This window comes from Mirounga leonina, unplaced genomic scaffold (assembly GCF_011800145.1).
Source record: "Mirounga leonina isolate KUSES-001 unplaced genomic scaffold, KU_Mleo_1.0 Mir_170, whole genome shotgun sequence".
NCBI classification, from domain to species: domain Eukaryota; kingdom Metazoa; phylum Chordata; class Mammalia; order Carnivora; family Phocidae; genus Mirounga; species Mirounga leonina.
In genome coordinates this window covers 13535171-13676185 of record NW_023270433.1, presented here as the reverse complement: position 1 = coordinate 13676185, position 141015 = coordinate 13535171, and the positions used below count along the sequence as shown (strand labels likewise).

The window sequence follows — 141015 nt, the reverse complement described above, 5'->3', positions numbered from 1 at the left end:
AAGAAAGAAAGAAAGAAAGAAAGAAAGAAAGAAAGAAAGAAAGAAAGAAAGAAAGAAAGAAAGAAAGAAAGAGGCAGAGAGACAAAATCTGGGCAATAAAAAAGAGCTTTTCTCTCATTATTTTCATAAAGAGAGAATTAATACCATGTCCTGAATACTATATAAATTATGACACTTTCTTCTCAAACGGGCTTAATAATCTAAATTAAATAGACTAAAAACAAATCCATAGGAAAAAAGTCAAAGTCGCAGAGAAAGACAGACAGGTTTTGTTCAGAGTGCGAAGTGTTCAACCCTTTGCACCCTGTTACCAGGCCATCTTCAAGGACATCTTTTGTTCCTCCAGAAAGACTTCTTGGAAGAATTGGGCTTTGAGGAGGCACTGAAGGAGGACAAAGTGGTAAATTGTTAAATAGAGAGGATAATTTGATTCCTTAAAGAACATGAAAGAATGGATGGGGCTAAGAATAAAAGACAAGAGTGAGAGGGACATATAGAGGAATTTAAAGTGAAAAAAATAAAAATAAAGTGAAAAAATGAGCAAGGAGAACAGAGGAAAGGTTTTGTTTTGTTTTGTTTCTTAATGAAGAAAAAATAATGGGGAAAGGTTTTTTTGACAATAATGCTTATCTGTGAAACAGTAGTAGCATTACCAGAGGGATTATTTTGACACAAATTTATCACATGTACTTAGAAGAAACATCTACAAGGATAATTTTTTTGAATAAACCTTTACTGTGATCCAAACACATATGTGTCCAAACATTATCTTTTTCATCACAATTTTCAAAAATCTCCCTTCAAACAGACTACTAGTGTAGTCTGGGTAGTTGTTTCCAGTGAAAAACAGATAAACCAAAATATGTACTTGAAGAGAGACAGTGACCACAGAAGAGGTGCCTGTAACATAATCTCAACATTAGTAATAAAGATTTTTATATCACATCTACGGTAAATAAACAAAAATCAAGATCAAGGCAAAAAGCATGAATTAAAGCTCTTTATAACTAAAAATATCATCCAACACTGTCTTTCAGCTAAACAAGATCTTATATTTCTATTCTCTTCTGATCTACCCATAATTTACCCATCAGTAAAAACAGTACTGTGATACTTTTTTTCCATTCTTTTTATAAGGGTGCCAGGACGTCTGGAAGTTAATGTATACATGTTTAGAAATTTTGAGATGAAAAGTAATGCACACTTTAATTTAATGGGTCTTTAAAAAAAAAAATCAAGATAAAAAGACCTAGTCAGATTATTTCAATGTGTAAATTTTCAATTAGCCAGAAGGCTTCCTGGGGTCATAATTCAGAAGATTTGAAACTAATGTTATGGAGTTTAACTATGCTATTCCAAAAACAAATCAGACTAAGGAATTTCTACATAAAGCTAGGCACTTAGGCCAGGCATAAGATACAGTAAATTTGAGAAGTCCCTGGGCCTGGCCCTAAAAAGACTATAAACTTCTCCATCATAGACCATATTAAAATCTAATCAAAGGAAGAATTAAAACTACAATTTAAAACCACAGTTGTAAAACACTGTAAAACAGAAAATTCAAAGAGGTGAATGAATAGCATACAATAGAGTGAAGGGAGTAACTTCACTCAGTAGAACAGTAGAAATTTTCTCAGATTAGTATCCAAGGACCAATAATTTTTAGCAAAATGGTTTCCTTCTCTTCTCTTCTATGTAACTATTTCCTTAAATGCCAATAATATGAATTCTGGAATCAGAATGATTAAGTTTGAATCTAGGTTCTGCCATAGCTGGGCTTCTGTGAGCCCCAGTTTCCTTATCTGTAAGATGAGGATAATAATATTATCTAACTCAATTGTACCTAACTGTTGTGAGGATTAAATAAGTTGATATATGTAAGGTGCTCAGAACACTGCCTGGAACATAGTAAGTACAATATGTGTTTGCAATTACTGTTACAGTGGTCCATAAGCCCTCAGACCTGATGCCAAGTACCGGGAGATCCAAAAACCAAAATTCTTTCTGTAACTCATTTGGCAGCAAAACCTGACCCAAACATATGCAAGGCTATTTACAGTCTTTATTTATCCCACTCACTGTAAATATACATGCATTTTGCTGCAAATATCTTCATGTATTTGATCATAGGATGCTGCCCCAGACTTCATTGGGGTATATTTATTAACTTCCTAAAATCCAGAAGAAAAACTTAAATTCTGAAACACATCCAGCCCCACAGGTTTTGGATAAAAGATAGTGGACCTACATTATCTCTGGAGCCTGAACAACTTCTATGTCCCTAAAACAAATGATATCTTCTTAAATAACCACAAGCAAATAACACTCTGTACCTAGAGCAGAGAATTTTAGGATGAAGAAAACATTACCCGGTAAGAGGAATTCTTAATCTCAGGAAACAAACTGAGGGTTGCTGGAGTGGTGGGGGGTGGGAGGGATGGAGTAGCTGGGTGATAGACATTGGGGAGGGTATGTGCTATGGTGAGCGCTGTGAATTGTGTAACACTGTTGAATCACAGACCTCTACTTCTGAAACAAATAATACATTATATGTTAAAAAAAAAAAAAGATAGTAGGAAGAGAAAAATGAAGGGGGAGAAATCAGAGGGGGAGACGAACCATGAGAGACTATGGACTCTGAGAAATGGAGGGTTCTAGAGGGGAGGGGGTGGGGGGATGGGTTAGCCTGGTGATGGGTATTAAAGAGGGCACGTACTGCATGGAGCACTGGGTGTTATATGCAAACAATGAATCATGGAACACTACATCAAAAACTAATGATGTAATGTATGGTGATTAACATAACATAATAAAAAATTTTTTTTTAAAAAAAGGAAAAAAGAAAACATTACCTGGTACAGTTAGAAGGGCCCTGCATTCCCAGAATGTTCCTTTCAAACAAAATCCATTCACGATATTTTATTTACATGTTATACTAGTCAGAATTTTCAAGCTCTAAATTCTAAGGTTTGCTTAAACAAAGCCTATTCTCTTAATTTACATCATAAATAAATGATTAAGTCTCTTTGGGGGCATTAATGTGCCCTGAATCACGCATACCAAATCATCACAGAACTTTTAAGCTAGAAGAGACCCTTGAGAACTAAACTATTACTCCTTCCCTTCCAAACTATTTTATCATCCATAAATTTACTCTCCTCTATGAGGTAAGAATAACCTGCTCTAACTTGTCCTTAGACTCTGTCTATAGGAACACCCTGTAGGTGCATGTGAATAAACTGGGTGGGGTATGCTAACAGACTTGGGATCTAAAAGGATGGCTTGAATCTAACACAATACATCAAATGTCTCAGTTCATACTTTAGAAAATAACAAGAATTTCCCAGTCCGGAATGAAGAAACACTCATCTAGTACATGTTTTGTTTTTTTAAAAAAAAACGGCTTAGCTATCTTAATGGATTCAATGAGTCAACAACATAATGTGGCTGCCAAAAACACTACTGTGATTAGGAACTAACTACATCAACAGTAGCATAGCATCCAGAAGGAACGAGGTAACTGCCCTCTCTACCGCAAGCTAGTTAGAGCATATATGGAGTATTATGTTGAGCTCTGTGCTCCACGCTTTGGGAGAGACGCAGAAAGACTGAAAAAGTCCAGAAGAGGACAGTGAGGGAATGTGAAACCCTGTCACATAAAGAACAGTTGAGGGAGCTAAAGTTATTTAGTCCAGACTCAGAGGGAACACGATCACTATCCCCAAGCCCCTGAAGAATTATCATGGCACAGACAGAGCAGACTTGTTCCACATGGCTCCGAAGGGCAGAACCAGAACCAGTAGGTGTTAACAACAGAGAGAAAGATTTCAGCTAACTCTTGGAAGTATTTCTTAAAATGTAGAGCCACGCTAGGAGGTAGTGGCTTCTAAAGTCCTATCTAGCCCTAAAGGTCCATAGTTTAAAAAATTGAACACTTGTCATCACCTTAGTGTCTTACTGCCTGTAACCACCATCCTCTGGCATCACAGCCTCTTCCTTAACTCTTCTTAAAATGGCCTACCCAGCCAACCAATCAGCCAAATGTTTTGCCAAGTCTGGGGGAGGAAAGTGCCTGTTTGCTGGGCAATTAGTTTCAGTTTGCAGATCAGTGTCCTTATAAACAAAAGAGGGCCCTAATTGAGGGGCAGGCAAGAGCTCTCAGCTAGACCTCTATGAAAGAAATTCTTATTAAATCAAAGAGCAGCTAGAAGACCCATCTAATCACATATTATCAATGGCATTCAGTCCTTACAGGAACATTAAAATATAATACCCAGTACAACCATCTTCCCAAATGCCAGAGAATCCAACTCTGCAAGTCAAACTAGGTCTCTCAAGATCAGCTGGAAGCTTTCCTTCTGTCAAAGAGATGTGTGTACTGCTTGAAGTAGACTAGAACACATGCTCAGATAAAAAGGCCATCCTTGATTATATCATACTGTAAAGCCAAAACTACGTATCAACAGGCCCACAAAGTTCAGTTCAGCTGCTAAGAACTAGACATAGCAATCCATAGTGAATTCACACAAAAAAAGTAAGAACTGTGTTAAATTTAAGACACAGAACAGCTACCAAAGTTGGACAGCCTTCTAAAACTTTTGTCACCCAAAGACCATGATAGACATAGGTATATGTTAGTTCATGGAAGTTACTAAAGCCTTGAACAGTTCAGATGGCACATATTAATCAATCCAGCTTTACTTCACTTGAAATTGGATTCTTTGAAACTCCAGCTGAAGTATTGGAGAATATGTCCATGATGGGCTTAACAAGAACACATTCTTCTCTGTGCTTTTTAAACTGAATCCCAGAAGCAATCTAAATGTCCATAAATAAGGAATTGGTTTAAAAAATTATATTACTCTTATACCAAAAAATGCAACTGTTAAAAGAAGAATAAGGTAGATCTTAAGTATGGACGTGGAAAAAAAATTCCCAATATATAGTTAAGTGAATACAGCAAGCTGTAAAACAGTATGTGTAGAAGTATTTTGAGTTTTAAAACTATTTTTAAAAACCGTCTGTGTATGTATGTTCATATATGTCCAGAAAAATGTCTGAAAAGAGATCAAACTGTTAAGAGTAGTAACCTCTAGGGACTGACTGGAACTAGGAAGCAGTAAAGGAGTGACTTTCACTTTTTCCTTTGTAGACTTCTGGTTGTTTGTATTTTTTTTTGGAAGTAAAGGTTGACTTTGTGATTTAAAAATAACAATACAAAAATAATAAAGTTAAAATAATATCAATTACATGGACTTATTTATCATATACTAACCATTCAAAATGAGTGACCTTGCTACTACTTAAATGCTACTGTGTGCCTCAAACTCTGGAAGATTTAATTCATCCTTTTTCTATTATATTTTACTACAACAACAACAACTAAGAAATCATCACGTTACTACTAGGTTTCTCAAAAAAAAATTGTAGTCATAAGGATAACTAACACACACAAAGTGCTTATTCCGGACCAGGAACTGTTCCAAGCACCATAAATGTATTAACTTAGTTAATCTTCACAGCAATCCTATGAAGTAAGTACTATTATTATCTTCATTTCACAGTTGAAGAGAGGTTAAGTGACCTGCTCAAGATTACAGGGTTAATAAGGGGCAGAGCTAGGATTCAAACCTAAGAATGGACTCCAGAGTCCATACTCTCAACCACTATGCTTCCTGTCTCTTAGTAATATGACAATCTTTCTATACCAAAGCCAAAAAAGGTTACAGTCAAAATCCAGCTGGTTTATATACTCCTTCAAGCTAGAAGAGATGCAAACTTAGCTTTTTATGGTTGGAATAATCTGCATTCCTACTGATGTTAATGCCATGCTCCAACCCAAGATTCAAAACTGTATTAAGACTCACAATCATGTGGGAAAACTCTCTACAAATTCAATTATAGTCCAAAGTCCATACCTGACTCTACAGCAAATCACTGAGCCTAACAATTAGGTCAGAGATCCATTAATGTAAGTACAGCTTGGCAAATAGTTTGGACAAATCTCCAGCCCAACTTTGGCAAAGGAATTCAGAAACTCTTGTCTAATGTCTTGACAAGATAGTTTTTATTTGTTTAGTTCCAGGCCCACTTTAGATTAAAAGGAGACAAGAATAGGAGTTGTCTTTAACTTTGCTTGAAGACTTCAATCAGCAGGAAGAAGAGCCTATTTTCTATGTGGACTCAAAACAGATACTGGCATTTATCAGCATCCTCCAAACTGAACATTCTAACTTAAGGAGGAGAAAATGGGCATCCCTGCTTAAATTGTATATTTGTCCAAACATATTGACCTTGTAAGTGAGAAAGAAAAAAAATGGTGCAAGGAAGGGATTTAACCTAATTTATAGGCATGCTCAACCTAGATACACACCTGTCCCAAATGACCTACTGAATTCACTTATTTGCAGGGAAAACATGGATTACAATGTCTTTTTTTTTTTTTTTTTTTTTTTTGCCTCGGCTGGTCTGTCCTACAGTGGTAAACAAAATCCTCACTATCTCTTCCACCTGTCACATGCACATCTTATATATACATATATAATGCACATTATATCTATATGCACATTATACACACACACACACACACACACACACACACGGAGAAATTAACAAGGAGACGGAAGCTTCGGAAGGCATCCCTTATACTCAGTTTTTGACCCATTGGTTGAACGAGGTACTGTTCTGGCTTTCAAACTTCCCGAAATAACCCAGGCGGAGAGGCAGGGTGAACGAACCGAACCCAAAAGTTTGCGCCCATTCAGGGTCTCTGACAAAGGCCAGAAAGCCCCGTTTGGAAAGAGATACGATGCCTTCCACACCGCAGCCGCACCCCTCCCGGGGAAGCCCAGCCCAGGGGGGACAAAAGACTTTCCAGACTGGGGAGGGGGGCGCGGGCGAGCTGGAGCTCGGACCTCCCCCTTGGGAGTCGAAATCCGGGGAAACTTTGGGGCGAAGAATGATCAATTCCGGGCGCTAGCCCAACCCTGGAGGCAGCCGCGGGGCTGCGTGCAGCCGGCGAGGGGCGCGGGGACTCACCTGGGGGAGGGGGAGAGGGGGCCTCGGTGGCAGGTGGGGTGGGCGGGACGCTGCTGCCGCCGGGGAGCTCGGGGGCCGGGCTCAGCCGAGTGGTGGGCGCCGGGATGGTGGTCGCAACGGGGGTGGTGGGCGCCGGGCCAGTGCTCGTCGAGAGGGTGGTCGGCGCGGGTCTGGTTGTCGCGCGAGGGGTGGTCGCAGTACGGTCCACCGCCGGAGGGGCGGTCGGCGAGGGGCCGAGCGGCGCCTGGAAGGTGGTCGCGGCGGGTCCAGCCGTCGCCCGAGGAGGGGTGGTCTCCGGGGATTGGGCTGACGAGGACGCAGCCAGGGGCTGGTGGACAGGAGTGCGCGGCGCTCCGGTCGTCGGGGCCTGGGCCGTGGGAGTCGTCACCTTAGGGAAAGGGCGACTGGGCTCGCGCCCTAGCCCCGGGCCCGGAGACGCGTCCACCTGCCCCGCGGCCCCGCCGCCACCGGTGACATTCCCCGCCGAGGTTGTTGAGGCGGCGGCGGCGGCGGCGGCGGCGGCGCAGCACAACAGGGCGAGGGCGCCCAGGCTCGGCAGTCTCCTCATGGCGCGCTCGGCTCCGCCATTCATTCATTCAGTCATTCAGTCGGTCGGTCAGTCATCTTCTCCTCCCTGCACTCGGACCAGGGAAGCCGCCGCAGCCGCCAGCGCCACCGGGCGCACCATCGCCACCTCCCTCTGACAGGCGGCCGGCCCCGCGGGCGGGCCCCAGCGCGGAGGGAGCGACCGGCAGAGCGCGGCAGCCCGCCCTCCCCGACTGGCAGCCTCGCCCGACCAATAGAAGGCCACGCTGGCCCACGTGACCCGCCCGCTTCCCGGCCTCTCTGTAGCTCCGCGGACCAATCAGAGGGCGTCGAGGGGAGGGGGCGGTGTTAAGGCGGGAGGAGGGTGGTACGAGCCCCTCTCCAGCCCTTCGGGCTCGCGGCAGCTCCGGCTTTGTCTGCCCGAGGAGTGGGGCGCGGGCCGCGGGCATCGGGCGACGCGGAGCAGACAAAGGACGCGCCCCGCGCGGCAAACGCCGGGCCAAGTCGTCTGCTCCACTGGGCGGCTAGCGCGACCCGGGGCGGGGAATCCGCTCTCGGGAGCTTCCCCGCCCTCTTGAACAATGGGGCGCCGGCGCCGCACCCGGGCTCCGGTGGAGACTGGGCTGGAACCCCCGCAATGGGCGAGGGCGGCAGCAGCGAGCATGTAGAGCTCAGCACTGCTTGTGCTGCCCGAGAAGGCCTGGCCTCGGCCCTGCGAGGTCTGCGCTGCCATTCCCATTTCAGGGATGGAGAAACTGAGGCCCATGCTGAAGGCGCCACTGAGCCAAGACCCACGCCCGGACCAGACACCTGCTGTAGGCCCCGGCGCTGTGCCAGGCAGGACGGGAGTACTAGAGACCCGCCCGGAGCCGAAGGTGCAAGCTTCCTGTATAGTGGAGACAGAATCACGTGCACATTTTACTCTGACCCCGCACCCCCAACCCATCCCCAGAGGAGAATAGGCTCCGACGGGGTTTGAACCTCAGCGTCCTGTTTCCTGCTGAGTGGTTTTGTGGCCTGAGCGCAGTTTTCTCACCTCTAAAATGGGCATGATAGACACGGAACACCCCCACACCTCCTGTCACAGAGATGATGTGAGAATTCAGTCATGTACTGAAAGCGCTTAACCCAGTCCCCGGCCCGCAGTAAACCCTCCTTAATGCTAACTACTCGCAGTGTACTGGGTTCGGACAAGCCCCACGCCACAGCCCTGAAGTGTCCCCAGCCTCCTGCCTACTGCAGGGACTGGGGTGGGTCTGATAGCAGAGCTTGGCCCCCCGTGACACCAAACCCTGTATAAAGCTGGAATTCCGACGCGCAGCCTCGCACCATCTGCCCAGGATCCAGAGCCTGCTCAGGCGCTGCAGCTTCTAGGGAGAGGCAGGCGGGACGGGTTTGTCATCTGACAGGGCTTAATCCCAGCCCCGACGCCAACCCATTCCTGGCCTCTCCTACGTGATGCTTGCCTTTGTGCATGGTTTCCCATTAGTCACTGTCCTCCAACCAGAAAGGCAGGATGAGATTTGTATGTGAACTTGGGTATATGTTAATTTAAAAATGCATTTATTCACCTGCCTGAGTAGTAGGTGGGGAGAGGATGTGTACACGCTTGTGGATGAGAGCATAAACATCTTTGTGAGTCTGTGTGTGTAAGTATGATATGTATTTGTGTGAGTTTATGAGAGCTAGTGTCTATTTTTGTGTATTGTGTGTTTTAAGTATCTGCACATGTACTGGTGTATGTTTTATGTGTATTTTCTGCAGGGTTTGTTTCTTTTTATTTGTGTATATGGGTGTGTGTTGGTAGATGTGTCTATGTATGGAAGAGGACTGCAAAATGAGAGGGGTGTGTGTAGGTGTTCTGGTTTCAGACCAACATTTAGCAAGGGGAAATCAAGATTCTGTTTTTACTTCTCTTGGGGAAGGAGGTGGACAGGTCAGCCCCTTCCCCATGTCCTCCTGCTGATTCTTCCTAGCCTTTCAAACCCCAACCAAAATACCATATCCTCTAAGAAACTTCCCTGGATCTCTGAGTGGGAATTAAACACTCCCTTCCCATTTGCCCATGGCCCTGGGGTTTATTCATTGATTATAGTCCCAATCTATCAATCTATCTCTCTCCTGTCTCTCCTAAAAGGATTAAGAATGGCTTTCAGAAATATATACAACAGGATAAATGGAACTGCCCACCTGGCTTTTTACTTCTCACAGGCATGCATCAGCCTTAATACTAGAACTTGCAATTTATGTGTCTGTCTCTCCCATTAGGCTGTTCTCTTTGTTCTTAGTGCCTAGCAGGGGTAATAACGTGTGAGCACTAATCCATGCTGATAAAATTGAATTAAATTGAAAAGAGATCCTGTGGTGCCATGGAAAGAGCTCATAACTTTAGAGTCAGACAGATCTGGCTCATGACTTTGCCAGATGTGTGACCTTGGAGGAAATCTTTTACCTCTCTGAGTCTCAGTTTTCTCATCTATAAAGTGGGGTCAATAAATTCTGTCTCACTTATTTGAGCTGAGGATTGAAGAGAATGTTTTCACAGAGCCTGGTATACAGAAGGTGCTCGACCTGTGTAGGTTTGTTTTTCCATTATAGCAACGCTAACTTTGAGCCTTGGAGGCTGAAGGATCACAACAAAATCCTCTGTGTCATAGCTTCCCCATAGCTTTCCCAACAGGTGAAATGGCCTGACAATTGCCCTACCAGCTATCCGCAAGTGATAGCTGAAAAATGCTGGGCTGGTCCTAAGATGTGCTAGATCAGAGATTCTCTGGCAGGAGGAGAGAAAAATTTTTTTAAAAATTAAAAAAATCAGAAACACCTTAAATATCCAGTATCAGACAAAGGTATTATTACGTCTGTTCAATTTAATCATATAAAGTCATTGTAAGGGTGGCTCTGAAGACAGTATAGTTAAATATTCAAAATAGATCACTGAGCTCTTACTGTGTGCTAGACTTTACACTAAAAGCTACACATAAAATATTTTGTTTAATCCAAAAAAGAACCCCAGGAAGTAGGCACTATTATTATCCTTATTTTATAGATAAGGAAACTAGGGCACAGAGAGGTTAAGCCACTTGCCCAAGGTCACTTAGTAAGTGATAGAGTCAGAAATCAAACTGAGGCTCGCCAGCTCCAGTAGTTCCCTTAACAATTACGCTGTAAAGGGAAAATGCTTATGATACAATGTTAAGAAGAAAAGAGGGGAGACAATTATAGCTGTAACTCTATGTGGCACTTTTCCTGTTGCTCTAGAACTGTGACTAAGACCCAGGGCTCTAAGGAGAGCTGACAACCCGCCCATGACACACAGGGCCACTAGACTTAATAATGAGGGGCCACAGAACAGCTGGGGCCAGAGAGGACCTTGTCAGAGCAGATGAGCAGCCTGAACTTTCTCCTGTAGGCAACAGAGATGCTGTAAAGTGCCCCATCTGATTTCTCTTTGTATACTCCGCACCCAGCACGATGTCATATACGCAGGAGTGGCTCAAGGATTGTTGGTGGAGGGGCACCTGGGTGGTACAGTGGGTTGGGCAAGCCGACTCTTGGTTTCGGCTCAGGTCGTGGTCTCGGGGTCGTAGGATAGAGCCCCGTATCTCTCTCTCCCTCTCCCTCTGCTCACCCCCTGCCCTACACGCTCTCTCTCTTTCTCTCTCAAATAAATAAATAAAGCTTAAAAAAAAAAAAAGGAACTATTTGTTGAACTAAATGGAGTCTTACCAAGTGGCAAACACTGTGCTAGGAGTTTTGCATGCATAACATATTTATTCCCCAAAGATAGGGCTGTCCTCATACTTGAAAGAACAGGAAGCTGAGCCTCTGAGAGGTGAAGGGATTTGCCCAAGATCTACCCAGCTCCAAAGCCCAGACTCTTCTTGACACTCCTCCATCCCCTGCAGGGGCGACTATGTGTCGCACATAGTAAGATGAACACATACTGAAAAAAAGGACACATACACATGAAATTTTACCCTCCTATAAGAGCAGAATTTAAGAAAAGAGAATCTTTGGGAGTATGAAAAGAAGAGAAGGCATAATAAAATAATAGATGCAGCTCAGCAAAATAACTTCATCTCCCAGATTCCAATAAAACATGGTAACTTTCCCCTTTCTGGTTTCATTGAAACAGCAATGCTGACATGGACAATTTCTAATCCTGCCGGAGCCTGGCCTCCTATCAGATGTGGCTAAATGCAAGATTTGGCATCATCTGCAGACAACTTTAGGATTATTGGGGCCACTATTAACAGTCTGCCCGGCAAAGGACACTAACAGAAAACTCACAGAGGGAAGTAAAAATGGCTAAAAAACATGAAATGCTGTATATTCAACTTAAGTAATCAAAGATTTGCAAATTGACATAATGAGTTACTTTTTTTTTAAGCTGAGTTGGCAAGAATTTTTAAAAACTGATAATATTTGCTAATGAGGGAGTGCCTCAGTCTGTTGATAAGAATGTAAAGTAATAGAACTTTTCCAGGAAATCTTAAAAAGTGTCTGTACTCTTTGACTAATTATTTCCGCTTTTAAGAATATATCTAAGGGAGGGGGCACCTGGGTGGCTCAGTCAGTTAAGTGTCTGCCTTCGGCTCAGGTCATGATCCCAGGGTCCTGGGATGGAGAGCCCCTAATCAGGCTCCCTGCTCAGCAGGGAGCCTGCATCTCCCTTTCCCTCTGCCTGCCACTCCCCCTGCTTGTGCTCTCTCTCCCTCTCTCTGTCAAATAAATAAAATCCTTTTTTGTTGTGCTGACACTGGGTGTTATACGCAACTAGTGAATCGTTGAACACTACTTCAAAAACTTATGATGTACTATACAGTGGCTAACTGAACATAATACAATACAATACAATACAATACAATACAATACAATACAATACAATAAATAAAAAACTGTGAATACTTGAAATCTACCAAGCAATTGCTTTTCTTATTTGTCTGGGTGATAATAAATAACTGATGATTTAACTCAAAAAAAAAAAAAAAAAAAAGAATATAGCCAAGGGAAATAAATAATCAGATGTAAATATTTACATACAAAAATGTTCATCAGAGTGTTATTGATAATAGTGAAAATAGAAAAATCTGAACAGGTAACAGTAAGGGACAAGTTAAGTATTTTGTGCTGTATGACCTCCCTACTTGGGCCACTATACATCTATTTAAAAAATGATACGCATGAAAGAAATTCTTACAATACAAAATAGTGAAAAAAATAGCCTACCAGTACACACCTCTTAGAATGGCCAAAACCTGGACATTGACAACACCAAATGCTGGTGAGGGTGTGGAGCAACAGGAACTCTCATTCGTTACCGATGGGAATGCAAAATGGTTCAGCCACTTCAGAAGACAGTTTGGTGGTTTCTTATGAAATGAAACATATTCTTACATATGATCCAGCAATTGTGCTCCTTGGTATTTACCCGAAGGAACTGAAAACATATGTCCAGACAAAAGCCTGCGGACAGATCTTTATAGCAAGCTTTGTTCGTAATTGCCAAAACTTGGAAGCAGGCATGATGTCCTTCAGTAGGTGAATGGATAAACTGTGGTATATCCAGACAACAGAATATTATTCAGCACTAGAAAAAAAATGAGCTATCAAGCCATGAAAAGATATGAAGGAAATGTAAATGCATATTGCTGAGTGAAAGAAGCAAATCTGAGAGGGCAGCGTACTGTACGATTCCAGCTCTATGACATTCTGAAAAGGGCAAAACTATGGAGACAGTATTATATATTATAAAGATGGATACATGTCATTAGACATTTGTCTAAACTCATAAAATGTAACAGCAAGAATGAACCACAATGTAAGCTATTGATTTAGGATGACTACGATGTGTCAATGTAGGTTAGTTCATTGTAACAAATGTACCACTCTGGTGGAGGATGTTGATAGTAGGGGAGGCTGTGCACGTTTGGGGGCAGAGGGTATATGGGAAATTTCTGTATCTTCCTCTCAATTTTGCTATGAACCTAAAACTGCTCTAAAAATAGTCTTATAAAAAGTAGGGGACGGGGTGCCCATGTGGCTCAGTCAGTTAAGGGTCCGACTCGATCTCAGCTCAGATCTTGATCTCAGGGTCCTGAGTTCAAGCCCACATAGTGTGGAGCCTACTTTAAAAAAATTTTTTTTAAATAGGGAACTATTTATACTATGATCCAAATTATGTAAAAGAATATATGTATAAAAGACCAAAAGGAAATACACCAATATAGGAATAATCTTAGTCTCTGAATGATTGCATTGTGGGTAAGATTTTATCCTCATATTGTTTTGCATTTTCCAAATTTTTGTAAGATCTTATTTTTTAAAAATATTTATTTATTTGACGGGGGGCAGGGGCAGAGGTGGAGAGAATCTCAACCAGACTCTGCACTCAGTGTGGAGCCTGATATGGGGCTGAATCTCATGCCCCTGAGATCATGACCTGAGCTAGAACTAGGAGTCGGATGCTTAGTCAACTGTGCCACCAGGGTGCCCCTTAAGATTTTATTTTTAAGTATTCTCTACATCCAATGTGGGGCTTGAACTCCCGACCCTGAGATCAAGAGTCGTATGCTCTACTGACTTAGCCAACCAGGTGCTCCCGCATTTTCCAAATTTTTATTTTCAATGAACACATAGCACTTCAATCAGGAATAACCAGCAACAGAATTCACTTGGACCTGGGCATATGTCTGCCAGCCACATCATTGATCTGCCTCCATGGTATCTCAATTAGGATAGTAAGAGAGAGAAAGTCCTAAGTCACAAACTCCACTAATTGCAAAGCACCTTCTCCAAACAATGAGGCTAAATGTTGAAATCCTGCTTCAGAGTCCTTCTAGAAGATGCTAAAAATAAGCTCAGAAAAGCATTTGCTGCAGTTCCTGGAGATCTACTGAAGGACGTCATTCAGAGTGGGCACCAAGTCAAACCCTCACTCGTCATCAGTGTTGGCCAGAGAGCAAAGAATGTGAGCCATTTGGGGGAGGAATGGGGCCAAAACTTCCTAAATAACTCTTTCCCTTAAATTGCTGTAATTGTAATAAAGGGGACCACTGACAGGTGCAGAACACAGAACTTTCACTATCATTATCTCCCTTGAAATTTGCAGTCACTCTGGAGGGAAGACGGTAGTAATAGAGTAGTGATAATATTAGTGACTAACATTTATGGAGCACTTTTATGCCAGGCTTCAATGCTGACCACTTCATGTACATTATCTTTTTTTTGTCCTTCTACTGCAAAGTGGGAGTCCACATCTCCACATAGGTCAGTATACTGTCACTTAAAGAAGTCAAATGGCTTGCCCAAGGTCACCAAGCCAATAAATGGAAGAATTAGGATTTATAGCCATTTGTTTAATCCTCAAGTTCAGTGACTTCCAATGCTTACTGAACTTCCTCAACTTTGATTATTTTGTATTGCTATTATTAGGAGAGACATTAGTGTAGCAGTAGGGTGCTGGGTACAATGCTGGTTTTTCTAGATGTATAACCTTGGACAAGTCACTTTATTTTTTTTAATTTAGATTCAATTAGCCAACATAGAGTACATCATTAGTTTCAGATGTAGTGTTCAATAATTCATCAGTTGCGTATAACACACCCAGTGCTCATCACATCACGTGCCCTCCTTAAAGCCCATCACCCAGTTACCCCATCCCCCACCCACCTCCCTTTCAGCAACCCTCAGTGTGTTTCATATAGTTAAGAGTCTGGACAAGTCACTTTAGCTCTGTGTCAAAACTTCCTCCCCTATAGAATGAGGATCACAATATCTATCTTATAGGGCTCAAGGTCAAACAAAACAATGTATAGGAGGTGTTCAGCCAAGGCCTGCTCCCCGAGTAAACATTCAAATAACACAGGAACACGTCTGATTTTCCTAAACCTTGTCTTCTCACATAGTGGGTCAAGTGCAGGGAGAGTAGAATGTCCTTGGGGTTCAATGTCCAGAAATTCTAGACTCTCAGAGGAGTCATATTCCCTGACCTGCTTCCATGACCTCACCCCTCTTGAAGAGCCCCCCTTCATTAGAGGGGGCATCTGTCATTGGGGTGAGTACCTAGCATCCAGGACTGGCAGAGTGGCAGGAGTGGGCACTTGACTCCTCGGGCACCCCTAAAAAATCCAGGCCTTTAGAATTAAGATGCTCTTTGTTGAAGGGCACCCAACTGGCTCACTCAGAAGAGCATGAGACTCTTGATCTCAGAGATGTGTGTTTGAGCCCCATGTTGGGCACAGATTACTTTAAAAATAAATAATTAATTAATTAAAAAGAAAAAGATGCTCTTTGTTGAACTATTTTGAACTAGCTATGTCAATTTCATGCTGGTTTCTGAGGGCTGGATGATAAGGAAGCCCTGTCCTGGAGGAGCCAATGTTTCACAGTGAGAGCAAATATCAGAGTAGGAAGGGGCTGAGGAATCAGGCCCTCCAACCCTGGCCTTGTACAGAGAGTACAACAAGAGCCAGAGAAGGAAAAAGGCCTTAAAATGTCCCTCCCTGCACATTTGTTACAGAGCCGGGGTCAGAACCACACCCTATGACCCTCAGGCCACCATCGGACCCGAGCCATTCCTTACAGAGGGGCAGCTAAGAGCCAGCAAGGGACCCAGAGTTTGCTGGCTGGAAACCCCAGGGCCTTCCCACCCATAGCACTGACCTTCTGACTTCTGGTCCAGAGCTCTTTATGTCACCAGGGTCTCTGGCCAGGCACTTTCCTCCTGGAATCACAGAAATGGTGCCTTCCTGCCAGCTTGCAGTATTTTAAATGATGACAATAATGGGGGTCTGCTCTCAGGCAGCAGTCAGGACCTCAGGAATGGCAAAATCTTCCAAATTAGGCCACACTGTTGTAAGGGAGCTAGAAACAACATCTTTCCCATTCCATCAGGCCTAAATTAGAACGGCTCTAAAGAGAGTCCTGGGAGATCAAGCCTGCTCTTGGGCCTGTGGATCTGATTTCCTTTCTCAAAGGAAATCACTTTTCTTACAATCACTGGGTGTTTGTTGGGTGTGTGCAGTGCCCCAAGTGCAGGCCAGAATTTGGAATTGGATGTAATCTTTAGCCACATACTGGCAATGCTACTTCTTTAGAGATAGGAATCTTGGAATCTCTGCCATCTGGTCCCATGTTAGAGCATTAGTCTATGAATCAGCCCCTCTGGGTTCCCAGGGCAGAGTCTATCTCCCTTCAAAGTGGAATGGCCTAGTGGAAAAGTCCATGACCTAGGGGGCTTGGCCGCACTACTTCCAGCCTTTGTTACCTAGGGCAAGAATGAACCTCTCTACACTTTTGTCATTGCACAGTGAATGTATAAATGCCTCATCTACTCATCGTGTTGCTAGGAGGATTCCTTCATTCATTCAGCAGAAATGTATTAAACACTGGTCTAGAGATACCCTAGTGAACAAGACACACACACACAAACAGTACCCTGCACTCGTGATGCTTACAATACAGCAAGTGAGGGGCGCCTGGGTGGCTCAGTCGGCTAAGCATCTGCCTTCTGCTCCGGTCATGATTTCAGGGTCCTGGGATCGAGCCCCACGTCAGGCTCCCTGCTCAGCGGGGAGCCTGCTTCTCTCTCTCTCTCAAATAAATAAATAAAATCTTTAAAAATATATATACCATATAGCAAGTGAGATAGTTAACAAATAAATGGGTAAATATTTATTCACAGATAAATAATTGGCAGTACAAACGAGATTAAAAGGGTGCTGGGACACAGAATAAGGGGGAGACGTACCCTCAGGTTGGTCAGGGAAAGCCTCTCGGAGGATGTGACCTTCAACCTGAAATCAAGAGAAGAAGCTGGCTGTGCAGAAAGCAGAAGGAGCAGTGAGTGCAGGACATGAGGCGGGGAAGGAGAGCAGGGCAGAGAAGTTTAAGGGGTGGAGGGCAAGTGGAGGAAGTAGGAGCTAGCTAGACAGAGCTCTACGCCATGCCGCGGAGGGGGTTTTCTTCGAAGAGCAACAGCAAGGCAACGGAAAGGGTTAAGGAGGGGCATGAAGGTGAATCTCGGGAGCAGTGAGAAGGCTGAGTTGCCCAAGGGTGAGAAGATAGACGGCAGCCCAGACCGGCCCGGGACTGCCCTCGAGGCACATTCAGGTTCCAGTTTAGACGTGGACTTGTCAAGACTTACTCTTGGTTTGGGTGTAGGGTGAGGGAAAGAAAGACATCAAGATTGATGTCTAGATTGGGGGATCGATGGGTGACTCATACAGTCACCAAACGAACATCAAGGAAACAGATAGATTCGCCTGCCCCCCGGGCGTGGTGTCGCAGCTAAAGATACCCAGGGAGATCTCCTGCTCGGTCAGGGAGCCCGACCGCAACCCAGGAAGCGTCCGCGGTGAGGTAAGTCAGACCCAGGCTAACTGCGCTGCGGGGAGGGCATCAAAGGAGTCTTCCGAAGGGAGGGCAGTGTGAGCGCGGTCTCCAAGGAGCAACAGGAACGAGGAGGAGAAGGGCTTTGGCGTCATAGATCACAGTTGTGAAATAACAAATATGGGCCAGGCTACCAGCAGTGGTGGAATGTGCTGGTGTCTGTGAAGCCCTAACGACGTGCGGGGGGCTGTCCCGAGCACGAAATTACGCACCGAGGCCTCACCCGAGAACTCGAGGACTAGATACTCCGATGATCACCTCCGCTTGGCGGACGAGGAGACTGAGGCACCGCTAAGCCCCGCAGTGGAACTCACCGAAGGCCGCACCATCCCACGGCAGGCTTCAGTCTTACGCACTTGGGCTCCGGAGGCCTTGCCCTCAACACCACACAAACAGCCTCTCTGGGAGGCCAGCACAGAAAACAGAGGGTGGAGGAAGGTAGAAGTCGAGGGCAGAGGACATAAATGACGCGAAAGTATTTTGCAAACTAGAAAGCACTGTCCCCACGCAGAGTGCCATCACTATTTTTTTTTTTTAATTCTACCCATTTATTTGACAGAGAGAGAGAGAGAGAGAGACAGCCAAAGAGGGAACACAAGCAGGGGGAGTGGGAGAGGGAGAAGCAGGCCCCCCGCCAAGCAGGGAGCCCAATGTGGGGCTCGATCCCAGGACCCCGGGATCACCACCGGAGCCGAAGGCAGACGCTCAACGACTGAGCCACCCAGGAGCCCCGCCATCACTATTATTAAAGAACTGGCCTCACCTCAGTGGGAAGCCAAGGTTTCCAGAGTATCCACAGCTGCTCCAAGGTTCCACCCAAACAGAAGGAATCCGAGGGGATGGGCTTAAGTGACTCTGACCGTGAGTTGCGGAGTGGCAGGTGTTGGCTCCAGGCCTAGTCCTGCCCCTAACTTACTACATGGCTTTGGATGAGTCACCTGTCCAGCCTGGTTCCCCCATCCGGAAGATGGAAGGAGGGAGGAGTGGGGGTTCTAAGGGCTTTTCCAGACTTTGCATTTTGAACAATCGCTCTGCTATTGGTACTCTGCTTCTCATTCGGATAACAAAAGGAACGTCTGTGTGGGGCCCTTTACCAAAGCAGAATGCCACCTTGGATTGGAGGGGCACCTTCCAGAAAGCCCGGGACTCATATGGCTTATGTATCCTAGGTCCACAGATGTCCAAGTCAAACACGCTCACTCCTCCTGCCCCTGCCAGGACACTGGTTTCCAGGGCCCCTAAGTCCTGCCCATTCCTGTCCCTTTGAAACCTTCACAGATCTGTACCTCTGAAACAAATAATACATTATATGTTAAAAAAAAAAAGAAGAAGAAGAAGAAGATAGCAGGAGGGGAAGAATGAATGGGGGGAAATAGGAGGGGGAGACGAAACATGAGAGATGATGGACTCTGAAAAACAAACTGAGGGTTCTAGAGGGGAGGGGGCGGGGGGATGGGTTAGCCTGGTGATGGGTATTAAAGAGGGCACATTCTGCATGGAGCACTGGGTGTTATGCACAAACAATGAATCATGAATTCATGACACATGAAACAATGCATGAAACAATGAATCAAAAACTAATGATGTAATGTATGGTGATTAACATAACATAATAAAAAAAAAAAAAGAAAGAAAGAAAAAGAAACCTTCAGGGGGAGTGTGAGCAGGCCAGACAGTATCTCAGACCCCACTTCTGAGGATACAGTCAGAAATTGCCGGGGTGGATTACATCCCGCGGGGTCCTGTTTTGAGTTTTCTGTGAAGCACCACCCTCAAGCCTTCCTCACGTGTGCTCCATCCTGTGCCCTCGGTTTGGGATCCACTGCCCTGGAATAAAAATGTTCATTTGGGATGCAGCATTGGGTCTTTCTCCTCATGCGTTGGGATCTCCACAGTGAGAAAAGACTCCTAGGCCTGCAAGAGACCCTTTTCCATCCAAGTAATGCAATCCCAACCCTTCTTGCTGACGCAGAACTTTGTAAACTGTTAAACACTTTCATACATTATTAATTCACATATTATTCCTTTTTTCCCTCAAACAGTTCCTGAACTAGTGTGCGCAGGGTAAGTTGCCCAATAAAATATGAGATGCCAGTTACATTTGAATTTCAGATAAACAATGAATAATATTGTAGGGTAAGTATGTCCCAGATATTACACGGGACATACTTATGCTAAAATAGTATTCATTATCTGAAATTCAAATTTAACTAGGTATCCTTTCATTTACTAAATCTAGCAACCTTAGACAGGGATTGTTAATCCCATTTTGCAGAAGCGGGCTCAGAGGGGCAAAAGGGTTTATCGAAACTCCTTAGGAGCAGGGACTGTGTGTGATTCATTTTTAAAATTTTAGTATTTATTTTTTAAGCATGGAAAACACATTCCCCTAAGCCAGTGTCTCAGTCCCTTTGGTGGTGATCTGAGAGATTTATGCCTCCTGAAAAGTCTACTCCTCTGAGAATCTATGCCCTGTGTTTGTGTAGATAAGTATATTGCATAGAACATTAAAAAGTTAATGATTCATTTTTAATCCCCATTTCCCAACCTAGAGTTAGCTCCGAGAAGATTCTAGGGAAATGCTTACTCAGATACTGGACTTTCTGAGCCTCTCATTCCTATAGGAACCCCACGGGGTAAAAGAAAGAACTGGCTCAGGACAGAGAATGGTCCCAGGAACTCAGAGTCAGCCTTCCCTGTTCTTTCTAGGTGGTTGTACTTAAGATTAATTCAGATGCGGTTCTGGAAAGCTGAGTGAAACTATAGAACATCGTGAAATTAGCAGAGGGCATCATAAAAGTGCTCCTTTTCAGAACACTCCTTTCCCACTCCTGGTTCAGGATCACAGGGAGGCCTGCCCAGGGCTGCCACACCCAGCATAGTCACGGCATAAAAGCCACGATAGACACTGCCAAAGACAGAACATGAAGTCCCCGTCCTGCCCTCTGGAGGAGCAGACCCCTCAGTGGCACTGGTGGGCCGCCTCCAGGGTGACTCTGGATTAGCTTCAGCTCAGCTCTCTCCTGATGGACACCTTGGGCTCTGCCCACTGACAGATCACATACAGATGTCATCTGCCCAGCCAGAGCTGTGAATAAACACAGACACTCCGCAAAGGCTTGAGCAGCTGCTGACGGAGGTCAGGGGTCTTGGCTGCTTGCCAGGCTGTCAACTAAAAAAGGTGACTTGCTGAAGAGTTGTGAACCTGGGTGAGCCTGTTTTTCACATCTGAGGCTCAGTGGCAGAGTCTTAGAATGTTGGGGTTGGGAGAGAGAGCCTTAAAAGCGTCTAGGTTGAATCCAAACATTCTCGGTTTTTTCCAGAAAGAAACACCAATCTCAGAGAAGAAAAGGACGTGGTCGAGCTCACACCGTAACTTGGCAGCAGAACCAGGCCTGGAACTCATTTTTCTTCTAGATGCTGCATTCCTGATTCAGATGATCAGCTTTGAGTGCACAGCAAGCAGCAGGTGGGGCGGATATGGTCACTGAGCAGGGTGCTGGTGCTGTGGGCCACTGAGCTTTAACCTCGGCACACCATTAGCATCTTCGCCCAGGCTGTCACCCTCTCCTGCCTGAAGGCCCTGCAGTCCCCAGGCCATGGCTTAGAGATAAACAACTCTCCGCAAGCCCCTGGAATTGGAGAATAAATGGCCCACAGGGAGCATCTGGTCCAGTCTCCTTAGCAAGGCAGGGTGCCCAGTGCCTGTGCTGGGAAAAAGTTCCAAGAGCCAGTGAGCTCCCCCAGGTTGCCGGTTGGTAGGCAGGCCCCAAGGAGGCCGAGGGTGGGGAGCAGGCCAGAAGGGGTGGAGCTAGCCCAGATAAGCAGCGGAATGACCCTTCTGTCTCCCATCAGCGCTGTTCCAGAGCCTTCTTCATATGGAACTGGAGTTGGCCTCTGTGAGCTGTCGTCCACTGGGTCCTGTCTGCTCCTCCTGCAGACCTGGGTAGGAGGCGGCCCAGATGGCACCAAGTCAGGCAGGAGCCCCGATCTGCACACAGGCCAGCCAAGCTCTCTCCCCCGCCAAGAGAAAAATGATAAAACCGAATGAAGGAAGAGCAAGGGCAGCTCGGCTGGGGATTCTTGGTTGGATTCCCTTACACATGTCCACATGGTTCTCTGCTCCAAGCAGAGAGCACAAGGGGCTCTGAGGCTGCCCTCTTGGAGCTTCCTTTCCGGTTAGGGAGTCAGAGGAAATTGGATGATTTCAGGAAATGGCACTGCTAAGAAGAAAACACGCTAGGGACAGGGTAGACAGTGACTCGGGGGCAGCATGACCTCTTGGAAAAGAGGTGAGGCCCGAAGGAGGGCAAGGAGGAAGAACAGCGCATGCACATCCGTCTCTGGGACAGGAACAAGCTGACTGTCGGAGGAAGAGAAGAGCCGGCATGGGGAGGGCATAGTGAATGAGGGGAAGAGGGAAGGAGATAAAATCTGAGAGGAGCCTGTGGTCTGCACCACAACCTACCGTGCCGTGCTTGGCCAAAGAATAAACCGCGGCATGAGCCCAGTCCCCAAGGAGCAGAACCACAGCAAAGCAGAAATCACAGCAGCGCCGTGATGGTATCTGTGAGGATCCCCGACAAGACTCTGAAAGCCAAGGAAGGAGCCCTGTGAAGGAGGGGGGCCGGGTGCTCACACGCGCGTGGCTGGGCTGGGGTCACTGGGGCACCTGCCTGGCACCTGCTCTGACTGAGCTCTCCAGTTCAACAGCAGACCTCCACCCCGGGTTTCTGCCTAGGCAATGACCTCAGGAGGGCTCTCTGCTGCTCCCCCAGGGAACTCTGCACTCCTGGGACAGCCACAGGTCAGAGGCAACCAGAGAACCCTGTTCTAAAAGTTTCTCTGAAAGGCTAGACTCTGAGCTTCACCTCCTTCATGGGGCTCCTACCCTGGCTTTCAGAGTCTTGTCGGGGACCCTTCACCTTCTTCTCTAGTCCGACCTCTTCTCGGGGTCAGCCATGACAAAATGGTTCACCCTGGGGTATAAAGGGCACTACGCCCGCCCTGTCCTGGGGAGTCTTGTATTTTAGCAAAAGTCAAAGTCCTGAGTGAAAGGAATACATCAAAACGTGGGTAATTTTGGTAATCTGTCCTCCAGGTGGGCATGGGAGGGAGGGCGTGTGGAGTCGGCAGGTGGATGGCAGGGCCCTGCCTGCAGCCGGGTCTTCTGGCTCCACGGTCGGGCCAGCGCTCACTCCACCAGGCTACGTTGCCTTGTTCCGGTAAAACATTTATTCCACCCACTACAGGCATCCGACTCTTTGGAATTCGTAGATTTGCAGAGCACCCAGCTCTACACCAACGGCTGGTGTACAATTCTTGTGGAAGGGTGGGGTGGCCCCAGATAAGTGGACAGTCAGAGGACTGGATATCAGTCGAGGATGTTCTCATGGAAAAGTCTAGCCCCTTCCAGAAAGTTCTGTCTGGCTCAGCAAATTGTCTTGTCGTCTTGTTGGCACTGTGGCTGTATTTCTTTCCCATTTCAGACCAGGAGAGAACACATGGGCAATCTCTGCAATTTGGTTTTATCTTTCCTCAGGAATGATCTAACCTTAAGCAACAGGCCAAGAAAACCTATTCCCACCCTTTGGTCCTTCAGTCTGCTTCTAGGAATGTGTCGTAAGGAAATACTTCCAAAGACTGTTTTAAAAGCTTGTTTTCATAAAGGTTGATAGTATTATATATAACAGCAGAAAGCTGGAACTACAGTGCCAAATGACAGGTGGAAGGACAAACTGGCCCATCCACTTGAACGAACATTATGACAAGCCTTACAAATGACAAATATAAATCTTGTCAAGACATGGAAAAACGCGTACGAAAGAATGTCTGGTGAAAATACGAGAAATCCAAACTGCACAGGTCTATCAATTTCTTCCCTAGAGCCCTATACCTGAAAACTGAAAGAGCTCAAGGAAAATTTTAAATCCAATTTAAATAAAGCACATCTCTGTTTTGTGGGTATTTGGGTGCTTAGATATGTAAATAAAATAATCCGTGGGAAAATGCTTTCTAACTTTTCAATGTGGCTCAATATAAAATTATTATTCATTTTCTCCAAAATATAGTCCATGATTTTAATAACTGCTAATTGCTCAATGCCCCATTAGGTGGTCAGGACAGAAGAATGATTGTTTGCTGCCTGGGGTTCAGGAGAATGGGGATCTGAGTCTTGACTAGGCGACTCTCTTCTCAGGTTACTCCAGGAGCTGGGATCCAGGCAGAACTGCACATGCTCACCCTAAAGGGCGGGAGATTACTGTCTCACTCAGCTCTTGTCCTGGACCAGGGGAAACCACCCATCCGGCCCCACTGGCCTGTCCTTCTAGACTACTCCTCTGCTCCCCAACTAATAACATTAACTATATCAGACAGGATTCTTGGCTGCAAACAACAAATATCTCATATGGGTTTTCAAAAATGACAATTATTCTTATTGTTATTGTTCAATAATAACAATTATTTTCATTGTTCTTACCATCATTAGCATCCCTGTCACTGGACGCAAGCACCGTACTGGGCTTGGTGGTAAGGGTTTGATGTGCATTATCTCTTTTTATCCATAACTTTTAAAAGGAGGCAATTACTCCCAGGTAAAAATGAAGTAATTGAGGTTTAGAAAGGTTGAGAAACTTGCTCCAAGGCCACAGATTTAGTAAGTAAGTGGTGGACAAGGTGTTCAAAGCCGGAGCTAACTACAAAGCTGGAGGTCCCACCCACCAGGTCCTGCGGTTCCTACAGTGAAGCCTCGTTTGGGCTGTAGCAAAAATCCAGCCAGCCGGGGATGGCGCCTCGACCCTCCACGAGCCCCTACTGGCCTTAATATTTCAGTGTGATTTCCAGAGTGCTGGCTAGAGTTGGTTGTTGACGTTCACACTAGCAGAACCATGAAGCCGGCTTTCCTAGCAGCTCACATGAACTGGCAAGAAGCAGAAAGTGCTCTCATGGCCTCAGGAAACATCTGCAATTCCTCAAGGAGGCAAGACCTGCCCCTTTATCGCCTCTCCAGGAGAGATAGCGAGCCTGTCCCATCTGCAGGGATAGGACAAACATGCTGCGTTTACTTTCCAGGCTGGGTCCCAGCAAATGGAACAATTCACTCCTATTCGACTCTTAGGATCAGCCACTTGGGAGCAGGCCCCACACCGGGCGGTAGGGTCACAGTCCTGAAATCAGACTGACTGACTACTTGCCTTCTAGGGCTCACAGGGCAATGGTGAAAACAGTAATAAACAGCATTTGCAATTCAAGGTGACTAGTATAGGAGATAGGATGTGGGGTAAGAGGAAAGTATGAACTTTGGAGTCAGAGAGACCTGTTTCTTCACATCCTGGTTGTGTGATTCTGGGCAAATTTCCTAACCTCTCTAGGTTGTTTCTTCATCTGAAAGAGATGTAAATAATTATACTGCTATTGCATAATTCCCATGAGAATTGAAAGGAACAGACATGTCAATGGTTAAAATTGCCTAGCGCATGGTGGGGCTCTCCAAATGATAACTACTATTAATATTATTGGTATTATTCTACAGATGCCAGTAATAGCATCTATAAATGTTGTTGATAAGAAGAAAACAACAGAAGGGACATATGAGCTGGGTTTTGACAGGTAAGTAGGAGTTCGTTGAGTGGCTGGTGGACAGGAAGAGGTCTCTAGTTAGAAACAACAGCAAGGGCAGCTTTGTGAAGGAGCATGAGTGGACCAGTTAGGAACTACTGAAATATTCCCATCAAGCAATAAGGGACTAGCCTGGGGCAAGATAAGTCTCTGAGATCCCCTTCCTACAATCCTCAAATAAAGGAAAATAAAGGACCTCTCCAGGTAAATACATAAACCAGCATTCTTGTAAGCTATGTTCTCTGTAGCGAAGCAGCCTCCACGCCCCTGGCCAGTCGGCCCCCCAGGGAACAAATAAACTAGCTTCCGGGCACCCAAGCCTCTGATTTACCTCCTCTGGAGTCATACAGGCTTGGGTTTGATTCCTGGTGGAGCCACATTCCCTGCTGTATAACCTTGGTAAGCCACTCATCTCTCTCACCTCTCAATTCTGTTATCTGAAACGATGGGAATAATTATATGTTACATAGAAGTCATGATACACGGTCTCAGCCCCCAGGGTACAATGGGCTTTACAGCCCAGGGAAAGAGGGTTCTCTCATGCCTGAGCTTACAGCAGAGTGAGGGCAGGACCGACACTTCCTGGGGAAGCCTCACAATCTCAAACACCCAGATAGAAAACAAGACTTCCACCAAAATGCTATGTTTTAGATAGTGCTCTGCATTTTGCTTTTTTCAATGAATATAGATCTTCCTCATTCTTTTTTCTATCGAGATATAACTCACATACCATAAAGTTTACTCTTTTAAATTGTACAATTCAGAGCTCCTGGGTAGCTCAGTCAGGCATCTGACTTAGGCTCAGGTCATGACCTCAGGGTCCTGGGATCAAGCCCCATGTTGGGCTCCCTGCTCAACGGGGAGTCTGCTTCTCCCTCTCCCTCTGCCACTTCCCCTGCTTCCGCTCTCTCTCTCTCAAATAAATAAATAAAATCTTTTTAAAAATGAAATAAAATGTACAATTCAGGGGATTTTGTATGTTCACAAGGTTGTGCACCCATCACTACTAATTCTAGAATAATTTCATCATCCCCCAAAGAAACCTAGTACCTATTAGCAATCCCATTATACTAATAGTATAGATCAATAGTTAGAATTAGAATACAGACCTGCTAGCAAACCCATTATACCAATGGTATAGACAAATAGTTAGAATTTCCCATTCCCTTCGCAACCCCTGATAACTACTTAATTTTCTGTCTCCATGGATTTGCCTATTCTAGACATTTCATATAAATGGAATCTATTATGTGAGGCCTCCTGTGTCTGACTTTTTTCACTCAGCCTGTTTTCAAGGTTCATCCATGTTGTAGCATGTCTCAAAACTTCATTGCTTTTTACAGTTGAATGGCATTTTGCTTATTCACGAGTTGATGGACATTTGGCTTGTTTCTACTTTTTGGCTATAATGAATAATCCTTGTTCTCTCTTTTTTTAAAAGTAGTCTCCACGCTCAGCATGGAGCCCAACACAGGGCTTGAACTCACAACCCTGACATCAAGAGCTGAGCTGAGATCATGAGTTCGGACACTCAACCGACTGAGCTACCTAGGTGCTCCATAATCCTTGTTCTTTTTAATGGTTGCATCGTATTTTATTGATTGGTTGGCATATAGTTTATTTAAGCACTTCCTACTGAAGGATAGTTCTGATCTTTCTCATTTTTGGTTCACACAAAATGCTAACGCAAAAAAATGTTGCCACAACATCCTTCTAGTCTTCCATAAGAGGCAGTCAAAATTACCCCGTTTCCTGAGGAAATTATCCAACCGAAGCAAAAAGTTATGTTGACAAAGATGTTAATTGCAGCAATTTTCACAGTAACATAAAATTGGAACTACTTAAGGAGTCCGTAATAAAGAAGATGTTTAGATAAATTCTGTTATTCAACAGAATAATGTACAGTCAGTACAAATGATAATTATGAAGGCGATGTGGCAACAAGTGACTGGCTAATGATGATCTTCAATGAGAAAAACAACAACAATAAAATACAAAATGGCACCACTTGCCTACGCTGGTTCTCACAATTAGATGTACAGAATCCTAACACACTAGAGCAGATTTGGCCTTGGCAACAACTTCCTTATGTCCCCAACGGGGAAAGTGAGGCTCAGAGAGGATGAGTGACTTGCCTCAAGTAGGGCTGGTCAGATCTGGGATTTGCACCAAGGTCTTCTTTAAGGCTTGTATTCTTTTCACTGTGCCACAATCAAAAAAATGCTTCTGAAAACAACTTGACCCCTGGCAGCTTAGTCAGTGGTGGGGTATACACAAAGCAAAATGTGTCTGGAAGTCCTTAGAAGGCATAAAATAACTACATGCGTGTGCACACACGTACACATGCACAGGTATACAAGCGGCGCTCACAACCAGCGAACACGTTCACGTTGATAGAGATAGGATATGAGGACCTCACTCATCCATTGAGAAACTATTTGTTGAGCACCTGTTATAAGACATTTTTTATGCCCTAGATCCTGGTAATCAATGGTGATTGAAAAAGATATGATTCTTCCAAATCAAAACCTCAATGAGATACCACCTCACACCAGTCAGAATGGCTAAAATTAACAAGTCAGGAAACGACAGATGTTGGCGGGGATGCGGAGAAAGGGGAACCCTCCTACACTGTTGGTGGGAACGCAAGCTGGTGTGGCCACTCTGGAAAACAGTATGGAGGTTCCTCAAGAAGTTGAAAATAGAGTTACTATATGACCCAGCAATTGCACTACTGGGTATTTACCCCAAAGATACAAATGTAGGGATCCAAAAGGGTACGTGCACCCCGATGTTTACAGCAGCAATGTCCACAATAGCCAAACTGTGGAAAGAGCCAAGACGTCCATCAACAGATGAATGGATAAAGGAGATGTGGTATATATATACAATAGAATATTATGCAGCCATCAAAAGGAACGAGATCTTGCCATTTGCAACGACGTGGATGGAACTGGAGGGTATTATGCTGAGCGAAATAAGTCAAACAGAGAAAGACATGTATCATATGACCTCACTGATATGAGGCATTCTTAATCTCAGGAAACAAACTGAGGGTTGCTGGAGTGGTGGGGGGTGGGAGGGATGGAGTAACTGGGTGATAGACACTGGGGAGGGTATGTGCTCTGGTAAGCACTGTGAATTGTGCAAGACTGTTGAATCCCAGATCTGTACCTCTGAAACAAATAATGCAATATATGTTAAGAGAAAAAAAAAAAAAGGAGAAGGTAGCAGGAGGGGAAGAATGAAGGGGGGGAAATCGGAGGGGTAGACAAACCATGAGAGACGATGGACTCTGAAAAACAAACTGAGGGTTCTAGAGGGGAGGGGTTGGGAGGATGGGTTAGCCTGGTGGTGGGTATTGAGGAGGGCACATTCTGCATGGAGCACTGGGTGTTATGCACAAACAATGAATCACGGAGCACTACATCTAAATCTAATGATGTAATGTGTGGGGATTAACATAACAATAAAAAAATTTTAAAAAAAAAGAAAGAAAAAGATATGATTCTTGCCCTTCTAGTCTTACGGTATTTAAATTCGGCTAATGGTTGCTGAACATCTATTATACGCTATACACCCATGGTATTACACTAGTAGTATTAACCCTGTTTATTGAGTTAGGGCGTGTTATGCGCCGTAACCAGGCACTATGTCTAATCTCATAACAACCCTATGAGATAGGTGTCATTAACCCCATTTTACAGATGAGAGAACTGAGAATCTGAGAGTAAGTGGATCTCCCAGGGTGCAGAGACTATCAGGGGCACAGTTGTTTTTCCAATGCATGTCTCTCTGCTCTTAAAACTAGGGTTCTGTTTCCTACAAGGCGGCTTCACCCTCCAACACCCACTCATCACAAAGCCCAATGACCTCATGACTTGTTTTGACCAAAAGAACATGGTAGAAGCAATTTGTGGTGTTCCTTCTACCTTTGCCCTTTGGAAGGCTTCTGCCTTGGAGAACAGAAGCCCTGGGTGGAAAGACCATGGAGAGAAGAGGCCCAGATATGTGGGGGAGGCAAACCCAGACCAGCCACCAGGGGAGCCCAGCAGGCCCAGTTCACCTGCTGGATTGTGAGACATAATAAATCACTGTTGTTTTAAGCCACTAAATTTCAGAGTAGACTATTACCTAGCAATAGATAGAAATAGCAATGCACAGGGGGTTACTCATTTCCTTAACAATCATTTACTGAGGGCGTACTGTGCACCAGGTTTTATATTATCCTAGGTGTTGGGATCTGCACCCTGTAGAACAAGATAGGAGAAGCCCCCAGCCTCATATGGGAGAAGACAGACAATAATTAAGTAAACCAGTGGGCATATAATTTCATTGGAGATTAGGTCTGTGAAGAAAATCAAAGCAAATAAGTTTGAAAGTAATTGGTGTTGGACATGGGGATTTTGAGGGTAGAGTGGTCATGGAAATCTCTAGAAAGGGGAAATCTGAGGATAGTTCTAAGTACTGAGAAAGAGGACTACCAGTGGAGATCTGAGAGAAGTGTGTTCTAGGCAAACGGAAAAGTCAGTACACACAACCAAAGTGGGAAAATCTTCATATACTCACACAGAGCCTGGAGGCCAGTGGGATCTGTTAAATACAACATTTCTAGCTTAAGGTAGCTTTGTAATGTATTTAGAATTCTTTGCTTCACTCAGAACAGGGTAATGCCAGTCCCTCACATTTACTGAGTGCTAACTCAAATGGATACAGTTCGAAAGTATTTGACAAAAGATGTCTGAAAGTTTTTATTTTTCTGGCTTTGGAATCAGCAAACTACTTTCCACTTTTCTGTCATTCTTCAGTGTTTTTTGTCTTTAGTGTTCTCTTACAGTGTTCGGAACCACATGTTCAGATCTAGACTACCTCTTCAAAGAATATCAATGGTTTTAAAGCAGATAAATTAAGTTATGGAGTCCGTAATAAGATGGTCAACTAACACGGAGTTCTCTCTCTTTAGGAAAATGGAAGGACAGAGTTGAGGAGCTTGTAAAACAACACATAAGAAGAGGCCCCTGGGGAGTCAGAAGTCTGTCTGGAACTGGTGTGTGCACCTGGGAGCAGGGAGGGGGGTACCTGCAGCCAGGGGAGGGGGGTGAGGGGAGGAAGGCCGAAGGAGGGAGCAGAAAGAGGACAGGCTGAAAGAAAGGCCTTTAAGGGGGCGCCTGGGTGGCTCAGTTGGTTAAGCGACTGCCTTCGGCTCAGGTCATGATCCTGGAGTCCCTGGATCGAGTCCCGCATCGGGCTCCCTGCTCGGCGGGGCGTCTGCTTCTCCCTCTGACCCTCCTCCCTCTCATGCTCTCTGTCTCTCATTCTCTCTCTCTCAAATAAATAAATAAAATCTTAAAAAAAAAAAAAAAAAGAAAGAAAGGCCTTTAAGGCTGGCTACTGCCTCATCAGCAGTTGTCCTGGGATAACCACCGCCTGCCTTTCCCCAGGAGAAGTTAGCAGGTCAGGCAGGCCACATGGGTCAGCCCGTCAGGAAAGCAAAAAGCCTCAACGAGAAGAAAAAGAAAATGGAGCCAGAGATTACACCCTGGAGAGACTGCCTCCTCCCAATGCTGCTGCTTAACTGTGAATTTAAAGGCAAATCCCCGACCAGGGGATTAGGTCCACCTAGAAAAGTGGGATTAAACCAGAGAGACCAAGAGTCATTGTGGAGGGACCTGAGGTTCTGTGACCCGGGGCTTACCCCCTCCTCATACCTTAAACCTGGTGGGAGGGACAGAGATTAGAGCCTGGTCCTCAGCCCCTCCCCCAAAACATTACAGAGCAGTGATATCTCAAGGGAACCTGTGGCTCACGGACCAAACTAATTAGCCACCTGAGAAGCACAACCACAGTAAAAGGAGGACAAACATCTACCAGGACAGACATCCAGTCTCTGAAGCAAAATGACTGGAATAGACTGGTTGAGAATATGCATGGTAAATACACTTAGGAAAGTAAGGCATTTTACGTAAGTAAGTAAACAAATAAACAAACAAAGCAAGGCACGTAAAAATATAAAGCAAGAACAGGAAATCATTTTTTACAACTTTCGTGATGTGTAATTAACATACAATTTGCTGCACACATTTGAAGTATTCGATTTGATGAGTTTTGACCTAAGTATCCACCTTAATCAAGATAATGAAGATCTCCCCCCTCCCAAAATGTTCCTCCTATCCCTGGTAACCCACCCTTAACTCCATCTCCATTCCCAGACCACCACTGATCTGCTTTCTGTCACTAAAGGTTAGTTTTACATAGAGAATTTTGTGTCACTAGAATCTTAGAGCTTGCATTCTCTTGTTACTGCCGATTTCACTCAGCATGATAATTTTGAAGTGCATGCATGTTATCGTATGTGCCGATAGGTTTTTCCTTTTTATTGCTGAGTAGCATTCCATTGTATGGATATTACCTCCCTTTGTTTATCCATTTACCAAAAGTAAAATACACTGGTTAAGATACTTTGAAAACTTTTGCACATTCAGAGCCTTGCCTCTTTTTTAAAGTCCCGCCTTTGGTCTCTTTTAATCTATAGATTCCTCTTCCGTCCTTTTTTCGTTTTCTTACAAAGTATGTGTTGCAGAATCATTGAACTTGCAGCTTCCCGCAGACCGCATACCTGCCCTGGGCCGCTCTGCACGCTGGCCTCAGTCCTCCGTATTTCTGCACAACGGCAGCTGTGTTCAGAGAATGGTTCAGACTCAGGTTTGGTCCCTTGCGCAAGACTGTAAGAGACCTGTGTCTGGTTGTTTCCCTCACTGGGATCTTAGCAGCTGTTGATGCTTCATGCCTAGGTATTCAGCGGGGCTGCCAACTGGTGCTTTTCTATCATTCTTTTCCCGCTCAGAGTTGGAATACTTTTATTAAGATGCACTTCCCCTCACCTGTTATTTCGGTGGTCTCTCTGGTTCTATATTCTCAGGTACACAGTATACGTTCAATACAGTTTCAACCTTTTTATTTAAAGGGAATGTTTTTCTTGAATTACAGTTTTTAGCATTTGTTCTGTACTCTTGCTTTGGTGTTCTTCTTCAGGGGCCCCTGTTAATCTGTGTGTTTGATCTTTGCGTGCCTCGAAGATGCGTCACGTTCTCTCGAATCTTCTGTCTCCGATTCTTCATTTTCTCTTTACTTACACATCTTTTTCTTTATCACCCTCTATTTCTCTTAAGGTGTTTGTTATCTGTTGTGTTTTGTCCTTATGCTGCTTGTGGTCCAGTCTTCATTTCTTTTTTTTTTTTAAGATTTTTCATTTATTTGAGAGAGAGAAAGAGAGCGCGCGAGCAGGGGGAAGAGTCAGAGGGAGAGGGAGAAGCAGACTCCCCGCTGAGCAGGGCGCCAAACCCAGGATTCAATCCCATGACCTGAGCCAAAGGCAGACACTTAACCGACTGAGCCACCCAGGCGCCCCAAGTCTTCATTTCTTTTCTTTTTTAAAGATTTTATTTATTCATTTGAGACACAGATACAGAGAGAGAGAGAGCATGAGCAGGGGAGATGCACAGGGAGAGGGAGAAGCAGGCTCCCCGCTGAGCCAGGAGCCAGACGTGGGGCTCGATCCCAGGACCCCGGGATCATAACCTGAGCCGAAGACAGACGCTTAACCATCTGAGCCACCCAGGCGCCCCCCAGTCTTCATTTCTTAAATAATTTCTCATTCTTTTCTGAATTCTTCATCCCATTTTGGATTTATGCAATTCTCTCATGTCTTATTTCATGTGCTTAGTGTATTTTCATTTTTAAATATGTTACGGTTTTGGTCTCTTTCTAACCAAGTCTCCGTGGTGTGCTTCCATTGTCTATAGGGATGTTATTTTGCTTCCTCTTGGTCCCTTTTCTGTTCATAACTTTGGATGGAATTTGGCCTTAATACTTTTCTATTGTTTGATTGTGAAATGATCCTTCCTGGCTTTTTGAATTAAGGCTATATTCAGGAAAGATTTTCAACCTTCACAGAGCCCTCTCTTCTGTTGCTTGTGTGTGGAGTTTAAAAATAAAGCAGCTTGTTTTCTGGGACTTCCTGTCTCTGTCCTTATCCTTTCTTGGGTCTCGGCCATCTCTTTCTTTCCTTGGTCTTCAAATTCTTGTAGTGTCTTACATGTTCCTACATTGCCTACAAAGACTCTCAAGAGGAATAGTCTCTCTTTTGCCTCTGTCCTGCTCAATTCTGCTTTTAGTCCCAGGTGTTTTCCCCAGTGTGGGGTCCTGTTCTAGAAGAAAGCAGGCAGTCTCATGAGCTTATAAGGGCTGCCCTGCTCCGGCCCTCGCATGAACCCACTGTTGGGAGAGAACAATAGTTCTCCCAGCTTCAGCCAACATTTTTAGATGGGCTGCCCCTCTTCAGTGATCACCTGTTGCCTATCTTGGGTTCTCCTGTTCTCACGTCTGTCATATACTACCCTGTTCCTTCCTTTTCCTCCTGCGCAAATGCTGTTCTCATGGCAGTTTTTTGTTTGCTCCACCTGCTTATATTTTGGGGTTCATGGTGTTACCTTGAGACCTACTTTTTTTTTTTTTAAGATTTTATTTACTCATTTGAGACACAGAGATACAGAGAGAGAGAGCATGAGCAGGGGGAGAGGCAGAGGGAGAGGGAGAAGCAGGCTCCCCGCTGAGCAGGGAGCCCGATGTGGGACTCGATCCCAGGACCCTGGGATCATGACCTGAGCCGAAGGCAGACGCTTAACCATCTGAGCCACCCAGGCGCCCCGAGACCTACTTTTAAGTATTGTCTGGGTTTTTGGTTTTTCTACTGAGGGGTTGTTTTTATGGACAGATTTGGAGAGACTGAAAAACTAGGCCTCCACCACCAACAGCTTGCTCTTTTTGTGTTGAATTTCAGTTGTTTAATGATTTTGTCTTCAAATTCTAGCACTGTCTTATGTGTTCCTGTATTGACTACAGAGACCCCCAGGAGTAATACAATCCAGTCAACCACGCATATCCTAGAGCTGGCTTACAAAGGCTGGTAACTTACTGGGTATCTGGATCTAGAATCCTCTTAGCTTGGGAACTCCATACGGAGAGTTACTTCTTCCAGGAAACCGTGGTTATCACCCTTAAGTAGAGTTTCTCCCTTATTTGTGCTTCCTTCATTATACCTCTCGGGTTTTGTGTGTATGACACCCCAGAGAACCGTGAGCTCCAGGAAGCAGGGACCATACACATTTCATCGCTGCATCCCCGGGCCCTAGCACAATGTCTGGTATGGGGACTTTATAAATATTTCCGGAGAGAAAGAATTTGAGCTAAATGATGCTTGCAGCTGTATTACATAACCTAAAACATTTTAAAAATTATTCTTGGGGCGCCTGTGTGGCTCAGATGGTTAAACGTCTGCCTTCGGCTTAGGTCATGATCCCAGGGTCCTGGGATCGAGCCCCGCATCGGGCTCCTGGCTCAGCAGGAGCCTGCTTCTGCCTCTCCCCCAGCTCATGCTCTCTCTCTATCTCTCTGTCTCAAATGAATAACTAGAATATTTTTTTAAAATTATTCTTAAAAATAATTCATATTCAGTGTAGAAAACTTAGAAAATACAAAAAAAGAAAAAGAAGCATGTAGAAAATATTTAGCTACAATCTCATCCCCAAGAAAGAACCACTATTACCCTTTTGGTGTATTTCATTTTGTTGTTCTGCATATTTAAACCATTTAGTTTGAATAATGTTGTAGGCCATTTTAACCTGGTTTTTCAGGTATATTTTTGCATTTCCCCATGTATTATTCTTCCTAGCACTATTTAATAGTTGTGTATTATTTCAGTGTATGATAAAAGCAATTTCAGTACAAAATTAAAGGCATTTCTAAAACAATAAAGACAAGTTCGCACAGACTGCCTGCTGATATCTTGACATAACCTGCCCTATAATAACTGGAAACAAGTAGAAGGCAACTCCAGTTTTAGAACACATTCAGAGTGGCTGTAAGGGCAAAAAAGTTAATAGAATTAATGTACTCGACTCATTGCCAGGTGTTATTCCCAAATATTCCAGTAGGTGGCAGAACAGGTTAGCTAATGGTGGTTCTCAACCTTCATGGGCATCATCACCACCTGCCAGGCTCCAGTTGGGAGTTTGAGTCATTAGCCTTGGGTTGTGGCCCAACCATTTGCATTTCTAACAAGTCCCAGGTAATTCTGATATGCTGGACGGAAAGAAACCTTGAGAACATTGAATTAGAGGAAGTCGTTGTAGATCAACCCAAAGCACATTCACCCACACATCCATGCATCCCCATGTTCAGTTTACTTTGCACCGGTTTTATGAGCACAGGAAAGAAAAAGAGATTTCCTGTTCTCCAGACATAGTCTTGTAGGGGGGTGGGAGGGAGGAGAAATGAAGAAAATAATGCTCTGTTTATTACTTCTACCTCTCCATTTTTTCTTCCTGACATGCAGCCTTCATGAGTGTTTGTTTTTCTGATCCTGTCTCAAATAGAGTTCGAGCTTTGCGCCCTTAAAGCTTGAATGATCAACTAGTTCAAGAGTCGCCTTACATGGCTAAATCTGATGAACTACCAAACTCAAGAATGTCTGCTCTCCTAAAACTCTGAGAGATGAAAACTCTCCTCTCTGAACCCACCAAGGCTTGAGATATAAAAGCACACTGGACAACGTCCTCCCTGACTCTGCATGAGTAAAAACGAAACACTAGTATGACTATGTTCTTGGTATCTGCACTTGGTTGTCTCCTGGATTAATTCCCCATTTTAAATTTCAAACATATTATGGTTAATTTTGGAAGAAAAACTTGGCCCTGGATCGTCCATATTTTCCTTTAAATACTACTGATCACCTGCAATACATCTGCATTAGGAAAATATTAAATTAAAAATACAGTTCTACTATATGTCCAGTACTATTGATTAGCTCTCTTCTGCGGTTCTGGGTCTTACTAGACCTACTTTAAGAGATGATGCAGGGGTGCCTGGGTGGCTCAGTCGGTTAAGTGTCTGCCTTCCCCGCTCAGGTCATGATCTCAGGGTCCTGGGATCAAGCCCCACATTGTTGGGCTCCCTGCTCAGTGGGAAGCCTGCTTCTCCCTCACCCTGCAGCTTCCCCTGCTTGTACGCTCTTCTCTCTCTCTGTCAAATAAATAAATAATCTTAAAAAAAAGAGGGACACAATGCATATTTGTGACCTATCACATTAATTACTGGGATGTTAATAGTGATTGTTGATAGGTTTGCTTTCAACACATGCCTTGGGTTTAATTATTATTTCTAAATTAGTGATGCCTATATTAGTGAAATTTTATTTGTGACCTTAATTCATCTCAATGTTTCCCAAGTACTGAAAATGTAATAAAAGTAAACGGGTGAAAGATGCAGACAGAATTCAAAAGAAATACAAATATACATTAAAAAAATCTGTTTTCTGTCTTCACATAAAGACAAGAAATGTCAATTAAAGCAAACTTGAGATGCCCTCTTTATACCTACTAAATTGGCAAACATATTCAAAATAACCACTCAATCTTCCCATTGAACTAATTGCTACAATAATGAAAGACTTTATACAATTCTGCAAACTATGTAGGTTACATCAATGTAAAAGAAAATTATGGCAATACATCTGTATTTTCCAGTTAACATAGGAATTACCAGGTAAATACTGTTAAATTCTTTGTCCCACAACAAGAGTTGATTCATTTGGATGGTATAATTTATTATTTATTTTTTTAACCAAATACCTCCTCGGTAATTTATAATGGCTTTGCAGTAATGTGTATCAAATAAGCAGCACTAGGAAACGGATATGCATGTTGATGAATATGCATGTTGATGAATATGTAATAATAAACATATCTCTTATAGTTAATTTAAAAAAAAAATACTCAAAACTGATGATGTTGTGGTGAAACATTGCATTTAATCCAGCAAGGTGACAATATAAATCCCTTTAACCCCTTTGGAAAGCCATATGATAAATATGATGCAAAAGCCAAGAAATGTTCCTTCCTGGACACAGAGGAGGTTTTTGGGGAGCCAGAAATTACCCCTCTTGACTTTGACAGTCCTCAGACAGGTGTTTGCTTTGTAATCGTTCAATAAACTGTGTGCTTTATGCACTCTTCCCTGTCTGTGACAAAAAATGTTAAGAAAGAATTCTCCTTTGCTTTTACTGATGAGTCTTCTACTAGGAATTGTTCTAAGAAAATATGCACAAAGAAGTCCTCTGTAGCATTGTCTAAAAGCAAAACTGGAAGCTACCTAATTATCCACCCAAACAGGAACAGGTTAGCAAATTATAATAATAAAAGAATATTACAAAGTATTATGGTAAATGAAAAGACTTCAAGCACATTTTTGACAGCGCAATAAAACACAATGATCTGTCATCATATAAATCTATACTTAGGTGCATAAGGATGAGAAGAGAATATTAAAAATTGTTATGATACAGGAGCTCTGGAGAATTTTCTCCATAAATGTGTCTTATTGTTCGATGAGCTTTACCACAATGAGAGCAGAACATGTGGTTCAAATGCAAAGGACAGGAACATCCCACTGGCAAGGACTACCCATGTCTAATCACAGAATGATCATCAAACATTGTGCCTTTGCAAATGTTCTCAGAACAATTTAGGCATTTATAGGATATGGCAGAACAGGGGAATCTAAGAGGAAGAGCTGTGTATCATCGGTCTTTCATTCTGCTTCAATGCTCTGATACTCTCAAAAGTTAATGTAGCCCCTAAGATGATCCGTGGAACTTATTAAAATATCTTCCCAAGAACTTACTGAGCATCATGCAGTAATTCAACCTTAAACAGTGTTGCTGGGGAGATAAGGTATTCACCTGAATTTTGAGAAGTTTATGGAGCAAGGGTGAACGTTAATGGTTTGCCAACTGCAAAAGGTACAATGTGATGAACTGCCAACAGGTTGCACATCTCACAACCCTAGGCAAAAATGTTGAGTCAGGCTGAGTGGGAGATGTTGGTCAGCTGAGGCTCTAAAGATAGTGGGAGGTCAATGGGATCCTAAAGGCTGGCTGTAGGAGTGGGAGAAAGGAACTTGGGGACTTTTCCATGAGGATGGGAGAAGACCCAACGTGCAAAGTCAGGAAAAGAAAGAGCAAGAACTGTTTGAAGAGATGAGTCAGAACTCAATTATGGATAGGTTAATAAATCTAGACACCCCGTTGTTAATAGGGAGTCACTGTGGTTGTTTGAACAGAGAAGCCACGTGCTCAAAGGAGTGGTTGGCAAGATGCCCTGGAGGCAGGTGCCAACGGTTTGAAAGGCGCACACAAGTGGCGAAGGGGGAGGGGGGCCAAAGGGGGAGGGGAGCCGCACAGGTTTGGATGGAAGAGTCTTGAAGTAGGCAGAGAGTGGGACGGGAAACAAGGAAAGGGGGAAAAATCTAGGACCTGGGTCTGTGGAGGCTAACACTCTGGGCCCCAACCTCCTCCTCACCACTCACTACTCCTCCAAGCAATTAGCCATTTTCCAAGCTTCAATCTGCTCCTCTATGTAACAAGAGTGACAATCTGCCTATGTTGGTACTGTGGGGGATCAACGGTACAGGACCATGTTTGGTGAACGACAAGGAGTCCTACAAATTTAAATTAAGAACGAACCAACTATGGGATTGGCTGAGTAGAGGAGGCAGGAAGATAATCCCAAGATCTGGAACCTGCATTAATGGCACTCCCCTCCCGACGCCCCCCACCCCCCCGCCCAATTTGCACCTACTCATGGAGGTTGCCAAAATTCTTTCCTTGCATTTGACTTTTCAATGTATTGTTTTCCTGTTGGATCTCACTCAGAAATTGTTGTAAGGTTGGGCTTCTATTCTAGAACATGCAGAAACAGTAATTACTAGGCACAGAGCTGCTTTAGCTCACACGAGAGGCAGTTCCATTTCTAAAAACACATTCTAAAATGCAATCACTCTCGAAAAGTCCCATCTGAATTCACTGAGGAAAAAAAGTGAGAAAATACTTTTTTTTTTTTAAAGATTTTATTCATTTATTTGAGAGAGAGAATGAGAGAGAGAGAGCACTAGAGGGAAGAGGGCAGAGGGAGAAGCAGACCCCCCGCCGAGCAGGGAGCCCGACGTGGGACTCGATCCCGGGACTCCAGGATCGTGACCTGAGCCGAAGGCAGTCGCTTAACCAACTGAGCCACCCAGGTGCCTGAGAAAATAGTCTTAACTACAGGATGTATTTTTAAGGAAATGCAGCTTTATTACTTTCAAGTACAAACAATAACTTGGACTTGACTAACCAAACGTTGCCTAATTGAGAGAACCTGCCTTAATGTATAAGTATCAATGATTTATAGTTAGCACAATCACCATGGTAGAAGAATGCTCCCGTGATGCATGAAAATAACTTCTCATTGTATGGAGACATCTTGTCCCCCATTTGCTCCACTATCTGCCTTGGCGATCCCTTCTCCCCGCACCCCAGAGACACTTCAGATAGAAACTTCAGCTCTTTTCCCTAGATCACAACATACATCAAATTAGTGAAACAGGAGTTGATACATTTTTACCACATTGCCATAGACGTTGGATTGGTGAGACCAGCCTTTTTCAACCTGAGCATTCTCATCAAGAGCACTAAGTCTAAATTAGTGAAATACGTCTGTTCACAATGTGAATAGAGGGACACAATAATTGTGAGCTTCGTCATCTGAATTAATGATTTTCCAGGCTTACATATGCAAAAACATTTTAATTTGAGCACATTCACGAAGAGAAGTAGCTGGGTTTAAACTGCCATAATCCAGTGGGGTTACACTCCTCAGGACTGTGATACTAACCTGAAGCAACTAAAGTTCCCTGTTGTGCGGAAGACAAAGCACACTGAAACTACTTGGTGGCAAACATCCATCTGCACTGAGCATGATCATTCAGCCTGACTAGGGAGTGGTGCAGAGACAATCCAGGACTCTACTGGAGGATTTATTCTGGAAAGAACTTTCACTTTCCTAGAGCAGTCACAAGGGACCCTCTGATCGAACACTGCCAAAGATGGCTAGTGGGCATTTCTATCAAAAATGCTAACCTGCTCTTTCCATCAGACACTCTAGCTGGGAACTGCATAATTCACAAGAGGGTCTTGGTGGTCTTAAAAATATCTTAGCAAGCCCCAGCATAACCAGGTAGGAAGCCTGTGTCAAGGGGACAGACCTAAAGAGCTTCGCCCCTACCCCGACAAACTCTGTGTCCCTAAAGGCAAAGGTGACCGTGTGCCCTGCCCCAGACTGCATCCTAGAGCGGTGATCAGATTCTGTACACTTCCCTACTGAGAAAGGCACTTGCAGGCCACCTCGGCCCGTAAGAGGCCCAGCGGAGGAGGCCCAGAGACTGGTAGAGTGATAGTGGAAGATTCACCTCTAGGTTCCCAAGAAGCCAGGGCACACAGCCACAGCTTCAAGGAGCTGGCTGGGTTTGGCCAAAGCAATGTTGTAAAGCCCGGCTCCACCATCCTTAGCTACCTCTGTTAGGTCAAAATGCCTAACCTAACAAACAACTTTGTGTCTAAAATAATACTCTTTCCAAAAATATTTCTTTTCTCCCTAAGATGTTTTCTAAATGCACAGCAGTAATCACTCTCCTGAGAACAAACACTAGAATGATTACATAATCCTCATTCATACTTTACAAGTGTCTGCAGTGGCCAGAACGGTCTTTTTTAACTATGAAAAATGAAGTGCAATCCTTAAAATTTAATAGCAGTATTCCCCTACCTTCCACTTAGGAAAAGCTATCCAAAACTGTGTACTTTCCTGTGGAACTTTTCAACGTCTAGCCCCACCCCTGAAAAGAAGTCTTTCTTCCTATTTCTCTGATACGTCTAAAGGTCAGCTTAGGGCCAATTTTGACAAATCTGACTTATTACTTCAAATATTGGCCTGGAGGAAATTACCTCCCTTTGGAATGTGAAAATGTCTCACTCACTCAGCTCTCCTGGACCCTCATCCTCACCCCGGAGCCTGAAGTTGTTTCCCTGCTCTTTATGAACCCGAGAGGAAAGGAGCCCTTCGCTTCCACCACACAACTTCACTCAAGAAATCCAACGCTCGTAAAAAAAGGATGGGGTCTCTGTGCTCATGACCTACAAATTTTCCAGAAATGAGAATGCTCACAAAAAAAGAGGAAAAGGCAATTTCCTCCCCTCTGAGCTAAGGAAGCAGCAGTCAACGCGCGGGGAAGGTAGCCCCCTAACGCGAAGCAAGGGGACTACGCCACTCCAGCTTCGGCTAGCCCCTACCCACTTCTCTCACTGACCCTCCGCTTTGCTTTTTAAAGGATGTGTCAGCTTTTCATTTTCATAAAAACTGGCACTTGTCTGATTAAACCTGGCACCTATAAAGCTATTAAATAAAATGCTCAGGTCTAACAAAGGCCTCTGTGAGGAGGAATCAAAGCTAGGACTCCAGCCCCTGCCTCAGGTACTGCTGTCAACATGAGCTGCACCAAGCTACCACCAGGAGGGTAACTCCAGCATCCACTGAAAACTGAAATGGGACGTGCCATACAAGTTCCAGGCTTGTCATTTGAAAAAAAAAAATTTCCCACAAATAACTGTTATTACTTGCCCTGTGAAACTGCTGGATGTATCTGGAAGTGAGGTGGGAGTAGGGATGGTCATCCGATCAGTGATCTCAGAGATGTGTTCAGGTCGGAGGAAAAGGAAAAAGGCATTCGCCCTCCTCACGGCCCCACGGCCCCTGAGGCTCCTGCAAAATGGAGCCCAGCTGCAATTCCCAGTCCATTTCTGGAAGACCGAGCAGAGCTCATGCACACAACTCAGTGTGAGATGGACTTTGGGGATGGAGAAGATACTATTCTTTTGCCTAATCTCCTTAGAGTCCCAAGAGGACTATGAACTACACCTGTCCTTGAAACCGACCACCGATTCTCTAGAGTTAACTTCACGGCATTGGCTCCGTGCTACTGCGGATTCTGGGAGAGCTGGGTCTCCACCAGGATTGGTTTCCTTCCCAGCTCTGCCAGCAAGCCCTCTGTCCACCTGTGAAATGGATATGCTTTATATTGGCACCAGCAAGAATGAGTCGCTCACACTCCCAGGCAGAGGCTACAACTGAGGTTCCAGTTTGTGTGTTCATCTTCAAACTACTTCCTGTTGGTGTGCGGATGAAATAAGCCCCCTCACTTTCCTGTAACACAATGGGAAACAGGTGAATTATCCTGGGGCTGGCTCCCTCTACTCTCTCCCTAATGTCTGTGACAATTATGTTAAAACATTCCCACTGCTGATGCCAGAGTTACCTAACTTTACAAGAATGAGAGGCTGGAGGATACAAACTGGCAGCTCGTGGACACACTTTGTTTAGCTCACTCTATTTCAAACTATCCTCGATTAGCTGTCAACATGTTAAAAATCAGATTTCAAATAAAAATCTGGATTTCCACTTCCTCCTGAAAAAAATCCTAAGAGCTGCCACCACTGGGCTCACTTCTACCTAACACTCAGAGCTGAGTAACTGCCCCATTAGATGAGCTTTCCATGATTCAGCACAACCCTGCCCAGCACGTTCCAATCATTTACGTCATGTGAATGGCTGCCCCGGGCATTTGAGTCTGTGAACCTTAATCTAGGGCAATTCCTTCATTTTAAAGATGAAAATGAGGGTCCAGGGATAGAAAGTTAATCTGCCTGAAGCCACACATCAGATTAGAGGCAAAAGAGCAAGAAAAGTCAGGTTCAGGTGTCTTTCTTTCTAAGACCACCCATTCTGTCTAAAGAACCACGATTCCCCTTAGCATTTCATCCAGTTGCTAACATTTTCTAGGTGGAATCTGTTATATTTTCTACATTCCCCCTTTATCCATCCTTGTCATTTATCTGGTTTCCTTATAGATAATAACTTTGTACCAATGATTTCATTTAAGTATCTTCAACCTAAAAGAAATAATGAATCAGACAAAACTGAAATACCAACTTTTGTCCACACCTCAGCAGACACAGGACCAAACCTTAGAAATCACTTAGCTTAACACAGGCAGGGAAAATGGGGCCCAGGAAAGTGATATACTGAGGGGTATACTGCAGGGATGCTAGGTAACAGAGCTGGTCTTCAACCTTCCAGCTCAGTGCTCTTTCTACTGTATCCCATCACCTCTGTGCACTCACCCAAGCGGTGGGGGACTGAGGACCAGCTTGCTCCACATGGAAACAAAAACTCCAGAACTCCCTTACACCTCAGACATGGCCAACCTTGACTTTGCCGAGTACTAGAGTTTAGAATGTGTTGTGAACAATCAATTTATAGAACTTGATTTGCCCTGGAAGACAAACTTTCTTTAGAACTGGTATTTGGTGGAGAGTTCATGAATGTCACAGGACTCAGTGGTCTTTATAACACTGGCGGTTATAAAAGCTAAACCCCACGTGAGAGAAGTTGCTGGAACATCATAGCACCTTTGCTTCAACTTCAAAAGAAAAAAAGGCGGTGGTAAGAAGCTTTAATAGACTGTGTTTTTACAGGCAACCAATTAGCAGATTAATGAACCATTTAACCTTCTTTACTGAAAACCAATATTCAAGAAAGATGAACCCCAAATGCATCCTCTTATACTGACCAACGTAACTAAGTACAAATGAAGTCAATGGTGTACCCCATTAGCATGCTGTGCTGTGTGTCAAGAAAACAAGCCCTCCCCCGCCCCGAGCCCTGGCCCCCTGGCAAACACAGATAAATGATTGTGCATTGCGCGATGATACCATTAGGTGAGAACTTTGGTTCATGCAGTCGGCTGCCAGAGAGGTTGCACTGAAAACCCGCAGCCCCGGCACCCAAAGTCGGTCAGCAGTGGTCAGCTCGTGGCATCAACCGTGCTCCTTCCACAACACCAGGTGAATACTGTGGTCAGGCATGCTGGTGGCAAAGACCAAGCCCGTGTCATTGTGCCCATCCAGTCCGTTGAGCCAGGATGCTTCACCCGCCAGGAAGCTCGAGCCTCTCTTTGATTTCCGGTACTCTGGCAGAGGCCAGCGGCTAATCAGGCTCTCTGTCCGCAAGTCCATGATGTACAGGTAGCGGTTGTCAAACAGCAGGGCAAAGATATCTCCAAAGCCAAGCAAGGCCAAGTTAGCTATCTCAGGAGTCTTGATGACCCTACAGAGACGAGAGTTAGGAAATATGAACCAGAAGGCAACTTCACTTCTGTTTCTGCCACTGTCATCTTTTCTGGACACACAGAAAAACAATGCAAATTCAAGAAAATTTAGAGAGCTAAAGGAAAGTTTTCCATAAAATGGAACAGACGAAAAACTAGGCTTCCTTAAGAAAGGGGAAGGGGGAAAAGCCCTTCACAATGACATGACAGCCCAGGCACGTAAGGAGAAAGGAGGCATCTGATGAACATTTCTGAAAGCACAAAATGCCCAAGGCTGAAAAGGATCTTACAGATGATCTCACTTAACATCTCATTTCCAAGATGTGAAAACTCAAGTCCAGCTGGCACACATACTTTGTCTAAGGATTCACAACTGGTCAGTTACCAGTAAGAACTGGGATGCAATCACTCTTACTACCAGGTAAAAAGATGGATTCATCAAATCTAGAATACTGGCCTAGGGGAGCCTCTTATGCCTGGAAACCAAGTGACTCACATACTAGTCTATTCAGCAGGTAGCAAACTCTAAAAACAGTAGAGGCTGAAAGACTGAAGTGTTCCTAAATAATCCAGAAACATTAATAATAAATGTGTCCGAAGTTGTTAACAGAAAACTCGGGGAGCGGGAAGACAGACAGCCTTCACTTTCCCCAAATGCTGATGACAAAGGCACAGAGAAATGGGAGAGATCCAGCCAAACAGCAGCATAAATGAAAAACAAAAACAAAACCACACAGTCTGTTGTCTGCACACTTAGTGAGGCAAAAGGCTGACAAGAAAAGCTGATGTCCTCTTTGGAGGCACTAGGAAGAGCTACAAGAGAAGGATATGCAAATTGTGCTCTGCGACAAGACAATAGGTCCGGGCCTCGTGACGGTTAACCCGAGTTCCAACAAGGACACTACTGTCTAAGAGGTCAGCCAGAACGGGCGTGGCCTGGTTACCAGGACAAATAAGGAACAGGTGAAGGAGATCAGCTGAGAGGGGTAGAAAAAGAATTCGCAGGACAGGGAAACTATAGCTGATCATCACCTATAAATACAAAGTGAAGGATGTGTGAGGCCAGATATGACGAGCTCTAGAACAGAGAACTAGGTCCAAGGCAAAGAGTTACAGTGAAGCAGATTTCACCTCACGTTAGGAAGGGAGGGCATTTAGTCATGAAAAAGACCTATTCCTCACACTCAAGTCATCCCAAACCGAACTTGCTGGCCAAACCTGTTTCTCCTCCTTACTTCCTGGCTTGTTCTTTCACCCCGTTGCTCAAGCTAGGAAACATGGCAATCCTCCAACTCTCCTCCTTATTCAAGCCACCAATTCAATCACCACCATCTATCGATTTTACCTCTTAAATTTTCTCCTACTTCATTCACTATTATCTAAATTGCCACGACTCCGACCCAATTTGTCTCTTTTGCCTGCACTGCTGCCAACAGTTCCAACTGGTCTCCCCACATCTACTCTCGGCCCCTTTCAATCAGCTAATCTCACCTTAAGATGTAATCCTATTACCACCTCATTTAACTTTAAACCCTCTAGGACTCTCTACTGCACTCACATCTCCAGCACCAGGCTCCTTCAGTCTCAGGGCCTTTGAACAGACTGGTTTCTTGGCGTCCAATGCTCCTTACTGCACACCCACTGCTGGCACTTAGTTAATGCAGATAGTCATCCTTCGGAGCTTAGCCCAAACCTCTTCTTCAAAGAGCTTTCCCTTACTCCTCAACGGGGTGGGGTCTCGAAGTACGACACACAGTGTGGCCCTCAGCCCAACCATGAAAACATCCCTAGGTAATTAGCTATTTAATGTCAATCTTCCCTTCTGCAGGTTAGTAATTTCCACCAGTGTGGTATCTCTACAGGCTCCCAGTGTAGATCCCAATACCTAAACACAGGTAATGCTCAATAACTACCTGCTAATGAATGCAGCAGTGGTGCAATGAACATGGGCACATAAAAACTCCTACAAAGCAAATCCAAAGGAAACTGGGAAAACAGCAAGAAAGTCTAGTAAGCCCCACGTCACCGACGCAAAGCAGGAAATAATCAGAACTTAGATAACTGGGTGGCTGGGGATAGGACTTAAGCCTGGTGAAGATGAGCCAACTCCGAAGACTGAAGCAAAAATATGTTGCAGAGGAGAATACAGGTCTTGACAGGCTCGTTGCCCCTTTAACTTTGATTACTTTAGAACTGTAAACAGACATCCCTGCTATGCAGTCTGGGCCCTTGAACTTAAATAACCCTGCTTGCTATACTAAGATAACTCAGCTCCAGAGATTGCATCATATCTTAGATTTATTGAGCAACATGCTACCATTTGCACTTTGCTTCTTTTCAGTTAGCTTCAAAGCCTAAGTAGCCCTATCTGATCTTAGCAACTGAGGCCAAAGGAGTTGCACTAAGATTTCAAAAGAGGCTGGTTTATTTGTGTTGCTGGAAGTGGGGAGGAGGCAAGAGATAAAACGTCTCCCTTTCCAAGAAATCTGAATCTAACACTTCCTGGCAGCAAACAATTCTGCAGATTTATTGCTCAAAGCTAGTGTACCCGAATCCCCAAAATTAACACAACTTTCATCTGGCTCTCTGGACTCTCTACACTCCACTCAGAGTAAGAAAAATACATACATGAGAAAGGTAGATGCAGGATCAAATTAAAACCTTTAGAAACTCAAAGCATTAAAAAGATGATACCTCTATTCCACCTTACTTCTGCATCCCTCCCATCCAAGCCTTAATTGAACAATAAAGGATGCCTGGGTGGCTCAGTTGGTTAAGTGTCTGCCTTCAACTCAGGTCATGATCCTGGAGGCCTGGGATCGAACTCTGCATCAGGCTCCCTGCTCAAGTGGGGAGTCTGCTTCTCCCCCTGCCCCTCACCCAGCTCATGCTCTCTCTCTCAAATAGATAAAATCTTTAAAAACAAACAAACACAATACTAAACTATAAAAAGTCTGATTTTCCCACGGTGACTACTTGGATTTTTGCGAAGTATCAAGTTCTTTCAAAAGTTCCTTCTCTCTGGCTTGCTGGTACCTTAAGCATATGACTGCTGGATGATGCCAGGATGGATGGATGGACAGACAGATAGATGGACAGACAGATGGTTGGATGCAGGACTAGAATGAGCTATGGGATGCTGGGCAAGGCCCATACCTGCTCTTGGCTTCATTTTCCCCATCTATAAAACAAAATGCTTAGACTAATGTTTTTTGGGATCTATTCCAGTCTTTTTTTTTCTCAAAGCATAATTATCAATCATATCTAGAAATGATTCTGACAGTTTGGAATCTTAAATGGTTAGAAATGTAGGTCTGATTCCAGGAAGACATAAAAGGGGTTATAACTGTATGACCAGAGACAGGACCCGCCAAAGTCCTGCTGGCTAGTATGACAGATACCATACAGCTGACCTCAAACAGTCATGCATAAAAACGACGACGAGGGCGCCTGGGTGGCTCAGTTGGTTAAGCGACTGCCTTCGGCTCAGGTCATAATCCTGGAGTCCCGGGATCGAGTCCCGCATCGGGCTCCCTGCTCGGCGGGGAGTCTGCTTCTCCCTCTGACCCTCCCCCTCTCATGCTCTCTGTCTCCCATTCTCTCTCTCAGATAAATAAATAAATCAATCTTTAAAAAAAAAACCACACACACAAAAAAAACAACGACGACGAGAACGTTCAATTTTCTGTACTACTGCAAGTCAGCATTTCCTGAACCATGCCACAGAACACTAATTCTGTGAGGTGGTAAAAGAGGTGTTCCTCAAAAAAAAGTACAAGTGAGAGGTACAGTAGGTTAAATGAATTCAAGCAGGCTTCTTTATGTAGGGCTTCTCAGAGCTATTAGTAATAAAGATCGGCCAGGTCCTGTGCTTGGTCCTCATTACAGGTACTTCATTTGATCTTCACTTTCCAGATCAGGAAACTGAGGCACAGAAAGGTTAAGAAACTTACATAAAATCCTCCAATTTACAGGAGGTTGCGCCGGTTTTAAATCAAGGATTATCACCAAAATAATTTCTCTCTCTCTCTTTTTTTTTAGAGAGAAAGAGAGCATGCATGCCCGGGGTGGGGGTGTGTGGAGGGGCAGAGGGAAAGGGAGAGAGAGAATCCTCAAGCAGGCCCCATGCACTGAGTGGAGCCTGTCATGGGACTCGATCTCACAACCCTGAGATCATGACTTGAGCCAAAATCAAGAGTTCGGATGCTTAACCAACTGAGCCACCTAGATGCCCCACCAAAATAATTTCTCTTAGCCACCATATAGCACTGGCTTCCATTAGCCTCCAACATGCTTACAGATACCATCAATCTCCAAGAAGGGTCTAAGGTATGCAATGAATCATAAAATTATTTGGCCATGGACCAGGAAAAAAACCCTCTAAGTTTTATTTTTCTATAAATACCTCTGTCTTTCTACTAGTCAACAGAAGGCCACTTGATCCCTCGATGCAGAATTCCACTGACCAGGAAGTAGAACTTAAAATATCAGAACTAGACATACAGATGGCCAATGGACACATGAGAAGATATATAACATCACTCATCATCAGGGAAATGCAAATCAAAACCATGATGAGGAGTGCCTGGGTGGGTCAGTGGGTTAAGCATCTGCTTTTGGCTCAGGTCATGATCCCAGGGTCCTGAGATCGAGTCCTGCATTGGGCTCCCTGCTCAGCGGGGAGTCTGCTCCTCCCTCTGCCCCTCTCCCTGCTCATGCTCACTCACGCTCTCTCTCTCTCAAATAAAATTTAAAACAAAAACAAAAACAAAAAACCATGATGAGATATCACCTCGTACCTGTCAGAATGGCTAAAATCAAAAACATAAGAAATAAAAAGTGTTGGTGAGGATGTGGAGAAAAAGGAACCCTCTTGCACTGTCAGTAGGAATGCAAACTGGTGCAGCCATTGTGGAAAACTGTGTGGAGTTCCCTCAAAAAGTTAAAAAAGAGAACTACCTTACAATCCAGTAATTGCACTACTGTGTATTTACCCAAAGAATACAAAACACTAATTCAAAGGGATACATGCACCCTGATGTTTATTGCAGCAGTATTAACAATAGCCAAGATACAGAAGCAGCCCGAGTGTCCATCAACAGATGAATAAAGATGTGGTGTACACACACACACACACACACACACACACACACACACACTGGAGTATTAAACAGCCATAAAAAATGAAATTTTGCCATTTGTAACAACATGGATGGAGCTAGAAAGTATAATGCTAAGCGAGATAAGTCTGAGATACCATATGATTTCACTCATATGTGGAATTTAAGAAACAAAACAAACAAAGAAAGGGGGGGAAAAAAGAGAAAGAGAGACAAACCAAGAAACAGACTTTTAAGTATAGAGAACAAACTGATGGTTACTAGAGGGAAGGTGGGGGGGGTTGGGTGAAATAGGTGATGGGGATTAAGGAGTGCACTTGTCATGAGGGGCACTGAGTGACATACAGAAGTGATGAATCACTATATTGTACATCTGACACTAATAATACTACAGTGGTAACTATACTGGAATTAAAATAAGAAACTTTATAAATGTATCACTATTTTACTAAATACACATTATCGGTCTAAAATCTTAAAAAAATATATTAAAAAAAATGTATCAGAACTAGGGGACCTGAAAGATCTCTTCATCCAAGCCCCTCATCTTCCGGAAAAGCACGTTCAATTCTTTTTTTTTTTTGGTGGGCAAAGTTTATTGAGGGCTAATAAAAAGCTCCCGAAGAGAGAGAGAACCCAAGAGGGTTGCCCAGCATGTTCAATTCTGAAAAGGGAAGTGACACAGTAAGGGGAAGAGATTAGAACCTACATCTTCTAAGCTCTAGCATAAAACTGTAATAATTGCCTCTAAAATATTTTTTAGGTGTGTGATTTTCAGCATATAACTCTGTTTATAACATTTCCCAGATTCAAGCTACTGACTGGTTTATCCAAATACTTAGTCTGGTCTTTACTATTAAACCACAACAAAAAACTAAACAGGAACAGACTGTCATAGGTGAAGGCTCAAAGAAACATTACCTGAGAATATCATAACTTGCGAAGTCCCACTGGTAGAGACCCAGTGCCGAACTACAGACAATGTATTTGCCATCAAAATGAAGTCTTGGCTGCAGGCAGATACTCCTATCTTCAGAGACAGACAATGTCTTTAAGCACTTGCAGTTGATTTCTCTTCCAATTGGCCAAATCTACAGATAAAAGAAAATTAGGGAAGATGACAAATCACATCACCATAGAAAAGCTTGTCCTTAAACAATGTGATTTGTGTTTGCCAAAGCCAGATAAAAAGTGAAGTAAATTGGAAAGACCTCAGGTTTTATAGTTGACAGGCATGGGTTCAAGCTCTGATGCTACATGTATGTACTGTGTGATCTCAGATAAAATACTTAACCTCTCTGAACCTCAGTTCCCACAATGAAGATACCTACCCACATGGAATAGTTTTAAAAATGCACTAAGAACATATATAAGAGTGCTCTGTAAAGTTTTTGCAAATTTTTTTTTTTATTACACAAGTAAATTTTTATGTTTTCATAGTTTAGGTCTGAGAATTAAAAGGGTATGAGATATGGGTCTTAAGAAAACAGAATGTGAAGATAAATTTCTGTGGATCTTTTTTTCTTCATTTACAAATCAGGGGTAGAAACTGCCTCGTACATACGGGACACCTGGGTGGCTCAGTCGGTTAAGCGTCTGCCTTCGGCTCAGGTCATGATCCCAGGATCCTGGGATCAAGTCCCGCATCAGGCTCCTTGCTCAGCGGGAGCCTGCTTCTCCCTCTAAATGCTGCTCCCCTCCGCCCCACTTGTCCTCAGTCTCTCTCTCTGACAAATAAATAAATAAAATCTTAAAAAAGAAAAGAAACTGCTTCATACATAGAAATAATAATTCTTTCCAAGGAATTTAAGATGGCTTATACTAAGACATTCCTGCTTCCCTTGAAATATTCCCCCTGTGCTGCACCATTTTAATTTTCTTGTATTTGCCAGTTTTCCTTTGATGAGGTGAATTAATGGAGGAGAAAACCTCACCTTGATCTCATATTTGTCCGCACTTAAGAGTATGTAGTCTCCAGGGCTGTGCAAAAGAGACTTGACTTTACACTTTTGCAAAACCACCTAGAAATATAAACATCCATGTTTCAGAATGATCCATTTAAAACTATTTCTATATTGCTTTTTTAAAAATTAAAATATGAAGAAGAGCCTGAAATGAGATGGTATGCTAGAAGAGCGAAGCTGTAATGCTACAACCACATTAGCCTCTAGTTAGTACAACCAGATTCTCTACATTGTCAGTAGGATCTAAAATTGCCTAGGGCGCCCAGGTGGCTCAGTTGGTTAAGCAACTGCCTTTGGTTCAGGTCATGATCCTGGAGTTCCGGGATGGAGTCCCACATCAGGCTCCCTGCTGAGCAGGGAGTCTGCTTCTCCCTCTGACCCTCTTCCCTCTCGTGCTCTCTCTCTCATTCTCTCTCTCTCAAATAAATAAATAAAATCTAAAAAAAAAAAAGAAAATTCTTTTAAAAATAAATAAATAAATAAATAAATTTGTCTAATGTTGGCAGCATTTAATTTCCACTTTAGTCTGGAAGCAAACATTAGGAATGATTTTAAAAACTGTAAAATGTGACTTTACAGAAAATGTGAGGAACAGGAAAGAAAACAGCCCATAGACCTAGAAGCAGATACGAATGATCGGTTTTCCTGAGCACATGCATTATAACAGAAAAAGCACTGGACTTGGGACCAGAATCTGCCATATACTGACTCTGCAACCTGGGGCAAGACCAGCTAGCATCTTTGTTTCTCAACTTCCTCATCTTTAAAATAGGGGATGAGGCACGTATTATATCTCATAACTGCAATGAAAATGAAATAAAACAATTAAATGAGGATGATGATGATATAATAAAAGCTAACATTCCATTAGCACTTGGGATAGTCTGTAAACATTTAGGGGCTATTTTTGTAGTAAGTCAGCACCAAGTGAGAGGGAGGCCAAGCTCACTTCTTCAGAAGTCTGGGTTGCAGATTCAACTGAAACTGACAGACGTACTACACACAGATGCCCTGCTGGGTCCTGTCCCATCATCTCATTCAGAATTCACAAGAACATTTAACAGATAAAACTCAGGCCCTGAAGGGACGAGTGACTTGTCTTAAGACATCACAGTGTCCTGGCCCCAGGTCCAATGTTTTTAACATAACACCAAATTGTCTTATGTAACTTTTCCATTTAAATAATTCAATGTGCCCAATACAGAACTGTGATAAAAGATACATTAATATAAAATGTACTATTCTCAGCTATTTTAAGTGTACAGTTTAGTGGTGTTATTGATCTTCTCACCAACTGTCCTTTTAGCTCCGCCTATTTCAGAAAAACACATTCACCCACCTAACCTAAAACCCACTGGGAGGCTCTTATTCCTCCTTTTTTGTTCCCCATGAGTCGGTAAGTTCAGCTGGCTTTCCCCTAAAGACATATCTTTCATGCATGATCTTCTCTTTCTTCCCTGCCACCTGGGTCCGAGCCACAGGTATCTTTTCCTTAGATTATTGCAAAAGCCTACTTGGCCTCCCTCGGTCTGTTTGTGCCCAACTCCAATCCATATTTTACTTAGCAGTTATTTTCTTAAAACATAAATCACACAGCTCCTTGCTCAGAACACTCAACTGTTTCCTACTACACGTATGACAACCAAATCCTTAACATGGCCAAGGGAAGGTCTACATGATGGCCACCTCTCCCATACCACCCCCAACCACAACACAGCTCCACTGGCCTTCAGGCCATCAAATGTTCTAGGATCCTTCCCACCTCAGGGCCTGGGCACATACTGCACACTCTGAAACACTCTACTACTCTTTATCCAGCTACCTCCAATTTCTTCTTCATGTTTTGTCCCTTCTCTCAAGCTCTCCCTGAATGAATTAAACTAGATACCTTCGAGACTTTTTCACAGAGCACCGCACTTTGTCTTCAAAGCACTTAACACCATTTGCAACTGTACATTTATTTGCGAAATTACTGTTTAATAACTATTTCTCCTACTGGGGTAACGTCTATGTCAAGCCTGGGTCTGTTTTGCTCACTCCTGTATCCTCTGTCCTGCACAGAAAGGAATGGGAAGCTCAGGAAAAGTGTTTCTGCATGACATTCCCATGATTAATACTGCATTTGATCCTCACAGCCACCTTTTTTTGAAAATGAGAAAACACCACAATATTCTTTTAAAGATCCCATACGTTTTTCTTTATTCCACTTGAGATTATTATTTTTTCAAGGTGAAAATTGCTTTCCTGATTAAAAAAGAAATATGCTTAACCTAAAGGGAAAAAAGCACCTACAATTCCATAAGTAATAATAAACTATAACATTTTGGTGCATAACACATTTGTTCAGAAACTGCTATCAGACTCTACAATGTAGTTTTTTGTCTATGACCTGTTTATTTGCTCCCTCTACCCACCGAATACACTGTGGGCATTTTTCCACGTCCATAAGTCATTCATTTGTTAAACTATTTACCAAGTGTCTTTTACTTGGCTAGTCACTGCTGCAGGCCATCGTGCATTGTGGGTACATCTGCTCCATCTTACAGCTCACCTACCACTTACAAGAAAGCACCTAGCATCCTCCACCCCACCCCCAGCTCCCTCACCCCTACAAAGCCTGATGTCAAGGAGATTTCTTCTGTAAGTCTTCCTACCTTGGTGACCCATTCCGTGTGCCCGGTGAGTGTGTTCAGGCACGTCCCAGCAGATAAAGCCCATACTTTCACAGTGAAGTCTGCAGAGCCACTCACCAAGATATCCAGTTCATCATTGTAGTCAACGCTAAACACTAGTATATATAACATACACAAAGTTAACACATGCCCCTGGGAGGGTCTTTCATAATAGAGTTCAATCACGTTCATTCTCCCTAGCTAACCAATTGTATAATTTCTCAACCAGAGATACTAAAAGAATGGTGCTACTCAACTAAGAATTTTATGATAAAAAACATACCATTTCAAAATTCTTGTTATTATTATAGCTTATTATTCTAAGGATGGAACGTCCCTGGAATAACAGAATCCCTTATACGTGTGCTAGCTTCGAAGTGAGAGGTAAAACCAGTGCTGGAGATAATGGCATTCCCACTCAGGCCTGCCTGCCTGCCATGCCACAAAACTAATCCAGCTCGTGCAGGGAAAATACAACATACAAAGGTGGCCCTACTCAGATTTGCACTATTCATCACGAGACAAAATGTCAGAATAATACCCATAATCAAGAAAAGCCAGTGTAATGAGAAAAACAAAACACACACAAGTATCTCAAAGGTCAGACTTAAGCCATTCTCTCCAACTATCTGAATTTCTTCACGGGTGTACCCCAGCACCTAAAACAGTGCTTGACTATAGCAAGTACTCAAACATTTGTTTTTAAATGCCTGCCAAACTCTAAAGGAACACTGGGGACCCAGAGATGAAGACACTGGGCTTTTCCTTAAGGAACTAAGTGAAGGGTGAAGGAGGAGTCCAAAAAAATTAAATGTTTACCTCTTGCTAGGGAAACACCAAGGAGAATGACTAACTCTGCCCAGGGGTATCAGGGAGGACTTCAGGGAAGAGGCGATATTGGAGATGGGCCCTGAAGGATGAGTAGAGTTTGTCAAGAAAAGAAAGAATATTGCAGGTAGAGGGAACAGCAAAGGCATGGAGTTAGGAAAAGCCATAGCAATGTCAAGGAACAGCAAGGAAGAAATTTTTTGAGCAGAGCTCTTGAAGTTGATCAGGTATAAAATCACCTGGAAGTCAATGTACATCCTGACATACGGAACAGTACACTCAATTTAATATATACCATACTAAATCATGTATCTTCCAATATTAATTTCTAAAAAGCAAGTGGTAACAAATAGACTGAGGAAAAATGTATAAGAGGGCAAACAAAATGGGGAAAAAATTGTTTTCAGCAAAATAGCTAGGTTCACTTCAAAGTATTACTGAGCACCAGACACAATACAAGGAACTCAGGACCTCAGGGTGAACAAGACAGGCAGGATCCCTGTCCTCCTAGCGTGTATAGCCTGATGAGGAATCAGATTACCATACTTATTTGTATGATGAGTGTTATGACAAAATATAGGTTATCGGGGAAACCTATAGCAGAAGGGAGTCCAAGAAGACTGCTCATAAAACGTGATGCTTAAGATCACAGACGTGACTCTCCAAGGCTGAGGCAGTGGGTAAATGGAGGAAAGGAAGAAGGGAGCTGATGCACAAGAGGCTGGGAAACAGCTCAACATGATTTCTGCACAAAGCTCCAAAATACAATGCAGGAGAGTTTAGCAGCTCAGGTCTCAAAGCTATATTCAAATGACCAGTTTCTGCACACTAGGCCACTATAAAATTATTAGGAAATATTCACATATCTGTTTCCTTTATCTTATCTCTAGGCACTGGTTTATTTTAATCAATTGTCAACCAAGCTCCAATTCAACATAGTATGTGTGGATCATACAATCTGAGAACTACTGTCACTCCAAAGGATTTTGAGCCCTGATTCTACAAATAGAGTAGACTGAATTTACAAGTGTAGGACTTGCTCGATTTGGAGGTATGGAATCTGACTAAAGCAAAATGAACTGACTGTTCAACAGGGTATAAATGAAACACATAAGGAGAACCACCCCCTCCCAGCACAAGGGTACACAGAAGAGTTTTAAAATGCACGAAGGAAATGAAGCAAATGAAATAAAATGAAGCAAAATTCAGGAAAAAATTCCAAACAGGAGTACCTTAAATAAAGGGATTAATTGCTATGACTAAGAAAAAAGAGGGGGGAAAGGCAGGTTAAGTTAAAAACAAAAAGAAAACAAAACGGGGTCACATTCTTGGCTCCTGGTTTTAAGGAACGAGGTTAAAGTAACTGTAGAAACCCCTGAAAAAGGGCAACCCACCCGCCCCTGTGTGCCCCCGGAAGTGCTGGGTCCTGGCTCCAGAACTCCATTCCCAGCAGGCCACAGTGTTGTCAAAGGAGCCTGTCACAAGCTTCTGCTCATCAAATTTCACTGCTGCACAAGTGTGGGTCTGGATGCCATAAACGCACTGTCCTGTGCTCACATCCCACAGTTTTGCAGACAAGTCATCTGACCCTTCAAGAGAAAAACAGGGAGGTTAGTAAGAAACCAAACACTAAAGAAGGAAAGTCAATCCCCAAACCATGGTATTCTTCAAGTGGAACATCATCTTCCCCTCTTCTAGCATTTCCACTTCATAGCTGAGAAAAGCAAAGCATGGGGAGGGTAACGACTCACTTAGGGTCACCAAAGTGGTGTGAAGAGCACGGGGACTGAATGCAAGCTTTCTGGTTTAGTCCTTTTCCCTTAACTTCCAAGGCTATAGAGGAGTACTAGACTAAAGCATCCCTTGGTCCTTCCACTTAAAAAATTTCATAAATCTTTGACTATCATGAGCTTTCTGATTTGAGCTTGAAATGATGGGTATTACCTATGACTGCACGTATACATTTGCATGCCTACCCATAACCCAACAACCCTGAGCAAATAAAGAATGCTGAATAGTAAAACTGTCTGCTAGAATATATTCTACTCTAAGTCAAAGATAAGCCTCAGATCATGGGCTAACTTCTGCAAAGGCTAACTGCTAATTCCTTGAGCCATCCTGAAATGTGTAAAGGAACCTCTAAGAAAACCACTGATAAATTATTCCCAGACATTCATGACAACTCAACAATGAGCTTATAAAGCCTCTTAAGATTCTGCAGAAAAAAGTAGGTTTTATTTCTGCATCTGAGATTATACTGATCATGATGATAATTCAGGTGTAGCTTTAACTACGTTTAAAACTCTAATGATTAGATCAGCCTCACAACTTACCTTTATAACAAAAAGTAATAGTAAGAATTAATAAAGACGTCTTGAGAATACAAAAGATACAGTCATTATGACAAGGACATCGTATGCAGGAAAGCACCGAATGACCAGTTTTGGAATAGACAAAATGACTAAATAAAGCCAGCCACAATTCTACCTTTAAGGGCTGGTGAAAAGCCACTGTTTCACACAATGGAAAAAGACCACTTATGAAAGGGGTAGAGCATGAATTTCAACCTGGACAAACGCTAGGAGAACATACTGAAATGAAGATTATATTTGTTGTCACTCTATTTAGAGACTCAGTTTCTTCTTTATAAAATAAGGGATAGGACTTGGTTGGTGCTCCTCAATGGTCATATGAGACATCAGAATCATCTGGGTAGGGGCACTGGGCTGGCCCAGTCGATAAAGCATGTGACTCTTGATCTTGGGGTTGTGGATTCAAGCCCCATGCTGGGTGTAGAGATTACTTAAAAATAAAATCTTTGGAAACAGTGCTGTCCAACAGAAACATAATACAAATCATAGAAGTAATTGAGATATGTAATTAAAATTTTCTACTATTTACTTTAAAAAGTAAAAAAATATGTAATTCCATTAGCCCACTGTATCAAAATATAATTTCAACTTGATGTAACCAATATAAAATTATTAACGAAATATTTTATATTCTAAGTCTTTGAACTCCATTGAGTATTTCCCATTTCACATCTCAGTTTGGACTAGCCACATCTCAAGAGCTCAAAAGCCTTATGTGGCCTGTGGCTACTATACTGGATAGTTATGTCTAGATAACCTCAACTATACAACACTTAAAAATGGTTAAAATGATAAGCCTAGGTGTTCCATAAATATGTCTTAGGAAATGGCATGATTGGCTCCTCAATCTTGTATATATTTTACCACAATTTGATAAAAACAAAAAAAAGGGAGATTATCCTAATTATTTAAATTCATTTATATATGAAAACATTGGGCCATTCAGTTTTATACCCTAAAAAAACATCAGAGAACAATTAGCTTGACTTCAATTCCATTTTATAGTGTTGCAAGTCTACTCTTCACTGTTAAGCCTTCAGGAGCCATTATTCTCCCCTCCTGTTTAGTTTTATTTTAACCTTCCCTGTGGACTCCCGTTCGCTGCGCTGACTAGCAGCAGGTCATCAATGATGCAACCCAGAGATGAAAAGGGACTAAATAAATGCAGACTATTTTTCATTATATGAAAGAAAAAACAAGCCCTCTCAATTCAGGAAAGATGATGAAAATAATACTTTGATATAAAAAATTACAGGGACAGGTACATAACAAAAAGGTAAGCAGAAAACAGAGCTGTAACTCAAATGGAGTAAACTATCGGATCAAGTGAAGTTTAAATATTTAACTGGTAGAATCAGATCTCGGCTCTCAGCTGCCTCTTGGGGGCATTTGACTCTGATGACCAAATGAACAAACATTTGCCACTGCCTCTTCGAGACAGGCAATTTTCAATGCCCTTCTTGAAACTCTTCATCACCATTCTGCTTCTGTACCTCTTCCTCTTAAGTACACTCTTCAAGGATCCATCCTATTCTTCCATCTATCCTTCCTTCCTATTCCATCTATTCTTCTTCCTCTCCATCTCCTTTTTAAATTCCCCTGTTCTAGCCAGAGCTGTAATGTGGCTAACCCCTCAACCTTTTGCTCTAGCTCTGAGCTACATCCTGAAGCTCTGATGTTGCATTTCCAGGTACTTGTGGGAATCTCCACTCACATCCAACTGCATTAAGTTCATCCCAAAGTGAACTCCCTCTACCCTCTCGAATTTATTCCTTCATTTCCTATTCTTGTTATTAGTACCACCAACTTCCCAGGTGTATATATAGCTAGAAATCCTAGTCATTTTTTAAATCAACCCTTTCCTCGCCACATACTCAATCCATTGCCAAATCCTGTCAATTCCATTTCAATGGCTGCTCTTCCATTTAACTGCTCCTTTAAAAAATCTCTACCCTTACTGTCCTAAATCTACATCTATCTACTTACCTAAACTGCAACACCCTAATACTTTAATTTAGAAACTCTACATTTGTCTATGTCAGAGGGTCTCAACAGAAGTAGTATCATCTCCTAAGGTAACATTAGGAATGTGTAGGGGTGATTTCAATTGTCACAATGATTTTGGGGCAGGGGGTGAGGGGCATTACTGGCCTCTATCGAGCAAAGGCTGGAAATGCTAGACATCCTGGAATGTTTGGGACAGTACACAAAAAAAATTGTCTCGTATTTTGCACGACCTTGTGAAGATTCTGCCCGATAGTCCTTTTTTTGTTTGTTTTTAAAGATTTTATTTATTTGACAGAGAGAGAGACAGCGAGAGAGGGAGCACAAGCAGGGGGAGTGGGAGAGGGAGAAGCAGGCTTCCCGCCGAACAGAGAGCCCATCGCGGGGCTCGATCCCAGGACCCTGGGATCATGACCTGAGCTGAAGGCAGATGCTTAACGACTCAGCCACCCAGGCGCTCCGCTGCCTGATATTCCTAAGTGAAAAGCTTATCCTTAGTTGTCTGAGCCTTGGACCTGTTTTACAAAGCATGGAGTTTATTCTAAATTTTTTGAGTGTACCAGGTAGACTGAGGAAAAACGTACTTTGCTTTGTTGGGGACTTTATTAAGAGCTTTTCACCACTTGAGGTCACATCACTGATGGTACAAATACAACATTCTGCATTTAGAGCTGTCATGTTCATGACAACAGTACATACATAGGTGCAAATTTGATTACACTTCTGTCTTCTAGCACAGCTGTGCTTGAGCACAACACGTTTAATGTGTACTACTTAAAATTACTGTCTTTTTAATTTCTGCTCTGGATCAAAGTTTAGGTATTACATTAATTTTCTGAAATATGTGTATGTGCAGATAAGTTATTTCTATGAATTTTACTTCAAGGTAAGAGAATATTATAAAATATGTTATAAGAAGACCTGGGTCTGACAGAAGTAAGAAACACTGGTCTACTTGGAAGACAGCTCTGATACTGGCCCTTTTTCAGCTCAGAAATCTTTCATATTTTTTTTCTTACTACTCACAGAAAATTGTCCAAACTCATGTTCCCAATATTTAAGGTTTTTCTAATACACCTCAAGCCAATTCTTCAGCTTATATTCTAAGAATCTCATAGAGTCCCTACTTATATCCTGAGTTCAGCTAAAATGAATTTTCTTTATTTTCCTCCTATATGCTCCATGCTTTCCTTTCCACACCTTTGCTAATGCTGACCTTACTACTGGAAAGTGCTTATTCTCATCTCTCTAATATCCACCCATTCTCTAAGATTCAACATAAATACTGCTCAATTTTTGCAAATGGAGGAAATCGATCCTTCCTCTGAACAACTGTATGATTTGTTTTCCTCATATAATTCAACTATATCACCTGATCACACCTCTTTTATAGCTATTATTTTTCTTATTCAACCAACTATAAGCCAAGGTCACAATATGGCAGCTTGCAGACTCACTATGACCCAACCATAATATTTTAAAAATGTGAATAATACTTAAAAATCAGTACACTAAAAAAAAAAAATCAGAATATTGCACAGAAATCTAGATTTGGGAATTCTCTTACTATCAGATCCGATCACTCTAAGCTTAGATCCCACATGACAATAATTCACTACACCCTCCCTAGAAGGGCAAGTGCTCTCTGATTAGCACAGTCTACACGGAGACTTTTACTTAATCAGGTTACCTTCTAATCCCAGTGTGTACTTTCTCTGAGCAAAGAACTGCCCTAATTCATCCATGTATGCCCTCACATTGTCTTTCACATAGAGCTCATTTTATAAATACCTACTGGATGGCACAAAGCACAACAGGTTCCTTTCTTAACATTTCAGAACTAAGCAGAAGGATAACTATCTAACTAACTATACTACGTTAATTTTTAGCATGAGCCATCAATCTTTTTGGCAATACTATTTTATTGCTTGTTCAAGGGGCTAATCTAAAGATGTCACTGTAAACTTACTGCCAAATTCAGAATTTCCCAATTCAACCACAGAGAAAACACAAGCTCTTCAGTAATAGCATGAAACAAACACATGTATATTGGTATAACAAATACTTCTCTCACTGGTTACGGTCCCAGGGATGCTATTAGAAAAATTAAACTAATGCTTTGGATTATTTTCAATAGAGCATAATTTTCAATATGCAAACCTGATTAATTTAATCAGAGTAAAAAATACAAAATATAGACCCACCTAGAAAATAACCTTAAAATGCAGGGTTGGGTTCACAGTTATTGTAGGTATTAACTTTCCAGGTAGTTAAAGAATTTCAGTGAATGTGTCCCATTCACTTCTGCTTCAAGTAACTGAAGTTTTACCGCATTTCAAAAGTAAAGTTTGATGAGAATTTTTTTTTTTAAAGCTCGATGTGGTTCTGAAAATGAGTCAACTGCCACTATTTACCTAAGTACAAATGAGCACAAATCTCAAAGGTAATACTGCATCTTAATCTTTAAAAACTACCTGCCATTGATCATAAGGCAAAAAGGACAAAGAAAAGCCATCACCCCAAATGGGAAAGTACATCAAAATATAAAAGAACGGATGATGCTTTTCCAATAATCTGGCTTATAGGACTATAGGACAGGGAATAACATGAGCATGGAGTAACTTCAGGATGACAAACAAATGAAACCACGAAATGCCTTAAATTTAATGTTTATTTTATAAAACTGGCAAGTATCTAGCATTTCAGAGAATATATCACCACATGAGAAAATGTATATCCTTGAGAAATCATCCATCTCAAAAATATTAAAATCGATTCTGGTGGAACGCTCAGAGAGAAGCAGGTTATTTAAAACTTTGCTGTGGCCATGGCACCAATTCAATCTCTCTGGGAAGGACAGTAAAAGGAGCTTTAAAATCATTCATATTTCTGGATCTGTGATTCTACTTTGAGGCTTCTGCCCCAAGTAAATAATTCAAGGGAAAAAAATGCAAACAAAAATATTCATAAAAACAGAAACAATCTGAATATGCATTAATATTGAATTGGCCAAATAATGATGACATATTTACACAAAGGAATAGTATATGCAATTTAAAAAAGGCCACTATTTAGAAGTTATCTTGGGGGGGGGGTGGTGCCTGGATGGCACAGTTGGTTAAGCATCTGACTCTTGGTTTTCGGCTTTGGTTGTGATCTCAGGGCTGTGAGATCGAGCTCCGTGTGTGGGGCTCCACGCTCAGTGTGGAGTCTGCTTGAGATTCTCTCTCCCTCTTCCTGTACCCCTCCCGCTTCTGCTCCCTCTCTCTCTCTCATAAATAAATATTTAAAAAAAAAAAGAAGGAAGGAATTATCTTGAATGAAGAAAGAACACCAAGTATCCCTAAATATTATATACAGTGAAAGTGAATAGGCATTGGGATCATTGATAAGAACTGCCTGGAACCATTCTAGACATTGCCTAAGAATTACTTACAATGCCTATCAAAATGTATTGCCTAAAACATGTGCACTGATTATAATTATGCATAGAAACATATGCTCATTATAATTAGAAGATATACATAATTACAAATTTTAATGATTATTTTATTTGTTATACAGTTACTTAATTGCTTAGGGTTAAAATATCTAACTTTGTTTCCATGCCCAAACTCAGATTCTAATTCTTCTTAGAACTACAGGAATTTACAGCACAAGACAAATACCTCCCTTCCCATATTATACAGACAAGGAAACAAACACAGAGAGGTTAAGTAATTCTTCCAAGATGATCTAACTACTCACTAGGTCTAGACACCAACTTTTTCACTGATTTTTCTCAAAAAACATTGCTGACAGAAAAAAAAATTTTAACCAACACGGAGAACCGTACATGGAAGGAAAAAGCACTGAAAAAAATAGTTACAGCTTCCTGATTCACATCACATTTAAAAGAATGTCTGAAGCTTTCTTCTCATACAATTTTATAAAAATGATTTGTTTCCTAGAAGGAAAGAGGATAAATGCAGGTAAAACCACTCAGGGATGGGGGAAGGGGGAATGCAACTACAGATATCTCATATAATTAATACTTGCCATCCTCAAGCCTAAGGAGTCATTTGTTCTGTTTCTAAGATTATACCCTATGAAATGCAAAACAACAACAAAACCGTTCCAGGATCTCTTACCTGTACAGAGAAGTCCATCTTTATAGTAAAGTGCATACACTCTGGCACTGTGTCCAATTAATGATGAGGTCTCAAAGGCTTCATGGTCCTCCAGTTGCTTCATTCTCAAAATAGCCTTCAAATAAACCTTCTTCCAGTGCAAAGCGTCCTGAACAGAATCATCTATCTGCCAGCCCAAATTTTTACATGCAGTCTGCCACACCTCTGTACAGGCACTTATCACCTTATTCCACTGTTTAGAGACGAGGCAGCATGTGAGTAAAGTCTGAGGATCGAGCCATTTTAACAAATAAAAACTGAGCTCCAGGGGAAGGAGTTTGAGGAAGTCCCGCTTGAGGAGAGTCTCCAGGTTATTGGAGAGATGCCTGAGCTGGACTGCCCCACTCAGACTAATCAGGTGATCCAGAGTTTCATTTTTCTGCAAGTCCGTCAGAGAAAGAAATGTAACAGAAATGTTATCAAGCCATGTCTCAAAGTCCTTTCTCTCCATAAGGTTATGGAAAAATTTACCTGTGGCACATCAAAATATTGTATTAGTTCTGCTCAAAAAGACTGTTCAAGCAAGACTGCTAACAAATGAAAATTAGTGTTAAAAACTTGGCATTACAACTTTATGCTGAGTTACTACAACTTTACAGTTAATATACTGCATTTGAAAATCTTCCATGCACACAGAGGAAAATACATTTGAGAAAACATACTTTTAATAAATCATGATCTCTGAAACACAAGTCAGTGAGACTCATGTAGGTGTATGTGACTTGCTCCTTTTGAAGTCTAGCAAATGCTACATGCATCTTCACAGTAAAAGATTTACAAAGTATTCATTCATTATAAAATAGTTTATTCTACATAATATACTTCTCCCCACCCACCCCCATCAAAACCATCATAGCACTACTTCCTTAATATACACTCTATTTGGGTACTAAAATCACAAAAATAAGCACCAGCATGTGACAACCAGAAGGCAAGTCTCCTGAGCAGTAACTGGATATATTAGTTATCATGCTAGGCACAGCCTGACCTGTTACCAAAATCACAAATCTGACTACTGGCTTTTCAACAGATGTTCAGCCAAAAAGGGTTTAGGGAAGAAAAATAAGCATATGTAATAAGTTATGTGGCTCAGGTATTCTGGTTCTTCTACTTCCTTTATGGCACTACCTGTTAGAACATGAATTACCATAGGCCTTACGTGGCCTCACACAGTTTTTATAAGCCTCGTTATGAGCTGGTGACAACTCCTAACCATGTGCCACACAGAGCAATGAGGGTCAAGGAAGCCTGCACAAATAAGTCAAATGAGTGATCCTGATGCTTCCAAAACACCAAAAAACCAGGTAGCATCATGTCCACTTTGCAGAGGAGGAAGTTAAAAGTCAGATAAGGTAAGTGATTTGCCTGTAGTCAACAGAGCCATTAAAATGGCATCAGAACAGCCTGGAGGTCAGTGCTCTCACCATCAGTACTCTTCTAACCACATCAAGCTGTCTCACCCTGACAACAGCTACAACCAGGAGCATCATAGGCTGGTCATAAAATCTGGAGGCACTGTAACTACCTGATTACAGCACCTTCTCCTTTAGGAGAACGACAAATTGCTCCAGGACTAACTGGAACAAAAAAAAAACCTTACAAGTATACAGCATTACATACTGTGTCAAAGTGTCAACCCACTTTTAACAAAAGGGTCTAAACTAATGAAAAGAAAACAAAAAATGAAGCAAATCAGTAAAAACATCTTTCCCAAGGTTGGCTATATGTTGATACATGTTAGTGCTGGTGATTGGTACATGGAGGGTTTTTTATTCTCTTTATTATCATATGTTTAAACATTTCCATAATTTAAAAAGAAAACCATCTTTCCTTCTAACCTGATCACTTATTCTCCCACCAGACTGTCATACTAATTTTAAAAATTTATATCCAAATTAATGTGGAAGAGGAAAATAAATTCCTTCCCATATATGTCTTCTAGGTCAGGTCTACATCAAAAGCCAGATCTCATCTTTCAACTTTGTTCATGGAGGTCAGTAAAAATCATTTCCATTAATTTCCCAATACCAAATTTGGCAAGAATGTTATCGGACACAAAAGAGTAAAAGCAACCAAACCTTCCAATCATATCATCTCCTATCTCACAGTTTGGTTTTGGGAACAGTGAATGAACTTTAAAATAATATTTTGGAATCCTCCGGGTTTGGGCTAGGTAGGATTTATTAGTTTAAGGATTTACTTGGCAACCAAAAAATAGTTCACCAAAAGTTTTATCAACAGAACAAGCTAACAAGCCTCCTCCTTCTGAATCCAAACAACATTTTAACATTTCTGGAAATTTTTTACTATAAAAAAACCACTCACAGCAAGGCAAAACAACCGTTTTCTGTGGACATTCACAAAGTGTCACAACAGCTAATTAATTAATACTGGCCAATTAAAAACATACACCAAAACATCTACCCAGGAATCACTTTTTACAGTGAAAAAGTGTGGAAGACTTCCTCTCTCACACCTACACACACACAAGTATCCACACATCCATCACAGAAATGCTTATTTCCGCTTATAAGAAGCTGAATTATTAAATGACTACAAGGCAAATTTATAATACCCATGAAAACGTTATCAGGTTGCCACCATTGACAACAACTAAGAGACATCCTACAGAATGCCAAATTAATGTACTCATGACACCACACAAGATTATGGGACAAACTTTCCAATGAGCACCTTTAAAAAACTCAGCCATTTCTGAGATTCAGATATTCTCTTAACCTCTAATAATTTTTTCCCCAACTCGGCACTATTAAAAAAACACCAGTTTTTACTTTTCTAAAAAAAATCAACTGACTTGGAGGGAACTTTCTTAAGGTCACAGGTCTAAAACGAACCCTTTTAGAGAGCCTCTAGGAATATCATGTACTGGCAGCACAAGGTCCAAATGGGACAACTTCAGGAAGCAGGATTTCAATTCAACAGGAGCTTTCCAATAATTTAAGGGCTGTCTCCAGAACAGTGTGAGGTTCCCACTGCTGGGAAAGTCAAGGACAGTTAGAAACAGAGGCAGAATGAGGTAAATGAAAATGCTCTGGAGTCAGTCAAATCTTGTACTGATTCAGCTACTTCCTATGGGATCATGGGCAACTTTGACCAATTTCTAAACTTCAGTTCGGTCATCTGTAAAATGGAAGCTATTACTCACTTTGAGAGTTATGAAAATCAGAAATAGGGCAAGGACATCCTTCACACAGTCTAAAGCTAACTCACATGGTATTTTTGTTAGTTTTATCACTATGAATACCTGCCAGGAAAGCTTATAGTAGCCATAAGGCTGGAACAGATAGGACCACTAACATCCCTTACTACCCTATGATCCTTATCATAAAGTTTCCCTTAAAATGGCTCAAAATATATGGAGGAAAAACTCAAGGGCTCAAGCTTACTGGGATTTAATTTTATAATTAAGGGCAGGTGTTGACTTGAGGCTAGAATTTCCCACTAGGTGCATTTTTGTCTCTACCCACACTTCATTCTGTCTTGCCCTTTTTCCCCCAATTCAGATTAAACATTAAACCTGCCCTTCTGCCCTCAATATTAACAATCACAAGGCTCCGAAATGGGTGGTGTGATGAAGACTCCTAAACTGGAAGATGGGAGGTCTGGGTTTGGTCTCTAGTTCTGCCATTAACTCCATATATTCCCTTAGGCAACTCTCATATTTGTATTGGTTTAAAAGACTCAAGTACTATTCATAGACACTACTTCATCTGATTATCAGAACTTCATGGAAAGTATCAGTACTCCTGCCCTTAACTAATAAATGAAGAAATTTATGGCCTAAAAAGTAGAGTGACTTTCCCAGGGTCCCATAGGAAGCAGCTGCTTAACATCTTTCCCAGCCCCCACCCTCCCAAAACAAAACAAAACCTATACCCCTAGGTTTCATTAGAGACAGCCTTCTGGATAAAACATCGCATATGTGTTTTCCTTTTCTCCACCAGGACCTGGCCTAGTTAAGAATGAAAGCAAGACATTTGTTGTTGGAGAGGAGGCTTCATCTTCCCTGCTTCCTTATCAAACATTATCAGCAGTTATGGTACAGAGGTTTTGAAAACGTGTATTTATAAACATACACGTGCCTGGTATCTTTTGAATATTCAAGAAGCTGGTAATACTGGTTGCCTCCAGAGAAAACTAGACAGCTAAGGAATAGGCGCGAGGAGCCCTTTCTTGAATTTAAAACCATGTGAATATACTGTTTACTTTAAAACCGCCCTTAGTTTTAAGATAAATAAAAACAGCTCGGAAAGAATACAAATAGTGCTAAATACAAGCTCTGCAACTCCACTTGTTGCTGAGTGACCCTGGGGAAATCACTTCACCCATCCCAAGTCCAATCTCTTCACTTGAAAAATGCAACCACGCACAGCATTCCCTACAAGGGTTTTTGTGAGGATTAAGTCGGATAATGCACGTAAAGCGTTTAGCACAGTACCCGACACACTGTAAGCCTCCAAGAAACGCCAGGTACCATTATTATTTAGCATTAATATTGTTATCTGTATTGCAAGCGGCACCCCACATGCACACCTGTTTCCATCGCATACCCACAACTATGGCGCAGTCCCTCACATTCATACAGCGCTTTGTACTTCTTAAACCACCTCGCCACACTTCATCATCTTTCAAAGTCACGGCAGCCCTGGGACATCACTGTTAACTCATTTCACAGCTAAGGAAACTGAGGAACTAAGAGGCAGTAACTCCGAGACTCAATTTTCCCAGATCCCTTATTAACTCCAGATCCCTTCAACCCGTTCGTCGCTCCCAGGGCCCCTGCTTCCAGAGTCGTGTTCCGCGCAGCACTGACCTGAGCGAGCGCCCCGGGGCCCGGGACCTCGCGCCGGGCTCACACCGACTAGGCGCGCTCGGGCCGCCAGAGCCTCGCAGCGGCCGGGTCCGCTCCGCAGCCATGGCGCCTGCAGGGAAAGAAACACAAACGGCCCGAGGCGCGGCTGGTCAGCAGAGGCGCGGGCGCCTGAGAGCCCCCTCCTCGGCCCGGCCCCGCCTCAAATACAGACCTGGACCAGCGGCCGCCGCTCGGGGTCTGCAACCTCACAGGGGAGCGGCTTCCGGTGCTGCCTGCGTCATCTCCGCGCGTCCCTCCGCCCGCGGCGCCCAGCGGACGCGGGTGCACTTCCGGCCCCGGCCTCCGGAGGAAAGCGGGCGGGCGGGGAAGAGCGCGGAGAGGGGCGCGGAGAGGGGCGAGCATGCGCACTACAACTTAGACCTGTGGAGCCTCGTCCTAAACTTCTTTCCGTGCTGTGTATCGGAAATGTCTCTCGTCCGATCTGACCTTGCACTGTGTGGCACTTTTTCTTATCCTCTCCTTACGGAGGAGAGGGAGGGAAATTTCAAAGACGTGTCCACAGTCAAACAACCCATCGAGCCACCTATTATTTCCCAAAAACTGTTCTGGGAGATAGGGTTAATGAGCCAAAAGCACAAAAATACCCGACCGCCTGGGATTTACGTCCTAGCGGGGAGGGAGACAGATAAATAACTAAACAAGGTATGGTGCAAGTCTTAGCAAGGGCTAAGGAGAAAATTAAGCAAGTGAGGGGATGGGTGAGCGAAAGAACAGTCAGGTGATCTAGATTCGAATCCCAGCTCTGAACGCTCTGGCTGTGCCCATGCCCTACTTATTTAACCTCTCTGGATTTATTTCCCTCTATTGCATAGTAGTCATAGTACCTTCCTCCTGTGATCCTTCCAAGGACTGAAAGATGAAGCATAAATCTTTAAGTGTCAAAGAACTAAAACTGTGCTTCCTATGTGCCAGGCACTATGCTGATCACTTTATGTCACCGCGCTCAATTCCCACAGCAGCCCTATACGGTAGTTACTATTATTAGCTCTGTTTTTAGAGATAGGGAAATCGAGGTCAAAAGGCATCTTGCCTAAAGTCTTAGTAACTGGCTATCATAGGATTTCAACCCAGGCCCCCTTCAGAGCATAAATTCTCCTTGTCGCTCTGTGAAGGCTCATAAACCGCATACACGCACTCGTATCTTACACCAGCACCATCCGATAGGATTTTTCAGCAAGGATATTCTCTATTTGCATCGTCTAATAGGGCAGCCACTAGCCTCTTGAGACTATTGAACACTTGAAAATGCCTAATATGACTGAGGAAATACAATTTTAATTAATTTAAATTTAAATAGCCACACGTGGCTAATGGCTACCCTGTTGAACAGACTGGTCCAAGAGATAGCACATTGTATAGACCATAAGACAGTCGCATATCCAGTTAGTGGTGGAGAATGGCCAAAGGTCCAAGCATCCTGGGTTCATCTAGTGTACTTGAAACATGGGAAATAAAAATTTGACTACGTGAGGTAGAAGTCAGGTATGATGTCTTGAAAGTCAGGTCTGGGAGAGCAAAAGGAAGCCTCTGTAGCCAAAGAGTGACTGATGACAACATTATAAGAAAATTTAGGAAGACAGGGGTATGCAGATCAGATAACCTTTGTGAAAGGGAAGGCAATGACAAGATAATTAAGAAAACCAAGCACCCCTATGTGTCTCAATCCCAGTGAGGTAGGAGTTTGATGAATCAAAGTGAAAATCCCAGATAGAGCTGCCTGGAGATAATGTTGTTTGACTTTCCCATGGACAAAGAAACCAAACTGTCTAAGTTGAAGCCAAGAGGAGATCTGGGAACAAAATTTATAGCTGAGAAATGAAAATTGCAAAATAGGATTTGTATTCAATTAAATACAAGACCTATTTAATTGCTAAACTTAGAATGTATTAAAAATTTCCTTTCACTTGCATTTTTTTAGGTTAGATTTTCCCACTTTGTAAAAATTTCCAAGATTACATGACAGTGGTTGAGAAAACATAGCCAACTTTGAATGTAATGAGATTTTCCTGGCTAAACAATTACCAGAAAAAATGCTGTGAGTAGCAGGCAGGAAGATCAACATGTGAAAAGACAAAGATGAAATATAGCCCTGCCTGAAAACAGAATGCTCAATACAACTGCTTATATGACAAGAACATGAAAATATGCTGAGTGTTGTTTCTTTTCTTCAACTTGCTGGTAGAAACCAAATTATTCCAAACAACCAGTTTGGAATAATTCCTGCACATTCATGCCCTAGGAAAATGGCAAACATAAACCAAACCTCACCATATGATGTTTCTTTTGGGAGAAAAAAATGCACCCATTAGGGATGACAAGTATTCCTTGATGTTTAGTATATGTCTTGCATGTGCATAGACCAGGGAGCAGGAACTATTCCAATTGTTTAGTTTCTTGAGAGCACTCCAAAACAGACTGTTCGACATTTCTCCTTGTGTGATGATGTGTGGAGGGGTGATGTAGGTGAACTGCTCTTTCAACTCCCACACTTACTTCACCAGGAATTCAGCATAAAGGCAAGGGATCAGTTTCACAAGGTTGGGAGCATTTGAATAGGTTTGTGTTCTCTGTTCTTTGTTCTGGATTCACCCTAGCTGTAACATAATCTGTACTTGCTTTCCTATGGAGCCAGCAGGTATTCTGGGACAAAAGCTCAGGTTGATTAGGAAGAAACTTTATCCTTAAAGTCTCAGACACAAAGTACTTTACTTCAATTGCTGTTAGACTGGAATGATGCTGAGCTACATTTGGGCATCATTTGGCATCTGGACTCAATAATTTCCAAAGCCCTGAAATTGCTCACAGATAACATGCAGGTAAGCTCCTTAAATCTTTGAAGCATTTGATATCTATTAAAATCTTCTCTGTGCAAATCATCAGCATTGAGAAAATGGAAAGGAGTTCAGATTATAATTGCAGGGGTTCATTTTGTTTTGTTGTTCTTTTCCAATTCAGTAGACGTAGAGAAGGAAAAGATGAGAGTCAGGATTCTCAGCGGTTAAGAGTGAGCTTTGGAATTTCACAGACTTGAATTCAAATCATGGCCCTACCCTTTGTACTTACCCATTGAGTGATCTTTGACAGGTTTTGAAACTTGGATGCTTACCTTAATTTTGAAGATAACCTGAAAAGGATATTACCAGGGCTAAATGAATTAAGGCATGTAAAGTGCTTAGCACAGTGCCTGGCATGCTGCAAGTGCTGGATAAGAGGTTACTGTTATTACGAGAAGCTTTGTCAATCGAAGCTCCAGTAGAAATTTAATTCCTTTAATGTTCCCTTTCTCTGTTATGTTACAATACTGTATTTACCCTTCCAGATGGAAAGTTTCCATCTTCTTTGATGATGTGGAGTAAACTTGGCACAGGTCCATCCTAGATCTCCAAAGGGGTGCCATGCAGATAGAGGGAACTTGTCCATATTGATAGATGTGTCAGATGGATTAGGGGACATTGCCAAAACAGACAATGTCAGAATTCAGTATTAGATTAAATTGGAAAGTCATACTAGAAGGATGTAAATGTTTGATAATAGCCATTGTTCACTGGCCAACAAAAGCAACTATTTCATGGAAAATTAGCCCTTGACCTTTATAATTAGAGAAGAAACTGATCCAAATGCTTCACTTCCAGAAAGAACATCATATATTTTCCTATACGTTTTTAGCACAATAATGCCACTTGCTACTTTGTATCCATGTGTCTATGTCTGATTCCTCTTTGCTTCTCCAGTGTCTAACACAGTGCCTTGCATATAGTAAGTAGGCTTTCATCCAAACGAGGAAGAAAACAACCAACTAACATTTTATTCAGTTCCTACTTCATACCAAACACTAAACTCTGCAGCACTGGAGAAGAGAGAGGCATGAAACCACCTGTCCAAGGGGCCATGATATAGTGGGAGAGACATATAACAAAAATAAATTAAAAACCCCTAAAATAATGTACTTCTAAGTGCTGTAAGAAGTACTTATACCATTCAGTGGGGGCAAAAACAAGAATAGAGTTGAAATTTGAATGAACATGTGTTTTCTTCTTATTTAGGTGACATTCTGCAGATTCCGGACTCACCAGTGGTGTTTCATTCTATTTAATGTTATCCTATTTCATGCCTTGCTTTTTGGGGCTGATTTTATGGAAGAATACTTTCTGCATGCTTTGCCTTATGTAGATATGAAAGTTCTTGAAATAAAGGATAAGGCAAGAAAATTGCACGTGGAACCCCTAAGAAGTAATCTTTCCAAATATTATATCCTGAGCCAGTCGGAGGTGTGTAAAGGGAAGAATATATTTTTACTTTCTCTTATCTTCAGTAGCCCAGGAAATGGAACAAGGCGGGACCTCATCAGGAAAACCTGGGGTAACGTGACCAGCGTCCAAGGGCACCACATTCTCACACTGTTTGCTTTGGGAATGCCTGTTTTGGTAACTACCCAGCAAGAGATAGACAAAGAGTCCCATAAGAATAATGATATAATTGAAGGAATCTTCTTGGACAGCTCTGAGAACCAAACCCTGAAGATCATCACAATGATGCAATGGGCTGTGACTTTCTGCCCTAATGCCCTATTCATTCTCAAGGTTGATGAAGAGATGTTTGTCAATCTACCAAGCTTGGTAGACTATCTTCTCAATCTGAAAGAACACTTTGAGGATATCTATTTAGGAAGAGTTATCCATCAGGATACACCCAACAGAGACCCTAATAATCAAGAATTTGTTCCTTTTAGCGAGTACCAAGAAAACTATTACCCAGATTACTGCAGCAGTGAGGCCTTTATTATGTCCCAAGATGTGGCTCGGATGATGTATGTGGTTTTCAAAGAAGTACCCATTATGGTTCCTGCTGATGTGTTTGTAGGGATTTGTGCCAAGGCCATTGGCCTTATTCCCATCCACAGTTCAAGGTTTTCTGGGAAAAAGCACATCAGATACAACAGATGTTGCTATAAGTTCATTTTTACGTCCTCAGAAACTACAGATGCTGAAATGCCCCTGGCATGGAAGGAAATTAGCAGTGGGAAAGAATGTACCCTGTTTGAGACTTACTACGGGCTCATTTCCTGTAAACTTCTGACATACCTTGACAGCTTTAAACGTTTTCACTTGAGTACCATGAAAAACAATGGCATGTATTTTGGTGATTAGGAGGGTTTTTGGTTTTCTTTTTTGCTTTTTCTTATAAATGTCTTATTTTTAAATTAACTCATACCTTGTTATAGAAGGCATCCCTCCTTCCTTATGTTTATGTAGTTTCTCTTAGCAAGTTGCAAAATGTTATTAGTGCTGTGATGTACTACATCATATTGAGATTTCATTTTATGATATTTAAGTTGATGGAGCGTGACTCTTTACAAAATAAAACCTTTTGGGGCTCCTGGGTGGCACAGTCAGTTAAACATCTGATTCTTGTTTTTGGCTCAGGTCATGACCTCATGGTCATGAGATCAAGCCCCACGTGGGGCTCTGCACTCAACGTGTAGTCTGCTTAAGACTCTTTCTCCCTCTCCCTCTGCCCCTCCAAGCTGCTCTCTCCCTCTCTAAAATAAATAAATCTTAAAAAAAGAACAACATAAAACCTTTTATCCAGAAATGAGAGAACATTACATTTAATTATAACCAGAAGTCTTGTTTCTCTTTACAGTTAGTGAATTTGTAAACATCATATTCTGTGGAACTGTCATGACTGAGCAATAGCAATGGTGACTGATTTTTGAGAATGCTCAGAATTGAAGGAAAATACTAAGGAATGTGTTGAACAACATTTTCATCTTGGATGTAAGCAGGAAACATTTCAGTAATCGGGTGGTAGAATTTCACTTAATTTAAAAGTGTCAACCACCTAGTATATGTTAACTTAAACCATACCAAAGACTTGGATCTCTAACTCTTTGTAAAGCTATTTTCATCAAGTCCTAGTTAGACACTGCTTTACAGATAGGATGCAACAAATTCACATTTTGTGTTATGTGTATACTCTCCATTAGTTTCCTAGGAATGCTGTAAGAAAGTACCACAATTTGGGTGAATTAAAAGAACAGAAATGTATTTGCTCAAAGTTCTGAAGACTAAATGTCTGAAAGTAAGGTGCTGGCAGGACCCTGCTCTCCCTGAAGCCTATAGAAGGGAGAATCCTTCCTTGTCTTTTCTAGCTTCTGGTGGTGGACAACCATCCTTAGCATTCTTTGGCTTGCAGACAGATCACTTTAATCTCTACCTCCATCTTCACACATGGCCTTCTCCTGTGTGTCTGTGACTTCACATAATTTTCCCTCTGTGCTGTGTCCAAATTTCCCTGTTCTAAGGATAACAGTCATTGGACTGGTACCCAAATGACCCCATCCTACTTTGATTACATCAGCAAAAACTATTTCAAAATAAGGCCACATTAGGAATCAGGGGTTAGGAATCCAACATTATCTTTTTTGGGGGACACAATTCAACTTACAACACACTTTCTGATTTCTCTTGTATAAAGACTAGGCACTAGATCAATAGCTCCCATCCTGGGTGGGGTTCTTGGGATTTTAGGTGTCCCCAAAGTAATACACTTTGAAAATCTCCACCATGACACTTATTAGATATTTTTTGATATATTACTAAAATATACTGAGCCTCAGTTTATGTACAAAATCAACCTTGTAGGACTTATGGACTAAATGAGATATGTCAAGCATTTTGCATTGGATTTGGCCCACAGTAAATGTCCAATAAGAGGAAGAGGCAGCATTTATGTTTTGAGTTAAACAGTTTAGGTTCAAATCTTGGCTCCACTTGCTGTGTGACCTTGTGCAAGTTCTTTAATTTTGCTGTACCATGGCCTCATGTGTAAACAGGGTAATAACAGTATTTTATTTCTGGGAGAGGAAGGATAGCAACATAAGTTAATAGATGAAAAGCTATTTATTTATTTATTGGGGTAGGGGAGAAGCAGAGGGAGAGAGACAAGCAGACTCCCCACTGAGCAAAGAGCCTGATCAGGGGCTCAGTCTCACAACCCTGAGATCATGAGCTGAGCCAAAATCAAGAGTTGGATGCTTAACCGTCGGAGCCACCCACGTGCCCCTGCAAAGCTTTTAGAACAATGCTTCACAAACATTTGTTTGTTATTATCTTCAAAATATAATCAAGCAACACATCTGACTAGCCACCAGGAAGCCAGGTTAACATTCTAGCTCTGGAGTGTGCAATCTGTCAGAAATAGTAGCTACTATTAGTAATAATGATAAAGAATTTCATAATTTTCCCCTTTTAAGTTCCAGGGTTTGGTCACAATGCCTTGTAGTTCCCCAAATGTTTCTTGTTTTCATATCTGAACCTCTGCTTTCCCTGCTACTCTCCATTATTTTTCACTTGACTCTCTCCTACCGGTTCTCCAAGAGTCAGGTGTTTCCTTCTCTGGGAAACCTTCCTTCAAGTCTAGGGTAGGTGTTTCCTGTTTTTCTCTATTATTGTACTTACTATATACACTAATGTTTTATTTCTAGTTCTAGTTCTCTAGTTCTTGTTTCTCTTTTCCTCCACTATTAGTTGCTTGCTACCTGTGTGATTTTGAGATAAGCTACTTAATTTCTCTGAGCCTGGGTTTCTTCATCAGTGAACTACAGATGTAAAAACGTAAACAAGATGAACTTAGCACTTAGGACAATGTCTAACACTTTTCCCAATGCCAAGCACACAATGAGCAGTCAATAGTGTTTATTGATTAAATGCAAAATAAAATAATTTGCAGATTTTATTTAATCTCAGAAAAAAGTCACGGGTGCAAAATCAGAATGAGTATGTAGGCCACACATAGGAGAGAGGGCAACTCTCTGAACTCGGATGTTAAATGAATAAAATTAACATCATGAATGAGATTAAAAAAGTCATCTTAGAGATAGACTGTTTCTCAGGCCAGGAAAGACTTGGCTAGAACTTATTAGTGGTATTAGCTGTAGAGAAATGATCAGTATGGAAACAAACAAAAACACCCACAGAGGGTTATCAGAGATGTTAGAAACGAGATGATTAATCTGGGACAAGAGAATTCCAGGCACTTGAGAACCATTTTGTTACAGAGTGGGAAAGGTTTATCAACATCACCATGGCTTAAAAGAGATCTACCTCTGGATTCTGAATCACACTCTGATAACACTCTCATGCCGAAACCTGACTGGTGATTGGCGTGCAGAGTGTTTTTCCAGTTACAAAGCAGGGCACTGGAAACAGGTGGGAACATTTTTTTTTGTCGATGAAAAGAAACTGCATCCTTTGTTAAATCAATGCGATGGCATCCTGGTTTATATATAGTGTCCTGCCATCCGACTCTGGTTATTAGGAGTCAGTGTCTCTCTCTCTGGTCAATTCAATTCTGACTCGATGGCTCTGAAAGATTAAAAGCGAAACCCTCAACAATGATGATCCACCAATAAGTAAAACAAGAGTTTGGAGAATCTTTCTGCTCTAGCATGTTAGCACTCCTTCCAAACCACAACAGAGTACAATTCAATGATAAACAACAAAAAAAGCAAAGAACACTAGAAACATTTTTAAAAGATTTATTGTCCATTTTCCAAAGGAATATAATGGTAACAAAAAACCCAAAGACACCTTATTAAAAGTACTTATTCTTAGTATGGAGAACATAATTTCAAGATTCCATATTGTTCTTCAAAGAATATTTATACCCAAGACTTTGAAAGTGGAATCAGAAAGGCAAAAAGGACCTAAAAGGAAAAAAAAGGTGGTAAAGAGAATTCAGAAACAATTTGTTTCCAATCTATTTGAAGCAGAATTTTAAATAAGACAGTGAGTAAGTCCATGAAAATTTCTGGGGGAACAAAAACACCATCTTCTTGGAAAGATTAAGGCAGTCAAAGGAATCTGAAAAACATCGGTGCAATTAAGACCAAGTTTGCCTGCTTTCCTGGTTCCACACTGTGTTTCCATGTAGAAACACCACAGATGTAGTGATATAATTACATTAGACACTCCATGATAATTCTGGGGGAAGGGAAGCCTCTCTTTTGTAAAATACAGGTGAAGTCGAATGCCTTAGGAGAAGTTTTGGTCAAAAGTGGTCTCAACTCTAGAAGAAATCATTCAGCTCCTTCCACGGCTGTTGTGGAGATAGGTTTCACATAGTATGGACCTTCACTCAGGTAAGTTCTGAGCCTCAAATAATTTGGGTTCCCAAAGATTTCTGCAATTGTCTTGGAATTGGCAAGTGCTTTCACCAGTTCATATTTAGCATCCTTTGAAGCTTTGTCACGCTCCACAGACCGGTCCATCACATATTCCACAAACCCTGGACTATTAAACATAAGTTTCTGAGCCCAGGGTTGATTTGCAATGGCCTGAAATGGAAAGCAGAAAGATTAAAACTCCTCTGAGCCTTCAGAAGTTAAATGTGTTACTCGGATAGCACAATCCTTAGGAAAAAACTGGACAACATGAACCTTAAAAACGTTACTTTTTGGGCCACCTGGGTAGCTTAGTCAGTTAAGCATCTGACTCTTGATTTCAGCTCAGGTCATGATCTCAGGGTCCTGGGATTGAGCGCCATGTCAGGCTACACACTCAGCAGGGAGTCTGCTTGAGATTCTCTCTCTCCCTCTGCCCCTCCCCCACTCACACTGTCTCTAAAATAAATAAAAATAAATCTTTAAAAAAATGATACTTTTGCCTAAATAAATTCCCTCCTGAAAATCTAACTTAAGAAAATAACCTAGGGGTGCCTGGATGGCTCAGTCAGTTAAGCATCTGACTCTTGATTTTGGCTCAGGTCATGATCTCAGGGTCATGAGATCAAGCCCAGTGCTGGTCTCTGTGCTCAAAGTGGAGTCTGCTTGTCCCTCTCCCTCTACTACTCCCCCTACTTGTTCTCTCTTTCCCTCTCTCTTGCAAATAAATAAATAAAATCTAAAAAAAAAGAATCTGAATATTAAAAAGCTTTGTTTACAAAGATGTTTATCATAGTGTGGAAGTCATAATATAAATGTCTAATAGTGGGGGGGATAGGTAAGTAAATTATGGTATATAGGAAGAAAAAATTAAATAAACATAAAGAATAATGTTTATAGGGGCGCCTGCGTGGCTCAGTTGGTTAAGCAACTGCCTCCGGCTCAGGTCATGATCCTGGAGTCCCGGGATCAAGTCCCACATCAGGCTCCCTGCTCAGCAAGGAGTCTGCTTCTCCCTCTGACCCTCCTCCCTCTCCTCTCTGTCTCTCATTCTCTCTCTCTCAAATAAATAAATAAAATCTTTAAAAAAAAAAAAAAGAAGAATGTTTATAAAGAATAGGCAAATCTATGATATTAAAAAAGTAGATCCAAATTATATACATGGCATAATCACAACAGTGGAAAAATAAAAACTAAAGAAGAAAAGACTACCCTGAAGAAACTCTCATATGTGTGCAAAAGATAAGATTTTTGAGAATGTTCATTGTAGTACCATTTGTAATAGAGAACTACTGAAATCTTCATTGATAGGAAAGTGATTCAACTGTGGCTATACAATGAAATAATGACCCCTTTTTAAAAAAAGATTTTATTTATTTATTTATTTATTTAGAGAGTGCAAGTGGGGGTGGGGCAAAGGGAGAGAGAGAATCTCAGGCAGACTCCACACTGACTGCAGAGCTCAATCGGGGCTCAAACTCAGGACCCTAAGATCATGACCTGAGCTAAAATCAAGAGTCAGATGCTTAACTGACTGAGCCACCCAGGCACCCCTGAAATAAAGACTTTCTAATTGCCACTTTTAACATACACAAACCTTAGAAACATAATGTTGAAGAGAAAAGAATGATATGAACAGCATGATACCATTCACAAAGTTTAAGTATAGGCAAAATACTGTAATTTGTTTAAAGATACACACATATGTAGTAAAAGTATAAAATCATGCATAGGCTTATAAACCCCGAATTCATGACAGTGATTACATCCAGAGAGGGAGGAAGGCGGGGTGGGGGGCGGTTTGGCAGAGATTGGAAAGTATTACTGATGTCTGAAATTTTCACTAAAGGGCGCCTGGGTGGTTCAGTTGGTTAAGTGTCTGCCTTTGGCTCAGGTCATGATCTCAGGGTCCTGGGATCGAGCCCCGCATCGGACTCCTCGCTCAGGGGGAAGTCTGCTTCTCCTTCTCCCTCTGCCCCTCCCCCTGCTTGTGCACTCTCTCGCTCTCAAATAAATAAAATCTTAAAAAAAAATTTTTCACCAAAAAAAAGGTAAATAAATACTAACACTAACACTAAAAGGAAATACACAAAACAGGTCTGACTTTAAGTGATTTCAAAAATTTCTACTTCACAATGTTTTCCAAATTTTAAAATAACGAATAAGCAGCTTTTACGAGAGCTGACACAGCTTAACTCAACCTTGTGGGTTTGGGCAAAGCTTGCTGAAGACATGCCTGAGCTAGTCCTTTAAGAATGAGTAAGAGGTTAACAAGCAAAGTTAGAGAACAGTGTTGAATGTAGAGGGCACATAAAGGTCCAGAGATGTGAAGCAAGCAGTTTGGTATTACTAGAGCACTGAGTGCCAGAAGGGGAATGGCAGGAAATAAGGCTCAGGAAGAAGTCTCGGGCTGGGTCAATAGAGGATTTGCTTGATGGCAGATAAGGAATCTGGAATTAATTCTGTGATCCCACAGAATCCTGTCCAAACCTCTGCCACAATACCTAATGCCTTTAACTGAAACAATCTGTTGACACATCTGTCTCCCTCATTAGTATACACTAATAGCACAGGGCTACGCACTGGTATTTCCCAGGGCATGGCAGAGTAGCCACGGGCTGAACTAGCTTCATCCCAGAAGGACCTGAGAAAACGAAGAAGATTCCTACCGTGAACACTTTTAAGGCAGCGCAGTGCAGTTCAGGGAAGGGTTGATTACTGATACCACGGAAGAGCTCCAGAGGATCCCGAGATAAAGAAGAAAACCAGGATTCTGTCATCCGCAGGAGGTCATCAGTCTGCTGCTCAGGCTACAGGACAGAAAGGAAAAATCTCAAGCCTTTGGAAGTCAGGAAGCCTGGGTCTGATGGCAGGCTGTCCTTAGTTTGCTACATGATCTCTGCTAAGTCTGGAGCACACTTTCCCAAATCCAGCTCAGACTTCCCCAGTTGTTTTTTGTTTTCCTGATGGGGTGGATTAGGGAAGCTCTAGGGTCCTCTCTCTCCAGTTCTTACCTGGATGACTCCACTTTAACTTAAAAGATGTCACTAGTTAAATAGTGAGGGTTATCTTCTTTTACTAAAAGTTGAGTAACATTTATATTAAGTTAACCAGTATTATGTTGACTTATACAGATTTATTCTCCCAAACATATCCCACGGTCCTTCATTAATTTCCCAATTTACTTACCGGTATATAAAAAATAGATGAAATAGCATCTAAACACCTAATTTTGAGCTCTGTCGAGGCATTCTTTGCTTGATATCCTATTTTCATGAGCAAGCGTTCAAAGCGAGTTCCTTTGAAGGATAACAAAGTATTTTTTATTGTGGTAAAATTAATATAAAATTTAACATTTTAACCATTTTTAAGTATAGAGCTTAGTACATTCATGTTGTTGTGCAACTATCATCACTACCCATCTCCAGAACGTCTTCATCATCTCAAACCAAAGCTCTGTATTCATTAAACAGTAACTCCCCATTTCCCCCACCCTCATCCCCTGATAACCAGTATTTTACTTTCTGTCTCTATGTATTTGACTAAGTACCTCATATAAGTGGAATCATATAATACTTGTCCCTTTGAGTCTGGCTTATTGCACTTAGCATAATGTCTTCAAAGTCCCTACATGTTATAGCATGTATAAGAATTTCATTCCTTTTTTTGTTCTGACTGGACCATGCCCAGTGTGGAGCCCAATGTGGAACTTGAACTCATGACCCTGAGATCAAGACCTGAGCTGAGATCAGGAGCTGGACACTTAACCAACTGAGCCACCCAGGCGCCCCTCATTCCTTTTTAAGATTGGATATTTCATTGTATTGTATACACATTTTGTTTATCCATTCATCCATCAATGAACATTTTGGATTGTTTCTACCTTCTTGGCTATTATGAATAATGCTGTTATGAATACAGGTGTACAAATACCTTCTGAGTCCCTTCTTTCAATTCCCTCGGGTATATATCTAGAAGTGTATTTGCTGGATCATATGGTAATTCTATGCATAATTTTTTTAAAAAGATTTTATTTATTTATTTATTTTAGAAAGAGAGCGCATACAAACCGGGGGGAAGAGCGGGGGGCGGGTGGGGAGGGCAAAAGAATCTCAAGCTGACTCCATGCTGAGTGTGGAGCCTGATGTGGGGCTCAATCTTAGGATCTTGAGATCATGATCCAAGCTGAAATCAAGGGTCAGTCACTCAACCAACTGAGCCACCCAGTCGCCCCTCTATGTATAATTTTTTGAGGAACCAACCACCATAATGTTTTCCACAGCAGCTGTACCATTTTACATTCCCACCAAATATGTACCAGGCTCTCAATTTCTCTACATCCTTGTCAACATTTGTTATTTTGTTTTTGTTGTCTTTTTTTGTCATAATAGCCATTCTAATGGGTATGAAGTGAACAATGAGATTTTTTTAAAAGTATGCTTTTATATACTATGACCTCTACCAATCTAAACCAACACAAAAATGAAACATGTAGTTGGAGACCAAGTGACAGGCCTAAAACACACATTTATATGTAATACAGCATATATATAAGACAAACTGCAGAGGATTTGGAATCAAAGGACCTGGATTTGAGTATGAGCTGCCCCACTGTCTGTGTGATCTTAAAAATTCTCTTAACTTCTCTGAGTTTCAGCTACCTTATCTATAAAATGAGAATGCCATACTATGTTCTTTGCAGGACCATAAAAGGATTACATGTCATAGGTAAAAGCACTTAGAAAAGTATATATAACCAGGATACCAGTTGTGATACACAATAGCATACTAATTTTCAATTCAAGATATACTTCATAAAGGTTTTAATAGTGCCCATATTATTTTTTGTATAGAATTCAGAATGCTTTAAGATACTCATGGATGTGCTGTAAAAGTATCATTCTTAACATAAATTTGTAACAAATTTTTGTTTCTTTTTCTTCCTGGACATTATAAATATAAAACAAATGTCTGTTTTCATTAAATATTCACAATCCCAAGAAACAGTTGTTTATCCTTTTTATGAATATACGAGGAAAACGGCCTAGGGTAATGAAGTAAGGATACAAAGTTCAAAAAGCTAAGTCAGTGTTGGAACTGGGACGTGAACCCAGGTCTTTCTGACTCTAGTCCACGGTCTCTGGACCATGAATACCATCAAGGAAGGTGTAGAGGGGACACAGTGCTTGGTCTAGCCAAGTAAAAACATAAATAAACAAAAATTCAGTAATAATTATGAGACTTTCTAGGGATGAATCCAAGGTCACAGTAAAAAGACAGCCGTCTGTAAGAGTAGTTTCTACAGTGTAGTTAATGCACCAACAAATGAGCTTATATATTGAATCCTTGTCAAAAATGAAGATATCCCTAAAGAAAGCCAAAATAAGTCATACCAACCTGTTTTTTGTAAAACTTGTTTTCCTTCAACATTGGATCCCAGGATTCCAATTGTGTCCACTGCTACACCAATCATGGTGAGGTCCTGACTTTCTGTCATTTCAAAGACTTTTTCCATAAAGACAGGATAACGCTCACAGATTTGTTGAGGACTATCCATGATAGCCAGGTTTCCAAAAAACTTCACAAATCCTAAAGATATTTACAAAAACATACGTTAATAGAGGAGGAAGGCCACATAAATTGTGGGCCCTATGTTTTCATAGGGACGGTAATAAACTACCGGCCAGGAAGGGGAGATTGGTTATAGTACTGTACTCAGTTCCTGGCAATCAGACAGCCCATAAGGAGATACCGAAGAACCTGTGATGTGTGGTCCTGAGAAGAGAAACCCCAGGGTATCAATGGAGCTGGATTCAAATACTGAAGCATTGTCATATGCAAGAGGAAGAGTAAAGAACAAGATACAAATTGGATACAAATTATAGGAAAGCAAGTTTGGAGCGACTGTAAGGAAGAAATTTTTTTTTTTTTAAAGTAAGCTCTATGCCTAATGTGGGGCTTGAACTCATGATCCCGAGATCAAGAATCGTGTGTTCAATACAGACTGAGCCAGCCAGGTGCCCCAAGAAATTTTTAAACAGAGATGTTCATCGATGAAGTAAGCTAGGCTCCCTAAGGAAGGAATACATTTCCAATTTCTGCAAGTGCTCAAGAAAAACTAATTAGCCATGTCCTAGAACAGCATGGCTGGAGTAGATTCTATATTAGATAAAGATTCCAAGAGAGATTTGTTGAATCTGTGAAATATACTGTAAATGTCATTAGTAGTATTTTTATTTATGTTGCTTTTGACTAAGGTTTGAAGGAAACTATCCTCATGCTCTAAATAGCAATGGTATTTCCAGAAAATCAGAATCAATAAGGCATGGCTCCCACGGCAATACAGTCCATCTCATTAAGGGCTGTGGCTATCATCTAAAGGGAATCTGCTCTAAAGAAAATAATCCCCGGGGCGCCTAGGTGGCTCAGTTGTTAAGCGTCTGCCTTCGGCTCAGGTCATGATCCCAGGGTCCTGGGATCAAGCCCCGCATCGGGCTCCCTGCTCCGTGGGAAGCCTGCTTCTCCCTCTCTCACCCCCCCTGCTTGTGTTCCCTCTCTCACTGTGTCTCTCTCTCTCTCTGTCAAATAAATAAATAAAATCTTTAAAAAAAGAAAAGAAAAGAAAAGAAAAGAATCCCTGGCCTCTCCCGTCAGAAAGAACTCAGAAAAAACATATACCATCATTTTCACAGAAATCAGTATTTCTTACCTGGCAAATAGAAGCTAGAGAAAGGGTCTGACTCTGCCCCAACAATTATATTAGAAATCTGATCAATTACTCCTTCTTGAGCAAGGTACTGTCGTCCATGATGAGTATATGCCAGTGACGTCACCATTTCTATACAGGTGGCTCTGAAATGCCAAGATTTTGCATGTGGTTAACATAGTTTATAAACTGCTTTCATAGGCTATCTTACTTAATTCTTTTAATCTAAAAGGTCAGTAACCCTGGCTCTACTTTTCAGATGAGGACACAAGGATGAGAAAATTGCAATGATTTGTTCAGAATCACATTGTTATTACAAGGTAGAGTTTAGACTTAAATTTTGACCTTCTGACTTGAGGCCCATTACTATTTCCACTATGATAGGGCTGCTTCCTAAAGAATTTTTTTTAATTTTTATTTTGAAATGTCACATATATACAAGAGTATAAGAGATCAGTGTAGTATGTCGCCATGTACCCATAATCCTGATTGCATAGCCATCATGATTTTGCCTTACATAAGATTTTTGACAAGATTTTGCTTTTCATCTTTTTCCCTCCATTTCTGCTGAATTATTTTAAAGCAAATTCTAGTCATCTAGCCATTTACCCCTGCATACTTCGGTATGCATCTCTAAAAACATGAATATTTCCTCACACAACTATAATGTCATTTCCACATATTTTAAAAATTGATAAAAATTCTTGGTATCAGGGACCTTTGGCTCCATTGGGCTTGTTGGCTCTTACTATTGCAGTGGTGACGCACTTCATCCTGTCTTTCTCAGACTCTTAACATCTGGAGGTCTTCCTACTCCTCTCAGCTCTTCCACCTAGATCCATAAGCCTGGGCCTTTCTTACAATCTCGCTCTTTTTTTTTTTTTCCGTCTACCCTCGACTCACCAACATGAGTGCAGATCCAGCTCTGCCCCAATGCCCGCCTGGCCCCAAAGCACCCAGTTCTAGGGACTCTTCTCCAATGCCTGAGATTTATGGGGCTGGAGAAAATTATGCGTCCCTGCAAATGTCATCTGCTGAGACACCCCATGCGGAGACGGTCTCTCCTCTTCCTTCATCCATGGATCTCCTTGTTCAGGACAGCCCCGACTCCTCCACCAGTCCCAGGATAAAACTACCACCCACTTCTGGAGAGGAGAGAACAGTGAAGAAGGACGATACGGCCCAGGGCAAGAAACAGAAGATCAGGACCGTGTTCTCTCAGACCCAACTCCATGTCCTCAATGATCGATTTCAGAGACAGAAATACCTCAGTCTCCAGCAGATGCAAGAACTTTTCAACATTCTGAACCTTAGCTATAAGCAGGTGAAGACCTGGTTCCAGAACCAGAGAATGAAATGTAAGAGGTGGCAGAAAAACCACTGGCCAAAGGAGAGCAAGAGTGTGACTCAGAACAGCACAGCAACCGCAGAATACCCAGGCTTCTATTCCTACCACCAGGGATACCTGAGGAACACTTCCAGAAACCTTCCAATATGGAGCAACCAGACCTGGAATAACCCGAATTGGAGCAACCAGATCTGGAACAGCCAGTCTTGGAGCAACTCCTGGACCAGTCAGACCTGGTGCCCCCAAGCCTGGAACAATCAGCTCCAGAACTGTGGCGAGGAATCCCTGCAGCCCCAGATCCAGTTCCAGCAAAATTCCATCAGCAATTTGGAGTCCATCTTAGAAACTTCTGGGGAAAGCCATAGCGTAATACAACAATCTGCTAAGTATTTTAGTACCCAGAAAATAATGGATTTGTTCCCAAATTACTCTGTGAACATACAGCCTGAAGATGTATGACGATGAGTATATTATTCGATCTCAATTTGGGCGGTGGCTGCATTACTTCTCCTAGGCTTTGTCTTTTAGGGTCCTATATATCTCTGCCTCGATATTCTGTTTCCCATTATTCTTATTGTGTCCGCTGAGGGGGTTCGATTGGAGTCAAAGAGGTTTCAGTAGCATTGGCTGCTATGGACAACATGATAAAAGGTGTTTCTGGCTATAGATAACTAGATACAATCCTAACGTGGATATCTTTAGGCTCTAGAATCTAACCTCAAGAATAGGAAGTGAAGATACAAAGACGTGTGATGAAGGATAATTTGTATTTTCTGAGATTGTGAGGCTTTTCTTGTTAATAACCTCAACTGTTAACGGTGAAGGGTTAAGCTATAATGTGCCTCATTGATTTCCTCTGTCCCTTGTGATGTTTTACTAGAACTGTTAATTTGTTCATTATTCTAGTATTTGTAGAAAGATGTTTTGTATTTTAATGTATCATGATAATAGTACCAGTCTGGCTGATTGGTTTATAGGTTTAAGTACAAATAAATAAAATATCCACTTTAAAAAAAAAAATTCTTGGTATCAGGGCGACTAGGTGGCTCAGTCAGTTAAGCAGCTGACTTGATTTCAGCTCAGGTCATGATCTCAGCATCCTGGTTACTAAGTCCCAAAGCTGTTTCCTGGACCTCCAAAAAAAGACGTTTTAAGAGCTCTCTCAGCCAACATACCTGACCAGCACATCCTCCCCAGTCAACTCCCTGAGGAGCTGGGTTACCAATCCACTGGTGGTACAGTAGGTTAAAGATTCTGGTGACAGAGAAGAAATCTCCACAATTAACTGAAAGAAAAAGACAGAAAAAGCAAAAAGGTCAAAACAGCCCCAAATCTGTTAAATCTCATTTTTATAATAGTTATTTAGATATGTATAACCAAACAGGTTCTCTTGTCCTTTCTCAATTCTTCCAATGACAAGATGAAATGAAACCTCTTCTAACATAAGGAAGACTCTACTCTTTAAAGCTCCCTGGCCCAAGGCCTTTAATACTACTCCTTTTTTTTAATTAATTTTTTTATTATGTTCAGTTAGCTGCTGTATAGTATACATCATTAGTTTTTGATGTAGTGTTCAATGATTCATTAGTTGCATATAACACCCCGTGCTCATCACAACACGTGCCCTCCTTAGTACCCATCACCCTGTTACCCCAATCCCCTCACCCCCCTCCCCTCTGAAACCCTCAGTTTGTTTCTCGGGGTCCATAGTCTCTCATGGTTCATCTTCATCTCTGATTTCTCCCCCTTCAGATTTCCCTCCCTTCCCCTATGGTCCTCAGTGCTATTTGTTTATGTTCCACATATGAGTGAAACCATATAATTGTCTTTCTCTGCTTGACTTACTTCACTTAGCACCCCTCCAGTTCCATCCATGTCGATGCAAATGGTGGGTACTTATCCTTTCTGATGGCTGAGTAATATTCCATTGTATATATGGACTACATCTTCTTTATCCATTCATCTGTTGAAGGGCATCTCGGCTCCTTCCACAGTTTGGCTATTGTGGACACTGCTGCTATGAACATTGGGTGCAGGTGCCCCTTCTTTTCACTACATCTGTATCTTTGGGGTAAATACCTAGTAGTACATTTGCTGGGTTGTAGGGAAGCTCTATTTTTAACATCTTGAGGAACCTCCATACTGCTTTCCAGAGTGGCTGCACCAGCTTGCATTCCCACCAACAGTGTAAGATGGTTCCCCTTTCTCAACATCCTCGCCAACATTTGTTGTTTCCTGTCTTGTTAATTTTTGCCATTCTAATTGGTAAGGTGGTATCTCATTGTGGTTTTGATTTGTATTTCCCTGATGGCTAGTGATGTTGAGCATTTTTTTCATGTGTTAGGTCTCAGTTTAAATTAAACACAGGACTAGGCACTTTATATAACTGAATTTTTAAAAAAATCCATTATCTGTCTCCATAAGTAGAAAAACTTCATTGAACGCATAAGAATTACTTTGGCACAGAAATACTCCATTGTATCTGATTGTATTTGTGTGTGTGTGTTTTTTTTTTAAGAAATCATCAATCAGGGTACAAAAGCCTAAATCAGCAAAAAGATGGTTAAAAATCATTCATTCATTCATACATTCTATCAGTCAGTCATTCACTTACTCATTCCACAAGGTTGTCCTGAGGGCTTATGGAGATACAGGACATTGAAGGATTTTAAGCAGAGGAATGACAGAACCAGATTTGAATATTTAAAAGATCATCCTGACTACATCCGAAAATAGACGAGTGGTATCAAAAATGGATGGGAAGAGACCAGTCTGGATGCAAATAGAATAGCCCAGGTGAGAGATACTGGTAGCTTAGACTAGGGTAGTGGTGGTTGTATCAAGGAAGAGAAGTGCATGGTTTAAGTAAAACTGACACCATATGGACCTAATGGATATGTGGCAGGGAGAACAAGGCCTCACAGAGAATGAGCCCAAGGTCTAATACCCAACCATGCTGACTATGATACAGGGCCAGTGTGTTGCTATTTTTGACTGGAGCATGGGCTGGGTAAGGAAGCTTAGGAGTTTGGTTTGAGCATGAGTGTGAGGGGCCTAGAATACATAGGTCTAAAGGGGGAACAGTGAGTAAGCCATTGGACATGAGGGTCTGGGCTCAGAAGAGAGGTCTGGGTTGGAGGTGTATGGAGTCATTCCATATAGATGGGAACTGAAATCATAAGATGAATAAAATTGCCTAGAAATGTATATACAGTGAGAACAGGGTTTGGGAATTCACCTTTATGAACTCCAACAATTAAAAGTTCAATAGAGGATAATGAGCCAGGAGACTGAGAAGAAATAGCTAGAGAGGCAGAAGGGAAACCAGGAGAGCATGGTATTAAGACATGCAAAGTAAGAAAGTGTTGTGAACAGGGAATTAGACTGTCAACAATTCCATTTTGTATATGCAGCCTATTAACTGTATGGCCTGGGTCAGCTACTCCATCAATAGTGAGGTTAATGATGATCATGTACAGGGTTTACCATAAAAACTGAAGACAATATATGTGGAGATTTAGCACAATGGTAAGTACAAAGCGGGTACAAATGAGAGTCATTTCTTCATCTTACTACTGTAACTATTTCAAAGTCTAGTTGTTGGTTTTTTTTTTTAAAGATTTTATTTTTATTTATTGGACAGAGAGAGACACAGCGAGAGAGGGAACACAAGCAGAGGGAGTGGGAGAGGGAGAAGCGGATTTCCTGTGGAGCAGGGAGCCCGATGCAGGGTTCGATCCCAGGACCCTGGGATCGTGACCTGAGCCGAAGGCAGACGCTTAACGACTGAGCCACCCAGGTGCCCCTCAAAGTCTAGTTTTAACATTATCTCCTTTATTATAGTACTTTATGTAGTGCACTGTAAATATTTTTTATATGACTGTCCCACATACTAGACTGGGAGTTCACCCCCACATCCCCAGCATCTAATATAGGGCCTAACACACTCAATGAATACATGGTAAACAAGCCATCTTGCCTTGCAGTGTAAGCTCTACTGCATTCTGAATTGCAGGCATCAGAAAGTGTGCGGGGTGCCTGGGTGGCTCAGTTAAAGTGTGCTTTTAGGGGCACCTGGGTGGCTCAGTTGGTTGAGTGTCCGACTCTTGATTTTGGCTCAAGTCATGATCTCAGGGTCATGAGATCAAGCCCTGCGTTGGGCTCCATGCTGAGCACTCAGGCTGCTTAAGATCTTCTCTTCCTCTCCCTCTGCCCTTCCCCTTGCACTCCTGCACTCTCTCCCTCAAACAAACAAAAAAAAGCGTGCTTTTAGTCTTACCTCATACACTCTGTATCGAACAATGTCATTTGTTTTCATTACCCTTTTCAAATCATCCAGCAGATTGCTTTCAAATAAAGCCTCCAGTCCAGCTTGGGTTAGTGATATTCTTGACAGGGACTTAATGGCCTTATAAGGAAAGAAAATACCTCTTAAATCATAAAAATGCAAAATATTAATACTTATTTCATGAGATTGATGTGAAATTAGTATGTGGAATGCATCTTGCACAATGAGCGTTCACTATGTTTTAGGTATCATTATTTAAAACTGAAAAAGATACACAGTATTCCCACTAGAAAACAGATGATGTAAATTTTGTTTCTTATCAAGCAACCTAATATAAGCTCCATGATGGATAATTTAGATATGTGTATTCTAGAAAACAGAAAGGGTTTACTGGTATTTATTTGACACCATTTATTTATCTGATACCATCTATATGAGGTTACCAATTCAACTATACAAATCATCCATCCTAAACTTGCACCTCTCAATCCAGAAGGCCTTCTTTTGTTTTTTAGAATACTCTGTGTATTTAAGCTGATGGTTTTAGGTGACTCACCGCTTTAGCTACAGACAGATTGTCTCCACCAATACAATAAACAATCTGTTTTAGTAATTCAGCATTATTTAGAATCTCAGTAACAGCATCAGAATTTTCAACAATTCTTCCGACCTGAAATAAAAAAGCAATCAGAAACTCCCTTAGTGTGCATTTATCTTAGGAGTTACTGATTACAGCTATAAGACAAGCCATTAAAAATTCCAAATGACCCAAATTCATTAAAGCTGAACATACTCATGGTATAGTCACATTATTGAAAAGAAAGAAAAAAATTAACGGTAAAGAACTGACACTTCAGTGAGAGAAGACAATACAAATTCTAGTTCTATCAATTTTTAGCTACACTGACCTTGGGCAAATTAACTTTCTTTGAACCTAATTTCTTATCTGTTAAATGAGAATACTATACTTAACTGTAGATAGTTATGATGATTGAAGGAGACTAAACAGGAAAAGTACCTACTATGGTGTCTAGCACATAAATAGTCAGAGAATCAATCAATACTTTCTCCTTTTCTGTTGAATTAATACTTCCAGAGGAGAGAAGGAAAAACAGTACTTGAATGCCTACTAAGTAACTAACTGCTTGGGTCCTAACAACTTAACAAAATAATCCTCAGCAGCAGCTCTTCACCCAAATAGCAGAGTATTTTGGTTACTAGGGTTATAAGAGTTACTGTCTCAATTTCTTGGTTTAGTGACCTTTACAATAGTACTTTTTTCATGCCACTATAATAAGACCTAATATGGCAATTACTTTCTCTAGACAAGGAGCTCCTTGAAAGAAAGAAATAGGCTTTATTTATCTTGGTAGCTCTAATAGTATATGGTACAATGCCCGGCATGTAAAAGGAATTCAGTCAGTATTTGATGAATGAATATTTCAGACAATACTTATTAGAACTCCTTACTTTAGCTTGGATCCTCCCGGTTATAGTTAGCTATGCACACTAGAATAGACTAGATACTTCCTAGGCACAGAGAGAGATTCTGTTTTCTTCATCTTTCTATCTTTGGCACCCAACACAGAGCCTGGTCCAGAGCAGGTGGTCACTAAATGTCAGTTCCCTTATTATGTGCTAGTAAAACTTCATACCTGGGATAGAGTGAGAATTTTTACAGAATCATTGGGGTGAGTCAGTCCCCTCTGAAGGTCAGCCCCGAGGTTCCGGGCCACGTGAACTGGCTCCATAGCTTGGAGCAATCTCTCCAGAATGGATACACACAAAGTGATCTGTTCCCTAAAGGAGACATCATAGATCTCATTAGTTTGTGTCCTGCCACATACGTAGTAACAACCTATTAATATCTGAAGTCTGGCTCAATGAGTCTGGCTCCACACAGACTTCCCTTTAAAGTACTAACTTCGGGGGTGCCTGGGTGGCTCCGTTGGTTAAGTATCTGCTTTCGGCTCAGGTCATGATCTCTGGGTCTTGGGATCAAGCCCCATCCCCATGGCGGGCTCCCTGCTTCTCCCTCTCCGCCCTGCTCATGCTCTCTCTCTTGCTATCTCTCCCTCTCTCTCAAAAAATAAATAAAATCTTAAAAAAAATACTAACTTCTACTAATTTACTAAACATTTACTAAGTACCCATTATGTGCCATGCCTGTGCTGGGGCTACAAAGAAGGATAATTCTCTAGCCTCAATGAGCTCAGTCTAATGGAAAATATAGAAGAACAGAAGGGCAACTATAATCAGGTGGATAAATGTTAGAGGTTAGGATTGGAAGCTATGGGAGCTCAAAAAAGAATGCAGGGATCAGGAAGCCCTCCCAGAGGGGTAATAGCTGAGCTAAATTTTAAGAAAAAGTGGGGATTATCTAGGAGGACAAAGGTGTTCCAGGTAGAACACATGAAGGGGAACAGAGGAATGAGGCAGTGTTATACATTCAAGGAAGTACAAGGAGCTCCATCTCACTGGGGTAAGAATGGGAGAGAACTGGGGAGAAGGTAAAAGGGGGGTATGAATGGGGAGCAATAAAAAAGGAAAGATGCACAGAAGACACATTCTGATGGGTCTTTTTTGTCATGCTACAGAATTCAGACTTTTTCCAGAAGGCAATGGCAAGCCACAAAGTGGTTTTAAGCAGAAAGTAACATGATGAGATCTGACTTGAGGAAGTCACTCTGCATCAGTTAGAGAAAGAATTTTTCAGTTAGAAGGCCGGTGATGAGGGAGTGAAACGAGGGAGTAGTAAGGAGGGATGGAGAAGAGAGAAAAGATTCAGGAGCAATTAAAGAGGTAAATTAATCAGAACTTGATGACTACCAGTTGTGGATACAGAAGATGTTTTAAGAATAACTTCCTTTTCTCTTAATGGGCAGTACAAGTAAACAGCCCAGGCACTCATATACGGTTAATAGGAGCATACAATTAAACTGATACAACTTTTCTAAAAGTTGATTAAGCAATACATAGCAAAAGCCTTAAAAATGAACATAACATTTTTAACTTAGGGATTCCACTTTGTATAACTGCACCTAAGGGAATGATTAAGAATGTTTATTATACCCAAGATAACTGAAACCATATGTCCACACAAGAATTTGTACGTGGATGTTCATAGCAATAGAAACAACCCAAATGTCCCATCAATTAATGAATGGATAAACACAACCCAATTTTATCCATCCAATGGAATATTATACAACATGGATAAAATGTGGAAATATGCTAAGTGAAAGAAGCCAGACATAAAAAGCTTCCTTTTGATGATGATTCCATTTATATGAATGTCCAGAACAGACAAATCTATGGAGACAGAAAGCAAATTCCTGGTTGTCAGGGCTAGGGGAGGGACAGAGAGGAGGAAGGTGGAGGAAGGACTGTTAATGGATATGGATTTCTTTTCCTTTTTAAAAAAACTGTGACTGGATATACCATGGAATTTACCATTTTAACCATTTTTTAAATGTACAGTTCTGTGCATTAAAGTTCATTCACATTGTCGTGCAACCATCACCATCAACCATCTCTAGAACTTTTTCATCTTCCCAAATGGAAAACTCTGTATCTATTTTTTAAAGATGCATTTATTTATTTGCTAGCAAGAGTACGAGAGAGCATGGGCAGGGGGTAGGGGCAGAGAGAGAAGGAGAGGGAGAAGCAGACTCCCCGCTGGGCAGGGAGCCCAACACGGGGCTGGATCCTAGGACACCAGGATCATGACCTGAGCCGAAGGCTGACACTTACCCAATGAGCCACTCTGGTGCCCCAAACTCTGTATCTGTTAAACAGTAACTTCCTATTCTCCCCTCCCCTGAGCCCCTAGTAACCACCATTCTACTTTCTCTCTCTCTAAATGTGACTACCCTTGGTGCCTCATCTAATTGGAATCATACAATATTGTCCTTTGTGACTGGCTTATTTCACTTAGAATGGTGTCTCCAAGTTTCCTCCACGTTGTAGCATGTGTTAGAAGTTCTTAACTTTTAAGGCTGAATAATACTCCATTGTATGTATATACCACACTTTATCTATTCATCTGCTGGTAGATACTTGAATTGCTTTGTTATTGTAATTTCAATTTGCATTTCCCTAATGACTAATGACGTTGAGTATCTTTTTATGTGCTTATTTGCCATCCTTGTATCTTCTTGTTCAAATATTTTGCCCATTTTTAAATTGGATACTTTTCTTGTTTCTGAATTTTGAAAGCTCTTTATATATTCTGAATACAAGTCCTTTATCAGATACACTCTTCGCAAAGATTTTTCTCCATTTGTGACTTGCCTTTTTATTCTCTTAACTGTGGCCTTTGAAGAGCAGATTAATTTTGATGAAGTCCAATTTATCAATTTTTCCTTCTATGGATCACGCTTTTGGTGTCACACCAAAGAAATCTTTGTTCAATCCAAGGTCATAAAAATTCTCTCCCAGGTTTTCTTCTAGAAGTTTTATAGTTTTAGGTTTTATATTTAGGCCTATAATCTCTCATACACTGTTGGTGGGAATGTAAAATGGTACAATTACTTTGGAAAACAGTTAGACAGTTTCTTAAAAAGTTAAATATACACCTGCCATATGATCTAGCCATTTCACTCCTAGGTATTAACTCAAAGAGAAAAGAATATGTCTGTGTAAAGACTTGTACACAAACGTTCATAGCAGTATTATTTGTAATAGAGTCAAACTGAAGACAGCTCAAATGTTCACCAGCAGGAAAACCGAAAACAAATGTGGTACATCTATACAAGGGACTACTATTCAGCAACAAAAAGAAATGAAGTATTCATCCACACCACATGGAAAAATTTAAAATAATTATGATGAGTGAAAGAGACCAGAGTACATACTATAGGATTCCGTTTATATAAAACTCTTTTTTTAAAAAAAAGGCAAGGGCGCCTGGGTGGCTCAGTTGGTTAAGTGACTGCCTTCGGCTCAGGTCATGATCCTGGAGTCCCGGGATTGAGTCCCGCATCGGGCTCCCTGCTCGGCAGGGAGTCTGCTTCTCCCTCTGACCCTCCTCCCTCTCATGCTCTCTGTCTCTCATTCTCTCTCTCTCAAATAAATAAATAAAATCTTAAAAAAAAAAAAAAAAGGCAAACTCATCTATAGTGATCAATGGTTGCCTGGCTGAGGTGGAAAGGGTTTACAAGGAAACTTCTGGGGGTAAGAGATATCTTTGCTATCTTGACTGTGGTGATGGTTCCATGGGTGTATACATATGTCAGTATGTCAATACCTGTCAAATTGTGTAGTTTTTTAAAGATTTTATTTATTTATTTGACAGGGAGAGAGCAACAGAGCACAAGCAGGAGTGGCAGAGGGAGAAGCAGGCTCCCTGCTGAGCAAGGAGCCAGATGCAGGGCTCAATCCCAGGACCTGAGATCATGACCTGAGCTGAAGGCAGACGCTTAACCAACTGAGCCACCCAGGCGCCCCTCAAATTGTTTATTATGTGCAGTTTATTTTATGCAAACTACATTTCAATAAGGCTATTTTTTTTAAAAAAAGCAGCCATAGGTTAAACTGTATAGTACATAAATTTCAGATCACATGTAGCCCTTTATAGTAAAAAGCCAAAGAGTTAATAATTTACAATCAATCTCCATATTGTAAAGCAATAATCTTAGGACTTACTTTCTATCACAAAAACTCCTGTCAAGATTCTAGATTTACATCTATTAGATCAGATTCTGAACCAATATACAGCAGCCTGGTTTTGCCAGGATAATAGAACTAGATCTAGAGACTGCCAATCTACTATCTGCAGAAGAATTATTCTCACAAATTGCAATTGATATCTCCTATGTACCCAGTTCTGAACTACCCTGTTTTTAAATTTCCATTAAAATTGTTGCCTAGAGCACTGCTCCTTCATTAGGCAAAACACATCCCCCATAGACCTTATTCTTCAAACTCCCATTCATTTCAGCTCCTACTGTATCTCTGGTGTTAATTTAGGTTATGACTTTTGAAATTTTCTTCATCCCTGATATAAAGTGGTTGGACTAGGTGGCCTCTTTAAAATTTACGAGTCTAATCTTTTATTTGGCATATATTGTACTATGTGCTACACCCTAAGAGGGATGCAGAGATGAACAAAATACGTCCCCTGCATTCAAAGGATTTTCAAACCAGAAGTAAACACATAAAGAACTATAATATAATGCAACAATGTCAAGTATCATTAACAGAAATAATGATAATGCCTCTCAGGAGATCTGAGGACCAGTCACTTGAAACTGGAGTGGCCAAGTGAGACTTTTTGGAGGTGACAGCACTTTACCTGGGCTTTCAAGAATGGAAGAATTTGGAGAGAGGGAGGGCATTTCAGTTAGAAGGACATGCATGAACAAATTAGGAAAGTGCCAAGTCATGCTCAAGGGAAAGTAAATGTGCCACATGGTAGCTGAAGCAGATGAAATATCTGTAGAGGAGTGGAGGGAAAAGATGAGGCTGGAAAAGTAGGATGGAAATATACTGTACCAGCCCAAATGCCAGAAAAAGAAGTCATAATTTCATACTGTAGACAATGGGAAACGATGGCAAAGATTTGAGACAAATAACCCAAGAAGTTAACTGGTTGCTGTGTGGGAAGAACGTGCTGGACAAAGAAGCTTAAAGGTAGTGAGTCAGACTAATAGCAAGAGACCCAGGAAGAGGGAGAAAATGAGGGCCTGAATTAAATAGGACAGAAAAGAGATATTTCATAGGCAGAACCGGATAATGTTAACTAATGGATTTAATGAAGCAGAACATGTATAAAAAAGGGAGGAATCTCAGAAGGATATAGCCAAGAAAGCCCCCTGAAATCACCCAGTGTTGATCTAGTTAAGATTTTTTTATCGTTTCAAGTAGAAGGATCACTTTTACATTTCTGGATCACAAAACATTTGTAAAATTAGGAGCTCCAGTGGCACAATCGGTTAGCCCGCGGTACTTATACAAAGTGCTTTTTAATCAAACAGTACAGATGTGCATAAAATGAAAAAAGTTGCCATCCTAAGTCCCACTTCTGCTTTAACAGTTCCTGCTGTACCTTTCAGATATTATCAGTGTTCTACTAGTCTGTGTAGTGGGGAGGGGGGACGGCGATTGAAATCCTCAAAAACATTACACATAATGGAATCACAAACTCCTACAATTTTCCTTTTTCATTCAACAAGATATATTAAGAGATTTTTCCATGTCCACATACATAGATCTACCTCAATTCTTCTACTAGCTGCACAGGGTTACACAGTAGTAATGTGTCATAATTTCTTTCCAACCCCTTCTAATGGATATTTAGGTTGTTTCTAGTTTTTTGCTGTCACCTTCTGTTATGCAGCTTTCTCTGTATACAGGACATTTTGAGTGCGAGCATACCTGCCTGTTCCATGCCTACGGATCAAAAGATACGTGAATTCAGAATGTGGGTGGACCTTGTCAAATTGCCAGGATAGGACCCATTCTTAGGAGGAAAGAAAGTCACGAACCCGCACACGGGACTGCGGAGCCTCCTTCTAGGTGGGCAACCTCGCTCTCCCTCTCCAATTCCTATTTCAAGGATGGAGGCAGTGAGGCCGGGCGACGGCCAGGGGCACACAACTCGGAGGCTGGACCTGAGCGCCGTGTCTGGCCTCGCGACCCAGGGTCCCTCCCGCTAAAGCGTCAGCGACTTCTTTACCCTCCCTGCGACTGGGGAGAACCCTTCCCCTCCTCCCAGCCACCCTCGTCTCCATGCTTGGGGTCGTCTCACCGATGGTTCTCGTTGAGCAGGGAGAAGAGCGGGCCGAGGCGCAGTTCGGCCGCTAACTCGCGGAGCTCGCTGAGCGGCACGGTCTGCAGCACCGAGTGAAGCGCGCGCAGCTCCTCCAGCGGCGCTTCCAGTCGCGACACCTCCCTCAACAGCGCTAGCGCCTGGGCCGCCATCGTGCCCCCCCCGCCCCGGCTCGCGGCTCCGCCGGCTCCCGGCTCCCGGCTGCCGGCTCCCGGCGCGCCGCTCCGAGCCTCGCGAGATTTGCGGGGCGCAGCCTCCCTTCGCGGGGTTTCCGCCGGGACTGCGAGCTGCCCCGGCCGCACCAATAGCAATGTGGGGGCGGGCGGGCAGCGCGCGCGCTGCGGGGCCGCCAAGCCTCGCGAGACGGAGGCCGTCACGGGCCGGGCCAACTGTCGCCGGTGGTTACGGGGTTGCGGCCGGGTGTCATCGTGGGCGCCGCTTGGTGGGTCGCGGAGGCCGACTTTCCGGTCGGCTTGCGTATTTCCCGCAGAGAGCGAAGGCGCGTCAGATGCCCGGCAAGCGGAGTGGTGACAATGAGGACCCACAGAAGGTTAAACGGCCTCGCGGGCGGCCGCCCGGTCCCAAAGCCAGGCTGTCGGCTGCGGCGAGGGCGGCGGTGGTGGAGGCCGCCGCGGCTTGGGCAGCGGCCGAGGCCACCCCCGGCGGCGCGGAGGCTATGGGCATCCTGCTTCCGGGCCAGACACGAATCAAGAGGAGGCGGAGGGTCATGCCTCTGGAAGACAAGATGAAAATTCTCGAGAAGCTGGAAGAAGGCGTGAGTAACACCGACGTGGGGCGCCTGTTTGGCGTCAACGAGTCGACCGTGCGCACCATTAAGAAAAACGAGAAGGCCATCAGGGCCAGCATGGAGAGTGTTTCGCCCGTGTCCTCCAAGGTGCTGTGCGTTCCCCGTGACGTAAACATCGAGAAGATGGAGACCGAGTTAACCTTCTGGGTGGAGGACCAGACCATAGGGGGCCGGCCTCTGACGCTGAAGGCCATCTGCAGCCAGGCCAAACGCATTTACAAGCAGCTGGTCGAAACCACTGGCAACGGCAACCCGGATAAGTTTCATGCGAGCAAGGGATGGTTTGAGAAGTTTAGAAATCGCTACAGTCTGCGAAATTCGAGGTTGATGGGGGAGGAAGAACCCCTGAATGCCCAGTCGGCACCCAAGTATTCCAAACAACTGCAGAGACTGATCAGAGCCAGAGGCTACGTGCCTCAACAGGTCTTCAACGCCGAGGAGATGAGCCTGTTTTGGAAGTGCATGCCTTCACGTACTTTTAGGGAAAAAGACAAAAATCCCGAAAGCTTAGAGGAAGCTAAGGACAGGATTTCCCTCATTTTTTGTGCCAACGCTGCCGGTGACAAAATGATAAAGCCCTTGCTGCTTTATAAAGACCCCAATCCCACTTGTCTTTTGGAAAAAGATAAAAACCGCCTTCCTGTGTTCTGGCGATCACACCCCAAAGTATCATTAACTGCTGCCCTCTTTTTGGATTGGTTTCATAATTGTTTTATCCATCAGGCCCGGAGTTATTTAATAGAAAAAAATCTTGAGTTCAGAGTGTTGCTAATTCTGGACAGAGGTCCCAATCACCCAGACTCATTATTCTTTGCTCATCCTAATGTTGATATTGTGTTCCTCCCTCTGGAAGGCACTAGCTATCTTCAGCCCTTGGACCAGGGTATAATTGAAGCATTCAGGAGGTATTACACTAAGCATATGTTTGACCACTTTGCTGACTGTATTGAAAAAAACCCCTGTCTTACTTTGAAAGAAACATGGCAACAGTACAACATTGCTGATGCTTTGGTAGTGATAAAAGAGGCAATGGATGATATAAAACCGGCTGCTCTTAATAAAGCCTGGTGGAAACTTTGGGATGATGTTGTGAATGATTATGCGTGTTTCCCTAGAGCTAATGAAGAAGTTGCAAAAATCGTAGAGTCTGCAAAACGGATGGACTTTAAATTCCTTGACATTGAAGAGGGTGAAATTAATGAGCTGCTCAAGTTTCAGGCTTTGGCCATAACTGAGAGAGAGTCTGTATCAATAAATGCGGAAGAAGACAAGTCCCCGGAACCAGAGGTAAAGATGAATTTAAGGAAATTGAATGCTGTCTTACGCCAGGCCTCAGACCTCATTGATGCTGCAATTGATATGGATCCTTTCCTGGACCGAAGTTTGGCCTTTAAAAAAGACTTCAATAAATTGTTATATACCTATAAAGAGGTACAGAAGAACCTTCAAAATAAAGCAAAGGAGTTGAAGAAAGAAAAAGACACAAACAAAGAGGAAGTAGTGTGGATGAAGAAGATGGATACAGAATCAGAGTCCGAAGGGGAGTCTGAATCTGAATCCGAGTCTAAATCCGAATCTGAATCCCATAAGGAGGAGCAGGTAGAGAGAAGGAAAGAGGACAAGAAGCCTCCAGAAGAAGATCCTGGACCCTCAAGCAGTAGCACTGAGACTCTCACTATATCTGAAGAATCTGCCAAAGCCATAAATGCAGAATTGGACTTTTGGAATCTAACCTTGGAATTGAATCTGGAGAGAGTAGATGTGCCTGAGTTAAAGGAAGAGAATCCAGAGGCAGTTCCCTCCAAATGACAGTTCATCTCTTGCCATTTTTCCCCTGTTGCCCCAACATCTCCCTTCATCATGACCATCCTTATCATCACCAGCCACACATCCGTATCATTTAGTCATTCAACAAACAGTTACTGAGCATAAGCTGTGTGGGGTCCTGTGCTAAAATTGGGGACATCATCTCAGGAAATCATCTCGGGATCTAAGGTAAATAGTCATTAACAGTGGCTACATTTCTTATTAATGTAATAGGTATAAAAGATCACAGTCTTGACTTATTTTACTGGACTTTGGATATAAAGGTTTTCTTAGGACCACAGCTTCATTTTCTCTAAGCCAGTTTTTCCACAGATACTAAGTTCTTCAATCACAAATGGAGATTTTCTGAGTTAACCCTGGTAGTCAGTATGAGATTACTTGCTTCTGGATTTTGTTTGTTTGTTGAAAGGTTTTATTTTTAAGTAATCTCTACACCCAATGTGGGGCTCAAACTCACAACCCTGAGATCAAGAGTCACATGCTCTGCCACTGAGCCGGCCAGGAGTCCTGAGACTACTTTCTTTTGAAAAGCTGACATGGTCTTACGTTTTCTACAACATTCTTACCATCAGTATTCTTTGTTAATCCCGCCCCTGCCCCCCGAAGGTGGCATTAGCCCTTCCTTTACCAACCCCCCCGTCGCCCCCCCCCCCCCCCCCCAGAGCTCAAAGAGTTTATGTAATTGGCATAAGTCTTCACAGCTAACTATGTAAATGATAAGGCCAGGGCTACAACTGGATTATTAACTACTTTGTCAGACACTGGTGAGAAATGTGGGCCTTTAAGAACTTAAGAGTCCCAAGGAATGAGACAGACAGTAAACAGATAATTAAACACAAAGACTGTGAACTGGCAGCCTGCAAGCCAGATTTGGCTAACAGATGTGTTTTGTTTGGTTTACCCAGCATACAACAATTCTGAATTGGTTTCCAGCATTTCCCCGGCTTGCTAAGGTACTGTTTACATACAATATAGAATTCACCAACATAAGCGTATGTTGAATTTTGTTGAATTTTTTTAAACGCTTGTGTAACCACTACCACAATCCAGATATAGAACAGTTTCCTTAAGAAAGTTTACTTGTGGCCTTGTGTACTCAGTCCTTTCCCCTGCCCCAGAGATATCATTTAAAAATTAAGATATTTCACATAAAAAGCTGGATTAAAAAATTGCACACCCTGGCATCAGTGGACTCTGCATCCCCGAAGGGCAGCAGTCAGTCATTAGCTTGCTGCTCTTCTTACTTGTTTGCAGCTCCCCATAGTTGATGATGTCGAATGCTGCAACACAAGTGTGTACGAAGTGCCTTAGGGGAAATAGAGGACTGTGGGACTAACCCTGCAAAAAGCTTCACGGAGCGGCTGGTCTAGAAAGATGAGTGAGTTCGTAGGTTTAAGCCAAGGAGAATTAGATGTGAGATCCTGGGAGGAGGAGGTGCTGTGGGGGGATGGGAAGGTAGGGGTGTGTGTGGGTGTGCGCACGCATGTATGTATGTGTGCTTCACTTGTTTTTGTAGGCAGGATGGACCCCTATAAAGTGGAAGAGTTTTGTGTGTGTGTATTAGTGTTTGTGTGCCGTGGTTTCTGGAAGTTTTATATATCTAAGAAACTTAGATCTCTTTATCTGTACATGTGGGGATTTTATCATTTTTTTTGTTGTTAGAATGGGAAGGGAAAATTAGTATTTTTATTTTTGGAGGGGTTGTAGGTCAGCATATGGTGTCTGGGTTTTTTGTTTCTAGGAAGAGAATTGCCTAGTGAGAATTACTCCCTCTTTCCCTGCCCCCTCCCCCTGCACTTTGTCCTCCCCGCCAGCCTGGCTGGGGCCTGGCTGGGCAGTGGGGCAGGCAGCAGGTGGTGAGGGGATAGGGCAGTGTAGGCCCTCAGTGCCCGCCCATCAGGTTGCAGCTCAGCCCGAGGCTGCAGTTTGCTACAGCTGTGCTACTGAATTACCAGCGACGCCATGGACAGGCTGGGCGCTCGGTGCCCTCTGCCAGGCTGTCTGCGGCCCTCTGTCCTCATATGCTTCCTGGTGAGTGTCCCATGCTACGGCTCTGTGAACTCTCTCACCCCTAGACCTCCAACCTGGGGAATTGAGGGGAGAAGGTGTGTTTCTTTTTTCTGCTCCTGGGATTTTGAGCTGGGAGCAGGCAGGTAGGAGGTGGAAGGGGGAATCCCCCGAGACACACGACCCCTTCCAACCCCGCCCCCCCACCGGTGTCCTGGAGAGTGTATAGCATGCTTCTGAAGATTACCAGCAATGCCTCACTCCCCATTTTGTGAGGAGGAAGGACTGGGCTGCGTTTCGTTGCCAGGGTTGTCCGGGGAGGTGATGGGCTGTCTGCTGGTGAGTTCTGATCTAGGGGTCACATGGTAGATTCTTTTAACCTTTCTCTTGCGGTCACCATCTCGTTTTTTGTTTGTTTTGTTTGTTTGTTTGGGGGGGTTTTTTTGCATTTGAAGAAGAGTTTGGTTTTCTTATCTCTGAAATATCTTCAAATGTTAAGGTTGGAAGTGGCCACAGAGCACCACCAGTGGTGTGGTGGTGGTGTTTGAAGGGGCGGTGGAAAGAACTGTAGGAGACGGTCAGAAGTCTTGCTCACTTTTTGGGTGATTTCTTCTCTGTGGCCGTTACATTGCTCATCTGAAAAACTGGCACAAATCAGTGGCTCTTAACCTTTTTGGAACTGTAGATTTTCTTGATTTGTGTGTGTGTGTGTGTGTGAAAATTGTGGATTTGTACGAGGAAAATGTATGGCTAAACACAATGTAGCACTCAATTCCAGAGTATCACAGGTTCCTTAAAATTAGGTCGATTACAAGCTTAGAACCACTGGGTGGCTTCTGAGGCCCCTTCTGCCTTAACACAGGTTGTAAAGTCAATCATAACCTCTTCAAAGCTATGTAAATATTCCAGGACAAAAAAAAATGGCAGAATGAAATATGAACCAAAGGGATACATAAAATATTTTAAAAGAATGTAAAATTAGAAAAAGTGTTTAGTGAAAGGTAAGTATGAAAATGGTATAAAGACTTTAAAAATTATAGTGAATCTTTTTTCCATTATAATATTTCTATTGGGGAATATTCTGATGTGTGTATTTTCTGTCAATTTTGCATTCATAGAATGTCACAGAATATGTCATAGAATGAATATATTGTAGTCCACCCTTGGTTCCAAACTGTCCTCTCATGCTTCCAACACATTGTGGCTAGGTCCACAAACATTTCTCAAATCTCCCTGTCAAGGGTGGTAAAGTCCTGCACGTGTGAAAATGAATGAGACTGTAGAGCTCATGCCCAGTGGGGGAGACATGTGTAAACAGCTGTCTGTCCTTCACTGTGATCAGTGGAACAACAGAAGGATGTGAGCAGCAACTCTGGCCTCTACCTACCTCCTAGATGCCAAGAGCATCTCCTCCCCAGTCATGACAGTCAGAATTGTCTCTAGACGTTGTCAGATGTCCCCCCGGGGGCAAAATTCCTCTGAGTTGAGAACCACTGGAGTATGTGAAGCTGAAATGACCCCACTAAACCCATTCCTAGGCATGCTCACTGCAGTTCAAAGAACCCACAGTGGGATGCAGGAGTCTTGGATTAGTCTTGGTTCTATCACAGTTTCTGTATGTTCTGTCTGTTACCTTGTTTGTGAAATGATGGGTTATCTTAGATACCTGAGGGCCCATTTACCTCTTAGCATTTTGACTATGAGTTCATATGAGAGTTTCAATACATTTTAGGTGAGTTTATAGTTAATCCTGTAAGTGCAGTTTCCCACTGATACCTACTGGCTGAAATGTTCCAGATCTTCCCTAGGGATGGCTTTTTTGGTTGGGGGACAGGCCACTACCCCTTTTGTCTAGATTCTGTGCTGGAAGCCACTTTAGAGTCATTGGAGCCTTACAGTGTTTTAGTATATCCAGTTCTCTGGTCAAAGCCAAAGCTGGTGACTCAAAAGCCCTATCTACTTCACTATTTAGTCTTTTTTTTTTTAAGATTTTATTTATTTATTTGACAGAGAGCACACAAGTAGACAGAGCGGCAGGCAGAGGGAGAAGGAGAAACAGGCTCTAGGCTCCCCACTGAGCAGAGAGCCCAATGTGGGACTTGATCCCAGGACCCTGGGATCATGACCTGAGCCAAAGGCAGACACTTAACCGATTGAGCCACCCAGATGTCCCCACTATTTAGTCTTAATAACCACATCTTGCTGGTGTAATTATTAATTCACTAGTTTACAAGTATTTATTGTGAACCTTCTGCGTGCCATGAACTGTGTGGGGGGGTACAGTGATGAGCAAAGCACGGTGCCTTTCTTTATCGGATCAGTGATTACAAAGTCTTTTTCCTATCCGGTTTGAACCCATGGCAACTCTGAGATAGGCAGTAGAAGTGTCAGAATCTGCATTCTCTAAGGAACAGTTACGGAAGGGAGAGGAGGTAACTTGTCGAAGGCCACAGGCAGTGAGCAGTACTGGCACTAGGATTTAAATCCTGCTCTCTAGTGCTTTTACTTTTTTCTTACAGTCTAGTTGAGTTGTCATTAAAAAACACACACGTGCAATAAAAGCTTCACTGAGAAGCCTGGTTCTTTTGTTCTTGTGTGGTCACTGGTTTAGTTCAGAGGACTGGTATTTTGATTTGGAGGTGTTGGCGGAGGTGGTAGGAGGGATTGAGGAACCCAACCCAGACAGGCCTCTAGTCAAACTGAAACTCCAAACATTAAAAACGCTGCTCAGGCCCTGCCAAGAAGTAGGAGCCAGGCTCCAGGCAATACTGTGGAAGGAGTGGAAGGACAGAGGCTTATTTGAGTGAGGCCTGAGCCCTGGGCTGGGAGGCAGGAGAAGCGCACTTCTGTTCAGCCTTGCCTGAGTCACTGCGGGCCTCCTTTCAAGTCGCCTCTATCCTGTTAATGGCTCCATGATCTCCCCCAAGCAGAGAGCCCTGGAATGGAAGCCGTTCTCCAGTTGTTTCCAGTTCCTCTTATTTTAAATGTTTATCATTAAAATAGTAAGAACAATTGTATCTTGAGTGTCTTTTGCTCTCACATTGTCACTGCCATCTTCTTTGCTCAAGATTTTAAGGTCTGTTACCTAGATCATTGTAGTGGCCTTTTAAGTAGACGGCCTTCTGGTCACTCCTCTCTCTGTTATTCTTCCCAACTTGACCACGTTTATTACTCTCCTACCTAAAAACCTCCGACAGCACCCTATCCCATGAGTACAAACCCCAAACTCCTCTGACTGAGCCTTCTCTTTATAAGGCTAGCCAGTCTCATTTCCTCTTGATATCATACCTGCAGATTGGAGATCTCATCTATCCCATAATACCTCTTGAGTTTGTACATATTAACGTTTACTAGGAGTACCTCCCTCTCCTCTTGTAAACTTACTTAGGATTTCAGATCCAACTTAGACGGTACCTTCCCTTTGAAGCCTCTTCTGCTCCCTCAGGTACAACCTTCCTCTAGGTCCTACCACCTCTCAGTTACAACAACACAGGTCACATTACTTTGAATTAGGCTACCTTTTCCACTGGACTACCCACAGTGCCTGCACAGACACAAATGAATGGAGGTGAAATTAACTCTCTACGACATCAGTAGATCATTCATAAATAATCCCCATAGGATGATAGTAGTTCAGTGGATTCCAGTTGGCATTACCTCCAATAGCAGTTTTATACAATCAGAATGGATTTCTGCTCATCCAGATGACAATTCCTAATCTTGGCTTCACCAATTACAAGCTATGTGATCTTGATTTCTGAGCCTCCATTTTTTTTATCACCTGCAAAATGCAGAGGAAAATATTTAGGCACAAAAACTTAAGCACTAAAGCTCAATACAGATACCAGGAATTATTTTGTGGATGGGGAATGGGGATGAAAAAATGACGCTTAGCCTTGGTTACAATTTGCTTGAGCTGGCAGATCGTGAATTGGCCATGTCACTGCTGACCTGTGCTTTTTTTTCCCTACCATGTAGATCCTGACAGCTTCTTTCCTGTCATACCCCATATTCAGGACCCTTAGCCTGCGGCTCCATTCAGCTGTCACCGGCAGCTATGTTTCCGGCACTTACTCCATCGTCTTTGTCAACTGTCCCAATGAGCAAATTGCCAGAGATATTGCCAGGTACGGTGAAGGGGCTTAGGTGCTGCCCCAGGAGGCTGGGGGAGCTATCGGGATACTCCACTATGTCCACTACACAGCTATCTGCTTGAGGTGATAAGAGAAGCATGGCTGTATGATCCCCCGACAGATCCTGCTGCTGGGCCTGAAAATGTTGAGTGGTGCATGGGAGCGTTTAAGGGATATGAGGCCCAGAGAGCTAGGTGGCTTGCCCAAGGTGTTAAGGTCAGAGGACAAGGGAACGCTGCAGGCTGAGAATTTAAGTCTTCTAATACTTGGCTCAGCTCTTTTTCTTCTTAGAGATATTCTCTTAGCTTACTCCTAGAGGTGTTCACCATGGCAAGTGAGGAGGAGGAGGCCATTCCACATATTTAGCAAATTTCTTTCTTTCTTTCTTTCTTTTTCTCTTTCTCTCTCTCTCTCTCTCCCCCCTCCTCCTCTCCCCCTCCTCCCTCCCTCCCTCCCTCCCTTCTTTCCTTCCTTCCTTCCTTCAAGATTTGTTTATTTTAGAGAGAGACAGAGAAAGAAGAGTGTACGAGCAGGGGGAGGGACAGAGGGAGAGAGAAAGAATCCCAGGCAGACTCCCCAGTGAGCATGGAGCCAAATGGTGGGGCTTGATCCCACATCCCCAAGATCATAACCTGAGTCGAAATGAAGAGTTGGATGATCAACTGACTGAGCCACCTGGGCGCCCCAGTATTTGGCAAATTTCTTTCTTTTTTTTTTTTTTTTTTTAAGATTTTATTTATTTATTTGACACAGAGAGAGAGAGAGCGAGCAAGAGAGGGAACACAAGCAGGGGGAGTGGGAGAGGGAGAAGCAGGTTTCCCGTTGAGCAGGGAGCCTGATGCGGGGCTTGATCCCAGGACCCTGGGATTATGACCTGAGCTGAAGGCAGACGCTTAACGACCGAGCCACCCGGGCATCCCAGTATTTGGCAATTTCTTTAAAAGCAGCTATGGTGTGGTACAAAGAGCACTGGACTTACAATCAGACCAGGGTTTGAATCTTGGCTGTAACACGTCAGTAACTGTGTGACCCTGGGCAAGTCGCTTTCTTTCTCAAAGCATTAGTTTTCTGAGTTATAGCATAGGATAATGCCACTTACCTCACAGGACCCTTGTGAGGGTTAAACGATAGGAAATATGTACAGTTCTTACCCCAGTAAAGTGGACATAGCAGATGCTCAGTAAATGTTTGTTGTATCTGAATGTCCCCCATCACTCCTTTTTATAGCTGTGACTTTGAAGAGGGTTAATGGGTCTGGAGGGCGATGGACTGGCTTACTCTATAAACTCAGCCATCTTGAAATTGATAGACTAAGTTACAGTGTTTTAAAATGTTGAATCTGGTCTTTAGGGACACAACAGCTTCCAAATTCTTGGTCACAGATTAACCTTGCAATTTATTCCATTTTTCCTCCCCCAACCAGAATGTCTATGTTTTCCCCATTACACAATGTTACATTTGGAGACTAGCACTTGCCTGAAAGAACCCATGATTACTCCAGAAATACGACCATAATATTCAGCAGCTAGGAATTGAAATCCCTTTAAAGCTTCTGGTGTACCTAGGGTATGTGCTAAACTGTTTGAATCAGCCGCTCTGGGTCCTGTCAGGGAACAGTGTCAGCTCACATCTGTGAGGTGGGGTATTGGGAGGACAAGGACTCTAACTCCTGGGTCCTAGCTAGTCGAAAGGCCAGTTCAGTAAATGGATCCATGTATGCTTGGGGAGCGGTCTCTGTTGACTTCTTGCATCCAAGGTTCTGTTGAGAAGTCAGGTGTTTGTTGAGTCTCGTTCTTTGTAGGTAATGCTTTTGGTCTCTGATTTTATTTTGGTCTCTCTCTATCTTAATGTTCAACTATTCATTTGGTAAATATTCTTTCTCTATTCTTTCTGTGTCCGTTTCCTGGAGCTCCTAGTTAGGTAGATGTTGAATTTGTTCTCTGGGACTGAACTTTTATATTTTTCTGTTTCTTTATTCTACATGCTGGGAGAATTTAGAGCAGTCTTCTCTCTTCTTTGTTTCTCAGCTCTTTTGCTATTCAGCCCTCCTGGTTTTTTGTTTAAACAATTACAATTTTTTAAAAATAGTTTTTTAATAGTTTTACTTTTCAAGATTTCTAATTATTTTTAATAACCAACTGCTCTTATTTCATAATTGATCATATTTTATGGATGCAATAACTTTGCCTTATCTCTGTAGATATTAATTATACTTAATATATTTTAAATTTTTTTCCAATTTTATTGACCAATTATTGACATATATAACATTGTGTAAATTTAAGGTGCACCACTTGATACTTTATATAAATACATATTGCTAAATGAGTACCACAGTAAGGTTAGTTACCACATCCATGACCTCACATAGTTTATGTGTGTGTGGCGAAAACTTTGAAGATTTGCTCTCAGCAACTTTCAAGTATATATAATTATACTTATTTTAAAAGCTTGGTTTTGAAACTTCTATTAACTGATTCTCTTGTGTAAATTCTTCTGTTTGTTCAGTTTTGTCTCTCTTGGTTATTGACCTTCCTCAGTTACTTGGGATTAATTGGGACCTCTCTCATCTTTTTAGTCACGTTTGTTGGGGGGGGGGTGCAGAAGGGCTGCCAGGAATTGGCATTATGCAGCACTGTTTTCAGTGAGTGGGGGCTGGGGGCCCTCGTGACGGCTCTCCTGGCACATTTAGCGCTCCTGCCTGGCGACAAGCACTCCATCACTTGTGCCTGGGCCCTGGGAGATTCCAGGGGTCCACCTGCTCCTGCCGTGACATCCCAGCTACTCACCTGGATGGTTGCCTCCATGTTCCTGCCTGCTCTGGTTCCCCCGTGGCCTCCAGACAGGGACTGTTGCTCTCATCTTCTGTGGCAGTTCCCCTGCCTGCACCCACTCATGTCTCAGGGTGGCCTTTTCTCCTTTGGGGCTTCCTCGTAGTTGCTGGTACGCAACACGTTCTTACTGGGTGCTGGCAGGGCTGAGTAATGAGCATTTCCTGTTGTCTCTACGGTTTGTTAGTCCACCCACTTGACCTGCAGGTCTGAAGTGGAGCCTTTAGGGAATATGGCTGTGGGGCTCTCACTCAACCTAATTTGTTTCGTAGTTTTTATTAATGGTTTCGAGAGAAAAGAGGCAGACAGGTTTAGTTGCCAGAGTTTATAGAAGGAGAGTAAATGGTACATGATGGGGAGGGCCGCATGAACAGGAGCAGGCAGGAACCCAAGCTTAGCTACAGAACCAGCACTGAGGCCAGGTCCCTTAGCTCTGGGCTAGTGGTCTGTCTTCTGTAGTGTTCTTTAGAGATTAGTCTGCTGCCTCTCAATGCTGGGTCAGTTCAGTTCTGGTTCCTGGCAGGTTCTTAGATCTCTTCATTGAAAGACACATCCTTAGCTAGAAGAATTACCTAGAAACATTTCTTATTGGGGCCGGGGTGAAAATCCTGAGTGTTGAATCAGAAGACCTGATTCTAGTGTCCTCTTTGCTGCCAACTCCACATAGGACCTTAGGCAAGTCTTCCTTCCCTGGGCTTCCATCTCCTGTATATAGAGGGAAGTGGATTAGATCCGGGCGCAAACACAGATCCCTACAGGCAGGCCCCTAAATGAGCAAAGTGGGCTGGAGTGTCATGAGGGCAGGTGATGGTGGATAGCAGCCCTGACTCTCCCTGTGTGTTGGGAGGAAGAAGAGCAGTGGGAACTGTGTGGACCTGAGAAGCGGATGTCACGCCTCACGGGAGTGGCCACTGCTCAGCTCTAGCTAAACGTGACCTTGTCAGACTGTAGTTCTAATGTTACCAGGCTTACTTTCTGGTGAGAAGATAGATAATCTGATTTTTTGAGTGTGAAATATCCTAATAATAAATATTAGTAACAGAGTCAAAATTTTTAAAAATTCTGGGGATGCCTGGGTGGCTCAGTCAGTTGGGCATCTGCCTTCAACTCGGGTCATGATCCCAGGGTCCTGGGATCGAGTCCCGCGTCAGGCTCCCTGCTTCGTGGGGAGCCTGCTTCTCCCTCTGCCTCGGTCTCTCTCTCTCTCTCTGTCTCTCATGAATAAATAAATAAAACCTTTAAAAATTTAAAAATATTCTGTAAGAGCCAAACCATGTCTGTGGTCTGTGATTCACTAGTCTGTGAACTTGGCAGTTTCTCAAGGCCCTAAGAGCTCTATGTGTCTCTGTCCTCTGCTCTCCTCAGATGAGCCTGTGTGTCAGTCAGCTGATGTGCTCTCTTTTGCTTTCACGCTCTCTGGTTGTGTTTTTGTTTTTGTTTGGGGTTTTTTTTGGCTATAGGGTCATTTTGAATAACACAGTCCTCCATATTTCTACAGTGTTTTACCTATGGACAGGTTGCTGTGATCAGTCACTGAGGAGTTTACATTCTAGGCCTTTGAGACAATGGGATTATTTTTTTTAAAGGTTTAACTCACTCCTTGTGTTTCCTTGCCACCTTCAGGAGCAATAAAATGTCATTTCTCAGTGGACAATTGAATGAGTAAGACTTGCCATGGTTGCTTAAACAGATTTGTGCCATGTGCCTCTCCTTACAGTCAGGGACTTATTTAGCTCTGGAACTTTCCAAGGGAATGCCACATTAATGTGGAGCCTTAAAAAGAGTACTGTTGAACCTGGAACTGGAAGAGAAAGTAGGTCAGTTCTCTTGGCAGCAGCTGAGGGCAGGAGGGATCGGTGTGTAGGGCTCAGATGAGGTTGATCTGGCAGGGTCCAAGCACTTCAGAGCACAGAGACCAGCCCCCGCTTGGCGGCCTGAGACCTGAGAAAGGTTTGTCAGGGCCGGCCTGATTCTGAGGGCTTCCGGTTTGTTGCTTGGGAATGCTTCTTTGCATCGATGATTTGGTGGTGCCCCCATTTCTGTGACACCTGCACTAATTCTGTGTTCCCCGGGGCTCTGCACAGGAATCAGAACGTCAGACCAGGAGCTCCAAGCTGTGGTCTGCCCAAAAAATCTTAGAGGTCTGCAAAGTGATGGCTGTGCTCTTAGAGCTGTGGTGGAAACCTTTACATAAAAAAGGTGAAAAGAGCCTATATTTGCCAAACACAGGGTATGATTTTTTTTTTTTGCTTTTACTTGGACTTATAGCTGTTCTGTGTGGTCACGTGGGTATCTATAGATCAGAAGCAGTGAGTGTCAGCCCGACACATACCCAAGAGATAACAGCAGAAGATGGTGATAGACTAAAATGATGGTGGAAGGGTTGGAAACCGCTGACGAACTGATCCTGTTATTGTACAGGAGAGTCAGCTTTAGTGAGGGGGACATGCCTATCTTGGGTAGGGGCTCAAATACTTATTCTAAGAATGAAAGAAAGAACATGGTTAAAGTCACATGCAAGGTCGGAAATGGAATCCAGGTCTTGTGTCCAGTGTTAATCAGTTTCCCTTCCCCAAACAGACTGGGCCTGTCCTTAAAACTGCCTTGCCATAGCTACTTCCTTCCTTTCCTCCCCACCCAGGGAAGGATTTATAAACTGCGCTGTCTTTAGAAGTTCTGTGGTGTGCATGCTGGTTATGGAATGTGTTGGCTTGAGGGGGAAGGGTTGCTCTAAATGGTTCTCAGGAAACCAGAGTAATTCCCAAGAACTCCTGTCCCTTGTCCCTTTTCTTAAGATGTTGGGTACTTACCTTGGTGACGGTGACTCTGTCTGTTTGCTTTAGGGCTAGCCTGGATAAGAAGCTGGCTGCCTCTGTGAACATCCTGCCCAAGGCATCCTCACTGTGAGTTTTGCTGTGGCCTGTAGAAGGGTGTGGGGGTGCTAGGTCAGGTCCTGGCTGGTGGAAAGAGCACTCAACTGCTGGGTATTTGTTTAATGAACACTTCATTGTTAATTTGTATTCGGAGGAAGTCACCTAGTGGATTTCTGTCAACCAACAAAAGCAAAAATAGGCTGTGTATGGAGAAGGGAGGAAAAAGACCTATAGTTCAGAAAAAGCGAATCTTGTTTGCACATTCTTTGTTTAAATTAGTTAGCTTGCTGTTAGCAAAGAAGTCCGACTGGGCATTCCATCCCTGAGTAAGCCTGTTAGGGATATCAAAGAAAATAATTCCCACTGCTTTTGAATTCTCTGGAAAACTTTGAGGGGTTGGCTTATGTGACAAGCTGTTTCTGGGTTGTTTGCCTTTCATTTCTTTAACACCCTCACTTGAGTTAATTCTGGTCTTTCCATTTCCCTCATAAAAATATGTCAGCATCCCAGTACTAGCTGTGCAGGATTTGTTTTGTGCCTTAATCTCTCCCATCCTAGCCTGTTTCTCATCTCCTTCTTCCCCTGGTTGGGTGGGGGGAGGGAGGGTGGGTGAGGAGAGAGAATATCTACTGTGAAGGTCAAAACAGAAAAGTGCTCTATAATGGAAGCTCCCTCCACACCCCTCCCCCAACGATGTCATCCCCTCAGGACTCACATCATCTATAGCTATAGCTCCCAAATTTGGCTGTGTTTTAGAGTCCTGAGCACCATTCTAGATCTGCTCTATCATTCTCCCTGAGAGTGGGGCTCGGGTCACTGAATTTTTAAAAAATTGTGTAGGTGATTCACATAAAGCCTGTCTGGGAACCAGTGCTTGGGAACTAGAACAGAATTTCAGCCTCACATTCCCTTCATATGTCCATCCTTTTTATAATTGACCCCTTCACCATAGCACCAGTGGTCTAGGTCATCTTAGACTTGCCCTGAGTCAGTATAGATATTTTCAGGCCAACTTTCTTTCCCTTCCATTGATACTGTTTTTGGACTCTTTTCTGAACTTCATTACTGACTTTGTTTTTTAACTTTTGGACCTGTTTTCATATGTTATAAGGCTCACTTTCCCTGAAGTCTCCTGTGCTTTTTTGATTATCCATTTGTGGGCACTCCACTTTGAGAGTCAATAATAAAAGTAGCAGTAGTCCAAAGGATGGGAGGGGCCTAGAAGCCAGGAGTATGGGATGAGCATAGAAAGAGCTGAAGGGGTGCCTGGGTGGCACAGTCGGGTAAGTGTCCAACTCTTGGTTTCGGCTGAGGTCGTGATCTCAGGGTCGTGAGATCGAGCCCTACGTCAGGTTCCATGCTTAGTGCAAAGTGTGTTTGAGACTCTCTCTTATTAAGATAAATAAAATCCGAAAGAGCTGGAGATGCCCAGTTTGGAGGAGAGAAAACGTAAGAGTTTCTGCAGGGCTGCCCTGAGGTGGCTCTTCATATGGAAGTTGGAGAAAACGACTGGGTGGCAGATGTTGGCATGCCATAAAGAAAACCGTCTCATGTTTTCTAGCCTGTAAGGTAGATCGATGGACTTCTTCAAGAGATGGTGAACCTCTCACCCCCAGGAACGTTTAGGCAGCTGCTAGAAGCATTCATTAGAATGGTTGGACTAGATGACCTTTGGGGACTTGGCCAATTCCAGATATTTTTATGTGGGCTTGGAAAGATTTTAAAGTTTCTACCTTGGTAAGTCACCTGACTGGGCCAGGTCAGGCATCTCACTGGGCTCATCTTGTGAGCATAATAATTTGCTTTTGTTCTCTTCTTCTAGGTACTTTTGGAATGGAGAAATCGAAGAAGCCACTGAAATCCTGTTGGTGAGTGAGGATGGGGGGGTTGGGGCCTTGATAGAGGAAGAGTGAGACCAAGGCCTTTTCCCAGGTTCCAAGGAAAATTGAGCAAAGATCAACCGATTGAGGTTCTTGCCCCACATCAGATGCCCTAGGCTAATTTGTGAATGCACCAGTGCCTGGTCACCTGTAGGAATGCGGTTTCCTGAGTGGCCAGATGAATCAGTAGCTGCCCAACTGGGCCTGAGGTCCTCCCTAAAGCAGGGATTTTTTTTTTTTTTTCCTTTACAGCTAATAAAGACAAAGACTTCCAAGGTCCACGTGCTATCCAGCTATATCAGGTAATGTTGGCATCTCTTCTCAGGCAGGGACGTACTAGGGACTAAGTGAATAAGCTTGAAAATCAGGAGACTAGAGCCTAGTCACCAACCTCCCACATGACCCTCGGCACATCCTTGCCCCTCAGATTCTTCATCTGTAAAATGAGAGGCTAGAATGAGTTTGTTGACAATGGTTCTCAAAATTTTAGTCTCAGGATCCCTTTACACGTTTAAAAATTACCGGGGGGCCAGAGGAGCTTTGTTTGCATGGGTTATATTAAAGTTTATTGTGTTAGAAATTAAAACTGGGGCGCCTGGGTGGCTCAGTTGGTTAAGCAACTGCCTTCGGCTCAGATCATGATCTTGGAGTCCCGGGATCGAGTCCTGCATCGGGCTCCCTGCTCAGCAGGGAGTCTGCTTCTCCCTCTGATCCTCCCCCTCTCATGCTCTCTGTCTCCCATTCTCTCTCTCAGATAAAAAAAAAAAAAAAAAAAAGAAATTAAAACTGATAAATTAAAAAAATATTTTAGTTCTTTTAAAATAATAATAGGTATACCTGGTGGCTTGGTCGGTTAAGCATCCAGCTCTTGATTTCAACTCAGGTCATGATCTCAGGATCCTGGGATTGAGCTCCATGTCAGGCTCTGCGCTAGGCATGGAGCCTGCTTAAGATTTTCTCTCTCCCTCTCTCTCTGCCCCTCACCCCCCCAAAATAAAACAAACAAATACGTACACTGATGTGTGTCCCTAAAATAAGAAAATTCACTCTCTTGAGTCATTGGATAAAATTACCCCAACTCCCAAATGTTTAAGCACCTGTGCATGTGCCATGATTACTAAGGATGCTATCTCATGAGAACTTGACCGTGCCTCTTTCACTGGAAAGGAAGCAGGGATTATCACCCCATTTGACAGATGGGGAACTGAGGCCCAAGGCCTCACATACCTGCCTTGTGTGCTGAGGGCCAGGTGAAAGAAATGGAGAGAAGGGAGAGATCCCTGTGGGTTTGGATAGTCGAGGAAGATCCCTTGGAGAAGGTCAGTGGTTGAGTTGGGACTTGAGGGATAGATAAGCTTTTAAGTGATCAACGGAGAACTTTATAGATGGACAAGAGAATCCGGAGGTATGGGGGGGTGGGGCTTGTTTGGGGAAGGCACAGTGATGAGTGTGGGATAGTAATGAAGATAGTAAGTGACATTTAACGAGGGCACACAAGGCTGGTCAGTATACCAGGTAAGCGCTTCATGTGTCTCATCGCATTTAATCCTTGGCAGTCCAGTCGCGGAGGAACTATTTTTATCCCCTCTTTTGTAGGGCCTTTGGAGAAACAAAGTGACCTGTCCATAGTTCCATAGCTATGAGGAGGGGCAGACTTAGAATTTGAACCCATGACTGTGAGACTAAAGCCATCTGGCCCAACTCCCCACTTGTTGACAGGTGGGAAACAGGCTCAGAAGCGGTGGGCCACTGCGCTGGACAAGATGGGCTACGGCAGATCGCAGGGCAGCTCAGGTGACACTTTCCAGTTGGGTCTAATTGCATAGACTGGTTCTAACCCTCATCACTTACAGGGCTCTGCTTTCTTTCCAAAGGTTGGTGCATCCTTTTGAAATCCCAGAAGTCTTCAGTCTTCCCATGGACCAAGGAGATGTCCACTATTTCAAGTGGCTGGAGGAGGGCATGGAGGAGGACTGATTTGGGGCAGGGGCGGGGGGAGGCTTTTGTGTCTCCTGATGGCTGCCTCTAGGGAAGGGGGGTCTCTCTCTGTTTCCTGGCACCTCTGGATTCTGTGTCATTACATCACGGAAGAGCTAAGGAACTTGAGAGGCTGAAGGTCTGAGCCCCTGAGGCTGGAAGAAGAGGCTGGGTTGGTCGGGCCAACCAAGAACCCGGTGGAATTTGTCTCGAGTGCTTCAGGCTTAAAGGTGGCCAGGGGGTGGGAGGGCGAGGATGGTTATGTGGGGAGGCCAAGGGGAGGTGGCAGTGAGGGTGAGGTTTGTCATCTGCTCCTTCAGTCACTGGGCCTACCTCGAGTGCCCAGGATGTAATTACTCTTCTGCTTCTCATGAGGAGGAATGGACCTGGTGACCTGTTTACCCGAAGTGTGTGGGCTGAATGTCGCCTTCTAGGGGAACTGGCAAGCCCTTTATCCAAAAGGATGAATTGCTAATGGTAGAAATTTAGGGACAAGCAGGATTATTTCTTGTAACTAAAGATGCTATTTGTTATTCCTGAGTCCTGAGGAGGTGGGAATGGGCTTCATGAGTGTGGGTAGGACTGGGGGAACATTAGGTATTAGACACAGCCTCATGGCTTAGAAGCAGGTCTAGACTCTTCTGTAGCCTGAATGTGACGGGTATCAGAAGGTTCTGGTGCCTTGCTCATTGGAGACATAGGTTCTGAGCCCATGGTCCTAACCTTGTCAGTTGAGCATTGAAACTGAGCATCCTAAAGTGGCAAGAGCCCTGGGAACTGCCAGACCAGTGTTTTCCAGACTTGTTCCCTTGGGTCTCAGAAGTTGACAGATGGTACCCTGGGTGCTTCCTGGGTGGGGGTAAGGGTATGAGGCTCCCCACCCATACCTCAACCAGTATAACTACCTTTTACCATTTTTATGTATTAAGCTCACTTGTAAGATTTTGGGTTTGGTTTGGTTTTGTTAATTTTTTTGGTTAAAAGCTAGTAAACCAGTGTTCTAAGCCAGTCTCCATTTTATAGATTACCAAAGGAAACTGAACTGCACTGAGGTCCAGCAAGGGGGTGGCGTGTTGCGTTAAGGATGGTAAGGCCAAGCCTACTCACCCTGTGTCTGGTGCTCCTCTACCTGCTCCCTGGGTCTCGGGTGGAAGAGAGCAGGGAAGGCAGAGCCCCTTTGGGGTGAGAAGAAAGACTTGAGCTAGGCCCCCTCCATGAACCTGTCACAAGGTAACCTCGCTCTGGGGAGACTCGTGGGCAGTTTGGGTGGGGGTCCACAGACCTCTGTGGAATCCCAGGTCTTCCCAGAGGGAAGGGTATGTGGGATGGGTATTTACTGCCAGGCTCTGGTTCTGACACGAGCTGTGCTTCTTAAACCTTAGTGCCTCCAAATATAAAATGGAGGCCCTCCCAGGGCCCTTCTGTGAAGCTCTTGTAGGGACTTAAGGCAGAGGCTCTTCCAAAGGTCCAGAGGATCCTTTTTTGATAGCCAGTGGGGATTTTGGAGGGTTACCTCAGGAGAAGGACAAAGAGAATGATAATGGTGATGTCCCTTTTTACAACAGATGTTTCTGATACACGCGAAAATCTTGGATAAAGTAAGCCCTAGGGAAGATGCTTTGGGGACCCCAGAAGGACTGCCTCTGTTGCTTTCGGGTTAGAGCCCAGTTTCTTTTTTTTTTTTTTTTTAAAGATTTTATTTATTTATTTGACAGAGAGAGAGAGCACAAGCAGGGGGAGTGGCAGGCAGAGGCAGAGGGAGAAGCAGACTCCCCGCAGAGCAGGGGGAGCCTGATGCGGGACTTGATCCCAGGACCCTGGGATCATGACCTGAGCCGAAGGCAGTCGCTTAACCAGCTGAGCCACCCAGGCGCCCTAGAGCCCAGTTTCTTGGTCTGGCCTTCAAGGCCCTTCATAGCCTTGCCTCCCCTCACTTTTTCCATCTTCACCTTCCACCTGTCCTTGCCCACGCTGGCAAGGAGATGTCTCCAGTAGGCTGTGTGAAGCTATTCCTGTGTTCGGGCCTCCCCTCGGCCTGGAGCGCCGCCCGCATGAATGCCTGGGAAATCTGGCTGCTCCTTTGCAAGGCCAGCTCTGCTTGGAGGGAAGCTCTCTGGCCTCGGTGTCCCTGTTATCCTTGTGTATCACGGTCATCCTCCTGTTTCTAGATCGTGAACTACTTGAGGTCAAGGGCATGTCTGAATCTGTTTGAGCTCTTGCACAGGATTGGGCAAGGATTTGAATAAAGAGTTCTCTGTAGCCCACAGTTACTCAGCTATGGAATTGGCAAAGTCCAGCCTTTTTTCTTGGAACTTTCTTAAAGTGGGACTAATTCCAAAGGAGATTTTTCTATTTCTGGCCTTCATTGGGGCATTTTCTGTGCTGACTGCACAGAAAACTGTCTCTTGGGGGACTTCCTTTGCCTCAGTGTCCCAGCTGGCTACAGGAAATGGGAGAGGGGAGGACAAACGCCAGCTCTCTGCCTGGTGCTGTCCTAGGTTCTCCACATTATTTTATCTTCTAACTCATTGTTCTCCTCAGCTGGAAGCTGACTCCTGAGATCAGAGAGCATGACACTTAAAATACTTGGCCGAGCTAGGCTGTGAACCCACGTGTCCAATTCTAGATCTGATGCTCTTACTGCCTCCTTCAGAGAGGTTGGACATACCCTTGGTAGGCCAAACACCTTGAGAGCCTACTGTAGCCAATTCTAAAAGAAGGGGTATTGGTTCCAAAAATCTCTGTGCAGTAAGTTGGTCTGACACTTAAAAATGTATTGTTTACTTCTCCCCACTTATCTGGAGGCTGGTGACAGGATCTTTATTCTGCAGATGAGGGAACAGATCTAGAGGAGATGAGTGATTTTTCAGGTCTGCGTGACTCCCAGCTTACTCACCCTAGACCACACTGTCCCTCCAGAGTGCTGCTGTGGGGCTGGGCTAGGACCTAGACTAGCGGCTCCATGCAGGAATGCCTTCCCAGCATTTCTCAGGGAAGGTCTGTTTTTTGAATCCAAAATCTCCAGAAAAGTCACTTGAGGAAATGAGAAAAAAATATTAAAATTATCTGTGAATACTGAAGCTTAAAAGCATAGAGATGTCAACTGGTTTGAAGAAATCATCAGATAAAAAAAGCAAGAAACACCAACATGCGGAGTTGAGGGTTGAAGGGAACCAGGACAGGAGTGTGCAGGAGAGAAATGATTACCATGGAATCAGTCTTGCTTGCAATTGTTGCTGAGTCCCAAGTGCATCTGTCTAGCCCTATCTGCTGCAAACTGAGTTATTTTTGCAGATAAGTTTATACACATAGTATACATTAAACAAATTCTGTGAGCTTTGTTTGAAGAAATAAGCTTTGAAAGAAAAATAAATTTTAATTGAGCAATTCCGACATGTGATTTCATGTAGTATTCTTAACCTTGCTAGGATATTTGAATGTTCTTTGAATGCTATCCAGTAACGTTCCCCGGCATTTTCCAGTGTTTAAATATTCCCTATAGGCTACAGTTCTTTGTAAATACTACTAAGTAAAATTCCTATTTGTTAAAATTTTTTCAGATATCTATGATAATGGGGAAAATATGAAAAATGTTTTAAGTATTTTAAGAATAACTTATGATTTGGGGAATTTTTGAGAATTCTAATTTCTTGTTCCTAAGCTCCAAAGGTAAATATTTATTGTAAATCTGAATCACTAATCTAGACCACAGAGAACCAGGCACTCTTCAGCCTGGGAAGGACCACTAATCTGAGGAGGTCTATACAGCTGTTCACTTTGGAACTTGGACTGGAACCCAAGTCTCTTGACACCGCAGACCATTCACTTTTCATTCCATTAAATTGATTTCAGCCCAAAGAATAATCCCACCCCCTTCCCCCACCCTGGCTCCAACTGTGATTTTGTTCTAAGGGCAGTTAAAAGGCCAAAGCAGAAAGCATGGTAGCAAAAAGCGGGAGCCACAGCTAATGAAGTTCTAGGTGCAGACATTAATAGGCTACACTCTGGGGTGTTTAACAGGTTACACTCTACCCCTGAAATTACAGAATCCACTTGAACCCGTGGCCTGCACCTATTTCTGACTTTTTCCTATTCCTTCATGCCAACTTTTTTCTCAAATTCAGACAAGTTTAAGGTCCTAACCCATCACATTTATATGTGAAATGGTTTCCTCTTTCACCTGGGAGCTGACTTCAGCAGGGATTATTGCTGGCACTGGAAGGGTGAGGAATGCAAAGGAACCTGCCCAAAGTGCTGTAAGTTATAACTAGCAGAGACAGGCCTAGAACTGACTGCAGATTTCTAGGTTTATGTGCCTGTGTGCATTAAGTAGTTTTACAGTGGCTGTACGTATTTTAACAAGGTCCGTTTCTAAGGCCATTTCCCATCTTTTACTTCTCCATGGCCCTGAGCTAATGCTGTTTGCCCTGATGGGTCAGGTACTCACAGATAAAAATTCCACATCCTGTTGGTGGTAGGGTGAGAGTATTGTGGGGGAGAATGTGGGAGGCAGTTGAAGGACTGGCAGGTGGCCAGATGGGGTCCTGTCATTCCTCCTCAGTTTCCAGGAAACCAAGACCAGAAACCAGATAATTCCTCCTGGTGCCCAACAGCTGATAGTTCGTTCACTAGAGGGAAGATAGTTAATTTTTCAAAGGGAGCTTTTAAATTATAAACCAGACACATTAATTATAACTTTAATATAACAAATGTTATTAAAAGCAGCAAATTCAAAACCATAAATCTTTTCAAAGGTGCACAGGGTTATTATAAGGTCAGTTGGCAGTAATGCAGCTGTTAACTGGTACAAATGAAATGCTGGGATGTGGAGTCAAGGTGGCCTTGCTAGGCCTTATGCTGAATTTCCAAGTGAGGAAGACACCCCCTTCCCCCCTTCCCCTTCTTCAAGCCCAGAGCCTCTCTGGAGCTTGAGTAGAGAAGGTGCAGGTGCAGAACTGTGGCAGGCCTTGCTTGTCCTGTGCTTTCTCAGAACCCTAGAAAGCAGGCCTGGGGGGTTGCTGTACCCTCTGAAGCCAGGCAGGAAGCCACAGATTGGATCCCAGGTCCCACACCCCTGCTGGGCGGGGGGCTGGCTTCTCAGCTCCCCTTCCATCTGGCCCCAGTTGGGGGCTTCAGTGGCAGCAGCTGTGGGGCTGAGAAGGGAGAGAACGGAGCCCACCCCCAGCTGTTCCCTGCCTGGCTCACGCTAGGGAAGCAGAGGGAAGTTGGTGGGCCGTGTGCAGGAGGTGAGGTCCTGTGTGAAAGGCACTATAGGAGCTAAGTTTGAGGCAAGGGGCATCTGGATGATCTCAGGGACTCCCTGATGCTCACGGGGGGGAGGGGCTGAGCCTAGCAATGGAAAAACCAGCTCCCCAGGCCCGCTGCCCCGATGCCACCCCTCTGTTCATCCACCTTCGCCCTGCAGCTGGCGGCCTGCAAAACCCAGCCAAGCTGGGGGCCGCAGCAGCGGTTGGCAAGGCTGGCGCCCATCTGGCCCAGGCCCTGCCCTAGTGAAGGCACTTATTTCTACTTTCCAATCATGTGAGTCAGTTTCTGATATCTCTGGAAGCAGCAAAAATGAGGGGTCCCCTCCCCTTCTCATTTCTGGTTTTCCTCCAGATGGGTAGGAGTTGTAATGTCAGTTCTAAAAATTCTATTTTTACTCCCACTGACAAAGACTTTCCTTTGAGGGGACTGAATAACACAAGCCCTTTAAAAATCCCAACCTGTTCCAGAAAGTGATTGTCAATCTCAGGGCACAGCAGGGGCTAAGGAAGAGGGTAGGCGTCCTCTGTGCCTCCCCGCGGGGTCACAGCTGGTTCATGGCTGAAGGAAGGGGGCAAGGGCTGGACTTCCACGTGTGGTTGCAGCACGCGGCCCTGAAGAGGGCCGAGGGAGAGCCAAGGGCAGGAGCGAGGCCGGTACCAGAGGGAGTGGGGGTGTGTGGTGTGGGTGTGTGTGGTGTGTACTCCGGAGGGTGAAAGCACACGTGTGATGGGGGCTTCTGTGTGAGTGTGTACTGTCTGGCTGCGTGTGTGGTGGGTCGGGGGTGGGAGGCACAGGAGACATCCGAAGGTTAGCGTGACACGGCTTCCTTTCCTCCCACTTCCGCCCCCGTCCCGCAGGTTTTCCAGGCCACTTCCATTCCAGCAAGGCCAGGCGCGGCTCCTTGGCAGCTATGAGGGGGTGTGGCCAGGGAGAGGATAACTCCTGGGACCTGGGAAGCTGACACCCACAGCCCTTACGCTTAGCCTTAGTCACTGGGCTCTGTCGTTGGTGCCTTCGGAGGCAGAGACCCAGCCTCTTCTGGCCTCAGATCCCAAGAGTCCCAGGCTCTCTGCCTCCCAGGCTTTCACAGAGGCAGTCTCCCACCCTCACCACCCCTGGCCAAGGGCAGCAGGGAATGGCAGGAAAGCGGGAGGGGAAAAGCTCTGAGAGGCGTCCTCTTCTCTACCTTCAGCAATGCTTAACGGCTCCTGTTCTTAGAATGCGATCCGGGGGTCGACTGGCTGTGCATGGGTCAGGGGTGAAGGACATCCAGGAGAGGGACAGCCATGCACGTGTTAAGTGTGTAAACGCACACACCCAAAAGGGGTGGGGGAGAGAGGGACACAGACAAAGAGAAAGACTCGGGCCTCAGGAAAAAGGGTCGGAGAGCCAGGGGGACACCCAATTCAGAGTTACAGGTGAACAGTTTGCGGAAGTGTGTGGAGACACTGAGGCATAGCCAGTGGGACCTTAGAGACACAGGCAAAGGGGTGAGGAGCCTGAGGAGGCCCAAGAGCAGAATGGGCACGCGGAGCGGCGCAGGCCTCGGCCTGGCAGGCGGGCGCGAAGGGCCTTTTGCCAAGCACTGGGAGCTGTCTTGCTTTCCTCCCCCAGCCCCACCTGGAGAGAAGTGTCTCTCCGTTGGTCTCCAGGCTCCTGGCATCTCCTGGAGCGAGTCAGTAAGGGGTGGTCCCTTCCCACTCCACCAGGTACTGAACCTTGCCCTCGGGTGTGACCCTCCTGGCCAACACCTGGTACTTCTCCCCACAGGCTAGCCGCCCGGCCGCGCCAAAGTAGTTGGTGATAGATGACTTGAGGTGGGACAAGGACGAGTCATCCTCACTGATGCTCTCGAAGGTGTGGCTGTCGATGCCTTCGTCGGGCCGCTCAGGGCCCGAAGCCCCCTCGGCACTGCTGTCCGAGGGGCAGCGCCCACCCAGCTCGGCTGCCCGCCGCTTTGCCCGCAGGGGCATGTACGCTTTGGCCGCCAGCTTCCTCTTGCGGCTGCCCACCGTCCGTCTGCGTCGGGATGGGGAAAGGAAGACGACAGGAGTGGGGTGGAGTCATCCTGACAAGCCCCTCTCCCCGAGCACCCCCCGGGCCCCGGGCGCTGGGATGGAGCACCTCCCTGGGTCCTCACCACGATCCCGAGGAGGCTCGGGGAGCGGGGGAAACGGCCCGCGGAGGGAGTGACGGCGCCAGGGCCCGAGCCTGGGTGTGCCCAGCGCTAAAGGCCGCTGCCGAGGCCCTGCCTGCGCTGCCTCGTCCCTTCCCTGGACTGTCCCTGGACTCGCAGCTAGGAGTCCAGTGGGTGGGGGGATGGGAGCGACACACTACCGTACCTTGTCCCCAGAGCCTGGACTGGAGAAAGGCAGACGTGCGTGTGCAACACACACAGAGGGACAGAAAGAGCTGGGGGAGAGACGGACACACACAAAACAAGAGGTGCGTGTCCACAGGTGCTTAGGAACAGGAAGCAAGCCCCGAAGAGCTTGTGAGAACCAAAGAAACAGGAGGAACCAAATACAGACAGAGGTGATGCAGAGAGAGCCACCCAGAGAGGCCTGAGGGCGGACAGACGCCAGGACATGAGTGTCCTAGAACGCAGCTGCAGGAGCCTCCGGCGCCGCTGAGGACCGGCTACTGCCAAACAGACGGTAGCCTTGTCTAGGTCCCCAGGTGTTTCTGTCCCCTCTCCCAGGCCCCACCCCCTGCACGATGCCATTTCCCCCTCCATCGGGCTTCCAAATCAATGGCTCTTTTCCTTAGGGACCCAGAAGACAGACCCCAGATTTAGACAGCCAAGAAGCAGGGCGCGCTGCGCTCAGAGGCAGAGACATGCGAAGCCGTGGCCCATGGAGGCCAAGAACCCTGGCGCGGAAACTCCCCAGGGACAAGTGTCACATCACCCGCAGCCGGGGCAGAGCACCGTGAATGGCCGTACGCAGCCCCGTCTGAACCCCAGGACTCCGAAGCCGATGGTCCCAGACCCAGACTCACGAGCGGAGAGAGCCAGGTCCCCAGGCTTGAGGAGGCACGGCGGGGGGCGGCCTCACCTGGAGTCGTAGGAGAGGCTGGTGGAGGCCGAGCCAGAGGTGCTGGCGGCATCAGTGGAGTCCACATCTGAGAAGAAGGTCTGGCCTGAGCTGGCGCTGAGAGGGAGCAGAGGGTGAGCCTGGCCCCCGACACCCGGCTACTCTCTAGACCCGAACGGCCTTCATTTCCAGCACCTGTTTCAACCTCCTACCAGCCATGCAGACCCAGGTGACGAGGTTCAGAGAGGCTGAAGGACTCCGCTGGGGCTGCACAGTTTAGTAACTGCTCAGGAGGGGCTAGAGCCCAGGCCTGCCTGACCGACACCCTTCCTCTCCTCCAGGAAGCACTAAATGACCTTTCATCATTTTGGAACCAAACGGGACTGTGCAGTCCCTCCCCTGAGGTGCACCGACACAGCCTGGGGAGCCTGGGGAGCGTCAGGGAAGGCGCCCTGGAGGAGTGGGAATGCAGGGCAACCAAAGCAATTCTGGTGCACAGTGGGAGGGCCGGCAGAAGCAGGAGAGGGGCTGGAGAGGTCGGGAGGGCCCAGGCAAGGTGGCCCGTGACCGTGCTCTGGGGAGCTGTCCTGGCCACCTTCCAGCAGGGGCATGGCGTGCCGAGACAGCTCTAACGTGGGAAGACCGGTCAGGCAGCCTAGGCAGGCAGCCTAACGCAGCGTGGACCCCTTTAACGGGAATGACCCCCGACGGGGCTTCAACTCCTTGAAAGGCTCTCTGCTTCGTCCCTTCCAGAGCCTTCCTTCGTTGCTGGGGAATCGAGGTCTCACTGCTTGCTTCCACCCCACGCTTCAGAGCAGCCCTCTCTTGCCGGGTCCCTCACTGTTACCTCTTTAAGCTCTGAATTTCATCCAGCGAGAAGTCGAATATGCTGGCTAGGTGGTGGTTGGTGCTCCAGGCTGAGGTAAAGTCGCTCTGTGGACACAGAAGGAGGGGGAGGAGGGTCAGTGAGCGTCAGACCCGCCTCACAGCAGCCTCTCTCTGCCAAGGGCCACACAGGCTCTCCGAGGACTGGGCCTCCGGACGGTAAGACTGGTCACTCGCTCTTCCGTCCCAGGCCGGCCAGGGAGCCGGATCACAGCGGGCCTGGCCCTGACTCCCTCTCTAGCCGACTGCGCCACCTTCCCACCTCTGGGCCTCAGCCACCCGAACGGCAGAAGGCGGACAGGAACGGCTGCCGGGCTTCCCTGCGCGCGGGGCCGGGACGCAGAGCAGAGTGAGCCGCTGACTACGAGCACCTTGCACAGCGTCAGGTGCGGGGCAGGTGTGAGGACCGCTGGCGTCACTGCCCACACGGAGGGCTGGCGCGCCGAGGCCCGGCCACTAAGGAAAGAGTGCTCTGGGGACCTGTTCTAGGCTGGGCTCGGCCACTGGCGGACGTGTGACCTCAGGGGAGTCGCTGGCCCCTCCTGGTCCGCAGTGACCCCACGGGACTGTGGGAGCAAGGACATCACCTCCCCTGCCCTGCCCCCTCGGCTTCTGGGGAGAACTCGAGGAGATAAGGGAGTGGTCTTGCAGAGCCTTAGCCTTTGCTTGTTTAGCTAGGGGAGGAACTGGCTTCTCCTTTAAGGGACGTGGGGGAGTCTCCCCCCTAGGCCTGGGGGCTCAGTTCCCTGCACAGGAATCCCTACTGTGCGCTGACCCTGTGTGTGAATGTGGAGAGCAAGAAAACAAGAAACTAACACTGGGAATAGCATCTTCCAGCAAAAACTTTGATCTTTTTCTTCTATAAACTCGCCTTTTCTGCTGCTGGAATTCGTGAGGCAACAAACTGTGGAGACAGAAAGGGGAGAGGGGGGCCAGGTCAGAGCCTGAAGGCCCAGGGGGAGGAGAGGCAGGGCTGGGGGACACAGCAGTGCTGGGGCGGGGGGAAGGGAGACAGGCACTCCTTCCAGGCAGTGGGTGTGGGAGGGCGTGGGGCAGGGGGGTATGGTGGGCAGAAGAGAGAGAAGGCTGGTCTGTCCCCGACGCCCAGGACGAGGGGCTCAGCTCAGCCAGAACCAGGGACGCCTTACGCACTCTCACTTCCCCTTACGTCTCTGCCTAAGCCCTAACCCAGCAAGACCGGGCCCCCTGAGCTGGCTTGCCCTCCAAGCAAGGCAACAGGGGCGACGGTGGAAGGAGCCCAGGGTGTGGGACTGGGCCCCAGCTCGGTTGCTAACTGGCCCTCTCGGGTGCCTCCAGCTGGGCCTAGCAGGGTGGAGGTCTTCCCTGCTCACTTGGGCCCGTCTGGGCCCACTGCACAGCCCATCGGCTGGGGCTGGAGCTGGGAGTAGCAGAGACCCGAGCTCGCCCCCCAGGCACTGACCCAGGCTTGCTCCTTCCTCTCTTACGCAGCTCAGAGGAGGCGCCGCTCTCAGTGGGCGCCAGGCCCTTGTCAGGCAGCAGCTTCCCTGGGGGGTTGGGGGGGACACGGATACGCAGACGGAAGATGCACTTCTTCTTCTTGATCTCCTTGCCACAGAGGAACCTGGGGGATGGGCAGGGGGAGGAGAAAGTTCTGGAGTCTGTCGGTCCATCCTCCTGGTCAGGAGAGTCAAGCATTAAAATCACCCTCTCTGCCTCCCCGGACCTAGAGCTAAAATCCAGGGTTGCCCGTGGAGACGCTGATTCCTCAAGGCTCGTGGGACCAAGGGTCCTGGGTGGTGGCTGGGGATGTGGCTATGGTTCCTCCCTGTCCTCCCTCTTGCATGTATATGATTCTTGCTGCTCCTCTCCCTTTTCTACCCTGCCTCAACTGGCCCCAAGGTCACCGCCTCCAGAAAGGTCTCCTCTAGCTCCCAGGGGAACGGCTATGGCCGACACTGGATTCTACACCATTCCGTTTTCTGGTCTCCCCAAGGAGACTGAAAACACCTCCAGGTGCTTCCCTCCTCCTTCCAACACTGGCTGAGCTGCCATGAGGTGAGGACGTGACTCAAACAGTCCTACCCTCAGAAGACTGTCCACAGGGAGTGCGGAAGGCCCCACTGTTCAAGAGTAGGACTGTGTCTGGGCCCCAAACCATGAGAAGGTGGAAGAGAGAGTGGATAATTCTGTCTAGAGATGTCTGGAGAGGTTTCACAGAAGCAGGGACCATGTCCTATTCCTCACTGTGTCCTCGGGACCTACACAGGGCTGATACAGTAGCAGTTCAATAAACAGTCATTCGTAGAACAAATGAATGAAAGGGATGGAAGAGCATTCTGGTCAACAGAGGGATCTTAGCAAAAGCACTGAATGGGAGAGCAGTGGGTTCAGAATGGCCAACACCCAGAATAAATAAAGCAATGGATCAACGGCAGAAGGCAGGGGCAGGGTCTGCTCATGAGAGGCCTTGAATGCCGTGCTCAGGAGCCTGGGCATTCCCTGCAGCGGCAGCATGGGATGTGTCAGCTGTGTGTTCTGAGAAGGACTTGGAAGTCTGGAGGAAAGACGAGTTAGGAGGCTGCAGCCCACCCGGGAGATGATGAATTGATCCTTCAGTGCCTGGCCCAGAACCACAGACGGTGAGAGCAGGAGGGGCCCTCAAAGCTCAGGGGTGTACCCTCTATGGAGCCAAACCCAGGACCCAAATGCATCAAGCTGCTGGAGTGGTCGGGGAGGCATCACAAAGGAGGTGGGGTGTCCCCTGAATCTTGAAGAATGGGTAGGACTTATTTAGTCAAAGAGAAGGGGAGGGAGACCCAGGCTGGAGCACAGTTTGAGCCAAGGCCATGAGGCAGGAAGATGCTTTACACCCAATCCCACCTGTTGGGGGCCCCGTGCACTCCCTCCCTTCCCTGCACGCACCGGCTTTTGTAACTGTTCAGCGCATTGAGGAGATGTGGTCCTCGGTCAGTCACGGGGGTGCTGGTGAGCTGAGGGGAGCAGCCAGCAGGAGAATCAGACCTAGGCATATGACCCCTGTCCCCTCCCTCCCCTCGATCTCTGAGTGAGGGCCCTGACTTCTGCTGAGATTCTAAATCTTTTCACCTCTCTGAACTCACTTCTCCATCTGGAAATGGGAGAGTTAACTCCTGTCCTAGATGGATCAAGAGGTTTAACGGGACACCTGGGTGGCTCAGTCGGTAAGCGTCTGCCTTCAGCTCAGGACATGATCCCAGAGTCCTGGGATCGAGCCCCACGTCAGGCTCCCTGCTCAGCAGGGAGTCTGCTTCTCCTTCTCTCTCTACCTCCCACCTCGTTCTCTCTCTTTGGCGCACGCACGCACTTTCTAATAAATAAATAAAATCTAAAAAAAAAAAAAAGGTTTAAGAATGCCCATGCCCTTGACCCAGTCATGCCACTCCATGGGATCTATCATAGAAATAGAATGTGAAATTCGAACAAAGCTTTAACAAAGCTTCCCTGCAGCGTCAGCCCTAATGACCGGCCAGTGTGCAGAGCGGGGAAGAGACTCCCTGCCCAACAGGAAGGAACACAGTAAGTAAGCCATGGTGGAAACCAATGCAGTCATTAAAAATGTTGATGAAAACTCTTTCGGAATATAGAAAAGTATTTATGATATAATGTAAACTGAAAAAAAAAAGATTTAAAATTTTATATACTATATAACATAAACCAAGGAAAAACAGACGTAGAAGAAAAGATGGAATATATTAGTTGCAATTGTTTCTGAGTGGTGTGATGGGGGAATATGGATGACTTTTTTTTTTTTTTTTAAGTAGGCTCCATACCCAGTGTGGAGCCCAACACGGGGCCCAAACTCAAGACCCTGAGATCAAGACCTGAGCTGAGATCAAGAGTCAGACACTTAACTGACGGAGCCACCAGGTGCTCCCGGATGATTTTTTTTTTAAGTATACCACCTTATACTTTTTAGCACTTAACAAATTTTTCTACCAAGAACATGTATGTTCTTTTTATAAATCAAGAAAAAAGATATTAAAAATACCAGTTCTATCTTTTAAGGCTTTACAATATGTATACTTTTTTTTTTTTTAGATTTATTAATCTATTTTAGAGAGCGAGAGGGGGAGAGAACAGGCACATGAGCACACACACGGGGTGGGGGGCGGATCTAAAGCAGACTCCCTGCTGAGCACAGAGCCTGATGCAGGGCTCGATCCCATGACCAGAGCCGAAACCAAGAATCAGCTGCTCAACTGACTGTGTCACCCAGGTGCCCCAACAGTATTTATGTCTTATAAATTATCAAACACTATAAATGAAGATGTTATTATATGAAAAGCTTCTACAAAGCATAAGGGTCATTGTGTGTGTGTGTGTGTGTGTGTGTAAATTCCTGTCTCATCAAAGAGAGATTTGGGGCAGTCAGAGAAGACATCTCACTCTGGATTGGTGGAGAGGACTCTAAGGCTGTTGTTAGGGAAAAGGGGGCATGGCCCCACCATGGGAGAGGTTGGTTCCAGTCCTGGCTCAGCTCCAAAGCTGTGCTGGCCGCCAGGGAGTCGCTCTCCACCTCTGACATCCTGAAAGTCTGTGGTTTGTTACTTTGCTCCCTGGGTCCCAGGGCCCCAGGACGGCTTCTGCTATTCAGAGTAATACCAGCAGGGGGCAGGCCCACTTCACTTTCCACTGTAGCCCAGTCATCCGGGGGACGTCAAACTTCTCTGTAGAGAGCCCTGTTCCAGCCAGATGCACCCCTAGCTCCCTGCTGCTGAGTCAGTGAGACCCCAACCCGCCCACTGCCAAAGCCTGGGTCAGGAAGCCCCTTGCAGGGCACCGGCTCAGAGGCTTGGACTCAGGGACGTGGCAGCTAAGAGGCTCTGGGTCTTTCTCCCAGCCAACAGCCCTCACAGACAGGCAGTGCTACGGGAGAGTGAGCCCTCAGACACCGAGATCCCAGTCCTGCATGGACCGTGTGGCCCTGGGCAAACCTCTTCCCTCTCCTGACCTCGGTAAGCCCACTGTGGAATGGACTCCTGCCATTCTGCCGTCCCACGGGCCTGCGTACCTTGCCAAGCTGCAGGAGCTCCCAGTGGTGGTTGACAAAGGCCAGAATCTCCTCAAAGTCAAAGTACTTCTTCTTGCTCTGCACCCCCAGGTTGTAGAGGGCCAGGTGAACCACATCCACCCTGGGCAAGGGGGCGAGTAGGTGGGGCTGGGGTGAGGTGGCAGCCTGCCCAACCAGGGCTGGAACCTCCTGGGTCCGGGCTGAAGGGCAGGGGCAAGGCTGGGAGCTGGTGGCTGGAAATGGAATTGTTCCCGGAGGGCGGTGGGAGCGGAGCCGCTGGGAGGGGACGGGGGTGGGCCTGGGTCAAGCCCCACCCTCTCACCATCGAAGGGGCAGCCGCTCGATGTACTCCGGGCCCTGGTTACACACGGAGCAGAAGAACAGGTAGAACCTGGGGGCGGGTGGAGAGGGGCCTGTGGTGGGAAGAGCTGACATCCCACCCTAGCCCAGCCCCTCGCCCCGCACTCCCCACCTGCCTTCCCACAGTAAGTGTCATCCTCATCCCGAGGGCTAGTGGCCCTAGAGCGGGTGGGGGTTAGCATGGGGCAGGACGAACACCATAAAATACTTCCCTGCCCCTCCTTCCCCTACGTCGGCATAATGGAGTGTGGCTGAGTTCAGAGTGAGCTGAGCTAGGCTGGGGTGGAGCTGGCACCCTCTTCCCCTCTGAGACACACGCGCACACGCACACACAACCACAAACACGACACACCAACCGAGACACACAGTATCTGGTACGACGACACACATAACCCTTCTGTTGGCTTAGCCCCACCTGTCAGAAGCCGGATCAACCATCCACCTCCCAGTGGCTCCTCTGGTAGCCTGGGTAGGGGTGGGACGGGGCCTGCCTCATCCTCCTTCCCCAGACACTGGAGGAGACCGGGGCTTAGGGAAGGTGGCACTTTGTCTAAGGTCTCCCCCCAGGTCAGTGGCAACTGGGGCCGCGGCCCGACATGCTCCTTCCAGTGAGAAGGCCCCTGTCGCCCTGAGCGGACTCCCCAGGACAGGTGCCCACCATCAGAGACCCCCACCCCCCTGCGCAGGGCCTGGCAGGCGGTCTACAGGAGCCGCTGCCCCTGCTGAGGTCCCTCCCCCCACCCGCCCACCTCCCCCTCGAGGCTGAGCCGGGCCAGGTGAGCACCTACCGGTCTCCGAACATCATGGGCTCGTTGAGGCACTGGGTGCAGGCCTCGTGGAACCACTGTCGGCACCGGTAACACTGCAGCATCCGCAGGTACCATCTGGAGCCAGAGGAGCCAGGGTCAGGCCGGCCGCGCTCCCAGCCAGCCACCAGCCTCAGCCACCTCTGCCTACACCAACTCGCGCTCCGCGGGGGGCGGGGGGGGAGGGGGGGACTCACAGTTACCGAGCACCGAGGCTGCGCCAGGGGCGGTCGGGGGAGCAGGCGTATGCTCTATCGTTTCATCTCACCGTCTGGTAAGAGACGGGCCACTGTTCTGATTTTATGGGTGACTCTGAGCTTAAATGGCTTGCTCAAGGTCACTCAGGAAGCAAGTGGTGGATGGTGACTCAAATCCTGGGCTCCCTCACTTCAAAGCCTGTGCTCTTCATGCTGCCCTGGAGCCCCCATCTCTGGACTGCGCCCCACGCGCTGTTTCTCAGACACCACCGAAATGCAAACGTTTGCCCAGGAGACACGCGGGAGACTAATGGCTCCTGCAAGCTCCACGGGGCAGCACCGCGTCTGGTTTTTCTTACCCGATACCGTATCTACCCTGTCATGTGAATGAAGGGCCAAGTGGTATTTCCTTAACGACAATCGATGCTTTGTTTACAACTTGCCAGGTGAGGTCCCTGGACTGCCTGCGTCAGAATCACCTGGGGTCTAGGTTAAACTATGAAGATCCCTTGGTCCACTCGAGACCTCCTCAATCTTTTGGGGAGCCCCTGGGAGATGTATTTTTAATAGCCACCCTGAGCAGCTCTGCCCAGTAAGCACTGAGAGCCACTGTCCCAATTCTGTAAAGGTCTCATTAAGCATTTCTCCCTGTTATCCCACATCCCTTCCTGCACTCAGGGAAGTTGATCCCACCTGAGAGATGAAATACTTCAAGGGATTTGCCCAAATTACCCAGTTAGGCTGGGTAAGCCTAGCCTCCAGTCCCTTACTACTTGTCAACAGATCTTGGGGCCAGGATTCAGGACTTCAGGGCATCCTGCAGGCTGTGTCCTGAGGGCAGAGACCTTATCTCTCACTTCTGTGGTTCCTGCCACCATGTCTGGTGCAGTCGGCCCAAGGGAGCAGGCTCAATCCCCCATGGCTACATGGACACCCAGCCTGGTAAGGAAGAATCAAAGACTCTTGTCCTATAGTCGGGGCAAGAATCCCCTCCACGGCATCCCTACACATAACCCCCAGCCCCTACTTGCACACCTCCAGAGGAAAGTACCTTAGTATCTCATCAGCAGCCTATCTCACTGACTCTGACAACGGAAAGGTTTATCTTCAATTCCACGCACCAACAGTAACAGCTCACATAATTTATTAAGTGCTGACCAAGTGCCAGGCCCTGGGTGAGACTTTCTGTGAATTATCTAATCGCTGCTCTGCTCACAACACCACACACGGGGACACTACGACGAGAACTGCGTTCAGGGGCTGCGCACAGCTCCAAGGAGCTGGGACGATCTGGACACTCGCTTCAGTGCTTCCTTCCCTTCCCGGGACCTGGTCTGAGAGCGCTAGCCTCGCCACCTCGAGCCCCGCCCCGGGCCCCGCCCCCACCCCTCGGGAGGCCCCGCCCCCGCCCGGGGCCCCACCCCGCGCCCCGCCCCCCGGGAGGGCCCCGCCCCGCGGCCTTACTCTCCCGGCCCTCCGCAGTAGCAGTAGCACTGCTGCTGGTTGGTGCGGTGGGGCGAGTCCCACTCGAGCTCCTCGGGCTGGTAGGACAGCACCATCTTCACGGCCTGCAGCGTCCTGGCGATGGCGCCCTTCTTCAGCGCGCCGCCTTTCTGCGGGGAGATGTGGGTCCGGCTCAGCCGCGGGGTCCCGGCAGGGGTTGGTGGCTGAGGGGAGGGCGGCGTGGCTAGCAAGGGACATGCTGACCCCGCGGACCCGCGGATACTCCAGTGTAGTCAGAAGCGCAAGAAGCTTTTTCTCATCGATCCCGAATCTATCCTCTCTCCATCCCAGAAGCCTCTCTTAGTAACAGTATTAACACGCAACAATATAGGTAACGATAATAACCAGTATGTATTGAGTGGGGGTGCTCCCATGGGTTTTGTCTGTTGATAGCAAAGCGCCTACCGCTGGCACCAGACCCGTATCCATTCTGCCATTTGTGGAGGAAACAGGCTCGGGGGGCTAAGGAACCTGGCCAAGGACATAGCACTTGCGATCAGTGGCAGCAGCGCTGTCTGCCTCCAGAGCCCAGGCTCTGTGACCTGCAGTCCGGCCTGAACCCAGGGAGTCTAGGCTTCCCGACGAAGTGGGGAAAGGCAGGGACTGCAAGGATGGAGGGCTCACCCGCACAGCCAGTGCGAAGATGCAGCGTCGGCAGAACCAAGGTGTGAGCAGGGGCCGGTCCGCACTGCCCGCTCTAGGGATGTGGCACTGCTGGTGGTACCCTACAGCAGAGGGGGGCTGGTGAGTGCCCGCGGGGAGCAGCGGCCCCAGGCCAGTCAGCCCAAAGGCCACAGGGCTGGGGAGGGCGGCCGCAAGTCGGAGGAGCCTTATGCCTGCCGGCTGCTTGGGGACTGGGGGGCGATGCTCACCAAGGCAGCCAAGCTGGTGTCCAAGCAGGCGACTCAAAGACAGCCTGGGCCCCAGCGGGGGGAGGCACCACAGTCTGGCTTCAGCCTCCGTGCTCCATCTCTCCACCCTTCCTCTCTACTGGGTTAGGGGGAGCTCCAACCTGCACACCTCGTCTCACTTTCCAGAAGCCCCAGCTCTCCCCAGGGGTCACCTCCCTGGGCCTTCATTTCCAGAGACTTGCTCCCTGTCACTCTGGAGCTCCAATAGAAATAGGAAGCCAGCTGAGATCCCAACAGTAAGGCCTGCCCATTGGGCCAGTGGGGCTGGGGAACCGCAGGTCGGAGCCTCCTCTGTGCCCTGCTCACCACACTCACCCAGGCCACACTTCCCACAGATGAGGATCTCATTCAGTGGCCCTGACGTCTTCCCCAGACAGATGTTGCACTTGGGCTCCTCCCCAGGAACGCCAGCTGAAAGGGAGAGAGGTCCTCCAGGGTCAGTTCCGGCTCACAGGAATTAGAAGAGTTTAAAATTCACCTTCCAGGTACTGAGCCTCTACTCAGTGCAGAGCCTGGCACTGGGCCCCACGGGCCCACTCACTGAGTCTTCCCAACCACTCTGAAGTACCTAGTATCATTAGCCCATTCTAAAGATGGGAAAACTGAGGCTCAGAGCGGTTAAGTCCCAGAAATTAAATAGGAGACAGATTTGAACCCGTGGCTGTTTGACATCAAATCCTTTGTTCTTTCTGACCACATCATGCTGCCTCTTCTGCCTAATTTAGTTTGTTTCTTAAACATGTTTTTTTAATTTTCTTGTTTTCTTTTTTTTTTTTTTTAAGATTTTATTTATTTATTTGACAGAGAGAGAGACAGCGAGAGAAGGAACACAAGCAGGGGGAGTGGAGAGGGAGAAGCAGGCTTCCCGCCGAGCAGGGAGCCCGATGCGGGGCTCGATCCCAGGACCCTGGGATCATGACCTGAGCTGAAGGCAGATGGTTAACAACTGAGCCACCCAGGCGCCCCTCTTAAACATTTTTTATGTTAACAATAATAGAATGTTATAATGAAACTCCATGTTCTTATCAACAATTAAGAACTCATAGCCAATCTTGTTTTGACTACATCCCTACCCACTTCCCCCTCTTGTATTATTTTGAATCAATTCCCAGATACCTAACCATTTTCTGAAAATATTTCAGTATGTAATTCTGAAAGATTAGGATCCCTTTAAAAAAAACCCAACATAACTATAGTGCCTTTATTGCACCTAAAAACTAAAAACTATTTCTTAATATCACCAACAAATTCAATTAGTGTTCACATTTCCAGCTGTTAAATAAAAATGTCATAACAATTTTAGGTATGCTCAACTGCTTTTAATCTACAGGTTCTTTCTCATCTCTTTTTTTTCTTAGGTTTTTTTTTTTTTTTTTTTTTTTTTGGTTATTGTTAAAGAATATGTGTGTTCTGCATGGACCACAGGGTGTTATGCACAAACAATGAATCATAGAACACTACATCTAAAACTAATGATGTAATGTATGGGGATTAACATAAGAATAAAAAAAAAGAGTATGTGTGTTTATGTGTGAAAGGTTTGAGTGAATAAATTAACACATTCTGATACATGTTTCTGTCTTGTTCCCCCTAGTGGACTGAACGTTTTTTAAGAGCAGAAATGGTATCTGCTCATCACTATGTCCCCAGGACCTTATACATTGTGTAGCACATAATGTGTTCAAGACACATCTGTTGAATACATGGTCTCTTGCCTCTTATTCCTGAATATGCAACTGTGGGTCGCAGTAAGCCCTCACTGGCTTAAGGAAGTAAGCCACTGATGTCAGCCAATAAGGTAGGAAGCTTAATTAAGTAATCAATAACTCCGGCTTACTCAGCCTTGTGCTTTCGTAACTTGGGTGATGCCAAAGGGGCACCATCCTGCCTGTGAGGCACAGTTATCTGGCTGGGGAGACAAGCTGTTCCCCAGGTGAGCCCTGTAGCACATCCGGGGTCCCCGGCACACCGTGGGTCTCTACTCAAATGTCTGCTAAGGCATCTTTCTTCACCTGCTGGCTCCCTATGCCTCCAACTCAAGAGAAGAGCTCCTCATCGCTTTGGACCTTTGTAGAAGAAATTGAGAGTGCGGGGGGAGGGGGGCTTGGAGAAGAGTCTCCACGTCTGCATCAGCCACCACACCTTGGAGACAGGGGTGGTTTGGAACCTCTACGAACTGGCTGGGTTCTGTGGCCTCTACTTGGCAGGCTCCTTGAAATCCTTTCTTACAGTAACAAATTCTTTCGGAAGTGCCTCCCTATAACTCAGTAGCGCTGGGCTAAGTGCTATACTTGGGGTCTCATGTCACCACCCCACGAGGTCACTAATGTCATCACCTCCTTTCTTCAGATGAAGAAACTGAGGCTCAGAGAAGTGGTGTCACTTGCCCAAGGACGTGCAGCTAGCAAGCTGCAGAGCTGAAACTTGGTGCAAGATCTACTGAACCTAAACTTGGAGCTCCATGTTGGAAATGTATGAGTGTTGGGACTGCTGAGTGGTGTCTGTCGTGTCCATGGGAAGGGGGAGTGGTGGCCAGAGTGGGAAAATGTCAGCTCTCTGCGTGCAGGGATGGTACTCAACCCGGCTCCCTTTCGAAGCCGGTCCAGCTCCGTCCAGGCATGTCCATCTTCACCCTGCCTGGTCCAGCTCTGCTTTCTTGACTTTCCCACCTAGGCTAGGGCTGCTTCCACTAGTTTTCTTCACACGTGGATAGGGCACACTGCGCTCACATCTAGGGGTGCCAGTTTTGATTGCGTGGGCCCCTCCCCTCCACCCCCGTTCCTAGCCCCAGACTGATCCCCAGCTTTGTGCAGCAGGGGATGACATGCCATCCCAGCTCTCCCGGCGCCTTCCCAAGCCACTTTCTCCACCTGACTGCCTCCCTCATGACGTGGGAGTGATCAAGGGCATGACGGATGTCAGAAGTGCCTTTCCATGTAAACACACAACTAGTCATCTTATCCCCTCAGGTGGGCTTGTGGGGGGACAGGGCTCCATGGACAAGGCCAGATGCCAGGAGTACCAGAGAGAAGGAGAGAAGGAAAAAACATGGAAGTCGAGGAGGAGAGAGGGCCAGGGATGGGGCAGGGGAGCCCCGAGCTCTCAGGAGTACTCACCATGTTGTATGTCCTTCCACAGGACCCAGTATTTGGAATTATCTTCAAAAGTCACAAGGCAGCTCTGCTTAGAACTGCTGACCTGGGGCACGGAGAGGGAGGGGCAACGTGAGACAGTGGCTGGGGAAAAGCCATTGGGACATGGTCTTCCTCTCCTATTTTTGTCCCCACAGGACAGAGGGATTACACCCGCTCCTTGTGGCCCAGAAGTCAGAGCTAGGCTGGAAGGGGAAGGACGACAGCAGTTCCAGAGGTAACGTGCACCCAGTCCCTGGGGCCGCAGTCCGGGGCCAGGGGACCACAACTTGGTGGGAATGCAGAGGATACCACAGGCCAGGTGGTCATCTGAGATAACCTCCAGCCTGATTTTGTTTTGTTCTGTAGGCTCGCAGAGCTCTATTCTAAAGACCTGGTTGGACGGTGTTGGCCCTAAGGATGGCACCTGCAAAAGCAGGTTCTGGTTCCTTCCACGGTCATCTTTTGAGCAGGAGGGGCATGAAGGGAGGCCCAGGCCAGAGGCTGCACCTGGGAACTAGGGCCAGGGAGGAAAGGTTTACCCTCTTGATCTTCCCGAGGTAATACAGTCCATCGGTCCAGCGGCACAGCACATACTGGCCCTCCGTCAGCTTGGACATCAGGTCTTTGAAGTTGTTCTTGGCTTTTGCCAGGGCCCCCTTGTTGGGGAGGTGGCTGGTGGCACCATAGGAGTCCCGAGTCCCTGGATCCAGAGCGCGATTCTCCATCGGCTTCCCCTGACGCTGGAAGAGAAAGAGAAGAGGGTTTTTACTCCTTGCTCCCCTGCTCCAGCAGTCCATCCGGGAAAGGAAGGGGACTACCACTTACACAGCCTGTGGTACTATGGGCCAGGCACTTTGATTATCTCACAGGATCTTCGTGACAACCCTGTGAGGGAGACATTATTATTCCCATTCTATGGACAGAGAAACTGAGGTTTGGCAAGGGAAAGTGGCCAGTGGGGCAGAGGCCAAGGCAAGGCTCATAATCAGGTAGGCTGACTCTAACCCTGCTCTCTTCCCACCCATACCATGCTGCCTTCTAAAGAGAACGAATCTCTCAACCAACCACAGAGCAGTCTCCCTGCCCAGGAGGCCTGAACTCCCAAACTTAGGAGCCTGAAGCTTTATCCCTTAAGCAAACATGTTCTCTGAGTGGAGGGTCTTCTCCAGGGGAGCAGCTGGAAGTCTTCGCTAACCTCCTACTCCCCCCACCTAACCCCTGCCCTGAGATCTGGCCAGAGGAAACTCACCTAGGAAGGAAAACTCCTAGATGGTTTGCGAACGGGTATAGACGGTCCACCTATGTCTTCTATAATCCCCCTTTCTGCTCTCAATTATGGGGTGATTTAATGGAAACCACATTTCTGGGACATTTAAACTCACTCTATGCTTTTACTCAAATGCGAATGTGCTGCAAGCAGGTAAGTCAACACAAGCACCCTCTCGGCACCTGTCTCTCTCACCATCCTATAAAACATGCTACTGCCCTACTGCTCTCTTCTTCCTGCTAATGGGACCACTAATGGTCCCCAGAAACCCTGGGCATCTTCAGACTTCTCCAACCAGTGAGTTGCCAGTTGGCCAACTTCAAGCCCAATGGATTTCTGGCATCTGGCCCCTCTTTTCCACGTCCCTGTCCTGGTCTGAGTTCAGGCCTCTCTTTCGCTTGGGCCATTCATTCATTCAATAACTGTTTCCAGAGCCTTGTGCTCACTTATGCCGGCTGCTGGGATGGGGAATGAGACTACAAGCACCCAGTGCAGGTCACTCCCTGCTTTCCTGTCTCCCCACCAGACTCTTCCACAGGGCCACCAATTCTTTCTTATTTCTCCCTTTCTTATTAATCCCTTCCAGAATCCTTCTGTGACTCCGCAGTGTCTTCGCAGGCATTGGAAGCCTTCCCCAAGGCCCCCTCCTCCCCTCTCTGGGCTCAACCTGGCTCTGTGCCCCTCCACACTCTCCAGCCAAACACAGCCTTGCTCTGTTCCCTGCACCCCCTACTCTGGTCCCCTCTTTCTCTGCCATGGCACAGGGCACCTGGTGTTTATTATTTGTAGACAGGGAGAGAGTCCCGTGTGTTTTGCTGTGTCAGTGCGTGTGAACCCTTGTGAGATTGTGTTTCATGATGTCTGCGGCAGTGTGTCAATGGATATGTGAAATTAAATACATGTGTGTGCCTGTTCAGTGGCCCTGGGGCGGACAGGGCACTGTTGGGGTCTTGGCTCCCCAGACGACACTGGGGCCATGTTCCCCTCCACCCCACACCCCCATTCTGCCCTTTTCTGGACGGCAGAGCACCGCAGGCTTGGGGCAGGGTATGCGCTCCGAATCCCTGCCACCTGGCTCCCGGGCGCTGTGAAGTCCCCGCCCGCCGGGCCTGGGCCCCGGGCCGCGGCAGGTTCACAAACTGACACTTCCTCCCCCTGCCGCGCCGTTGGGAGCCGGCCCGGTCGCCGCGCCCCCACTGGCCGGGCGGGGGCCCCCGGGTGGCGGCCCCCTCCCCGCGCCTCCATCCTCCCGGAGCGGGCCCCCGCGGGCTGTGATTGGCTGATTCAAACCCATCTGCAAAGAAATGCCTGTTTGCGGGTTCCCGTCGGCGTCCAGTTCAAATCCGCGGCACCCGGAGCGCGGGGCCGGGCGGGGGCAGGAAGCGAGGATGATTCATGCGCCGGGGCCTCTCCCAGGGCGGCCGTTGGCTTTTTAAAAAAGGGTGTTCGGGAGGGAAAAAAAAAACTTGCAGAGGTACCCCCGGCGGGTTCAAGCGCTCCTCTCTTCGGTCGCTCCGACGCCAAGCATCCCCCCTGCCCCCCCCCCCTCGTCCCAGTCCTGCCGCAGCCTGACTTCGGACGTGAGCAAAATCCCAAATGCCCGGGTCGGTCTCCACCCCCGCCACCACCACCCCCCCGCGCCCCCGAACGGGAAAAGTCAAGATTTGGGGCCAGGGAGCAGCGACCTGTCACCCAGCCCCCCCCCCAAGGCTCGGGGACCCGGGCGAGGCTCCCCCGTCTCGCAGACGCCGCTCACCCGCGTTCCAGCCTCAGGCGCGCAGCTCCCCGGGACCCCGACCACCCACCCACCCGCCGCCCCCGAGGCGCTCGGTTCGCCGAAGTCCGGGGAGATTTCGCAAAGACAGATGTGTTCTGGGAGCGAAGCGTGCGGCGGGGAGTCCCCGCTGAGCTTACCGCGAGCCTGCGTGTCGGCCGGTCCCACTTGGAGTCTGGCCACCAGGCGCATCGGCGGCGGAGGCGGCTGCGCGCGGCCCGCGGCTGCCCGGCCGAGTGTCCGCCCGTGGGGCCGGGGTCGGGGTCTCGGCGGGGGCGGGGCGGGGCGGGGGCGCCGCGGGGAGGAGGGGGGGAAGCGGGGGAGGGAGGGGCCGGGGCGCTCAGGAAGGGGCCCCCCGGGCGCGGGGCGCCATCTTTTTCGCGTTTTCCCGCGAATTATTGACGTCCCGCTTATGTAATTAGCGGGGGCCGCGCCGGCCTCGCCATTGGAGCCCGCGGCCGCGGGGCCCCGCAGCGTCGCCCGCCGGCGCCCGCCCCCGCCCCCGCGCGCCCCC

General features: G+C 44.9%; 8 protein-coding genes across 22 annotated transcripts in view; 4 read left to right on the top strand and 4 right to left on the bottom strand.

Annotated features, from left to right (window-relative positions):
- Positions 1 to 7805, bottom strand: part of MEGF9 (multiple EGF like domains 9) — an 83864-nt gene extending 76059 nt beyond the window's left edge. For both annotated transcript variants that reach the window (XM_035015948.1, XM_035015949.1), the window contains exon 1: positions 7039 to 7805. In XM_035015948.1, coding sequence (XP_034871839.1) covers positions 7039 to 7630 — 592 coding nt within the window. In that variant the 5' untranslated portion in view covers positions 7631 to 7805. The remainder of the gene's footprint in view (positions 1 to 7038) is intronic.
- A 32459-nt stretch (positions 7806 to 40264) lies between these two features.
- FBXW2 (F-box and WD repeat domain containing 2) lies at positions 40265 to 68950 on the bottom strand. 4 transcript variants are annotated; one of them, XM_035015944.1, is made up of 8 exons: positions 68869 to 68950; positions 68658 to 68766; positions 63785 to 64294; positions 56673 to 56867; positions 54433 to 54566; positions 51749 to 51835; positions 50736 to 50905; positions 40265 to 44693 (listed from the first exon to the last, which is right to left on the bottom strand). In XM_035015944.1, the coding sequence occupies exons 3-8, from the start codon at positions 64272 to 64274 to the stop codon at positions 44405 to 44407; spliced, it is 1365 nt and encodes a 454-aa protein (XP_034871835.1). In that variant the 5' UTR covers positions 64275 to 64294; positions 68658 to 68766; positions 68869 to 68950; the 3' UTR covers positions 40265 to 44404. The 4 variants fall into 4 exon arrangements, with proteins under 4 accessions (XP_034871835.1, XP_034871838.1, XP_034871836.1 ...); XM_035015946.1 differs by lacking the exon at positions 40265 to 44693 and adding an exon at positions 50096 to 50478; XM_035015947.1 differs by lacking the exon at positions 56673 to 56867.
- Positions 68256 to 73864, top strand: LOC118018128 (putative UDP-GlcNAc:betaGal beta-1,3-N-acetylglucosaminyltransferase LOC100288842). The gene is made up of 3 exons (XM_035016595.1): positions 68256 to 68292; positions 71442 to 71533; positions 72761 to 73864. Exons 1-3 carry the CDS (start codon positions 68256 to 68258, stop codon positions 73862 to 73864), a joined length of 1233 nt encoding a protein of 410 aa, XP_034872486.1.
- A 3376-nt stretch (positions 73865 to 77240) lies between these two features.
- Positions 77241 to 98235, bottom strand: PSMD5 (proteasome 26S subunit, non-ATPase 5). Of its 2 annotated transcripts, none has more exons than XM_035015941.1 (10): positions 97973 to 98235; positions 91878 to 92022; positions 90779 to 90892; positions 90214 to 90342; positions 87110 to 87219; positions 84590 to 84732; positions 83278 to 83469; positions 81070 to 81179; positions 80550 to 80690; positions 77241 to 78054 (listed from the first exon to the last, which is right to left on the bottom strand). In XM_035015941.1, exons 1-10 carry the CDS (start codon positions 98143 to 98145, stop codon positions 77797 to 77799), a joined length of 1515 nt encoding a protein of 504 aa, XP_034871832.1. In that variant the 5' UTR covers positions 98146 to 98235; the 3' UTR covers positions 77241 to 77796. The 2 variants fall into 2 exon arrangements, with proteins under 2 accessions (XP_034871832.1, XP_034871833.1); XM_035015942.1 differs by lacking the exon at positions 97973 to 98235 and adding an exon at positions 94516 to 94723.
- Positions 85494 to 86393, top strand: LOC118017754 (homeobox protein NANOG-like). The gene has a single exon (XM_035015943.1). The coding sequence runs from the start codon at positions 85494 to 85496 to the stop codon at positions 86391 to 86393; it is 900 nt and encodes a 299-aa protein (XP_034871834.1).
- Positions 98236 to 98344: 109 nt separating the features above from the next.
- Positions 98345 to 117198, top strand: LOC118017752 (tigger transposable element-derived protein 1-like). 6 transcript variants are annotated; one of them, XM_035015938.1, is made up of 6 exons: positions 98345 to 100796; positions 106652 to 106762; positions 112443 to 112502; positions 114295 to 114340; positions 114605 to 114654; positions 115949 to 117198. In XM_035015938.1, the coding sequence occupies exon 1, from the start codon at positions 98502 to 98504 to the stop codon at positions 100608 to 100610; it is 2109 nt and encodes a 702-aa protein (XP_034871829.1). In that variant the 5' UTR covers positions 98345 to 98501; the 3' UTR covers positions 100611 to 100796; positions 106652 to 106762; positions 112443 to 112502; positions 114295 to 114340; positions 114605 to 114654; positions 115949 to 117198. The 6 variants fall into 6 exon arrangements, with proteins under 6 accessions (XP_034871829.1, XP_034871828.1, XP_034871827.1 ...); XM_035015937.1 differs by having other exon boundaries at positions 106614 to 106762; positions 116227 to 117198; XM_035015936.1 differs by having other exon boundaries at positions 106614 to 106762; positions 116072 to 117198.
- Positions 104896 to 116329, top strand: LOC118018127 (protein CutA homolog). Its single transcript, XM_035016594.1, has 6 exons — positions 104896 to 104982; positions 106614 to 106762; positions 112395 to 112502; positions 114295 to 114340; positions 114605 to 114654; positions 116227 to 116329. The coding sequence occupies exons 1-6, from the start codon at positions 104896 to 104898 to the stop codon at positions 116327 to 116329; spliced, it is 543 nt and encodes a 180-aa protein (XP_034872485.1).
- Positions 117199 to 121012: 3814 nt separating the features above from the next.
- PHF19 (PHD finger protein 19) lies at positions 121013 to 140789 on the bottom strand. Of its 5 annotated transcripts, none has more exons than XM_035015933.1 (15): positions 140642 to 140789; positions 138000 to 138200; positions 137443 to 137524; positions 134642 to 134737; positions 134040 to 134140; positions 133377 to 133525; positions 131698 to 131793; positions 130872 to 130940; positions 130550 to 130670; positions 128422 to 128489; positions 126959 to 127120; positions 126334 to 126421; positions 125480 to 125565; positions 124654 to 124749; positions 121013 to 123616 (listed from the first exon to the last, which is right to left on the bottom strand). In XM_035015933.1, the coding sequence occupies exons 2-15, from the start codon at positions 138183 to 138185 to the stop codon at positions 123274 to 123276; spliced, it is 1743 nt and encodes a 580-aa protein (XP_034871824.1). In that variant the 5' UTR covers positions 138186 to 138200; positions 140642 to 140789; the 3' UTR covers positions 121013 to 123273. The 5 variants fall into 5 exon arrangements, 4 of the variants coding, with proteins under 4 accessions (XP_034871824.1, XP_034871822.1, XP_034871823.1 ...); XM_035015931.1 differs by lacking the exon at positions 140642 to 140789 and adding an exon at positions 140036 to 140245; XR_004681233.1 differs by having other exon boundaries at positions 123539 to 123616; positions 124598 to 124749; positions 140642 to 140722.
- Between the last annotated feature and the right edge of the window lie 226 nt (positions 140790 to 141015).

Bases quoted from the DNA above. Each gene is read 5' to 3' on its own strand.
- FBXW2 (XM_035015944.1), bottom strand. From the start codon at position 64,274: ATGGAGAGAAAGGACTTTGAGACATGGCTTGATAACATTTCTGTTACA. The intron at 50,906-51,748 runs GTGAGGTTTTCT...TTTTATCTGTAG, and splicing joins CGGACAAATATGAGATCAAG to ATTTGGCCAATTGGAAGAGA. The intron at 44,694-50,735 runs GTAATGTTTCTT...TCGTCTCTGTAG, and splicing joins GCAAGTTATGATATTCTCAG to GGTCATCAAGACTCCTGAGA.
- LOC118018128 (XM_035016595.1), top strand. From the start codon at position 68,256: ATGCACGTAAAGCGTTTAGCACAGTACCCGACACACT. The intron at 68,293-71,441 runs GTAAGCCTCCAA...AATTGCTGTTAG, and splicing joins AGCACAGTACCCGACACACT to ACTGGAATGATGCTGAGCTA. The intron at 71,534-72,760 runs GTAAGCTCCTTA...CTTCTTATTTAG, and splicing joins TGCTCACAGATAACATGCAG to GTGACATTCTGCAGATTCCG.
- LOC118017754 (XM_035015943.1), top strand. From the start codon at position 85,494: ATGAGTGCAGATCCAGCTCTGCCCCAATGCCCGCCTGGCCCCAAAGCA.
- PSMD5 (XM_035015941.1), bottom strand. From the start codon at position 98,145: ATGGCGGCCCAGGCGCTAGCGCTGTTGAGGGAGGTGTCGCGACTGGAA. The intron at 90,343-90,778 runs GTGAGTCACCTA...TTTCCTTATAAG, and splicing joins ATCTGTCTGTAGCTAAAGCG to GCCATTAAGTCCCTGTCAAG. The intron at 83,470-84,589 runs GTAAGAAATACT...AAATATCTTTAG, and splicing joins CTCTAGCTTCTATTTGCCAG to GATTTGTGAAGTTTTTTGGA.
- LOC118017752 (XM_035015940.1), top strand. From the start codon at position 98,502: ATGCCCGGCAAGCGGAGTGGTGACAATGAGGACCCACAGAAGGTTAAA.
- LOC118018127 (XM_035016594.1), top strand. From the start codon at position 104,896: ATGAACTGTGTGGGGGGGTACAGTGATGAGCAAAGCACGGTGCCTTTC. The intron at 104,983-106,613 runs GTTTGAACCCAT...CCTACCATGTAG, and splicing joins CAAAGTCTTTTTCCTATCCG to ATCCTGACAGCTTCTTTCCT. The intron at 112,503-114,294 runs GTGAGTTTTGCT...CTCTTCTTCTAG, and splicing joins CTGCCCAAGGCATCCTCACT to GTACTTTTGGAATGGAGAAA.
- PHF19 (XM_035015933.1), bottom strand. From the start codon at position 138,185: ATGGAGAATCGCGCTCTGGATCCAGGGACTCGGGACTCCTATGGTGCC. The intron at 134,141-134,641 runs GTGAGTGTGGTG...CCTCTGCTGTAG, and splicing joins CTGTGGGAAGTGTGGCCTGG to GGTACCACCAGCAGTGCCAC. The intron at 124,750-125,479 runs GTAACAGTGAGG...GCTCCCTCTCAG, and splicing joins GAAATTCAGAGCTTAAAGAG to CGCCAGCTCAGGCCAGACCT.